Genomic DNA, 109,274 nt, shown 5'->3' on the forward strand with positions numbered 1-109,274 from the left:
CTGGTCTAAATGATCGGACAAGAAAACGCTGTTTGTCAATCATGTAATCGTTATTCTTACGGTAGTACATAAAATACGACAAACGCAGTATAGTTTGTCCATACACGTTTAGAAAACATCAAACTAAAATGTGGCAGTGCTTGTTAATTTCAATAAAATTTAGAAAAACCATTGTCACATTTTCAGTATTACAGGACTGGCAATATTAGTATTTTTTTAATTTTATATATTAATTTAATTCGCCGTAATCATTACCAATGTCTATTTTAATACATGTTCTGTCCAGTTTGTGTGTCCATCAGAGTGTTTGTCACGTGTATTATGCTTTAATGTTGATGTTTTGTGTTATCACGTGACTGTGTCTTCGGACATACCATGTACCCGTGAATTGTATCAGTCATTTCTGTACACGACACCAGACTGTCTTAACGCACCAACATTATATAGCTATGTACAATAAATATATATATCCTATGTACAAACTTTCCGAAAGCGGCAGTTTATTCCAAAGTAAGTGGACTGTAACAATAGTTATATTTTTTATGAAATTTTATATATTATCTATAACCTTTATGGGATTATACCTTTTCCATTTGAAGTTAAATTGTCGTTTTTTAACCAATTTATTTTGGGCGTGGTTCGTCATTGGTTTTTTTTTTATAACAAGAACCAGGGTATGTACGCTGTGTAATTTGATAAGTTTTATATGTAAAATAGAAGTAATGTACAGAATGCCCTACTTATGTTTGCTGTCTTAATCAATTCTGTGGTTTATCATAGACAGAATAATATATATTTATTTACGCTAAGTTGTAACGTTTATTGTAACAGTTACGTAGACTTTGTATCTAATGTATAAGTGATAAAAGATATCTCGTGAAGTGTACATGTATAGGATCGTCTAGTTTTATTGTATTTGTTCTTATACGTTGTGTTTTTTATTGTAGGTTTTTTTCTGCTACGCTGAATAAATGTTTGAAAGGAAAACACCAGTCTTTAGTAATTAATTTTAATCTGACCCGGCTACAATATATGGAAATTCCAATATTTTACTTCATAGTGTATTATACATGTATATACAAACCGGAAGTAGAATACCACATCAATATATAGCAAGCGTCAACAAACCGACAAGGAAGGAAATCTGGATAGTTTTATCTAAATATGAAGTCTGTAATTGTATTCAGTATGAATAACTTTTTATCACAGATGATATGCAAAGGCGGAATGTGAATTACCTTAATATGACCATGGCCGAATGCTTGGAGGAAATACCGGTAAGTCATCGATTCACGTTATAATAACAAAAAGAGTACGATCTTAAACGTGAGTGTTGTCTAAGTTTTAAAAAAATGTGAAGACACTGGTCTAATTTCCAACAGGAAAATGTTATACGTCAAACATAACAATTGTTATAGAAGCACTATATGGAATTACGACCAGCACATATCATATATTGTATTTGTTCCTATACGTTGTATTTGTTATTGTAGGGTTTTTTTTCTGCTGCGCTGAATACATGTTTAAAGGAAAACAACAGTCTTTAGTTATCAATGTAGATCTGACCTGGCTAAAAAAATATGGAAATTACAATATTTAACTTCATAGTGTATTATATATACAAACCGAAAGTAGAATACCACATCAATATGTAGCAGGCGTAAACAAACCGACAAGGAAGGAAATCTAGATCGTTTTATCTAAATATGAAGTCTGTAATTGTATTCAGTATGAATAACTTTTTATCATAGTAAGCTGATATTCAAAGGCGAAATGTGAATTATCTTGATATAGCCATGGCCGAATGTGTAGTGGAAACAAATACAAGTAAGTCAACAATTCACGTTACAATATCATATAGAATAGCATCACAAACCTGAGTGTAATCTAAAGTTAAAGAAAAATGTTAATGCACCGGTCTAAATTACCCACAGGAAAATATGTGTCAAATTTAACCATTGGTCTTGAAACCATATTGAATTACGACCAGCACAATATGTTTTTTCTTATGCGTGTTTAGAAACATTCAGCTACGGTATGGAAATTTCTATCTGTAACGTCATAGTGAATCATATCATACAAACCGGAAGTGATAAAACCCATCTTTATGAATATTACTGTCATACTGAAAATCTGTATTGAGGTTATATCGACGGACACCAAGAAACAAATCACAGGTACTTTGTTCGTGGGTTGTAAACATTTGATATGAGTATTATAAGATATAATAGACTACAAAGTAGAGTTTCAGTGATATATTTTAGCCGTTTTAAAAATTATCGTGTCTGAGACTACTAAACTGTGTTTATCATCTGCCTTTGTAACGTGTAATGGGGATGCGTTACGAGTTTAATGCTCTACATCACTGAATCTGACCACAGAGTATATTGTTCTATATCAGTGAATATATATAGACAGGTAACAGGAGAACTGTAGAGCTCTCCTATAACCAACTGAGCTACAGGGACCCTACAAATATATATAATACGCTACTCACAAATAGCGGTAACAGAGCGCATATCATCGGTAGGTGTGTTAATGTTAGCATTGAGCTCGTGTACGATACACATTTGTGCAGGTGACACAGTTGTGTAAGTGGGCAGTGTTTAGGGATATGTACTGATGTATCGTATACGAACGTGAATATAGGTCAATGAACCATAACAGAATATTCACAGGTGTTACCTCAGGTAGACTACATGCCCAAGACACGGGTATACGGATATCGGTAGAGCGCCTTCGAGTATTTTCGGCCGTCTGTTTTTTTCGACTCACAGACATATTAATAACTTTTTGACCCAAAAACCGTTCGTTATAAACATTTACCGACAGATCTCGTTCAATTATTTTCTTTATAACCATATCATGTACCGAGCTTCATCAATAATCAGTGTATAGTACTGATTTTAATTCATATATTTCATTAAACTGTACTGTAATCATATTGTTTCTAGCTTTAATTTTGACATAGCCCATGAGAGTTGAATTTAATGGATAGCATAATGTTGTTACAATTCATTTGTTAAAATTTTCTCATATTTTTGTAATTAGTGGGTGAGCACAGAACAACATAAACAAATAAACTATAGAAAAGTGATATGTCCTTGCAAAAATATTTTAAGAATATTTAATATGTTTTTATTTTTGTTGTTAAAATACTAAATTAAATCACAAGTTGCAAATTTATTATCATTATCAAAGATATGAATTGATCATTACGAATAAGACTAAACAAATAATAAATGGCAGTATATAGGCTATATCTAGGGCTATATGTAACTCACATGGACATTGCAGCAAACACTTACCTATTTTAGGATCTGCCACTACAGGGTTTCCAAAAGTAGTTATGCCTGGAGCCTGATAATATGTGGGCACTTAAGATACAACAGAGCATAAATGATATTCATCATTGGAACAATAATTAGTGTTTGATCGTGTATATATATGTTAACTTAACACAAAAAATAACTATAAAATAATTTGTTTTGCTTATGGTGCATGCGCAATCAGTACTTCATTCCATATAGGATTTAGTGCCACGGAATGTTTTCGGGATGCAATTTATTATTTTTTATATTTTTAACTTGAAGTAAAATTAGAAGCTCAAACTTTTCAATAGTGGTAATGGTGTAAAGTAAGTAATTTTTGTAACTGAAGAAAAATACTTAATCGTCTGCTCCTGTTTTTCGACAATGAAAAAATACTGTTTGTCAGCGGTGGATCATCTGTAAGATATATCTTCAGGAGAAATATAAAGTTGTTCGATGATGCGTTCTATGATTTCTAAATTTAGGCGTATTACGGTTGGTTACCATGGTAACTACGACTGTAATGATACGTAACCATAATACTAATTATAACAGGGATACACTAGAACAACAATTAAATCACTATCACTAAATAACAGATGTGACTTTTTTACGGATTTGGGGGCCACAAAGGTTCTAAATCATACACCTTCATGGAAATGACTTTCTTACTACGATGAAATTTTAAAAACTATTTTGACATCAATGTTTTATTTTCAAAAGTAAAATTCTGCATTTCTGACAGATAACCAACTAGTACTTATCTATATATTTTTATATTTTCGCTCGGTTTCATTTTCTATAAATGCTGGATCTATATTTAATGGGTACTAAATAGTCTGAACACAGAAAAATATAATTTAAACAAATAAAAAAACAAAAACAAAAATAATGAAAAATCGTGCAAGCTTTCAATATCGTCAATTTGAACATATTTTAAGTGAGTTTATTTTATTCCACGCCCTATAGACAGCAATGTCCTTTAAAGAAAATCGGAGTACCCGAAGAAAAATCATCGACCTCACGTCGGTATTTAGTGGCTTCCCTAAATGGGTTTCAAACACGGACAATCAGAGGGAATATTAATCACTCTTCCATGACATTCCAAATCATAATTAAGGAATGACATTAAATGTATATAAAAAATACACGTGCGATCATAATTATCGCTACATGGTTCGCAGTGGTTGTCTGTGACAATAGTTCAAATGTTCTTATCTTTCCGGCCATGCCATTTGTACTATTCAATACGTACAGAGACAAAGACGAATGTTACGTACCTGATAACCTTAGACTGTGTGATGTATGACGGATAGTATTGAAATCTGAACACCATTATTAGAAGTTAGGTTGGGTTCTGTCATTCGTTTACAAGTTTGGCAGCTACACGTGTTTTACCCTAGCTTGTCCTATAGGTATATCAATTATTCCAAAACATAAATCTTCACGTTGGTATTTTGTTGTATACCTTTTGGTATTAATTACTATCGACTGTGACTTGTATGCTACTAGCATTAAACAGTAAATGAGGTGAACCGCGCCTCAATATTTAAAGTATTGTAAATATCAGCTATATGATACTAATGACAAATTACTTCATATTAATATATAATTAAAAAAATCAATAAATCAAAAACAATATCATTAAATGTATACAAGGGGTATCCTGTTAAAATTAAAATAAGAAAAATAACTTAAGATATAAACTCAAGGGTCATTTTAGAATTGGAAATATCACGTTTCACAATACACAGTTTAAGCTTTCATTACTGCATTGCTTCCCTGACTTAATTCAATTTAGGAAGAGTCAAACTCATAATAGATGAGGTCTCTCTTTGGGGATTTTATTCTCAAATACGGAAATAAAATGTTTTTTTTTATTGTAAAAGTATAAAGTACATGTATATACTAAACAGACATAATAACGATCATGTTTAATTCAAACATTGCAATATCTGGTTACCATGACCTTAACTATGATGTCCTATCTCCGGATATCTGTAAACAAAAATAATGTTTTCGGTCATTGTCGCCACAGGGCCCAAATTGACACTTAATTGTATGACTAAAATAAAAATGTATTTCATGTATTGATATTTTACAGAAATGATGTAGACCTGTAAGGCACCAAACGGAGTCACTATCACATCCACATGGATGGATAACTGTGTGACATGTGGATCCTCTGATGTGGAACTGGAATACTGAATATTGTAATGATGGTAACTTAGGTAAGACATCACTCATTATACACCGTAACCTGAACGCATGACATCATCCTCGGTCCCAGATGTTCGTTGCACTATCGCTTACTAACCCCTGGGACCTTCGGCCGCATTTGCCGTGGTTCTGATAAATATTCGTAAAACTGCCCACCAATGAACAAGCGTGTTCAAGTTATCGGCACACATGTGCAGGTCGAGTCGATCACTATATAAGGAAATGAACAAAAATAACGCCACTATCTACTTACCTGGTATCAATAATGCATTGCGTAACTTGTCCAATCGACTAAATGAAATGAGGTCACATGATCATCATTAACATGTATTCACTATGCGAAAAGCACGTGTTATGTGTTCACTTGTTCCTTTTGATTCCGGGCAAGTCATTAAATAGTTAAATTAATTGCTACTTCGAATAATAAATATAACTTTATATAATTATTATAAATTCTCATTTTGAAATTTATGTATTTAAACCAAACCGGCCATGCACTGTCACTGTTGATACACAGGGTTTTGTCTCTATAGACTAATACGATATCGGTCTGGATATGCATTAAAGCATGACACAGGCACAGTATGTGATCGGAGCCAATCAAATGACCAGAATTTGGATAATGATTTATTCATATCACGGTATATGCGGCCCATATTCCCAGTGGTTAGTAGTGTGAATAACCACGGGGACCGAGTATGGACATATATAGGGCAATCCGTACTTACGAGATTTTCCGTTCGATCCGCATCTATGTTATACTCACAATATCTGGCACCTTTTTAGTACGCAATAATCTGCGTGCCGATACGCGGTCTGTTATTTTGGCAATACTATCTTTTAATAAGTAGATTATAACTATCTGATATATGCTCAAATTATTAAAATCGATTAAATTTTATGTAAACTTTATTAAGTTTAGTTACATCGTTTGGGAAACGAATTATACAACTTAAACAATTCACTTTCGATTGCCCGGATGTAACCGTATGTGTGGGGGGAGACCTAACGTGATCAGGCCGATACCCCGAAATGTTTACGCCCGTGTCGTTAATCACACCCCAGCTTAATCACTACAACACCTTTTGTCCAGTCGATGATCACATTTTCATTAACAAAACCTGTTGAAGACATTGAGTTAAAGTAAATATCTATAAACTGTACAAAAATTATTATGAATATGTGTATAATTTTTTTTTATTTAGCATAATGTCCTAAATAACAACTACTATCAGTTATAATAATGACATGTCAGGTTAAGTTTGGTGTGAAAATAAACCGAGTAACCGGAGAAACAATTACCTATCTACGGTCAGTTACTAGTAATTGTTCCCTCCTCCTGTGAGGTTTATACTTGTAATCCAGACACAGATGCCTTGTGATAAAATGTCTGGTCAACATTATCGCTCTAACAATGTCTTGTATACTCCTCCATCGAACATTGGAATCTGATTGAATACATATCGGTGCTGCAGTTAAGGGTACACAATCAGGCACATATCTGGGAAGTTTTCATTAGGTTTGTTGACGATTTGTATATTTAAACGTTTCCAACCATAAATCTGAATGTGTACAGCTACAGACATACTTCACCCATAGACATGAATAGAGATCGAGAGATCAAGGGAGCTTTCATTGTGAATTAACTTACCTTACCATAAAGCTTGTTCTTCTACAATCATATTTCATGTTATGTACAAAATATTGCAAATTCTTTCAAAATACTTCACAAAGCTACTTTTTGTACAAAAACTTGGCAGTTGTTTATAAATACATGCTGTTCAAAATGAGCGAAATATCCGGAAAACCACTTACATAATAATTTTTCAACAGAACATCCCGAATTTTATACCTTTCGTTATGTCTTCATGTATGACCCAAAGTCTTATTTGCTTATGTTATAGGGGATATAGACTAACGACGAAAAGCATGTCAGACCAAGGGGAACTGTACGGAGATTCGTGGATTCTGCACTACATCCTTGACATGATGATGGGAAATCAGGAGATGGTGGCTATCAGGAGGAAACTGACACTTGTATTGGAACAGATAGACAACGCAGGGAATGAAAATTCTAAAACGATTTTAACAGGCAGTCATACAGAAGGAGCATGCATGAAGGGTTCGGACTATGATTACATGTTTATTGACAATAATGTTGTGGTTATATGTCGGGATCAGGACACTAGTACTACCCCAGGTAAAACTGTATTTATTATGAGAGATGCCCACAGCCGACCTGGATATGTAAATTTGGAGCTGCTTAAAGTGGGATATAGGGTTTCTAAACATTTGAGCGAATCAATCGTTCCTGTAGGGGACTTAAATGTCATATCCAGCGAGATGTATAGGCGGTCATTAGCAGATCAGTATAGTGATCTACTACAGATTACGACGGATGAATCTGGACCAGCTAATACCGTGGTAAATGAAAAAAGTAGGATAGGTTGTGATACGGACTATGTCAGAGCATTTATATGTAATAGTTGGCCTAGAGAGGCTGATGAATGGGTTAATAGACCACGATTACATGAATGGCCTGGTAAAGGTTTGATAGATCAAATAGAACATGACGGTTGTTGCCTTGTCCCTGTAGGGGACAAAACATCACCCGACCCATTCCTTCAGTGGAGAATTTCTTTCGTAACTGCGGAACGCAAACTCATTCATTCTATCGGCCATGTCCAGTTCCAGGTGTATTGTCTTATCAAGTATCTTAAAAAACAGATATCTACAAGGTTAAAACAGATATATGGGGATGCAGATATTTTATCATCGTATGTAATCAAAACAGTTCTATTCTATGCTTTAGAATTTACACCGTTATCTTTTTGGCAAGAGAAAAACCTATTTTTATGTTTCATGCTGTGTTTGAATATTCTAATATCTTGGGTAAAAGCAGCATACTGCCCTAATTACTTTATCAATACAAACAACATGTTCCTTGGAAAGGTCCGTGACGAAAATCAACAAAAACTTCTTCATTTCATCGAAGATCTACATAATATGACTTGGAGGTGTCTGTCAATAGGAACATTCTTCAAACCATCAATAGGAGAGTATATCCGCCTTGTAAAACATGGAGCCTGGGAATTAGTACTAGCTACACCGGCTCGGTTAGAAAGAGAATCTGATTTGACAATCATCCTGGGAACCATGGCAAACACTGTAACAGCGACACATCCTAAACTATTTAAACATCTTAGTAATCTCTTCTGTAAATCAGAATCGGACATGGATGAGTATGTCGCTTTTTACCATATGACTACGGCATTATCCTATAAAGGAATGGAAACATTTGAAAATCAATCACCGTCCAGAGGAAATAAAGATAACTACAACTGCCTGAGGAAATCTAAGAAAACTATGACACCATTTGCCTCAGTGTGTTCAAGTCCTGGTCTACTGATTTTAGCTTCGTATCACTATCAGACCGGGAATTACACCAAAACACTGGAAATGTGTGGACACGTGATCTTGTCATGGAGAGTTTTTATTGATCATTTTTATGAAGAGGATGAAGACAGGTATGAAAATCTCTACTGTGGGCGTGGCTATAACCTTATATACAAATGTCAGCAAGCATGTGTATCATCCGTAATGTTTTCACGTACATGCCGTCTTATGTGTCCATCCCAGTTGCATCCTGAGCTTGATACCGATGACTATATTATAATTCCCCCACGGCCTTACGCCATATTCCTATCCTTCATATGCTACCATAACCTTGGTGATACCAGAAGACGTGACGCAGCACTGACTCAACTCCAGACCGTGAAGCATGACAGGTCCCAGGGAGTAAGTAAATGGTGGATTGTTCACAATATTCTGGGGATCTGTTACGAAATGATCGAGGACAAAGAAAGAGCTCTCCGCGAGTACACGGAATCAATGGGTGCTAAAGTAGGTTTACAGTGGAAAAACCCTGCCAAGGCAAGGATACAACAGCTGAAACAAACATATTAAATTTGAAAAAGTAATTATCTTCACACCAACAAATCTTTTATGGTTCCTTAACGCAACATATTTGTAATTTTTTACACATTAATATATAGACTCAAAAGCTACCGGCATGTAAACATACGTGGATTACGTGTACATGGTGATAATAATCAAGGTTATCAGAACTATGTGGATACATTTATATAGATAAAGAGATGTATACTTAAAAACATAAACCTGGATATACAAATTGTATATATGAATGTGCAAAGACAACATGGCGGTGTAACGTTGAAGATGGACCCCCATTGAAAACTGACCTCGGGGCATTTTTCAACGTTGAAAAATGACCGCGAAAACCGTTGAAAACTGAACTTAAAGCGCACTTTTTACACCGACCCGTTGAAAATTGACCCTGTTGAAAAGTGACCCCATAAGAACTCATTTTTCATTACATAATACAACTCCCGATGACTAGCCTCAGTAAACTCGATATATCTATCTTACTTCGGAAAAAAAATGAATGCCAAATTTCAAGGTCATTATAAGGCCAAGATTAATTTTTTGTACATTTTTATCAATGTTTTACTTTTTACGATATTATGAAGCGAAAAAGTGCAGAAATTAGCAAACAGTTGTCAGACAAATGCATTAGTTAGTTTGGTTTGTTTTTTATTTTTGTTTTATGCCGTATAAGATTAGGGTCATTTCAGGACGTCCCAGGTTTAGGAGGTAGTGGAAAACCAGAGTACCTAGAGAAAAACCACCGACCTAGGTCCAATACCTGGCAACTGCACACATGAGACCAAGGCCAATATAAGGGAGTCAAGCTAAATATTACATATTTATTTAAGCATCGATTGACTGACATTAACATTGGCAAGATATTTCAACTTCACAAAGTACACATCCACGAAAAAGTAAAAGACAAAATGTATTGTTTAACGTTTTTAAATTCAACTGTTGTTTGAATTGTGCATGTTCAATTACAACGAAAATAGTGCATGTCTGTATAAATTTTGATCATGGGGTTGAAAATTATTTAATTTATAACGTGATATTTACGTGTTATATCGCTTTAAGATGTTATTGTTATTTTTTAGCGATAAATACCCTTCGTAAGCTGTGGTGAATCTTACAAAGTATTAATATGCCAAAAAATCGGCGTTCACTATAATCGCAAAAAATTAGTATTATCACTTGTGAGCGCATTAAATTAGTCTATTGAAGCTAGATAGACATTAATATATTTTTATGTTTTTTGAGCCTCAGTCACAGGTTTGATTATGTGCGATATAGTTCGAATGTCTATACAACTATCTATCTAACATTTCACGAGCAGCAGCCTTATGACTTTCGCTTATGGTAATTGTATATCTACGACACAAGATATGATATATTTGGTATCGGTGAAAAGTTCCCTATGAATTGAAAAAAAAAAATGGTGTTTTTTGTAGTCAGAATCGAACTTTTCAAATATTTTGTCAACTATAATATCGAAGTCAATGGAAGTACAAGCTAAACATATAACGAAGTTTCCCATCTTTTTTACTTAGTATACCAAATAAGTTGTGTCCTGGATCGATTGATCAACCAATGAATAGATGAATCAATAAATCGTAAATTATAATTGATGATATAAGATATGATCATTGTGGAAACTCTGATGCGCATGTACATATCAGGCCAGATATGAACATGCGCATCTGTCACGAAAACACGTATTAAAATCTTAACACTGGAGTGGTCTATAGGGTCTTGTTATATTTATATATATTAAACATCTCCTGAAGAGCAGCGAAAGCGCTAGAGATTGCAGATTTGTTTTGATGTTTGTGTTTGTTTTAATGAACAAATTGTGTTCCTGTTCGCAACCATCATAAGGCGTTCAGTTGCTTGTCAGATATAATTTGTGACGTAAATTAAATCGTCGTCGAAAATATAATCATAAAAAATCATTAAGAAACAAATTGATAATATATCATAATTAGAGTTTTGTAACACAATCCACTGGTAATCGGAAGTGAACATCACATAGTACAAACTTTGCATGCAGTTGATAACAACAATTCCTTTTTATTTACTACGTTACCTCAGTGTTATATAGCAATTCCTTAGTTTGAGAACACTTAAATGCATTTATCCAATTATAAATGCTGGTTAAAACAAACAATTCTCTGGGACAGCTGATCGCCGATTAGCTGTCCCAGATTAGCAAAGGTGCGTCCTTGATATCCACAGAACAAGTCCCTTTAAGATTTAGTTAAGCATCTCACTGACTCTGATTGTTACAGCGTTTACAGTTATCTTAAGCGTCTCTTTGACTTGGATGCTTGTTGAGCCCATCTGTATAGTCTATGGCAGTTCAAATTTTTCGATGTTATCTGTCTCCATCGGAGAGCAAAACACCTCTGTCGTTGATATTTCATCATGCCAAGAATATCACAGCAAAAAATAGCATCAACAGGACTGCCAAGCGACGACACATGCCACTTTTTACGGCGAGAATTGGATGCCAGAGTGAAAGCACTAAACCCCCTCGGCCATGAGGTCTTCAGTTTCTCAATGATCGTCGGTAGTCGATACAATAGGTAATGTTAATTGATAATGTGACCAAAATATAGGCTTACGGACTTAAACAATATCTATCGTTTAATATCGTGCTTTTGATTGATCACGCTGTCGCTGGTCCGGGCGAAGTATCTTCCATAAACAATAGAACATGATATTTTGTAAATAATGCTTTTTTTTAGGAATGTAATTGAATTACTATCATGGAATATGTCAACAACTTTTAAATCGATGCAAATAACGGGTAAAAATATTTAACAAGTAACAACATTGAAAAGAAGGGAGGTAACTCTAGGATGCTATTTTACCATTGAGCCTACATCATATGTTCGGGAATACGTTGCTATATCTATGCTTCTATTGAAGTGATTTCAGAGGAACACGCTCTTTTTGGGCAGCTGCTATAGATACATAAAACATATAACAGTACACCCGTTTGTCACATCATACAGCTGTTATTATACTAGGTCAGCCATACTCTAATTAAATATAACAAACAATGTTCCTGCGTAAAAATTCTGTTAATGCAGTATGTATATATGGCATAGAAACTTAAGATAGCCATGTCCGATAACTAGGTAGTTCTTTCTTAATAATATATATATATATATATTACATGTATGAAAATTGTTAGCATTGGGAGTGCTCTATATGCTGACTATTAGGTGATAATAATCACTTAGTGTAGCACCGAGACTACTTTTACATTCATACATACACTGTATTATATATATTCCAGTAATTAGATGTTCCAGAACAGGAAGGAATTAAAGATGTTTAAGTACATATTTGATGACAGTGACAGGCAGCATGGGGACAATTTGTATTAATTATACCTTTACTTTATATTACAATTATTATGCATCTATCTTTTTATGCCTAAATTTGCCAATATTTTATGCATTCAAGTACACTTAAGTCTCATAAATGACTTTACCAAAACATGCATATATGCATATAAGTAAGTATCACCTACTTGTAATCTGAAACCACTTTATACAACATTCTCCAATTTTCAGCAGATATTAATTTTGACCAATTTGATTCACTTGTTCTACCAGATTCAAACTATAATTGAAATGGACGTACCGGTACATGTATTCCTAGCTGGTTGTCAGTTTCCCTAACACTTAAATAATAGTGGATTGTAATTGTTATTGTAAACATTTATTTTAAAATGTAGTACTTTATTAATATATTGTTAAAATGAAGGAAGAAATTTGTGTTAATTGTATGATATTTTATATATATAGGTATGATATATAATTATAATTATAAATATTAAATATGTAGTCATTGAATTCATAGTTTGATATCTGCTGTTTCAAGGAACATAATTCTACAGGTAAAGAATTAATAGTTTTAAAATTAAATCACAGTGTTTTTGCCTCACATTTTATAAGAATGGCACTTTTCATGTTCCTATTACAACTATCATTCAAATTAATGCATGACACCATAAACAGACATTTCAACTCCAATTGAAGTAGGTATATATAACAAACCCTCGTTAATAATTAAATAACTCTATGTTCTTGGAGATCTCATTAATGAATTCTCAATATTAGGACAGTTGTGTTAAACACTTACAGGGACAAAGTTACTCTCAGGTGATATCAATCATATATTAAGGTGATAATCATATTTAGATACCAAGTTAAGCATTTCCATTATAAATAATAATTAAAAAAATGAATTCAAAATGAATAAATGCGATGCATGTGCATTGATCTCAATATGTGACGTCATACTTTGACTAGAGCATTTGTGTGCCAAGTCTTGTGTTTTATATAATACAAGCACAATGAGTAGAGGTATAACAGACGTGTACATATAGGAACCAATTTAAATCAACAGCAGATTTACCAACAAGCACGAGATAGTAAATCATATAATCACCTCAATCATTTTGTGTTCTACTTATTTGGACCAATTCGAATTTTCAACTATAACAGTTACATCATGGGACCTTTATATATTAACCTTGATTCACAGTTCAGGAAATGACACAGCTACAAGTCTATTATGTAATAGCTATAGTTACATGTATAGCTAGAAATTTTTTTGTATGCAAACTGACAAAGGCACATAGTTCCTCTTTCCTACGATGAATAAATGAAATAAATAAACATAAGGGATTTAAGGTACATAACCGCATTGTGATTTCTCTGTTGGAAAACTAATTATTAAAGGTCAATAAAAATAATACGGTAAACTAATATTCTGTGTGATTCAATTTGCTGTCATTTTACTTTCATTTTATGAGTCACATATTCATGCATGTAGGTGCAACAAAGAGTTAGCGCTGATCATGATTTCATTTATGATGCTGGTTTCGATACGCATTACTTTCATCAGTGACAGTGTTAGAGTAAATGCATGTAAAATTAGCATGTTATTTCAACTTAAATAGTCACTGGTATGTCATGATGTTCATTTTGTAAGTTAATTGGGAATGGCTTAATGTAATTTAATTGTTGGTATTGAGTTGTCAAAAATGTAGAAAAGTTCAGAATTTATGGTATATACATGTATATCCATAATTAAAAAATGTGTCGATCCATGCTCATTTAGATAGCAGAACTTGAAACATAAACATTGCATTTTATTTTGCTAATGTTTTCAGCTCCTTCAGGCAGCTGTGCTAATATTTTAATTTTTGGATACCAGAGTTAAGATGGCATACATATTTTGTCCCTATAATATTGTAGCTAATAACTAGCATCACTAACAATATTAAGATCTGACTGGTTTAAATTTGCCCTTAGCAAGTGACATAGGCCCCTGAATTTTTTTAAGAAATCACTGCCCAATTAAAAATAAACGACGCTCTCAGAATAACAGATGTGCTGAGTTAATAACTTCATACAATACAAACTAAAGGGTTTGGGGGTTGGGGTGAGGCTAACATAGTAAGTTGCATTGGGATTCCTTGAAAAGGGAGGGTGGTCCGTGAAATAGGAGCCCTTGATTGCATTGGGAGAGTCGGTATAGACCTCTCTCTTGTGGCAGGATCCTAGGGATTCGGACTCGCATGCAATCAAATCTGACTCCAATCTAGTTCTAGGTTAGGTCTCATCCATGATTTACCATGGGGGGGGGCAGGAATTTTAGTCCACTCCCGATGAAAACCGGTTGGGACATGGTAGGCTCTGTTAGGCCTCATCCATGTTTACCATGGGGAGACAAGAATTTTAGTTTAAAACTAAAATTAGTTCACTCCTGAGGCACCAGGTGGGACGACCTAGTAACTTCACTGGTTCTTGATCACCATGGCAAAATAATATGTTATATGATTTGCCCAGGGGACAGCAACAGATTTATAGCCGGAATATGTATATAATGTGATACATATATATAGATACAAGGCTGATATGCACAGTGCTGATATACACAAAATGGCAGTGCATCAACTGGATTGTCGTACGATTGCTCTCACTCAAAATTACTTTGGGGAGATATGAGACCAACCCGTGCTTTACCTAGGGAGTGCTGATGTGCCATTAAGTGTATGTTATACACAGGCGGTCAGTTCCGTGTTCTTAGGATCCTTCCTGACATTGCTATGGCCTATATAAGAACAAATATGGTAAGGGGGAAGATTAGATGTACCTTAAATTAAATTATGGTTTTTCATAGGAGAAGGTGTGTTTTGCAGGCACTACTTCGTAGTTGTAGGATACCGATAATGAATAAAGCTTGGTATCAATAAATTAATGGTGTTCATTGTTTTTGGTTTTAATAACAGTATCTACACGGACGGACGGACAAAATGACTATATATAAATTCTCAATAATCAACACACAGGCATCTAAAAATATTAAAAAGGGACGATTTAGTGTAGCTAATTCTGTTATATAACCACAAAGCAAAATATGACGTAAATGTATTGTTCAATATTCCTTATGAAACATATAACAAGAAATATTGACAAATTTCACGACATTGTTAAGTATTTTAGATGTTACCGTTAAATTCCAAATCGCTGATCGATAGAATTAAGCAGGTACAAAATATACGCTATACCCATACCCCCCTAGGCATGCACGTTAAATAAATGCAATACACGACCACTGAGGAGTTGGTGAAAATATTTTAGACAAGAACATGCATCTAATACGGTAAATACACTACTGTAAGAGCGATTTGAATAGTTATAGACAAACATTTCTTTACTGCACTGGCAAGGACCAGGGTTCGGCATACAAGGCATCTTACCACTATGTGTCATGGCGGACAGTAAGCGAGTTTGAACACTTCACGTACGTAAAACCAACTAATCTAATTTCGATTAGAACTGGTTTGATTCCGAAATATGTGGAAATTTGAATGTACTCTCAGACTATATTATCCCTTTAAGGTGGTAGTCTCACATTGTCAAAAATTTTCCCAACGTTCAATTTTCATTTTAATCAGTTTATGAATTTATAGTGTTGGTGTGCACATTCTGTCAAAATTTAAAAGAATTTGAACCACGTGTTTTTTCTGTGTTGACACCTGAACTTGTCAATTTTGAATATATTTTGTATACGAGAAATTATCCTTTCCTTGGGAAATTTTCATCCAATATATACATAAAATCAACCAAAATATGTGGTATAAGTGTTATAATTAAAATATCATGCACATATCTATTGTTTCCATATGAAAAAAATTATTGTTCAAATGCAATATAGTTTTTAAGAGCATTTTTTTGGTTAACATTGGGTCAGTTTTATGTCTCGTTCGCCTTAATTTTCTCCCATATAAGCACATCGTTATAGAAATTGTAACGTTCAATTTTGATATAAAACTAATGTAATAAAGAGTAGTCTTCTAGCTTTCATTTGTCATTATTTCAGGAAAATTTAACCACAAGTTTTGGAGATATAGCGAATTTTGATACCGAACTAACGATCCAAATTCCGGATATTTTGCTGATCCGGCTCCCATTTTACAATTTGATACGGACTTCCGGAATTCATTCCGAGCGAGCGAGCGGTTCACACACATGTATAAATACGTAGTTCATATATGTGCTTGATTGTGTTAAGTGTGTCATTGTATGGGAAAATGGATATCATGGTTATTCATCTCATTTTCAACACGATTGTTGCAGTTGAACTAGGTACTGTATTATATTACTCCCATAACATGAGAGTCGACTGGTCAGCCGTTTTTTTTTTATCTGACGTTATTTTGCTGACTGTCAACGTTAGACACGACGTAATGTTCCAAAAGCACTTCAGTCATGATAAGTTTACGATTTTTGACACAAATTACAGCATGGATGCGTTCATGAACACAAATTCTCACAATGATGCATCTGGACTGAAATAATCGGATACACTATGCACTCAAAATGTGTTGAAAAATGCCCACCGCTCTTGTAAATAGGGGCCTATACTTATATTTACCGATTTTAATCAGGTGAAGAACCACTAGTCCAATTGGACTAGTTCATTTCAATTGGCACTTGTACGGCTGTAAAATTACTAGTCGTGGGCATTGGACTAGGCCTAATGCTTAAACTGGCCTATCCCGACATATATTTCCAGGAAAGAAGTAATTTCATGGGAAGATACACAGTACATGGATAATTGACATGTAAATTCTACATGTTTAACAACCACACAATATACTTGATATTTCAATTGGTTTATTTAATCATACAATTGATCTGTCATGCTCATCAGAGTGCACACACATGTATGATAAATTTCAACATTGTCAATGTACATTCAACTAGCATTATAAGCCTACAAATAGAATAATATTTGTTAATTTTACAAATTTAAACGTTACAAATTTAAACATGTCTACATAATTAATATGTAAGCGTGAAGTCAATAGTGATTTCTATTCATGATGGAAAACCATTTCAACTTAACAATTTTGTTAATTTAGACATTAGAAAATGTTGCTGCTTAATTTAATGTTTTAAAAAAAATCCACCTTATCTAAGCTCACTTATGACAATATTTCACTTGAGTAAGTTTATATTTGTAAGTATACGCATACAATACTTTTTAGTCCTATGCGCCAGCGTGTTGAACATAACGGAACATTTTCATAATATTATTGTACTTATCCTTGAAACAATTGACTAATTTCTATGAATGTATGATGGAAATTACATAGACATAGTAATTGATTTCGAGTATCTAGGAGTTTATTTTACAAGAAAATGATCCATTATAATGCACAATGGATATAAAATGAATTTGATTAGGGAAATATTTTTGATTCTCTTAATTCAAAAGTGTTAATTGGTTCAAAACTATGTACAGTCTTCGAAAGACTAAAAACTAAATTCATACACAATTGGATATGGCAGAGGGCAAAATTTACCAAGAATGGAAAGAAGATGTAATTTATGTACTGAAAATGAGTTAGGAGATGAATTCCATTACTTGTTTCAATGTGAAAATGAAGTCATTCGTACAAATATAAGAAAACTACTGTCTAGATATGACTTCGAGAGACCAAAAACAATTAAATTATACACATCCATCTGATTTTGTATCTTATCTGTAAACATGCATACCTGATAGTGTAAACTGTATATAGACATTGACACAGTTGTACCATTTGCACAATTTTCAATATAGGGGGTATCTAGTTAACTTCAATATATGCTTAATATCCATTTATATGACTGCTATATGTTAGTTACCACCTATTGAATTAATTTGATTTCTCAAAGATAAATTTGCACCAGTTGAAGTCAATTGGTGATGCAGACACTAAACACCACTCCTTACATTTTCTGTTATGTGCATTTGACCAGGTGAGCTGAAAACAAAGATCACTTGCTCAATTGTTGTCTTAAATTCATTAAATCAAAGTACAGAGATCTATCCCAAAATAGTACAATAAAATGTGAGGAAGTTCTTATATGGATAATACTGGTAGGTACAAAATAATACTCGATGTTAGCCAAAAGTATATTTACATAAATACAGGGACATGTACATATTCCTTCAGTCATTTTTCTACATTATGCAAATAACACTAAACATTATAGGGTATGTAATGGTAATATTTTTCATTTTCTCTTTTATTGCTAAATTCTTAGCTTTCATGTTCAAAAGCTGTTGTGAATGCAGAAACCCATTTTGATGACAGTCTGTTCTCTTGCAATATCAATTGCACACCTTTGGGATCTCTGCTTTTTGCCAACCTAAAATGTGATAATGATATGCCACCTCTAGAAAGTTTGTTAACAACATCTTGCGAAACAGATTTAGATTTTGTTAACTTGTCATAGCTAGCTTTACAAATACAATATTTAGTACTTATAAGATCTTGATTTTGAATCTTACCAGACATTACATGAAACAGTTCTTGTAATGCTCTAACATCTTCGATAGCACTGTGAGCTTGGTATTCTTTATTAATTACAGCCTTCACCAGTGTACACTGTTTGTAATTTCCAACTTCTTTCTTAGGATAGATACGCCGTGCTACCTTTAAGGTATCAATGAAGGAGGATACACATGTACAAAATCTAGAGAATAAATTGAACTCTCGTAACTTATTTGTGAGAATATTGATATCAAAGCTAGCAGCATTGTGTCCTACCAAGATTGGTGTTGTGAAAGACTCTAAAAAGTCTAAAAAGTCCAACAGGGCTGTTTGTAGAGTGACAGACTTCACTTCTTTGCCATTTTTATATAATTTATTTTCAGCGAGAGAACATGTTAAACCAGTTACTTTTGAAGCTTCGGTGCTTATTGGAGACCTTGGCATTACGTATGATTGGTATTCCTTATCGCCACACACTGCTGCCAGTTGAGTGATGTCACTTGTCCTGGCCAGTCCAGTGGTCTCAATATCGAATATGATAAATGATTCCTCACTACATGTACTTAATTTCGCAGGTACCGGAATCTCCTGGTGCTCCTCAGTATTAGACATCATCTCTAGGTCTGTCTGATACGATATGCTTTCGTGCAATGACAATTTCCTGTCTGTACTTTTTCTTTTCTTTTTCAACTGGATTCGTTTTCTTTTGAAATATATGGAGCGTTGTTTTTTCTTTCTCTCTTCCCTTATCCTGTCCAATCTGGTGGTCAGTTTGTTGGTATAAAATCCCGGAGACAAAGTAGCAGCTTTATTTATCTGAAAACAAATTAAAACATTGACCATATCCTGATTCATTGTACATTATTATACAATTTTATCTTTTAAGACAATGGTAATGTTTTAAAAAGTACATTTAGGTTTTTTTCGGAGATGTGAATAGTTTAATTCTAATGAACCTGCATAAAAGCTGTACATAAAATGTAGAATGTTTTCTGATTTGGGTCTACTAACGATATACATGTAATTGCAACAGAGAATATTGATAGGTTTAATAGCAGATACTTGAACGTTCCAAACACCATGAGTGAGAATATATATATACAGAATAAATTACCTTTTTTAAATAGCTGTGGCCTTCATTTTTTTGAAGTACTGATGCAGCCACTCTGTTCATCAAGGACGTTGATCCTCCATAGTGCCTAAAATAGTTTCAATATTTCTTAAGCAACATGGTTTGTATGCACTTTTGGAAATGTTTGTTCAAACAGAATGTTTTCAACGTAAAATGCAAATTACATTATTATAACAATTGCCACGGCTACATTGTGCTGAAGTTTTTTTCTGAGTACAGATTTTGTACCTAGTGGTTTGACACATAATATTGAATGTACAGCTTGAAGAAGAAAATGTGCAGAGAAAAGAAGTTCAAAACTGGTGTAAAAAGTCTGATATCACAGATGCCAATTAATTAATTACTTCTAATTTGTGTTAAGAAGGATTTTGATTTCTGGTAAAGCCAAATTATATAAGATTTACATATGCAAGTTGAATTAGTTAGATCCTTATTCTCTCATGACATAAGCATACCGATATATAAGGGAATATTTTGACAAAAATTTGTAATTCCTTTATTTTTCCTAAATTACTTGTTCTCTGCATCTCATCACTTTAACTACCTAAATCCAACAGCTGATCTAATTGGGTCTCATCGTTTGTTAGTTAGGTAGGCCAAGGTGTTCTGATTTCAGTGAGCTGTGATATATATTATATTTCCACTAATATGATATACCTTCAATATTATGTTTAAAAGTATGGTTATAGAGATGATGTCAGTACATATATAAAATGATACCTTGATTTTGGTGCTTTAGTTGCTACAATCTGATTAAAGTTTTCATTTTGTTGTGTTGAGCCAAGTTCAGTGAGGTGTTCTGATCTGTCTGCATACTTCTGTAGGAGTTCCTCCAGTGCAGACCTCAGTTCTTGGCTTTTTAGCTTCTCGCCTCTAGGAAGGCTTTTGTACCTGAAAGTTGAGAAAGAAATTATTTTAGTTATCATTTGCTAGTTCCACTGCTTTAACAAGTGAGTTTGTGCAATGGTGCAGCATTTAAAACCCTATAGGCTCCTAAAAGACCAGGTATTAGTCCCACAAGTGAAAATATCATGCTGTTAGCAAACAGGTCTTGTTCAGATTATAATGACATTGATGTTCTGTGAAGGTCAAATTAATTTAAGTGACATTTTGATAACATTGCTTTAATGCTAATATAAATTAAAGACTACAAGTTTGTTCAAATGAATTACCTTAATTTGTTTTACAGTGTCTGAATAGTGGAAAAATCCCATGTAGAATTAGAATTTGGACTAGCTGATACAATAAAGCTACTTCACATGTGTTTGATTATTTGAAAGATGATAGGGTTAGACATAGTGTGTATACATATATATATATAAATAAAAAGTCAATTGAATTGTTGACTTGTGGGATATATGAAACTGACATTTCACCAATATGACTTAAAATGATTAATTGGCAAATTTACTTAAAAGTTGAAGGATTGTCCTTGTATTTACACCACTCTGCATCCTCTTGGCATAAATGATGATCTCCAAATATGTGTGGCACAATCTTAAGCAAAGCTTTCCTCATCAGTTCTGTATTCGCTTTATTTGTGACGATTGCATACATAATGCATTTGGTGATGTAAGTCGTAACCTCTGAAGTCAGTTCTTTATGCCTGAAATAGAATTTCGCATATGCACTAAAACCATTTACCTAGGAATCTAACTAGGTATAGATTTTATCTTGTAAATAAAATATTTTAAACTCAAATTTTCTTTTATCACATAACTGGCCCGTCAGCTATGTCATGAATGCCGTAAGACATGTGTAATAACACTACTATAATATGACATCACATATAATTTTGACGTCATAATCTATGTATGACACACATGATTGTCTCAGACGGAAACGTCACATCCTAACCAGATTCCTACTTTTTTTATATGGAGATAAAATTAAAAGTTTCACTTATTTCTAAAAGTTATGTGATAAATAGAATCTTACACTCGTGACGATGCAATATGAAATTCATCGAACTTGTTAAATAATTTGATATGCCACTCGTCTAAAGGCTTATGGCATATCAAATTATTAAATCCGTTTGATAAATTTCATATCACATAGCTTCTCGTGTAGGATCCTCTATTTATCAAGCCCCATGTTTTTGTTTACAATATATGTAGACATCCACATATGATTCACAAATCTCACAAGTTCACAAGTTTTTTTAATGGTTCAAGTTCTAAATCAAATTGTCAGCTATATTAATATTCTTGTGTAACACTTTATAAACAGCATTTTTGTAAAGGATATTTTTTTAAGTGTGCTTACCAATTTGAATTAATAGTAAGTAACAATCAAAATTAAAGAAAAATAACTACATGTATACCTCTTGGACATTTCCAATAGAGTTTTACAGGTTCATTCATTTCATTATAGATTTCATGACACAATTCATTGTTTATTTTTGTGGATCATTTGACCGATTTAAAATTACATGTAATATATATTGTAACCCATCATTTGCAGTTTTTTTTATTATTATTATTATTCCCATATTTTGAGCATAACTCTATATTCAATTATTTTGTGACCATAAACTTGTAAAGTTTTGTTATTACACACAAACAGAAATCTTGAAACATTGAAAATAGGTTAAAATAAAGTATTCTATATGAACATACTGTATTAAAAATATTTTAAGTGTTAATATTACCTTGTCCTGTGTGAGTTCTTTTTCTAGGTGTTGAGCAGCCTCACAGGATTTATCAGCCTCTTGTTTGAAGGGCACACTTACTTTTCTCTCATGTCTGTGTAGTGTTGATTTGCTCATTGTGGGTATGTTGCATTCTGCCAGTAAGTTTGAAACCTGGGCATAGCCAAGCCCTGCATGTATCATCCCTACAAAAAAACCAATTTGAAACTTTAAAACATTACTACCATTCGACCGTCGCTTCATTGTCAGCGTTGTTCCAGCTGTCAAATCAGCTGGTTGCCAATGTTTACAATCATGGTCTTTGAAAAGCTTGAAACTCCGCATTTTAAAAACGCTCGTAAGATCAAGATATTCATATACGAGTTGTCTCCCTTACCACGGGACTACGTTCTTAAAGGAAGTATTTGTTACGATGATAACAATACAAAATTTCAATTCAAATCGCGGTGATTACGTAATTGAAATACAAGCACAGAAGGGTCGCTGATATTAGGACTGGCGATAAATGAATTCGAGAATGTTTGTGCAACAGCTATATATATGTATGTACTAGGGTCATTTTTCAACAGACCATCCGTTGAGAGTTTGCCAAGGTCATTTTTCAACGGTCATTTTTCAACAGTCCTGCCGTTGAGAATTGACCCTAAACGCTGTCATTTTTCAACGGCATGTTCAATTTTTAACGTCTGACCCGATGTTGATTATCAACGGAGGTCTATTTTCAACGTTTCAGTGGCATGTTTGAAGCATACATCACCAATTACGTAACATTTAGTACTAAGGAGGTATTCCTATCTGCACATATGCGCACTACTAAATTTGAAAACGAACGTAGATGAACATCAAATTTAAGTATAATATATGAAATATGTCTAATATTTAATATATATTTATATGATGTATAAAAGACAAAACAGAATAACGACATATTTTAATATCATTTTTATATTTCGACATTTGGAAATATTTTATAACTGATAGTAACCCCATCGTCGGTTACCCACGTTAATCAGCCTACGGTCTGATACTGTTGGTCGCATTATACCAGTCGCGTCTTTTTCCCGAAATAAAGGCTTTTCGGAAATTTGGACCAATCAGAATGAAGCTTTCTTAGCATATAAACACCAACATGGCGACCTCAACTGATTATGAAGGGTGTTTTAGAAATACATTTCTGTACCTTTGATTTGAAGCTGAATGAGTTCCAGACTAAAACAATCGATGTCCTTTTTGACAAGAATTAAAAGATTGTCATAGTGTATATCGCCTGTATGTCAGTGTTGTGTACTCAGTACATGTTACGTTACTGTTCACAGGCAATGTGTCCTGTTTACCTGTGTGTCTATTAGACATTTCTAACGTCGATCAGACACGGACTCCGACCAACTTCGACTGTTTTACAGGGATCATCTCAAAATTTTTAATGTTAACTTTTTGCTCGGACGTCGCCGAGGACCTCCCACTAAATATTATTATCAAGAGTATTTATTATTTCCTTGATTAAGCATTTGTTAAATCTTGAAAAAGGAGAGAATAACAATAAACAGTTACAAATTCGCTAATTGCGCCGCAACAGCGAAATATAACTATAATGTAGGAGAAAAGTACAAAGATGTGTTAATAACACATTGTTATGCATTATATAATATAAACTTTATTTATTTTCGATTGAGAAACAAGGTATACAACTTTTGTAAATCGCTCTCGATGACCGGATGTAATTGCGCGAGGGATCTTAGTGTGGGAGGAAACCGGAGTGCCCGGAGAAAACCCACGTGATCGGGTAGGAGACACCTAACATTTTCACGTCCGTGCCGGGGATCGAACCCCGGCAGGCTAGGTGAAAGGTTCGGCTTAACAACTACACAACCCGACCACCCCACAGTTATTTATGTCCGCGGAAAAGAATCAACATAATAATCTTATTATAGAAGATTTTAGTTGTCAAATGTTGAAATAATCCTATTGCCGATATCAAACAAACGTGACGAGAGACAGACTAATTAGGAAATAGAACTTGTTTGAAATATTACATTACAATAAGGAATTATGATAGCCCAATAACATTTTTAATCATATTGGTAAAATATCATGTTTCCAATGCTGATCGCCTATATCTTAATTTCTTATTTTCATTTTTCATTTATAAGGCAAACAAAGAGTCTGTAAACATCCGCGACAAAGAACTTTGAAAGGTTTTTCTCCCTTTTTCATTTTTCTAAGTGTATACATATTAGACGATTGACCATAACGAAACAATAAACATTTTATATATATTAAATATGATATTTTAGCATGTCGTATGTTAGAGTCGTCTCCCTGCAATTGCTTATTTCTTTCATTTTTATTGCAATGTGATCCATATAAATATCTTAACTTCCATCTATCTTCTGAGATTAATCAACATATTAATTCTCTTCAATTAGACTTTTAATAATACTTCATTTGTATTAAATACTTAATAATGTTATTTTCATTGATGTACGTGCGTCAGGTTGAGATAAGTTCGTGTTTACTCAGATTAACAACAAAAACAAATCATCAATTATTTTACCAACATTTCACTAGTTTGTTATTAAGTCTCTTCACATCACGGGACTTGAACGCAAAGCATTTGAATTTAACATACAATTCATAAACGGTCTTTTGATGAACTAAAACTGTATTGATCAACCAAGGTTATTTAAGTTTAAACTTTAAACCCATGAAAATGTGCATTGAAAGTAAAATGCTGAGGATAAAATAAATGTTAACATAACGTATACATATAACATATAAATATAAAACATATATAATGTTATGTACGCCTTATGGTTCCCTCTTTATACACTTTCAGAGAGAAATTGTTTGTTATCTACGAACATTTCCATGATTTTAAAACAATCTATATAACTATATTTCCTATTTTGGTTGACTTCAATTTTATCGAGTAGGTGTACGAATGAATTGACATATCTTTATTGATAACAGAAGTCTAGCTAGAAATATCATTTCCTACATAACCCCCCCCCCCCCCCCCCCCAAAAAAAAAAAAAAAAAAAAACCAACATATAAGCCGTGGTTTATTATCGAGATTTTAGATTTGCAATTGCCTCAGTATACATATTAATGCTCCAATTTTATAAGTTGTGTTTCATATTAATTCATTTTAAGGTGTTGCCTTATTCGTCCGGTGAAATTGCCTTTTCCTACTGTGATACTTATTTAATATATATATTAAATAAAAAAAATGTTTTGTGATCATACCTTGATATTTACCTGCCCTTTGATATGTTATTATACATTTAGTGTTATCATCATGTCTGTCATGGCCATGTCCTGCTTAGATACATTAGCTGCTCTGATTACGTAGCGGGTCCTACAGTACTGTGACTACCCATCTGTTTTTTTAAGCATGTTTATGGAACATGTTTTAATGTCTTGTCAATAGAAGATAGGCTACATATAGATATTTGTAAATATGTATGGAAATTAACATTATCTTTAAGTAGCATACTTCACATAGTTCACATTATTCAACTGTATGTTAATGTTTTAATGTTGAAATCTAATGATATGAACACAATATTGTGTTGGTTTTATATATTCATTGAAGATAGTTCAAGTGTATGTGTAGACTCTAGACCAATAGAAAAGGGTGCTGATCACAAAACTTGTAATTTTGTTTTTAGATTTTTACGATAGCATCATAATTATTTTTGGTAAATTCACACATTTTGAAGTGAAAACAACAATTCAGTTCAATAGCAACATTTTGACTCAACACAGTTTAATTAGAACTGGGGCAAGGATTTTTGCCGTGTCATGTGATTGAACCAATTAATAATACTGTTACTTAACCAACAAGTGAACCAACTTATATTTGAATTTACTAATATTTTGCAAAATACAGAGACTAGTAGGAAACGCAAATATTGAACTTTTCAGGCAGAGATAAAGTTAACAGTATTGCTGTTTGACTCTAAATAACAAAATTGAAATGTCTTGATTCAAAGAAAGTCGTTATGCATGAAAGCATGAAATTAATCATTTGTGTACATAAGTTGGTTTCTTGTACGGTAAATATATAAGACGTTTATTTGCATATACAGAAAAAACAGTTCATTATCATTACACAGTAATTTGGTAGCATTCATTTGTGAAAGTAGTTTAGAGACGTGGTGATTCATACTACACAATGATAATCGTATGGCTGTTTATCATTCCAGAAATATTTCTATGATATACTGATATCATATTTAATATTGAGAATGATATACAATTAAACTTGATCTAAAAGCAAATTAGTGCTTTAAAATGGGTTGCACTAATGACACTGCTTTCATTAAACAATATTTGAATAAATATTCCATATCAAAAGAAATTCATATTTGTCGTCATTAACAAAAGCATATTATTGACATCAACTAATGATGTTACTTTTATCTGAAACGTAATTACTAAAACATATTGTTTAGGTAAGTGAGAATTGATGCATATTACCATATTTACTAAGTGAACTTGCTCATCTTCGATGTTATACATTTCGTTTTTTCTAGCTGAGCTAGAATTCATAATTTGTAACTCGAAATCTAGAATGTACGGTGATCACTGGTCTAAATAATCGTACAGAAAAACGCTGTTTGTCAATCATGTAATCGTTATTCTAACGGTACTACATGAAATACCACAAACGCAGTATAGTTTTTTATACACGTTTAAAAAAATCCAATTGAAATATAGAAATTCCAATATTTATCTTCATAGTGTATTATATATAGAAATCGAAAGGAGAATACCACATCAAAATATAGAAACAAGCGTCAAGGAAGGAGGAAGGAAGTCTGGATCGTTTTATCAAAATATGAAGTCTTTACGTAATTGTATTCAGTATGTATACCTTTTCATCACAGTTAGCTGACATTCTAAGGCGAAATGCGAATTACCTTGATATAACCATGGCCGAATGCTTAGTGGAAACAAATACCGGTAAGTCACCGATTCACGATACAATAACATATAGAGTACGATCACAAACGTGAGTGTTATTTAAGTTTAAAAAAATGTGAAGACACTGGTCTAAATTATTCACAGGAAAATGTTATACGTCAAACATAACAATTGTTATACAAGCACTATATGGAATTACGACCAGTACAACATGTTTTTCTTATGCGTATTTAGAAGCATTCCACTTCGTTATGGGAATTTCTATCTGCAACGTCATTGTGTATCCCATTAGTGAAAACCCATCTATATAAATATTACTGTCATACTGAAAACATGATTTGAGGTTATATCAACGGATACCAAAAAATAAACCACAAGGACTTTGTTCGTGGGTTGTAACCATTTCAAATGAGTATTATAAAATATAATATTAAGAGTACCAAAGAGAGTTTCAGTAATATACTTTAGCCGTTTTAAAAACGTACCGTGTCTGAGACTAATAATTATTAATTATCTCGCTTTGTAACGTGAAATGGGTGTACGTTACGAGTTAATGCTCTACATCACTAAATCTGACCACAGAGTATATTGTTCTATATCAGTGCATTTATAGACAGATAACAGGAGAACTGTAGAGCTCTCCTGTTACCAACTGAGCTACAGGGACCCTACAATATATATAATACGCTACTCACAAACACCGTGTAACGGAGCGCATATCATCGGTAGGTGTACATTTGTTAATCTTAGCATTAAGCTCCTGTACGATACACAGTTGTGCAGGTGGGCAGTGTTTAGGGATATTTACTATAAGTATCGTACACGAGCTCAATCAAAACGTCTATCTTTGGATAAACAAAACTTGTCTACGCTGTCGGTCCCCTTTTAAATCGACAGGAAATCAACCGGAAGAAAATGCCCTCTATATAATCTCGGTCTCCTATTTGCTTTCAATAAATTAGATAACAATATTATTCAAGACTCTTTTGGACTTCGAGCGTAAATAGAACACGGAAGAAACATACAATCGTAGATAGCCTCTGCATTACATGAATGGCAGGAGTATTTCCGACGAAAAAGCTCTGTTTCGGGTAAGCGGTAACTCCTGTGTGGAGGTAGAAAAAGGGAAAAAGGCGACCATGGAAACGAAACTATGGGCATGTAAACTTCCGGTATGCCCTGCCATTCCATGCGTCAAGTGTCATTTTCATCATTCCGATTGTAAATATTATCCTTGTGGGTTTGAAGGATCCTAGGTCCCAGCAGCATTGATATATTAATCGCAGGAAAGATATATAGCATATGTAGTTTGTACCAAAATAACAATCGGATAGGATTATGAAGTGTCCGTTTGCTTAATCTGTAAATGACGTCAATGACTTTATGGTAACGTTAGAGAGAATTTGACCTTACATATGACTTCTCTGAATCTATATAATACTATTGTGATATCTTAATCTATTTTACGAACTTTATTGCTGACATGAATATAGGTCGATGAACCATAACAGAATATTTACAAATGTTATCTTAGGTAGACTGCATGCTACATGTCAAGAAACGGGTAACGGGTATCGGTAGAGCGCCTTCGGGTATTTTCGGCCGTCTGCTTTTTTTCAATTCACAGACATATTAATAACTTTTTGACCCAAATAAAAACAAACATTTACCGACAGATCTCGTTTAATTATTTTCTTTATAACCATATTATGTACCGAGCTTCATCAATAATCAGTGTATAGTACTGATGTCAATCCATATATTTCATATACGTCCGAGAAGGAGACGGTAGAGGAATGTGTCGAAAAAATTGTGGACTTTGTGACAGATAAACTCAGTGTTTCGCTCAAGAAGGAGGAAATTAACATAGCCCATAGACTTGGAGGTTTTAATCGCCCTAAACCGAGGAACGTCATCGTGAAATTTACCACAAGGAGGAAGAAGCACGAGATCATACGCGCGCGCAGAAAACTTAGAGACAAAGGATATGTCATTGTGGAGGACCTTACGCGCGATAATCAACGTGTTTTGAAGGACGCTTTTAAGTTGGAGTGTGTTAAAAACACTTACAGTGTGGACGGAAAACTTTTCGCGATTCTGACGAATGGAAAGAAACGAAGACTCTTTATTGACACGCCGTTAGAGTCTAGGTATCTTATGCATGACGAAAATTTTCGAAGATGGTAGTTCATTACCTCATTTATACATGTACATTGATATGTACATTGTATGTACTGATACTAGAACGGTTGGTAAGGACATAAGGCACATCGACTTGCCACCAACCTGTGTATAAACTCTTGTGTATATATAGTTGTTTCCTTTTGTGTTCAATATTGTGTTTCTAAGACACGATATACTTTTCATAATGATAAATCGTACTAAATCAAAATTGCGAACCTAAAATAGACATCGCTTTCAGAATCCGGATCACTAAGCTACCGTAGTCCCGATCGACATTTATGATTGCATTATGGTCTTCCGGTCAAGCTTTCACTCCATTTACGTTTTTCGTTTGCGTTTTTCGTTTTGCGTGTAGCGCTTGACGAAACGCGTTTTTCGTTTTACGCTATTCGTTTTTCGTTTGCGTTTTTCGTTTTTCGTTTGCGTTTTCGTTCGTTTTCGTTTAACATTTCGTTTGCGTTTTGCGTTTCGCGCTCGTTTCGAGGGAATGTTAGACGCATTTAGTACTGTATAAGTGGTGTGTGTGATTGTGTTTGATTCGTATGGATTATATAAACAAACGATAGTTTCCATAACTATGCGGTAAGTGAATATACAATTTACATGTATCTTATCTATATATTTATCTCAACCTACATGCACATGTACGTATTATGGTATTGTGATTTTTTAACTTGCGAGTTATCTTTCTCATTCATATCAGAAACTTTTTAACTTATCTAATAAATACAAATGTATATGTATGTTTCTGATCATATATCATAGATATGCGCTATTCAGGGCAATTCCTTTTCTGTTATAACTACATTGTACATTGTAATACAAAGTGGTTATTCTCTGAGTCATTGAAGATGAAGTGCTAACATTTTAACCGGAATAAAATTCATTCGTATGTGTTTTTATATACATATAATTGTTAAGAATAACATAAGGATTTCGGTGGTTGCCTTTTTTTCTTCTTTTTTTTTACAGTACTGTAACAATTGGATTCTTTAGAAATCCGTAATATAAAAGATATCTGTCATATTTTATATACTGTCAGTATCTTCATTTTTCCGTAATACTATAAGAGATTACTCTCCTCTAATTAAACTATTTGTGTATAATTTTCGAGAATCGTATTAGTCTTATTTGAGTTGTTTACTGTGCTTAATTGGTGAATGTGACCATCATATCTGGAAATATGTTAAAACCGGATTAGAGAATTATTAAGGCTAGTCTTTGTCGGCTAATTTATTAAGATCACATAAAATCAAAGGTAGTATTATAAGATCAAGAGTAATGAAATAATACCAAAACTGCAGACTCAAAGTAACAAGGTATTAACAAAACAAGAAGATATTTTGGAGGAAGTATGTTCAATTTATAAAACTCTCTATGGTGTTCCGGAAAATACTGATCTAGAAGATAATATACAAAATGTTAATTTATTAATAAATCTTAATTATAATGAAATGCCTAAGTTATCTCAAGAAGAATATGATCATTTGGAAGGGGAAATCTCATATCAAGAGGCCTTTAAAATTAATGAAAAATAATAAAAGTCCAGGATCAGACGGATTGACTACAGAATTTTTTAAATGTTTCTGGGGAAAATTGAGGGATTTTATTGTAAGATCAATAAATTTATGCTACCGTTCAGGGCAACTTTCTATCACACAGAGACAAGGAATTATAACTTGCATACCAAAGGCAGATAAACCTAGGCATTTCATTAAAAATTGGAGACCTATATCACTCTTAGACATTGTTTATATGATTGCATCTGGTACTATTGCTAATAGAATAAAAACCGTTCTTAATAAATTATTTAGTGATGATCAAACTCGTTTTATTTCTGTGCGTTATATTGGAGTAAATACTAGATTAATATATGATATTATACATTATACTGAGGAAAATGACATACCAGGCATGCTTTTGATGATTGATTTTGAGAAGGCCTTTGAATCGGTGTCGTGGCTATTTATAGAAAAAGTTCTTCTTTTATTTGGTTTCGGAAATAGTATTATAAACTCTACATTGTAATGTACAATCTGCTATTAATCAGGGTGGAAATATCTCTTCTTTCTTTGGTTTTGGGAGGGGCTTCCGTCAAGGGGATCCTATCGCACCATATTTGTGTATTCTTTGTGCTGAAATTCTGGCTATAAAACTGCGGAATAATAAAAATATAAAAGGAGTAAATGTTGAAAATTGTCCTATTTTGTTATCCCAGTATGCAGATGATACTTCACTTATACTCGACGGTTCGGAGAAATCTCTAAAAGAATCAATTATGGAACCTAAGAGATTTGCAAAAATTTCTGGACTTAAAATGAATGTTGATAAACGCATGTGATTTGGATCGGTAGCAAGAAATATAGTGAAGACTCTTTTTTACCGCAACTTAAATTACAGTTTGGGAAGGAAAAATTTGAATTGCTAGGTATTGTTTTTAGTGGAAATCTCCACGAAATGCCAAAACTTAACTTTGACAAAAAACTAGTCAGACTAAAATCTTTATTAATAGTATAGGAAAAATTACCATTATCAAATCCCTACTTATCTCACAATTCAACCATCTTTTTATATCTCTTCCCAATCCAGATAATAAATTTATAAGCAAACAAAATTCATTATTATTTGACTATTTGTGGAATGGGAAACCTGACAAAATTAAAAGGGAGACAACCACACAAAATTATGCAAATGGAGGATTGAAAATGATAAATACCATAGCTTTTATAAATTCTGTTAAACTTACATGGGTAAGAAGACTTCATCAGACTAAAGAGAAATGGCAGATAATTCTAAAAACTTTTATCAATATTGATCTTCTTTCAAATTGTGGTTCGGAATAAATAAAGATGTGTGAAAATAAATGTAAAAATAAATTCTTGAGTGATGTTATTAAATCGTGGTATATGTTAAGCTCAAAATATAACGAGAAAATCTGTCAGGAAAACATTTTGATGGCTCCCATTAAGCATAACAGTGATATTAAGGTGGATAGGAAGATAATCTTCTATAAAAACTATTATCAGAAAGGTGTGTGTATCATAAATGACATTGTTAAGAGTGTAAAGGAAGTTTATTTTACACATATCAAGAATTTATTTTATTTTCGCTCGACTTCATTTTCTATAAATGCTGTATTTAATGGGTACTAAATAGTCTAAACATAGAAAAATATGATTTAAACATATAAAAAAAACAAAAACAAAAAACATTAAAAATCGTGCATGCTTTCAATATCGTTAATTTGAACATATTTTAAGTGAGTTTATCTTATTCCACGCCTTACAGATAGCAATGTCCTTTAAAGAAAATCGAAGTACCCGAAGAAAAACCATCGACCTCCAGTCGGTATTTAATGGCTTCACTAAATGGCTTTCAAACGGACAATCAGAGGAAATATTAATCACTCTTCCATGTCATTCCAAATCATAATTAAGGAATATCATTAAATGTATATAAAAATACATGTGCGATCATCAAAATTTACTACCTAATTCGCAGCGATTGTTTGTGACAATAGTTCAAATCTTCTTATCTTTCCGGTCATGCAATTTATACTATTCAATACGTACAGAGACAAAGGCGAATGTTACGTACCTGGGAGTGATTACCTTTGACTGTGTGATGCATGACGGATAGTATTGAAATCTGAACACCGAAATGTGTTACGTTGAGTTCTGTCATTAATTTACATGTCTGGCAGCTACACGTGTTTTACCCTAGCTTGTCCTATTGATATATCAATTATTCCAAAACATAAATCTTCATGTTTTTTGTATACCTTTTGGTATTAATTACCATCGACTGTGACTTGTATGGCCACTAGCATTAAACAGTAGATGAGGTGAACCGCGCCTCAATATTCAAAATATTGTAAATATCAGTTATATGATACTAATGACAAACTACTTCATATTAATATATTACTTAAAAAAATATAATTATTCAAAAACAATATCATTAAATGTAAGCAAGGCGTATCCTGTTAAAATAGAAATAGGAAAAATAACTAAAAATTAAAACGCAGGATTAAAATGGGTACTTTTAGAAAAGGAAATATCACGTTTCACAATAGAGAGCTTCAAGCTTTCATTACTGAATTGCTTCCTTGACTTAATACAAATTAGGAGGAGTCAAACTCTTTATCGATGATATCTCTCATTGGAGATTTTGTTCTCAAATATGAAAATAAATATTTCTTTTTGTCTTATTGTAAAAGTATAAAGTATATAGTAACAAGCAGACATAATAACGATCATGTTTAATTCAAACATTGCAATATCTGGTTACCATGACCTTACTCATGATGTCCTAACCCCGGATATCTGTAAACAAAAAATAATGTTTATCGGTCATGATCGCCACAGGGCCAAAATTGACAATTTATTGTATGACTGGAATAAGAATGTTTTCCATGCATTGATATTTTACAGAAATGATGTAGACCTGTAAGGCACCAACTGGAGTCACTATCACATCCACATTGATGGATAACTGTGTAACGTGTGGATCCTCTGATGTGGAACTGGAATACTGAATGATGTAATGATGATAACTTAGGTAAGACATCAGTCATGAATATTATACACCGTAACCTGAACTCATGACATCATCCTCGGTCTCAGGTGTTCGTCGCACTATCGCTTCCTAACCCCTTGGACCATCGGCCGCATTTGTCGTGGTTCTAATAAATATTCGTAAAACTGCCCACCAACGAACAAGCGTTTTCAAGGTATTGCCACACATGTGTAGGTCGAGTCGATCACTATATATATAAGGAAATGGACAAACATGATTTCAGTGTCTACTTACCTTGTATCCATAATGCATTACATAACTCGTCCAATCGACTAAATGAAATGAGGTCACATGGTCATCTTTACTATGTATTTACTATGCGAAAAGCACGTGTCATGTGTTCACTTATTTCTTTTGATTCCGGGCAATTCATTGAATAATTCGATTAATTGATACGTCGAATTATAAATATAACTTGATATAATTATTATAAGTCATCTTTGGAAATTTATAAAGATTTCGGACTGAAGAAGGCCCTATAGTGGCTGAATATATATTCCATAGAAATGATTTTGATTTTACTTTGAATTTATTTATTTTGGCCCTTTATTTCGGATTATTAATATACTAGCTTTATACCGTTTTTCCTCATTAGGAAATTTATATATTTAAATCAAACTGGTCATGCACTGTCACTGTTGATAGGCTTTTGACCCTATAGATATACGGTTCACATATAAAGGTCTTCTGTATTTTTAACATAAATAATTTCATATCTATAGTGTTGAAAAACAACAAAGACACATAAATAGTTTCATCGACTATAATCAGCTAAGACAACAGTATATGTCACAGCAAGACACAGGTACAACATGTCAGCCATCACGTGCATAGAGACAGGACAGTGCTGTAGCAGACGACTATTTTGGGTTGAGAAGTATATCATATCAAAAATGTATAATAAATAAACTTAAGTAATGAACATAATTAACAAAATTGAAAGTTATGTAGAAGTTGTGAGTAGTATTAAATTTATAACAAAATATAAAGAACGTACATGTATTGTATATATCATCTACGTCATTGAAATATATAAACAAAGTGTACCATATTATACCCGAAGTCCGTTTTGAGACATGAAATGTGATTGCATATGCCTGATTTGAGCGGAGCCAATCAAATGACCAGAATTTGGATAATGAATGATTCATATCACGGCATATGCGGGCCATGTTCCCAGGGTTAGTAATTTAAAGCGATAGCGCGAATAACACCTGGAACCGAGTATGGACATAAATGGGGCAATCCGTACTTACGAGATTTTCCGTTGGGTCCGCATCCATGGTATATTTACAATATCTGGCACCTTTTTGTACGCAATAATCTGCGTGCCGATAAGCGGTCTGTTCTTTGGCAATATACAGTTACCAAATCTACCGTCGCTAATTATCTTTAAATAAGCAGATCATAATTATCTGATATATACTGAAATAATTAGTATCGATTTAATTTTATATTAAACTTTATTATGTTTATTTACATCGATTGGGAAACGAGTTATACAACTTAAACAAATCACTTACGATGGCCCGGATATAAGCGTATGTGTGGGAGGAGACCTACGTGATCAAGCCGATACCCCGACATGTTTACGCCCGTGTCGTGAATCCTACCCCAGCTTAATCACTACACCCCCCTATTGTCCAATCGATGATCACATTTTCATTAACAAAACCTGTTGAAGACATTGGGTAATGTAGATATCTATAATGTGTACAATAATTATTATGTAATTTATTGTTTATTTTAGTATAATGTCCCAATAACAACTTCTATCAGTTATAATAATGACATGTCAGGTCAAGTTTGGTGTTAGAATAGTCCGAGTAACCGGATAAACAATCACCTACCTACGGTCAGTTACTAGTAAGTGTTCCCTACTCCTGTGAGGTTTATACTCGTAATCCAGGGACAGATGCCTTGAGATAAAATGTCTGTTCAATATAATCGCTCTATAAATGTCTTGTATACTCCTCCATCTAAAATTGGAATCTGAATGAATACATCTCGGAGCTGCAGTTGAGGGTACAAAATTAAGCACATATCTGGGAAGTTTTCAGGAGGATTCTTGACGATTTGTATATTTGAACGTATCCAACCATAAATCTGAACGTGTACAGCTGCATTGACATTCCTCACTCATAGACATGAGGAAATATTGAGCGATAAGGGACCTTTGGTTGTGAATTAACTTACCTAATCATAATGCTTGTTCTTCTACAATCATATTTCATGTTATGTACACAATATTGCAAATTCGTTCAAAATACTTCACAAACCTTCTATTTAGTACAAAAACTTTTGCATTTGTTTGTAAATATGTGCTGTTCAAAATAAGCGAAATATCCAGAAAACCACTTATACAAGGATTTATTAACCAAAACATCCCAGATTTTATACCTTTCGTTATGTCTTCATGTATGACCCTAAGTCTTATTTGCTTATGTTATAGGGGATATAGTTTAACGACGAAAAGCATGTCAGACCAAGGGGAACTTTACGGAGATTCGTGGATTCTGCACTACCTCCTTGACAGGATGATGGGAAACCAGGAGATGGTGGCTACCAGGAGAAAACTGACACTTGTAAGGGAACAGATAGATAATGCAGGGGATGACATTATCATATGATTCTATCAGGCAGTCGAGCAGAAGGAGTATCCATGAGTGGCTCGGACGTTGATCGCATGTTAGTTAACAATGAAGTTGTAGTTATATGTCCGGAACAGGACATAAGTACTACACCAGATATTGCTGATAAAACTGTATTTATTATGAGAGATGCCCACAGCCGACCTGGATACGTAAATTTAGAATTGATTAAAGTGGGACATAGGGTTTGTAAACATTTGAGTGAATCAATCGTTCCCGTAAGGGATTTAATTTTCATATCCAGTGAGATGTATAGGCGGTCATTAACAGATATGTATAGTGCTGAGTTCCAGATTACGGCGGATGCATCTGGACCAGCTACTACCCTTGTTAATGAACAAACTAGAGTAGGTCGTGATACGGACTATGTCAGCGCATTCATATGTAGTAGTTGGCCTAGAGAGGCTGATGAATGGGTTAATAGACCACGATTACATGAATGGCCAGGTAAATGTTTGATAGATCAAATAGTACATGACGGTTGTTATCTTGTACCTGTAGGAGACAAAACATCACCCGACCCATTCCTTCAGTGGAGAATTTCTTTCGTAACTGCGGAACGCAAACTCATTCATTCTATCGGCCATGTCCAGTTCCAGGTGTATTGTCTTATCAAGTATCTTAAAAAACAGATATCTACAAGGTTAAAACAGATATATGGGGATGCAGATATTTTATCATCGTATGTAATCAAAACAGTTTTATTCTATGCTTTAGAATTTACACCGTTATCTTTTTGGCAAGAAAAAACCCTATTTTTATGTCTCATGCTGTGTTTGAATATTTTAATCACTTGGGTGAATGCAGCATACTGCCCTTATTACTTTATCAATACAAACAACATGTTCCTAGGAAAGGTCCGTGGCGAAAATCAACAAGAACTTCTTTATTTCCTCGAAGATCTACACAATATGACTTGGGGGTGTCTGTCAATAGGGACATTCTTCAAACAATCAATAGGAGATTATATTCGCCGTGTAAAACATGGAGCCTGGGAATTAGTACTAGCTACACCGGCTCGGTTAGAAAGAGAATCTGATTTGACAATCATCCTGGGAACCATGGTCAACACTGTAACAGCGACACATCCTGAACTATTCAAACATCTTAGTAATCTCCTCTGTAAATCAGAATCGGACATGAATGAGTATGTCGCTTATTACCATATGACCAGGGTATTATCATGTAAAGGAAAGGAAACATTTGAAAAGCGATCGCCGTCCAGAGGAAATAAAGATACATACAACTGCCTTAGGAAATCTAAGAGAGCTATGACACCATTTGCGTCAGTGTGTTCTAGTCCTGGTCTACTGACGTTAGCTACGTATCACTATCAGACCGGGAATTACACTAAAACACTGGAAATGTGTGGACACGTGATCTCGTCATGGAGAGTTTTTATTTGGGATCATCTTAATGAAGAGGATGAAGACAGGTATGAACATCTCTACTGTGGGCGTGGCTATAACCTTCTATACAAATGTCAACAGGCATGTGTATCATTCGTAGAGTTTTCAGGGACAAATCGTCTTATGTGTCCATTCCAGTTGCATCCTGAGCTAGCATTAACTGATGACTTTCTAATTCCCCCACGGCCTTACGCAATATTCCTATCCTTCCTATGCTACCATGACCTTGGTGATACCAGAAGACGTGACGCAGCACTGACTCAACTCCAGACCGTGAAGATACAGGTCCCAGGGAGTGAGTAAATGGTGGATTGTTCACAATATCCTTGGGATCTGTTACGAAATGATCGGGGACAAAGTTAGAGCTCTCCGTGAGTACACGGAGTCTATAGGTGCTAAAAGAATTTATCATTGGCATAACCCTGCCAAGTCAAGGATACAACAGCTGAAACAGTCACATTATATGGAAAACTAATTCCCATCTCACCAACAAATCTTTCATTTCGGAACAAGAAGACATGGTTCCTTAACGTAACGGATTTGTAATCATTTTTACACATTGATATACAGACATCATAAACAATTGCCATGTAGATATACGAGTGTTACGTGTACATGGAGATAATAATCAAGGTTATCAGATCAGAATTATGTGAATACATCCATATAGAAAAAGAGATATTTAGTTTAAAACATAAACCTGGATATACAAATTGTATAGATGAATGTGCAAAGACAACATGGCGGAATATATGAAGCATAAATCACCAATTACGTTACATTAAGTACTAAGGAGGTACACTCCTTAAACATGTCTATCTGCACACAATATGCGCACTACTAGTTCAAAAAACGAACTTAAATGAACATCAAATTTAAGTGTGATTTGGATGTGGCGCAGTGGTAGAAGGCGCAGCTATGTTTGGCTAGGCGATTGGGTGCCGTAGATCGTGAGTTCGAGGCCCGGATAGGGCACGAATCAATAAATTGTCATGCTTTATTAAATTGTGTCTTTGATATTTAATGTATGATATATATATATAAGACAAAAAGACTTTTTAATATCAATTTCTTATTTCTACATTTGAACATATTTCATCAATAGTGATGTATATATATAAAAGAAGTTAATAATTAATCTTATGGTACATGGCAGTGTGTTGAGAAAAAATTCATAGCTTTTTTAGACTGTGTTACAGATGCTGTAATGACCTGTAACATCAATAATTAGTATTAATTAATATAGCATTGTCATGTACGAGGTCTGGAGTGGAATTCTGTATTGAAATATTAATATGGCCAAAGTAATGTGGATTTATATCAGGTGTATTGAAAAATTATATGATACTGTAAAGTACTACTGAAGGTTTTACAGATAATCACCTTGTGTGAACAATGTTACTATTCCTGTATAATCGTTGTCAATGCATTAATTTTCATATATGTTGAGGGTAGAATTTTGTCTTGTCGAGATTTCGACTCTTTACAATATTGCAGAATTCACAATTCATAGAGTAATAATGAGCTGGTTAGCCACCTTATGTATATACTCACAGGATTTTTATCTGAATTACTCTTGTTTTTAAATCTATGATTGAGTTAGAATTCGCGTAATTTCAAAAATCAATGGTTTGAACAGTTCACAAACACTGGGATAAATAAGTAGTCGCAGTAAGAGAGAGAGAGAGAGAGAGAGAGAGAGAGAGAGAGAGAGAGAGATATTAATGAGGAAATAGGACTTGTTAATAATACATTACAATAAGGAATTATGATAGTACATTTACTTTATTTATGTAGGTAATCTGTTTATGGCTTGTTCTTTACATCCGTTGGGTAGTAGTTTATAAACGAATCAATGCAGCTGGTTTCAATCATATTGGTAATATATCATGTTTCTAATGCTGATCGCCTAATGCTTAATTCCTTATTTTCCATTTTCCATTTGTAAGACAAACAAGAGGCTGTAAATGTCCACGACAAAGAACTTTGTAGAGGGTATTCAGGGCTTCAGACGACAATGTATATCTTATAAATAGCTTATATCTAATAAATATGAGATTTTTCCATGTCATATGTTAGAGTCGTCTCCCTTCAATTATTGATTTCTTCCATTTTTATTCCAATGTGATCCATATAAATAACTTAACTTCCATCCATCTTCTGAGATTAATCGACATACTTATTATCTTTAATTAGACTTTTAGTAACATTACATTTGTATTAACTACTTGTTGTTTTAATTAATATACAAGCGTCATGTTGAGATAAGTTTACTCTGATTAACAACAAAAACAAATCCTCAATTATTTTACCAACCTTTCACTAGTTTGTTATTAAGTCTCTTCATATAAATGCTGAGGATAAAATAAATGTTCACATAACGTATATAAATAACATATAAATATAAAACATATATGATGTTATGTACTTATTATTGATGTTATTTATGGTTCCCTCTTTATACACTTTCAGTCAGATATTGAAGAAATTGTTTGTTATGTATGTATATTTGTATGAAGGAATTGACATGTCTTAAATGATAACAGGAGTCTAGCTAGAAATAAGATTTCATACGAAATGGTAAAAAACCAAACACACAGAAAACAAAACAAACAAACAAACAAAAAGCCGTGATTTATTATCGAGATTTTAGATTTGCAATTGCCTCAGTATACATATTAATGCTCCAATTTTGGTTACAATTTTATGGGGTGTGTTTCATATTAAGGTTCAATTTATATGCCAGGATTTGGCTTATTCATTCGTTGAAATTGCATTTTTTCTACTGTGATACTGAGTATATATTAAGTAAATAAGTTTTTTTTTATCGTATCTTGATATTTACCTGCCCTTTGATATGCTATTATACATTTAATTGCAAGGGATTTTTTGCCGTTTCATGTGATTGAACCAATTAATAGTACTGTTACTATTACTAACAGGAATGGGTTTAATTACATAACAATGTAATTAATTAAATTACAAATTACATTTAAAATGGCATTACCATTACCATTACATGTATTTTGCAATACATATCCATGTACATCTGTATACTAATTTAAGATATGCTTTCATTAATAAGGTGTTTTAAATTTCCAAATATTACAATGATAAGAACAGTCGTATTAGTATGACATATTGTATTTATAATTCACATTTCATCAGGCAATACAATCATGTTTAAGTTTACATTTATTTTTTGAGGTTACATTGATAATTATAAGACTTTCAAAATTGATGTGACCAGAAATTTACATATTACGGATACTAAGACAGTCTACATTGGTCGAAGTAACAGAAATAAATAAATATTAAGGTAATAATTGTGTTTACATGATATATTATAACTTTGCCACTTTTGAAATTCTATAGATGTGTTTAAGTCATTATAATGCATTTTACTCCATATTTTTGTGTATATATATATATACATGTATATTCTTTTACTAAATTGTGCTGGAAACTAAATCTTTTATTAAGCCATATACCTAGTGTCACTTTGAATTTCACATTAGGTGTGATTCTAACATTATACCTAGCTAGCTGCTCAGAAATAGTGAAGGTAATGATCAATTGTTCTCACGTATGCTGATTGCCCCCAAGGTATGATTATCTATAATTACCAGATAGCTGGTCTAGACCCCTTGTTCTTCAAATCAAACTTTATTTTGTACCTAATTTAATGCAATTAAGGGCATAGGTGGGAAAGACATTGTTTTCACTATTGATCAAGAATGCTAAATAAAGAACTGTTTTTAAGCTATTTGGTAGACATGCATAGTAACTAATCATAAGGATATTAAAGCTAAAATGAAAAGACAAAAACTTTAGTAAGAACAGAAATATGGAACATGTAATCTGACAAATCTATCTATATTTATGTACTTTAAAAACATCACATTTAATTGAAATGTAATTGAAAAGTAATTGAGCATTACATGCATTCTCTTGTAATGTAATTAATTAAATTACCATTACATGTAATTGAAATGTGTTTCAATTACACATTACATTCAATTACTTGAAAAATTTTAATGCCTTACAATTAATTACCATTACATTTTTAATAAACCCATGTCTGGTTACTAAACCTAAAAGTGAACCAACTTTACAAATAATTTGCAAATTGTACAGGGTAGTAGGAAACACAAATATTGAACTTTCCATCCAGAGATAAAGTTAACAGTATTGCTATTTGACTCTAAATAAAAAAATTGAAATGTCTTGATTCAAAGAAAGTCGTTAGGTGTGAAAGCATGAAATTAATCATTTGTGAAAATAAGCTGGGTTCTTGTACGGTAAATATATAAAACGTTTACTTGCATATACAGAAAAAAAAGAATGGATATTTGTTGATTGTGTAACTGAAGAAAATTACCAATTCGTCATCTACTGTTTTTGATAGAGAAAAAAATAAGACTCGATCTATAAGTTCAATACCATGTTAATCATGTAACTAATTTATATTCAACTAAAGTTTACATCAATAAACGTATACTTATAGTTCATTATCATTACACAGTATTTTGGTAGCATTTGCGGATGTGAAAGTATTTTAGAGAATTGTTGATTCATAATACACAATAATAACGTTATGGTTGTTTATCATTCCAGAAATATTTCTATGATATACTGCTATCATATTTAATATTGTGAATGCTATACAACTAAGCTTGATCTAAAAGCAAATTAGTGCTTTCAAATGGGTTGAAATAATAATACTGCTTTTATTAAACAATATCTGAATAAATAAACCATATCAAAAGAAACTCTTTTTTGTTGTCATTAACAACGTATTATTGATATCAACTGATGATGTTACTTTTATCTATAACGTAATTACTAAAACATCCTGTTTAGGTAATTGAGGATTGATGCATATTACCATAGTTACTAAGTGAACTTGCTAATCTTCGATGTTATACATTTCGTTTTTTTCTAGCTGAGCTAGTTTTCATAATTTGTAACTGGAAATCTAGAATGTACGGTGATCACTGGTCTAAATTATCGTACAAGAAAACGCTGTTTGTCAATCATGTAATCGTTATTCTTATGGTACTATATAAATTACAACAAATGCAGTATAGTTTATTTATACGCGTTAAAAAAATCCAACTAAAATGTGGCAGTGCTTGTTCATTTTATTAAAAACCTTTGAAACATTTTCAATATTACCGGACTGGCAATATTAGTATTTTGAACTTTCATATTAATTTAAATCGCCGAAATCATTACCAATGTCTATTTTAATACATGTACTTATCAAGCCCGTCTGTCCAGTTTGCGTGTCCATCAGAGTGTTTGTCACGTGCATTATGATTTAATGTTTCTGTTTTGTGTTATCACGTGACTGTGTCTTCGTACATACATGTACCATGTACCTGGGAATTGTATTTGTCATTCCTGCACACGACACGAGACCGTCTTGACGTACCAACATTATATAACTATCCACAGAAAAAAAAAACATTTATTCTATATATAGACTTTCCGAGATCAGCAGTGTATTCCAAAGTAAGTGGACTGTAACAATAGTTATATTTTATTTAAGGATTGAATCTTGCTTTGGTCGATTTCATGGGGTGATGAATTGAGTTGCTCTTGAAACAAATTGAATTGGGTTGCTCTTGAAACGAATTGAATGAACTGGGAAGCAGTTCATGTTGAATTTGTTTCAAGAGCAACTCAATTCATCACCCCATGAAATCGACCAAAGCAAGATTCAATCCTTATATTTCAATTTAATCGTATTAGATTTTTGTTGAGTTTTGTTAAAAACAATTGGGCTTGTGCAAGTCGAGTTTTGTTAAAAACAACTGGGCTTGTGCAAGTCTACAACGTGAGCCGTAAGAAAAGAGTGCGTCATTAGATTATAACTAATTAAAAATAAATAGCACAAATATTACAATTTGTCATAAATTTATTTAGAAACAACTTTATTATCAATGTAATCCAGACGAGACATAAAACATTTACAATAGATTTAGAAATGATTGAAAAAATGGTCCGCCGAAGATGCGGAAGTATAATGTCTAGACTGTGTGATAAGGTTGTCTCCCGTTTCGATTCAAAATGGAGATTCATCGTAACGTGATGGGAACGGAAACGTTCTAGTGGTTTATGTAGCCTTTAGACTTAATACAAGTTAAACAACTGATTAAAGGTAAATCAACACTCATTAACTTTTATATAGTATTTCTTATCGCCGTTTAGGCTTCATCATTTTTTGTAACTGATCAGACGTTCTAAGGTAGTTTCGACACAAGTCACACAGGGACATGGCACATTTTATTTTTCTACGGTGGGCAATGTTGCTGACTCGAACGATACACAAGAGTCAGTAAAACGAGATTTCATAAAAATGCTTGTAAAATTATAGAAATCTGTCCGTAATATTTGCATTTTTTTAAACCACCGCTGTTTAGATCTATGCCTATGCCTAGTAGGAAGCTAGCATGTATGCCATCTTAGGCAAAAATAGGTCTAACGATGAAATGTTTTCTTGCGCGAAGACCGATGTTAGATACCCAAGTTCATACCCAAGTTCATGAGCAAATGAAACCGGATTCTTTCTTCATTGAGTCCAACTTCAGTTAAAATTGAAATATCTGAAATTTTATATATTATCTATAACCTTTATGGGATTATACCTTTTTCCATTTGAAGTTAAATTGTATTTATTTTATCAGTTTACTTTGGGCGTGGTTCGTCATTGTTTTTTTTTATAACAAAAACCAGGGTATGTACGCTGTGTAATTTGTTAAGTTTTATTTTTAAAATAGAAGTAATGTACAGATTGCATTACTTATGTTTGCTATCTTAATCAATGCGGTAATTTATCATAGACGGAATAATATGTATTTATTTACGCTAAGTTGTAACGTTAATTGTAACCGTTACGTAGACTTTGTATCTAATGTATAAGTGATAAAAGATATCTCGTGAAGTGTACATGTATAGGATCGTCTAGTTTTATTGTATTTGTTCTTATACGTTGTATTTGTTATTGTGGGTTTTTTCTGCTACGTTGAATAAATGTTTAAAAGGAAAACACCAGACTTTAGTAACTAATTTAGATCTGACTCGGCTACAAAAATATGGAAATTCCAATATTATATCTTCATAGTGTATTATATGTACAAACCGAAAGTAGAATACCACATCAATATATAGCAAGCGTCAACAAACCGACAATGGAGGAAATCTGGATCGTTGTATCAAAATAAGAAGTCTTAACGTAGTTGTATTCACTATGAATACCTTTTCATTACAGTTAGCTGACATTCAAAGGCGAAACGTGAATTACCTTGATATAACCATGGCCGAATGCTTAGTGGAAACAAATACCAGTAAGTCAACAATTCACGTTACAATAACATATAGAATAGCATCACAAACCTGAGTGTAATCTAAATTTAAAACAAATGTTAAAGCACCGGTCTAAATTACCCACAGGAAAATGTTATGTGTCAAATATAACCATAAGTCATATATAGAATTACGACCCAGCAGAAAATGTTTTTCTTATGTGTATTTAGAAGCAATCAACTACAGTATGGACATTTCTATCTGCAACGTCATTGTGTTTCATATCGTTCAAACCGAAAGTGGAAAAACCCATCTATATAAATGATACTGTCATACTGAAAACCTGTATTGAGGTTATATCAACGGGGACTTTGTTCGTGGGTTGTAAACATTTGATAGATATAATAGACTACAAAGTAGAGTTTCAGTAATTTATTCTAGCCGTTATAAAAACGTACCGTGTCTGACACTAATAAACTGTGTTAAATTATCTGGCTTTGTAACGTGTAATGGGGTACTCTACATCACTGAAATCTGACCACAGAGTGTATTGTTTTATATCAGTGTATATATATAGACAGTTAATAGGGGGACTGTACTAGATATCCCTTTTATAAAATGGTGAAAAATCAACCCGAAGGAAGTGTCCTCTATATAATCCCGGTCTCCTATTCGCTTTCAATAGGTTATATTAGATGACAATATTATTCAAGACTTTGTTGAACTTCGAGCGTAAACAGAAGACGGAAGTAACATACAGATAGCCTCTGTGTTATATGAATGGCAGGAGCATTTCCGACGAAATAGCTCTGTTTCGGGGTAAGTGGAGTAGAAAAAGGTGCCCATGGAAACAAAGATCTAGGCATGTAAACTTTCCGGTTTTGCACCGGCATTCCACGCGGAAGGCGGAATTTTCAACATGTAAATCTCATCCTTGTGGGATTGAAGGATCGTAGGTACCAGTATCGAGATAGTAATCGCAGGAAAGATAAATTACATATGCAGTTTGTACCAAAATAACAATTGGATAGCACTATGTCCGTTTGCGAAGCGCACATGGACTGGCTTAATCTGTAAATGACGTCATCAATGACTTTATGGTAACGTTAGAGAGAATTTGACCTTACATATGACTTTTCCGAATGTATATATAATATTATTGTGATATCTTGATCTATTTTACGAACGTTTGTTGCTGACATGAATATAGGTCAATGAACCATAACAAAATATTCACAGGTGTTAACTCAGGTAGACTACATGCCCAGGAAACGGTAATACGGATGTCGGTAGAGCGCCTTCGAGTATTTTCGGCCGTCTGCTTTTTTCGACTCACAGACATATCAATAACTATTGACCCAAAACACCGTTCGTTAATAAAATAAATTAAAATAAACATTTTCCGACATATCTCGTTTAAATATTTTCTTTCTAACCATATCATGTACCGAGCTTCATCAATAATCAGTGTATAGTACTGATTTTAATCCATATATTTCATATAAACTGTATTGTAATCATATTGGTTTCTAGCTTTAATTTTGACATAGCCCATGGAGTTGAATTTAAATGGATAGCATAGTGTTATCATAATTCATTTTTTATCATTTTCTCATATTTTTGTAATTAGTGGGTGAGCACAGAACAACATAAACAAGTCATACATATCTAATGTACTGCAGTTCTTTGCAAACATAACTGTACTGACAAAAATTGACAAAAATCAAGGATTTATAAGTGATAGGTAGTTGTAAAAATATTATTTCAACTGATGCATGTTTTATTTTGTTGGTAAATACTGAAATAAATTAAAAGTTGTTGTAAAGTTGCAATTTGATTTTTATCATTAAAGAAATAAATTGATCAATACGAGTAAGACCAAACACACAATAAATGACATTATATAGGGCTATATGTAGCTCACATGGACATTGCAGCAGCAAACACTTCCCTATTTTAGGATCTGCCACAACAGGGATTCCAAAAGTAGTTATGCCTGAAGCCTGATAATATGTAGGCACTTAAGATACATATTCAGGAGAAATATAAAGTTGTTCGATGATGCGCTCTATGATTTCTAAAATGATGCATATTACGGTTGGTTACCATGGTGACTACAAATGTAATGATACGTAACTATCAATCTAATTGTAACAGGGATGTACTAGGAATTCAACAATTTAATCACTAAATAACATATTTGATATTTTAACGGATTTGGGGGTTACAAAGGTCACAAACATTACACCTTCATTGGGGTATGAAAGAAATGCAAAGGAAATGTCTTTCATACTACGATGGAATTATAAAAACTAATGTGACATCAATTTTTTATATAAAAAAGGTAAAATTCTGCATTTCTGACAGATTACCACCAAGTATTTATTTATATATACTTATAATTTCACTCGACTTCATTTTCTATAAGTCCTGGATCTATATTTAATGGATGCTAAATAGTCTGACCACCGAAAAAAAAAATTGTGCATGCTTTCAATATCGTTAATTTGCACATATTATAAGCGAGTTTGTTATTCCACGCCTCATAGACAGCAATGTCATTTAAAGAAAATCGGAGTATTCGAAGAAATCCCATCGGCCTCCAATCGGTATTTAGTGGCTTCCCTAAATGGCTTTCAAATGGACAATCGGAGGGAATATCAATCACTCTTCCATGACATTCCAAATCATAATTAAGGCACGACATTAAACGTATAAAAAAATACATTTACACGACTGGCAGCTACACGCGTTCTGTCTCAGCTTGTCCTATTGGTATGTCAATTAATTAAAAAAAATCTTCACTTTGGTATTTTGTTCCCAAATGAAAATAAATATTTCTTTTTGTCTTATTGTAAAAGTCTAAAATATATAGTAACGGACATGATAACGATCATGTTTAATTCAAACATTGGAATATCTGGTTACCGTGACCTTAGTCATGATGACCTAACCCCGGGTATCTGTAAACAAAAAATAATGTTTATCGGTCATGGTCGCGATAGGGCCCAAATTGACACTTTATTGTATGACTGAAATAAAAATGTTTTCCATGTATTGATATTTTACAGAAATGATGTAGACCTGTAAGGCACCAACCGGAGTCACTATCACATCCACATTGATGGATAACTGTGTAACATGTGGGTCCTCTGATGTGGAACTGGAATACTGAATAATGTAATGATGATAACTTAGGTAAGACATCACTCATGTATATTATACACCGTAACCTGAACGCATGATATCATTCTAGGTCTCAGGTGTTCGCCGCACTATCGATTCCTAACCCCTTGGACCATCGGCCGCATTTGCCGTGGTTCTAATAAATAATCGTAAAACAGCCCACCAATAAACAAGTGTGTTCAAGTTATCGGCACACGCGTGCAGGTCGAGTCGATCACTATATAAGGAAATGAACAAAAATGACGTCAGTATCTACTTACCTGTTACCCATAATGCATTGCGTAACTCATGCAATCGACATCACATGGTCATCTTTACTGTGTATTTACCATACGAAAAGCACGTGTTATGTGTTCACTTATATTTTTTTTGATTCCGGGATATTCATTAAATAATTAAATTAATTGATACTTCGAATAATAAATATAACTTTATGTAATTATTATAAAGTCACCTTTGGATATTTATATATCTAAATCAAACCGGCCATGACTGTCACTGTTGATACACAGGCTTTTGACTATATATGTCATACTGGGTACACATATATAGGTCTTCTGTATATATCAATATTCAAAGGCCTGTGAATCAAATGAAAAACTAGTACGATATTGGTCTGGACATGCACTAAAGCATGACACATGTACAGTTGGTAGTAGACTAAAGGTTACACATTGTGCACACGGTGTGAACTACGAGTGGACACGGAGTGCACGAGGTTTAGACTATAGGTAGACACGGAGTGCACGAGGTTTAGACTACAGGTAGACACGGAGTGCACAAGATTTAGACTACAGGTAGACACGGAGTGCACTACGTGTGAACACGGTGTCCACTACAGGTGGACATCGTGCCCAGGTAAAATGTCCACTACATCAAGACCACAGACAGACTAGATGATATGCCACAGAGATATGAGTAAATATTCTGCAATCTATATGGACTTTGACAGATAGAAATATTTATTGCGATCAGAAACATAATATTTATTGCAACATAAAATTGCCTTTAATTACTGGAAATCATTCTTACTGTAATGTTAAATTGAATAGATACATATAAAGTAAAATGCATCAATATATATTATCATACAATTTAATTTATAAATAAGGACGTTTATTAGAAGTTATAAAAGCAAATTAACTGCGTTGCAAATCAACTGCGTACGGTAAACCACGCTCTTGTTATGTCTCATCAATGGATAGTTCAAGTCTGCATTTTTCCAGTAAAAACTTTTTTTCTTAGCTAGTGATATGTTGTTTAAAGATGAAATTCTTTTTCGAACGCATAAAGTGATGAACCTTGCAGGGAGTAAGATTTTCAGTGTTAGCAAATCGTCGCCCAAGAGATATTTTGATCGGCAAAAAATTTTGATTAAAAAGGATATATTGATGGGCATAATAAAAGCAAGGACATCATGATAAACATAAACAAATTAAATTCTTAATAAAATGTTTAACTATGTATGTATGGAATATAGTTTTCTAAACGGCAAGGTGCGCGAAATAGTTTTAATCCTGTCAAATGTATAATACGTATACATTTGCTACATAGAACCTGGCGCGTTGCAAAGCATTGGAAATATGTGAAATCGTCTAAAGACGTTAAAAATCGGCATGAGAAATTACATTTTATTGTGTCAACCGATTGAGGAACCTGTAAGCACTGGCTTGAGAAAGCAAAAATTTAGTATCGGGCATGTGGCTGCTCGTGTGCATCAACACTGTTCAAAGGACCGATCGCTAAAATGTCACATGCCTGATAACAAATCAAACAGACAGAATCAAAATAAATCCAACTTCTACCCATTTAAACTGTAGATTCATAGTTGTTGATTAGATTCTGAATTTGTCACAATTATTTTAATTCTGGAAACTCTGATAATTTGACAATATCCTAATCTGACCTTCTTTACAATGTGTGAGATCCATACATGTATACATAGTATATCGTACACTCGAAAGGTACACCCCTAGGCTAGGACTGCAGTTGCCATGGTCACTTGGACTTCATATACCTTATCCCAACCTCAGGAGGTTCATTTATAGCATGCTGTACTTAGGTGGCAGCCTCTCTACATATACATTGTACTCATCACACAAATACGAACAGTTATACAACAATGGTAGTCAATAGGAATATGTATTTTAACCGGTAGTGCATTTTAATTTATTTGATAATGAAGCTTTATATACTAAAATAAAAAAAAATAATCAAAATACCAAGTGTATAATAAACTAAAACATTTATTTCAAGATTATTGGAAAATCATATTTCATCCAATATCTTTTCATTATTTTTTCTTTACACTGGCTTTTTACATATATCAGAAACCTGATTATCATGACTATGTATATAAAATACCATATTACAATGATGAATAAGTACCTAATCTAAATTAATTTTGATTAAAATATATACATGTATTATTGGTAAATTCAAGGTTGTGACAGACATGCTTCATTTACGCATTGTACAGCTCCCGTCAGCTCCACTTCACGGCTGCCTGTCATGACAATAATTGAGGTGTATTCAGCATCACTTACTTTATGTTTTGCCAGCTAGTTTTTACCTCATCCCAATCTACCCCCCCCCCTCCCCCTCCCCGGGAAACGGTGTACATGTTTACCCAGGCTCTACAACAAACACGTACATGTATCTAATAAGAATGGTACTTTTGTGTTTCAAACGGTAAAGTATATTTGTTTGTCTTAACAAACTTCCATTGAAACAATTAAACAACTGCCTCCATTCTCATAAAGCCGTGCAAACACAGAAGGCAACGATTCTGCCCTCTGGCCATCTATCGATGGTCACCTTGCATTGAGGTACCTGTTTAGCTGGATACTGTGGCTTACCTGTATGTTTGACAAGTTATAATTATTGAACCATGACGCAATATACGGTCAAGATAACTTGCGGGGTTGGGATCATAAACATATTGTGTTTACCGGTAATTTAGAATCAAAACAAGCTAAATTGGGTACTTGTAAGTAGACTATAGCTACGTCATAAAGTTTGAAGTGGATTTATTCTGCATGATCTTTTAAAGACGTTCAGTTTTTAATAAAGAATATGTAATTAAGCTATTTTTACGTACAATACTTTTAGGACTTAAAATAGCAAAGAAAAATATTATAAAAGTGTATATTTTATGAAAGACGATCTACAAGGGTGTCGCTAGAAAACCGATTGATAGGCACCAAATCTTTTTATTTAAAAGCTATATATTACCCGGTATATGATTGTATTACTAATACACTGTAGCTTATATTATAAAAGAAAAAGTGTTTCAAAAGCACAATAGGACTGGTTTTTGCCGTAGCTGCAATATTGTAGCTCAAAAGACTTTTAGGCAGAAAATGGTGTCGTCTTAGTAGGCCGGGTACGTATATTCGTTCTAGTTTTTGCCGCAATTCAAAGTTGTTTTTGACTTGTGAAAATGCTTGTATTTACTATTTCATCTAAATGATATATATATATATATTTAATGCAATTTACCCATAAAACATTGACTTTTGAAAACGTTATATAGACAATTTAAGATATGAAATGGAAACTACTGATATAAAATTAAAATTAAATAGACATATACTTAATGAATATAAATTAATCTTTATTACTTTTGCAGTGAAAAGGTTTTATTCATGTATACTAAAAAATATCGTATTATATAGTTATATATACTGTACATTAAATTGTAGATGTTGTAATTTAAAAAAAATAAACACAAAAAATTATAATTATGTATTATTTCAAATTGAAGAACGTTTTCTTCCCCGATCCCTAACTGTAACACATCACCTTGTCTGTCTAGGTCTGAATGTACCTGGACCCCATGTCCACCTGTAGTGGACACCGTGTTCACACGTAGTGCACTCCGTGTCTACCTGTAGTCTAAATCTTGTGCACTCCGTGTCTACCTGTAGTCCAAACGTAGTACACTCCGTGTCTACCTTTAGTCTAAACCTCGTGCACTCCGTGTGCACAAGGGTGTACCCTTTAGTCTACTACCAACTGTACAGTGTGTCAGCCTTCACGTGCATAGAGACAGGACAGTGCTGTAGCACACGACTATTTTGAGCTGAGAAGTATATCATATCAAACACGTATAATAAACAAGCTTAAACAATGAACATTATTAACAAAATTGAAAGTTATTTAGAAGTTGCGAGTAGTATTAAATTCATTACAAAATATAAAGAACGTACATGTATTTATATATCATCTACGTCCTTGAAATATATAAATAAAGTATACCATATTATACCCGAAGTCCGTTTTGAGACATGAAATTTGATTGCGTACGCCTGATTTGAACAGAGCCAATCAAATGACCAGAATTTGGGTAATGAATTATTCATATCACGGCATATGCGGGCCATGATCCCAGGGGTTTGTATTTCAAAGCGATAGTGCCAGTAACACCTTGGACCGAGTATGGACATATATAGGGCAATCCGTACTTACGAGATTTTCCGTTGGATCCGTATCCCTGGTATATTTACGCCAACACAGCTTGATGAGATACTCACAATATCTGACACCTTTTTTGTATGCAATAATCTGCGTGCCGACACGCAGTCTGTTATTTTGGCAATATACAAATACCCAATCTACCGGCGCTTATTATCTTTATATAAGTATATCATAATTATACTAATAAAAATAATTAGTAGTATCGATTCAATTTTATATCAGCTTTATTGTCGTGACTCCTACCCCAGCTTAATCACTACAGCCCCCTATTGTCCAATCGATGATCACATTGTCATTAGAAAAAGTCCTATTAAAGACATTGCGTAATATAGATATATATAAACTGTACAATAACTATTATGAATATGTGTGTAATTTATTGTTTATTTAGTATAATGTCCCAATAACAGCTACTATCAGTAATAATAATGACATGTCAGGTTACGTTTGGTGTGAGAATAGACCGAGTAACCGGAGAAACAATCACCTACCTACGGTCAGTTACTAGTAATTGTTCCCTCCTCTTGTGAGGTTTATACTCGTAATTCAGAGACAGATGCCTTGTGATAAAATGTCTGGTCAACATAATCGCTCTATCACAGTCTTGTATACTCCTCCATAACATTGGAATCTGAATGTATACATCTCGGTGCTGCAGTGAAGGGTACAAAATCCAGCACATATCTGGGAAGTTTTCATGAGGTTCCTTGACGATTTGCATATTTAAACGAATTCAACCATAAATCTGAATGTGTTTAGCTACATTGACATTCCTCAATGATAGACATGAGTAGAGATCGAGAGATAAAGGGAGCTTTGATGGTGAATTAACCTACCTAATAATAATGCTTGTTCTTTATATGATATTGCACATTCGTTCAAAATACTTCACAAAGCTTCTACTGTATTTTGGACACAAACTTGACAGTTGTTTATAAAACATGTTGTTCGAAATAATCGAAATATCCAGAAAACCACTTATACAAGAATTTATTACCAGAACATCCCGGATTGTATAACTTTCGTTATGTCTTCATGTATGACCCTAAGTCCTATTTACTTATGTTATAGGGGATATAGAGTAACTACGATAAGCATGTCAGACCAAGGGGAACTGTACGGAGATTCGTGGATTCTGCACTACATCCTTGACAGATGGATGGGAAACCAGGAGATAGTGGCTATCAGGAGAAAACTGACACTTGTAACGGAACAGATATACAATGCAGGGGAAGACGATTCTAATATGATTTTTACAGGCAGTCGGACAGAAGGATTATTCATGAAGGGCTCGGACGATGATTACATGTTTATTGACAATAACGTTTTGGTTATATGTCGAGATCAGGACACTACTACTACTCCAGATATTGCTAATAAAACTGTATTTATTATGAGAGATGCCCACAGCCGACCTGGATATGTAAATTTAAAATTGATTAAAGTGGGACATAGGATTTGTAAGCATGTGAGTGAATCAATCGTTCCAGTAGGGGATTTAAATTTCATATCCAGTGAGATGTATAGGCGGTCATTTACAGATGAGTATAGTAATCTGTTCCAGACAACGACGGATACATCTGGACCAGCTACTACCTTGGTTAATGAACAAACTAGGACAGGTCGTAATGCGGACTGTGTCAGAGCATTCAAATGTAATAGTTGGCCTACAGAGGCTGATGAATGGGTTAATAGATCACGATTACATGAATGGCCAGGTAAATGTTTGATAGATGAAATAGTACAAGGCGGATGCTATCTTGTCCCTGTAGGAGACAAAACATCATTCGACACGTTCCTTCAGTGGAGAATTTCTTTCGTAACTGCGGAACGCAAACTCATTCATTCTATCGGACATGTCCAGTTCCAGGTTTATTGTCTTATCAAGTATCTTAAAAAACAGATATCTACCAGTTTAAAACAGATATATGGGGATGCAGATATTGTATCATCGTATGTAATCAAAACAGTTTTATTATATGCTTTAGAATTTACACCGTTATCTTTTTGGCAAGAAAAAAACCTATTTTTATGTCTCATGCTGTGTTTGAATATTTTAATCACTTGGGTGAATGCAGCATACTGCCCTAATTACTTTATCAATACAAACAACATGTTCCTAGGAAAGGTCCATGGCGAAAATCAACAAAAACTTCTTCTTTTCCTCGAAGATCTACACAATATGACTTGGGGGTGTCTGTCAATAGGAACATTCTTCAAACCATCAATAGGAGAGTATATCCGCCGTGTAAAACATGGAGCCTGGGAAATAGTACTAGCAACACCGGCTCGGTTAGAAAGAGAATCTGATTTGACAATCATCCAGGGAACCGTGGTCAACACTGTACAAGCGACACATCCTAAACTATTCAAACATCTTGGTAATCTCCTCTGTAAATCGGAATCGGACATGTATGAGTATGTTGCTTATTATCATATGACCAGTGCACTAACCTGTAAAGGAATGGAAACATTTGAAAAGCAATTGCCTTCCAGAGGAAATAAAGATAAATACAACTGCCTTAGGAAATCTAAGAAAACTATGACACCATTTGCCTCAGTGTGTTCTAGTCCTGGTCTACTGACGTTAGCTACGTATCACTATCAGACTGGGAATTACAACAAAACACTGGAAATGTGTGGACACGTGATCAAGTCATGGAGACTTTTTCTTTGGAATCGTCCTTATGAAGAGGATGAAGACAGGTATGAACATCTCTACTGTGGGTGTGGCTATAACCTTCTATACAAATGTCAACAGGCATTTGTATCATCCGTAAAGTTTTCACGGACATGTCGTCTTATGTGTCCATCCCAGTTGCATCCTGAGCTACCATTAACTGGTGACGTTACAATTCCCCCACGACCTTACGCCATATTCCTATCCTTCCTATGCTACCATGACCTTGGTGATACCAGAAGACGTGACGCAGCACTGACTCAACTCCAGACCGTGGAGAATGACAGGTACCAGGGAGTGAGTAAATGGTGGATTGTGCACAATATCCTGGGGATCTGTTACGAAATGATCGGGGACAAAGTAAGAGCTTTCCGTGAGTACACGGAGTCTATGGGTGCTAAAACAGCTTTTCAGTTTCATAACCCTGCCAAGGCAAGGATACAACAGCTGAAACAGGCACATTAAATGGGAAAAATAATTCCCATCTCACCAACAAAGCTTTCATTTCGGAACAAGAAGTCATGGGTCCTTAATGCAACATATGTGTATTCCTTTTTTACACATTATACAGATATCATTAACAATTGGCATGTAGACATACGAGGATTACGTGTACATCAAGGTTATCAGAATTATGTGAATACATCCATATAGATAAAGAGATGTTTAGTTTAAAACACAAATCTCGATATACAAATTATATAGATGAATGTGCAAAGACAACATGGCGGTATATTTGAAGCATAAATCACCAATTATGTTACACTAAGTACTAAGGAGGTATACTAATTTAACATTGATATCTGCACACAATATGCGCACTACTAATTTAAGAACGAACGTAGATGAACATGAAATTAAAGTGTAATATATACAAAATATCAAATGTATTTCCAGTCATCGCTCATATTTTAGCGTTCTGCCGAACAGCATGGATGCATTTGTGTAGATCCGGCCTTTGGCTGCCACTTGCCGAAGGGTTAATTGCGCTCCATTGTGCTATATATAGTTTAATATCTGTCAGCTTTGTCCCGCATTACTGTTCGTATCCTATTATGTAATCGTTTTCGTTTTGTATGTCTTGATAAAGGGGCAGATCGCCTCGAAAATTTGACAATTTTGTTTTGTCCACACGGTTGGAATTACTTCCTTGTCCCATAATGTATGATATATATATATATATATATATGATATGTGTATATATATATATATATGTGTGTGTGATTTAAAACGACATTTTTATATCATTTTATATTTCTACATTTGGACATATTATATTACAAGTGATGTATAAGTATAGAAGTTTATCATTAATCTTATGGTACATGGCAGTGTGTTGAGACAAAATTCAGAGTTATTTTAGACTGTGTTACGGATGCTGTCATGACCTGTAATATTAATAATTAGTGTTAATTAATATAGCATTGTCATGTACGAGATCTGGAGTGAAATTCTGTATTGAAATTTTGATATGGCCAAATAATGTAGATTCCTATCAGGTGCAATGAAAAATGATAATATTATACTGAAAAATACAACTGAAGGTTTTACAGATGCCGTGTAAACAATGTTAATATTCCTGCATATTCGTAATACATTGCGTTCATGATCATATAAGCAAATGTTGACACTAGAGTTTTGTCATGTCGAGATTTCAACCCTCTAAAATATTGCAGAATTCATAGTTCATAGAGAAATGGTATTAATGTATACTCACTGGATTATTATCTGAATTTCTCTTGTTTTAAATCTACGATTGAGATGAAATTCGCGGTATTTCATACTTGGAAGAACAATGCTTTGAAGAGAAGGAGAGAGAGCGAGACAGAGAGAGAGAGAAATGGAAAGATGGAGAGAGAAAGAGAGAAAGAGAGTAATTAGGAAATAGAACTTGTTGGACAAAATTCATTACAATAAGAAATTATGATAGTACATTAACTTCATTTGTGTAGGTAATCTGTTGATGGCTTGTTCTTTACATCCGTTGGGAAGTAGTTGATAAACGAATCAATGCAGATGGTTTTAGTCATATTGGTAAAATATCATGTTTCTAATGCCGATCGCTTAAAGCTTAATTCCTTATTTTCCATTTTTTATTTGTAAGACAAACAAGAGACTGTAAACTTCCACGACAAAGAACTTTGTAGAGGATTTTCTCCCTTTGTCATTTTTGTGTTTAAACATCGGACGATTGACTATCACGAAACAATAAATGTTATGACCTATTTTTAGACACTTATATTTTCAAAATGTTTTATTTTTGACATGTAAGTGCATTATAATTCATAAATTCAAAAATATAATTTGGTTCCAACAAAACAGAAACTTGCCCCTCCTGTTTAACCCCCCATAACTCACTCAATGGGACTCCGACATGACCTTAATCATATGTCATAACATGATGTCCAAATCCCGGGTATCTGTAAACAAAACATGATGCTTATCGGTCATGGCCATCAGAGGGCCCAAGCTGACACTCATCTTTTGTAGAGGTTTTGCTCACTTTTTACATGTAGGTTCCCCTAGGGCCCTAGTTGTGCATATTGCATTTTGGGGACCAATCGGTCAACAAGATGGCCGACTGGCGGCCATCTTGGATTTTTGATAGTTAAAGTTTGTTACCGCTATTTCTCAGAAAGTACTTAAGGGATCTTTCTCAAATTTCATATGTAGGTTTCCCTAGGGGCCTAGTTGTGCATATTGCATTTTGGGACCAATCGGTCAACAAGATGGGCCGACTGGCGGCCATCTTGGATTTTGATAGTTAAAGTTTGTTACCGCTATTTCCCAGAAAGTACTGAAGGGATCTTTCTCAAATTTCATATGTAGGTTTCCTAGGGGCCTAGTTGTGCATATTGCATTTTGGGACCAATCGGTCAACAAGATGGCCGACTGGCGGCCATCTTGGATTTTGATAGTTAAAGTTTGTTACCGCTATTTCTCAGAAAGTACTTAAGGGATCTTTCTCAAATTTCATATGTAGGTTTCCCCTAGGGCCCTAGTTGTGCATATTGCATTTTGGGACCAATCGGTCAACAATGATGGCCGACTGGCGGCCATCTTGGATTTTTGATAGTTAAAGTTTGTTACCGCTATTTCTCAGAAAGTAGAGAAGGGATCTTTCTCAAATTTCACATGCAGGTTCCCCTAGGGCCCTAGTTGTGCATATTGCATTTTGGGATCAATCGGTCCAACAATTTTGATAGGATGCTATTTCTCCGACTGGCGGCACCTGTATGTGCATATCTTGGACCTATTTTGATAGTTAAAAGTTTGTTACCGCTATTTCTCAGAAAGTACTTAAGGGATCTTTCTCAAAGTATATGTAGGTTTCCCTAGGGCCCTGTTGTGCATATTGCATTTTGGGACCAATCGGTCAACAAGATGGCCGACTGGCGGGCCATCTTGGATTTTGATAGTTAAAGTTTGTTACCGCTATTCTCACAGAAAGTACTTAAGGGATTCTTTCTCTCAAATTTCATATGTAGGTTTCCCTAGGGCCCTAGTTGTGCATATTGCATTTTGGGGACCAATCGGTTCAACAATGATGGCCGACTGGCGGCCATCTTGGATTTTGATAGTTAAAGTTTGTTACCGCTATTTCTTCAGAAAGTACTGAAGGGATCTTTCTCAAATTTTCATATATAGGTTTTCCCTAGGGCCCTAGTTGTGCATATTGCATTTTGGGACCACATCAGTCAACTTAGGATGGCCGACTGAGCTGGACGGCCATCTTGGATTTTGATAGATTAAAGTTTGTTACCGTATTTCCCATGAAAGTACTGAAGGGTATCTTTTCTCAAATTTTCAATGTAGGTGCCCTAGGGCCAAAAGTTGTGCATATTGCATTTTGGGGACCAATCAGTCTAAACAAGATGGGCCGACTGGACGGCATCTTGGATTTTGATAGTTTAAGTTTGTTACCGATTCTCAGAAAGTACTTAAGGGATCTTTCTAGTTCCCCATAGGGCCCCTAGTTGTGCATTATTGCATTTTGGGACCAATCGGTCAAACAAGATGGCCGACTGGCGGCCATCTTGGATTTTGATAGTTAAAGTTTGTTACCCGCTATTTCTCAGAAAAAGTACATATTAACTGGGGGAACTATTTCTCAAAATTTTCTCAATTTCATATATAGGTTCCCTAGGGGCACCTAGTTGTGCATATTGCATTTTGGGAACCAATCAGTCAACAAGATGGGCCCGACTGACTGACGGCCCGAAGTTTGGCTATTTCTCGGTACTAACATTATCCCCTAGGGATTTGAACAATGATCAACAGATGTTAAAGTTTGTGTTACCGCTATTTCTCATTTTGGGACCGACGATGGCGACTGACCAACGCCATATTGGATTCTGGGCACCAATTCAGTCAACAAGATCTTGGATTTGATAGGTTAAAAGTGTGTTACCGTATTCTCAGAATGTACTGAAGGATCTTCTAAATTTCTATTATGTTCCCCTTGAACCCTAGTTGTGCATATTGCATTTTCGGGAGTGATCGCGTTATCTTGGATTTTGGTCTAAAGTTTGTTATACACTATTTAAGTACTGAAGGGGAATCTTTCTCTTACCTACGACCCTAGTTGTGCATATTTGCAATTTTTATGTTTGATCGACAGGGTTGACCATCTTGAATTTTGATTAATTGGTTGGTTGTTACTCGCTACACTATCTCAGGAAAGTATGAATAACATATATAGTATGTAGTAAAAAGCCAGATCCCTTTTTCTGGTCAGATTCATTCTTTAAGATTCTCAGGGTCATAAGTTTAAGACCTTAACACTTTGTATTTTTATGTTGGTGGTGCATTTAAGGACAGGTTTGTTGGTGGAGGAAAGCCGGAGTACCAGGAGAAAAACCACCGACCAGCGGTCAGTACCTGGCAACTGCCCCACATGGGATTCGAACTCGCGACCCAGAGGTGGAGGGCATGTGGTAATATGTCGGTACATTTTAACCACTCGGCCACCGCGGCCCCAAAAACTTCAGACGACAATTGATATCTTCTAATATCTTATATATATTAAATATGAGATGTTTGCATGTCGTGTGTTAGAGTCGTCTCCCTTCAATTATTGATTTCCATTTTTATTGCAATGTGATCCATATAAATATCTTTACTTCCATTCATCTTCTGAGATTAATCGACACATTAATATTCTATAATTAGACTTTTAGTAATTACTACATTTGTATTAACTACTTACGGTTGTTTTAATTGATACACGTGCGTCATGTTGAAATGAGTTCGCGTTTACTCTGATTAACAACAAAAATAAATCCTCAATTATTTTACCAACATTTCACTAGTTTGTTATTAAGTCCTATCACATCACGGGACATGAATGGATAACGAAACGCAAAGCATTTGAATTTAAAATAAAATCCATAAAAGATCTTCTGATGAACCAGAACTGTATTGATCAACCCAAAGTTATTTAAGTATATACTTTGAACCCATAGAAATGTGCATTGATAGTAAAATGCTGAGGATGAAATGGATGTTTACATAACGTATACATATAACATATAAATATAAAACATATAAAATGCTATTTCCTCTTTATTATTGATGCTTTTTATGGTTCCCTCTTTATACACTTTCAGTCAGATATTGAAGAAATTATTTGTTATGCATGTATATTTCTATGTTTTTAAACGATCTATATTACTATATCTTGGTGGACTTCAATTTTATCGAGTATGAGTGCGAAGGAATTATCTTTAATGATAACAGAAGTCTAGCTATATTTCCTACAAAAGGAAAATAAAACAAAAAAAAACCCCAAAAAACAAAGAAAAAACAAAAAAACAACATATCAGCCGTGGTTTATTATCGAGATTTAAGGGTATTTGCAATTGCCTCAGGGTACATATTAATGCTCCAAGTTACAAATTAACAATTGTGAGGTGTGTTTCATATTAAGGTTCAATTTATATGTCGAGTTTTACCTTATTCATTTGTTGAAATTGCCTATTTCTACTGTGATACTTCGTATATATTAAGTAAATAATTGGTTTTGTGATCTTATCTTGCCCTTTGATATGTTATTATACATTTAGTGTTTCCCATCTTGTCTGTCATGGCCATGTACTGCTTTGATACATTTTCTGCTTTGGTTACGTAGCGGGTCCTACAGTGCTGTGACTACCCATCTGTTTTTTAGCATGTTTATGGAACATGTTTTAATGTCCTGTCAATATAAGATAGGCTACATATAGGTATCTGTAAATATGTATGGACATTAACATTATCATTAAGTAACACACTTCACATAGTTCACATTATTCAATTGTATGTTAATGTTTAAATGTTGAAATATGATGACATGGACACAATATTCAGTTGGTTTTATATATTTATTTAAGATTGATCAAGTGCATGTGTAGACTCTAGACCAATGGAAAAAGGTACTGATCACACAGCTTGTAATTTTCTTTTTAGATTTTTACGATAGCATCATAATTATCTTTGGTAAATTCATTCAATTTGAAGAGAAAAGAACAATTCATTTCAATAACAACATTTTTGACTCAACATATTTTAATTAGAACTGAAGCAAGGATTTTTGTCGTGTCATGTGATTGAACCAATTAATAATACTGTTACTTAACCAACTAGTGAACCAACTTATATTCGAATTTACTAACAGTTCGCAAATTTCACAGGGTAGTAGGGAACGTAAATATTGAATTTTTCAGGCAGAGATAAAGTTAACAGTATTGCTATTTGACTCTAGATAATGAAATTGAAATGTCTTGATTCAAAGAAAGTCGTTAGGTATGAAAGCATGAAATTAATCATTTGTGAAAATAAGTTGGTACATTGAATATGTATGACGTTTACTTGCATATACAGACAAAATAGAAAGTTGATTTGTTTATTTTGTCACTAAAGGTAATTACCAATTGTCATCTCCTGTTTTTGATAGAGAAAACATACCACTCGTCAGCGGTGGAGCATCTTTAAAATTCATTACCATGTTAATCATGTACGTAATTTATATTAAATCTTAAGTTTACGTCAATAAACGTATACTTATAGTTCATTATCATTACACTGTATTTTGGTAGCATTTGCGAATGTGAAAGTATTTTAGAGAATTGTTGATTCATACTACACAATGATAACTTTATGGTAGTTTATCATTCCAGAAATATTTCTATGATATACTGATATCATATTTAATATTGAGAATGATATACAACTAAGCTTGATCTAAAAACAAATGAGTGCTTTCAAATGAGTTGCACTAATGACACTGCTTTCATTAAACAATATTTGAATAAAGAAACCATATCAAAAGAAACTCTTTTTGTTGTCATTAACAAAAGCATATTATTAACATCAACTGATGATATTACTTTATCTGAAACGTAATTACTAAAACATATTGTTTAGGTAAGTGAGAATTGATGCATATTACCATATTTACTAAGTGAACTTGCTCATCTTCGATGTTATACATTTCGTTTTTTCTAGCTGAGCTAGAATTCATAATTTGTAACTCGAAATCTAGAATGTAAGGTGATCACTGGTCTAAATAATCGTACAGGGAAAACGCTGTTTGTCAATCATGTAATCGTTATTCTAACGGTACTACATGAAATACCACAAACGCAGTATAGTTTTTTTTATACACGTTTAAAAAATCCATCTGAAATATAGAAATTCCAATATTTATCTTCATAGTGTATTATATATAGAAATCGAAAGGAGAATACCACATTAAAATATAGAAACAAGCGTCAAGGAAGGAGGAAGGATGTCTGGATCGTTTTATCAAAATATGAAGTCTTTACGTAATTGTATTCAGTATGTATACCTTTTCATCACAGTTAGCTGACATTCTAAGGCGAAATGCGAATTACCTTGATATAACCATGGCCGAATGCTTAGTGGAAACAAATACCGGTAAGTCACCGATTCACGTTACAATAACATATAGAGTACGATCACAAACGTGAGTGTTATTAAGTTTAAAAAAAAATGTGAAGACACTGGTCTAAATTATCCACAGAAAAATCATCTGTTTTTCTTATGGTATTTAGAAGCATTCCACTTCGTTCTGGGAATTTTCTATCTGCAACGTCACTTGTGTATCCCATATCGTGACAAACGAAGTAGAACGCATCTATATAAAATGATTACTGTCATACTTGAAAACCTGATATTGAGGTTATATCAACGTGATACCAAAAAATAAAACCACAAGGACTTTGTTCGTGGGTTGCCAACCATTTCAAATGAGTATTATAAAATATAATATTAAGAGTACCAAATAGAGTTTCAGTAATATACTTTAGCCGTTTTAAAAACGCACCGTGACTGAGACTAATAATTATTAATTATCTCGCTTTGTAACGTGAAATGGGTGTACGTTACGAGTTAATGCTCTACATCACTAAATCTGACCACAGAGTATATTGTTCTATATCAGTGCATTTATAGACAGGTAACAGGAGAACTGTAGAGCTTTCCTGTTACCAACTGAGCTACAGGGACCCTACAATATATATAATACGCTACTCACAAACACCGTGTAACGGAGCGCACATCATCGGTAGGTGTACTTGTGTTAATGTTAGCATTGAGCTCCTGTACGATACACAGTTGTGCAGGTGGGCAGTGTTTAGGGATATGTACTATAAGTATCGTACACGAGCTCAATCAAAACGTCTATCTTTGGATAACAAAACTTGTCTACGCTGTCGGTCCCCTTTTAAATCGACGGGAAATCAACCGGAAGAAAATGCCCTCTATATAATCTCGGTCTCCTATTTGCTTTCAATAAATTAGATAACAATATTATTCAAGACTCTTTTGGACTTCGAGCGTAAATAGAACACGGAAGAAACATACAATCGTAGATAGCCTCTGCATTACATGAATGGCAGGAGTATTTCCGACGAAAAAGCTCTGTTTCGGGTAAGCGGTAACTCCTGTGTGGAGGTAGAAAAAGGGAAAAAGGCGACCATGGAAACGAAACTATGGGCATGTAAACTTCCGGTATGCCCTGCCATTCCATGCGTCAAGTGTCATTTTCATCATTCCGATTGTAAATATTATCCTTGTGGGTTTGAAGGATCCTAGGTCCCAGCAGCATTGATATATTAATCGCAGGAAAGATATATAGCATATGTAGTTTGTACCAAAATAACAATCGGATAGGATTATGAAGTGTCCGTTTGCTTAATCTGTAAATGACGTCAATGACTTTATGGTAACGTTAGAGAGAATTTGACCTTACATATGACTTCTCTGAATCTATATAATACTATTGTGATATCTTAATCTATTTTACGAACTTTATTGCTGACATGAATATAGGTCGATGAACCATAACAGAATATTTACAAATGTTATCTTAGGTAGACTGCATGACTACATGCTCAAGAAACGGGTACACGGGTATCGGTAGAGCGCCTTCGGGTATTTTCGGCCGTCTGCTTTTTTCAATTCACAGACATATTAATAACTTTTTGACCCAAATTAAAACAAACATTAACCGACAGATCTCGTTTTATTATTTTCTTTATAACCATATTATGTACCGAACTTCATCATTAATCAGTGTATAGTACTGATGTCAATCCATATATTTCATATACGTCCGAGAAGGAGACGGTAGAGGAATGTGTCGAAAAAATTGTGGACTTTGTGACAGATAAACTCAGTGTTTCGCTCAAGAAGGAGGAAATTAACATAGCCCATAGACTTGGAGGTTTTAATCGCCCTAAACCGAGGAACGTCATCGTGAAATTTACCACAAGGAGGAAGAAGCACGAGATCATACGCGCGCGCAGAAAACTTAGAGACAAAGGATATGTCATTGTGGAGGACCTTACGCGCGATAATCAACGTGTTTTGAAGGACCGCTTTTAAGTTGGAGTGTGTTAAAAACACTTACAGTGTGGACGGAAAAACTTTTTCGCGATTCTGACGAATGGAAAGAAACGAAGACTCTTTATTGACACGCCGTTAGAGTCTAGGTATCTTATGCATGACGAAAATTTTCGAAGATGGTAGTTCATTACCTCATTTATACATGTACATTGATATGTACATTGTATGTACTGATACTAGAACGGTTGGTAAGGACATAAGGCACATCGACTTGCCACCAACCTGTGTATAAACTCTTGTGTATATATAGTTGTTTCCTTTTGTGTTCAATATTGTGTTTCTAAGACACGATATACTTTTCATAATGATAAATCGTACTAAATCAAAATTGCGAACCTAAAATAGACATCGCTTTCAGAATCCGGATCACTAAGCTACCGTAGTCCCGATCGACATTTATGATTGCATTATGGTCTTCCGGTCAAGCTTTCACTCCATTTACGTTTTTCGTTTGCGTTTTTCGTTTTGCGTTTAGCGCTTGACGAAACGCGTTTTTCGTTTTACGCTATTCGTTTTTCGTTTGCGTTTTTCGTTTTTCGTTTGCGTTTTCGTTCGTTTTCGTTTAACATTTCGTTTGCGTTTTGCGTTTTCGCGCTCGTTTTCGAGGGGAATGTTAGACGCATTTAGTACTGTAATAAGTGGTGTGTGTGTGATGTGTGTTTGATTCGTATGGATTATATAAACAAACGATAGTTTCCATAACTATGCGGTAAGTGAATATACAATTTACATGTATCTTTATCTATATATTTTATCTCAAACCTACATGCACATGTACGTATTATGGTATTGTGATTTTTTAACTTGCGAGTTATCTTTCTCATTCATATCAGAAACTTTTTAACTTATCTTAATAAATACAAATGTATATGTATGTTTCTGATCATATATCATAGATATGCGCTATTCAGGGCAATTCCTTTTCTGTTATAACTACATTGTACATTGTAATACAAAGTGGTTATTCTCTGAGTCATTGAAGATGAAGTGCTAACATTTTAACCGGAATAAAATTCATTCGTATGTGTTTTTATATACATATAATTGTTAAGAATAACATAAAGGATTTCGGTGGTTGCCTTTTTTTTCTTCTTTTTTTTTACAGTACTGTAACAATTGGATTCTTTAGAAATCCGTAATATAAAAGAATATCTGTCATATTTTATATACTGTCAGTATCTTCATTTTTCCGTAATACTATAAGAGATTACTCTCCTCTAATTAAACTATTTGTGTATAATTTTCGAGAATCGTATTAGTCTTATTTGAGTTGTTTACTGTGCTTAATTGGTGAATGTGACCATCCATATCTGGAAATATGTTAAAAACCGGATTAGAGAATTATTAAGGCTAGTCTTTGTCGGCTAATTTAGATGAATTAAATGATAAGAAAAAAGGATTTAGAGAGGATAAGATCACATAAAATCAAAGGTAGTATTATAAGATCAAGAGTAATGAAATAATACCAAAACTGCAGACTCAAAGTAACAAGGTTTATTAACAAAACAAGAAGATATTTTGGAGGAAGTATGTTCAATTTATAAAACTCTCTATGGTGTTCCGGAAAAATACTGATCTAGAAGATAATATACAAAATGTTAATTTATTAATAAATCTTAATTATAATGAAATGCCTAAGTTATCTCAAGAAGAATATGATCATTTGGAAGGGGAAATCTCATATCAAGAGGCCTTTAAAATTAATGAAAAATAATAAAAGTCCAGGATCAGACGGATTGACTACAGAATTTTTTAAATGTTTCTGGGGGGAAAATTGAGGGGGATTTTATTGTAAGATCAATAAATTTATGCTACCGTTCAGGGCAACTTTCTATCACACAGAGACAAGGAATTATAACTTGCATACCAAAGGCAGATAAACCTAGGCATTTCATTAAAAATTGGAGAACTATATCACTCTTAGACATTGTTTATATGATTGCATCTGGTACTATTGCTAATAGAATAAAAACCGTTCTTAATAAATTATTTAGTGATGATCAAACTCGTTTTATTTCTGTGCGTTATATTGGAGTTAATACTAGATTAATATATGATATTATACATTATACTGAGGAAAATGACATACCAGGCATGCTTTTGATGATTGATTTTGAGAAGGCCTTTGATATCGGTGTCGTGGCTATTTATAGAAAAAGTTCTTCTTTTATTTGGTTTCGGAAATAGTATTTATAAACTCTACATTGTAATGTACAATCTGCTATTAATCAGGGTGGAAATATCTCTTCTTTCTTTGGTTTTGGGAGGGGCTTCCGTCAAGGGGGATCCTATCGCACCATATTTGTGTATTCTTTGTGCTGAAATTTCTGGCTGTAATAAAACTGCGGAATAATAAAAATATATAAAAGGAGTAGAATGTTTGAAAATTTGTACTCTATTTGTCTTTATCCTGTATGCAGATGATACTTTATCATTATACTCGCGACGGTGTTCGGAGGAAATCTTCTAAAAAGTAGATCGCACGTCTTTTATGGGAACTCCTAACGGGGGAATGATTTGCAAAAAAATTTCTGGACTTAAAATTTGAATGTTGATAAACGCATGTGATTTGGATTCGGGTAAGCAAGAAAATATAGTGAAGAATTCTCTTTTTACCGCGAACTTAAAATTACAGTTTGGCGAAGGCAAAAATTTGAATTGCTAGGTATTGGTTTTTTAAGTGGAAATACTCCACGAAATGCCCAAAAATCTTATACTTTGACCAAAAAAACTAGATTCAGGACTATAAATGCGGTTTTATTAATAGTACTAGGAAAATAATATACCTATTATCAAATCCCTTTTACTTATCTCACAATCTCAACCATCTTTTTATATCTCTATTCAGATATAAATTTATAAGCAAACAAAATTCATTATTATTTGACTATTTGTGGAATGGGAAACCTGGACAAAATTAAAAGGGAGACAACTCACACAAAATTATGCAAAATGGAGGATTGAAAATGATATAATACCATAGCTTTTATAAATTATGTTAAACTTACATGGGTAAGAATGGACTTCATCAGACTAAAGAGAAATGGCTCAGATAATTCTAAAAAACATTTTATCCATATATTGATCTTCTTTCAAATTGTGGTTCGGAATAAATAAAGATGTGTGAAAATAAATGTAAAAATAAATTCTTGAGTGATGTTATAGAAGAATCGTGTCTATGTATATAAAAAAATATTAAGCTCAAAATATAACGATGGAAAATCTGTAGAAGGAAACATTTTTGATGGCCTGTTCCATTACAGGCATAATACAGGTGAGATTTAGGTTGGATAGGAAGTTATATTCTTCTATAATAAATAACTTATTTTTCGAGACAAGGTGTCGTGTTTCTTAAATTGACATTGTTAAGAGTTGTTAAGGAAGTTTATTTCTACATAATTCAAGAATTTAATATTATTTTCGCTCGAGTCTTCATTTTCTATAAATTGTGTATTTAATGTTGTTACTAAAATAGTCTAAACGACAGAAGAATTATGTGATTTAATACTCATAGATATAAAAAAAGACAAAAACGCAGATATAATTCATTTAAAAATCGTTTTGCATGCTGTTTCAGATATCGTTAATTTGGAAATACATTATTTTAAGTGAGTTTTATTATTATTCCACGCCCTTACAGATGAGCAATGTCCTTTAAAGAGAAAAATCGAAGTACCCGATGGAAAAAACCATCGACCTCCAGTCGGGTATTTAATGGCTTCACTAAATGGCTTTCAAAACGGACAATCAGAGGAAATATTAATCACTCTTCCATGTCATTCCAAATCATAATTTAAGGGAATATCATTTAAAATGTTATATCAATAAAAATACATGTGCGATCATCAAAAGTTTACTACCTAATTCGCAGCGTAGCCTCAATATTCAAAATATTGTAATTATCAGTTATATGATTACTAATGACAAACTACTTCATATTAATTATTACTTAAAAAAATATAAATTATTCAAAATAACAATATCATTAAATGTAAGCAAGGCGTATCCTGTTAAAATAGAAATAGGAAAAATACTAAAAATTTAAAACGCAGGATTTAAATATGGGGTCCTTTTAGAAAAGGAAATATCAAGTTTCACAATAGCTAGAGCTTCTTGTCTTTCATTACTGAATTGCTTCCTTGACTTAATACAAATGTAGGAGGAGTCAAACTCTTTTATCGATGACTATCTCTCATTGGAGATTTGTGTTCTCAAATATAGAAAATAAATATTTCTTTTTTGACTTATTGTAAAAGTATAAAGTATATTAGTAACAAGCAAGACCTAATAACGATCATGTTTATTTCAAAACATTGTAATATCTGGTTACCATGACCTTACTCATGATGTCCTAAAACCCGGGATATCTGTAAACAAAAAAAATAATGTTTATCGGTCATGATCGCCCAGCAGTGGCCCGAAAAGATTGACAATTTATTGTATGACTGGAATAAGAATGTTTTCCATGCATTGATATTTTACAGAAATGATGTAGACCTGTAATAGGCATCCAACTCGGAGGTTCACTATCACATCCACATTGATGGATAACTTGTGTAACGTGGTGGGATCCTCTGATGTGGAACTGGAATACTGAATAATGTAATGATGAATAACTGAGGTGAGACATCGCACTCATGTATAGTATACACCGTAACCTGAACTCATGACTATCATCCTCGGTCTCAGGTGTTCGTATCGCTCAACTATCGCCTTCCTAACCCCTTGGACCATCGGGGCCGCATTTGTCGTGGTTCTTATAAATATTCGTAAAAACTGCCACATCCATCATGAACAAGCATGTTAAAGTTATCGGCACACATGTGCAGGTCGAGTCGATCACTCTATAGGATAATGAAAACAAAAATGACGCCACTATCTACTTACCTGGTATCCATAATGCATTGCTGTAACTCGTCCAATCGACTACTAAATGAAATGAGGTCACATAGTCATCCATTAATATGTATTCACACTATGCGAAAAAAGCACGTGTTCATGTGATTTCACTTGATTCACTTGTTTCTTTTTGATTCCGGGCAAGTAATTAACCTTGTTGAATTAATTGAAACGTTATTTAGGACTTCGAATAATTAGATATAACATTTTATATAATTATTATTCAAATCACTCATTATGGAAATTATATATTTAAATCAAAACCTGGCCATGCACTGTCACTTGATTGATATCTACAGGCCTTTTGTCTCTTATAGACTATAATATTATGGATATAGGTCTTCTGTATTTTTAACATAAATAATTTCATATCTATAGTGTGTTGGACACATAAATCAGGATAAATCTATTACACAGGTACACGTATGTCAGGCTTCACGTTGCATAGGATCAGGACAGTGGTGTCGCAGACGACTATTATGCAGTGAGAAGTATATCATATCAAACACGTATAATAAACAAGCTTAAACAATGAACATTATTAACAAAATTGAAAGTTATTTAGAAGTTGCGAGTAGTATTAAATTCATTACAAAATATAAAGAACGTACATGTATTTATATATCATCTACGTCCTTGAAATATATAAATAAAGTATACCATATTATACCCGAAGTCCGTTTTGAGACATGAAATTTGATTGCGTACGCCTGATTTGAACAGAGCCAATCAAATGACCAGAATTTGGGTAATGAATTATTCATATCACGGCATATGCGGGCCATGATCCCAGGGGTTTGTATTTCAAAGCGATAGTGCCAGTAACACCTTGGACCGAGTATGGACATATATAGGGCAATCCGTACTTACGAGATTTTCCGTTGGATCCGTATCCCTGGTATATTTACGCCAACACAGCTTGATGAGATACTCACAATATCTGACACCTTTTTTGTATGCAATAATCTGCGTGCCGACACGCAGTCTGTTATTTTGGCAATATGTTAAACCCAAATCTAGCAATATTATCTTTTAATAAGTAGATTATAATTATCTGATATATGCTCAAATTATTAAAATCGATTTAATTTTTTATGTAAACTTTATTAAGTTTAGTTACATCGTTTGGGAAACGAATTATACAACTTAAACAAATCACTTTCGATAGCCCGGATGTAAGCGTATGTGTGGAAGGAAACCTACGTGATCAGGCCGATACCCCGACATGTTTATGTCGTGACTCCTACCCCAGCTTAATCACTACAGCCCCCTATTGTCCAATCGATGATCACATTGTCATTAGAAAAAGTCCTATTAAAGACATTGCGTAATATAGATATATATAAAACTGTACAATAACTATTATGAATATGTGTGTAATTTATTGTTTATTTAGTATAATGTCCCAATAACAACTACTATCAGTTATAATAATGACATGTCAGGTTCAAGTTTGGTGTGAGAATAGACCGAGTAACCGGAGAAACAATCACCTACCTACGGTCAGTTACTAGTAAGTGTTCCCTCCTCCTGTGAGGTTTATACTCGTAATCCAGAGACAGATGCATTGTGACAAAATGTCTGGTCAACATAATCGCTCTATCACAGTCTTGTATACTCCTCCATAACATTGGAATCTGAATGTATACATCTCGGTGCTGCAGTGAAGGGTACAAAATCCAGCACATATCTGGGAAGTTTTCATGAGGTTCCTTGACGATTTTATATTTAAACGTATCCAACCATAAATCTGAATGTGTACAGCTACATTGACATTCCTCACTCATAGACATGAGTAGAGATCGAGCGATAAAGGGAGCTTTGATTGTGAATTAACTTACCTTATCATAAAGCTTGTTCTTCTACAATCATATTTCATGTTATGTACAAAAATATTGCAAATTCCTTCAAAATACTTCACAAAGCTACTTTTTGTACAAAAACTTGACATTTGTTTATAAAATACATGCTGTTCGAAATGAGCGAAATATCCGGAAAAAACCACTTATATATGATTTTTTAGCAGAACATCCCGAATTTTATACCTTTCGTTATGTCTTCATGTATGACCCAAAGTCTTATTTGCTTATGTTATAGGGGATATAGACTAACGACGAAAAGCATGTCAGACCAAGGGGAACTGTACGGAGATTCGTGGATTCTGCACTACCTCCTTGACAGGATGATGGGAAACCAGGAGATGGTGGCTATCAGGAGGAAACTGACACTTGTATTGGAACAGATAGACAATGCAGGTAATGGGGGGAAGACAATTTCTAATATGATTTTACAGGCAGTGAGGCAGAAGGAGTAGGCATGAAAGGTTCGGACAATGATCAAATGTTAATTGACAATGATGTTGTGGTTATATGTCGGGATCAGGACACTAGTACTACACCAGATATTGCTGATAAAACTGTATTTATTATGAGAGATGCCCACAGCCGACCTGGATACGTAAATTTAGAGTTGATCAAAGTGGGACATAGGGTTTGTAAACATTTGAGTGAATCAATCGTTCCTGTAAGGGATTTAAATTTCATATCCAGTGAGATGTATAGGCGGTCATTTACAGATGAGTATAGTAATCTGTACCAGATTACGTTGGGTGCATCTGGACCAGCTACTACCTTGGCCAATGAACAAACTAGGACAGGTTGTGATACGGACATTGTCCGTGCATTCATATGTAATAGTTGGCCTAGAGAGGCTGATGAATGGGTTAGTAGACCACGATTACATGAATGGCCAGGTAAATGTTTGATAGATGAAATAGTACAAGGCGGATGCTATCTGGTCCCTGTAGGAGACAAAACATCACCCGACTCATTCCTTCAGTGGAGAATTTCTTTCGTAACTGCGGAACGCAAACTCATTCATTCTATCGGCCATGTCCAGTTCCAGGTGTATTGTCTTATCAAGTATCTTAAAAAACAGATATCTACCAGTTTAAAACAGATATATGGGGATGCAGATATCGTATCATCGTATGTAATCAAAACAGTTTTATTCTATGCTTTAGAATTTACACCGTTATCTTTTTGGCAAGAAAAAAACATATTTTTATGTCTCATGCTGTGTTTGAATATTCTAATCACTTGGGTGAATGCAGCATACTGCCCTAATTACTTTATCAATACAAACAACATGTTCCTAGGAAAGGTCCGTGGCCAAAATCAACAAGATCTTCTTCATTTCCTCGAAGATCTACACAATATGACTTGGGGGTGTCTGTCAATAGGAACATTCTTCAAACCATCAATAGGAGATTATATTCGCCGTGTAAAACATGGAGCCTGGGAATTAGTACTAGCTACACCAGCTCGGTTAGAAAGAGAATCTGATTTGACAATCATCCAGAAAACCATGACCATCACTGTAACATCGACACATCCTAAACTATTCAAATATCTTAGTAATCTCCTCTGTAAATCAGAATCGGACATGGATGAGTATGTCGCTTATTACCATATGACCAACGCATTATCCTGTAAAGGAATGGAAACATTTGAAAAGCAATCGCCTTCCAGAGGAAATAAAGATAAATACAACTGCCTTAGGAAATCTAAGAAAACTATGACACCATTTGCCTCAGTGTGTTCTAGTCCTGGTCTACTGACGTTAGCTAAGTATCACTATCAGACTGGGAATTACAACAAAACACTGGAAATGTGTGGACATGTGATCTCGTCATGGAGAGGTTTTTTTTCGGATCATCTTTATGAAGAGGATAAAGACAGGTATGAACATCTCTACTGTGGGCGTGGCTATAACCTTCTATACAAATGTCAACAGGCATTTGTATCATCCGTAAAGTTTTCACGGACATGTCGTCTTATGTGTCCATCCCAGTTGCATCCTGAGCTAGCATTGGTAAGAGGTGATTCTGTGATGATTCCCCCACGACCTTACGCCATATTCCTATCCTTCCTATGCTACCATGACCTTGGTGATACCAGAAGACGTGACGCAGCGCTGACCCAACTCCAGACCGTGAAGCATGACAAGTCTCAGGGAGTGAGTAAATGGTGGATTGTGCACAATATCCTGGGGATCTGTTACGAAATGATCGGGGACAAAGTAAGAGCTCTCCGGGAGTACACGGAATCTCTGGGTGCTAAAGTACCTTCACAGTATATTAACCCTGCCAAGGCCAGGATACAACAGCTGAAACAGACACAATAATTGGAAAAACATTCTCATTTCACCACTTAATCTTTCATGGTTCCTTAACGCAACATATTTGTATTCATTTTTTACACATTAATATACAGACATCATAAACAATTGGCATGTAGACATACGAGTGTTACGTGTACATGGAGATAACAATCAAGGTTATAAGAATTATGTCAATACATCCACATAGATAAAGACATGTATACGTTAAAGCATAAACATGGATATACAAATTATATAGATGAATGTGCAAAGACAACATGGCGGTTTATTTGAAGCATAAATCACCAATTACGTAACATTAAGTACCAAGGAGGTATACTAATTTAACATTCCTATCTGCACACAATATGCGCACTTCTAATTTAAAAACGAACGTAGATGAACATCAAATTTAAGTATGATATATGCAATATATCTAATGTATAACATTATTTTTATTATTAGTCTACTGTATTATATATATATAAATGATGTATGTAAGACAAAACAAAATAACGACATTTTTATATCCTTTTTATATTTCTACATTTGGACATATTTTATTACAAGTGATGTATAAGTATAGAAGTTTATCATTAATCTTATGGTACATGACAGTGTGTTGAGACAAAATTCACAGCTATTTTTAGACTGTGTTAGAGATGCTGTAATGACCCGTAACATTAATAATTAGTATTACATATTATAGAATCGTCATGTACGAGATCTGGAGTGAAATTCTTTATTGAAATTTTAATATGGTCCAAATGATGTGGATTTCTATCAGGTGTAATGATAAATGATGATATTGAACTGTAAAGTACTACTGAAGGTTTTACAGATAATCATCTTGTGTGAACAATGTTATTTTCCTGTATAATCGTAGTCAATGCGTTAATTTTCATATTTAAGCAAATGTCGAGATTTCAACCCTTTAGAATATTACAGAATTCACAATTGAAAGAGAAATGATGAGCTGGTTAGCCACCAATGGTATTGAATGTATATACTTACAGGATTTTTATCTGAATTACTCTTTTTAAATCTACGATTGAGTTAGAATTCGAATTATTTCAAAGATCAATGGTTTGAACAGTTTAGAAAAACTCGAATAACTACGTAGTCGCGGAAAATTTTCCCTGATATGTTCAAGAAGTTGTTACTTACGTGGTTGTATCCTCTGAAGGGTAGTGCATGTTGCAAGATAAATATTTTACTTTAAAGTGTAAATGTTGATCTCGATTTCCACACAGCTATTTATGTGGACAAGAATCGAGATAATAATCTTATTTTGGAAGATTTTATTTGTCAAATGTTGTAATATAATCCTAGCATATTGCTGATATCAAACATAGGTGAAGAGAAAGAGAGACAGACAGACAGAGAGAGAGAGAGAGAGACAGACAGACAGACAGACAGACAGACACACAGACAGACACACAGACAGACAGACACACAGGCAGAGAAACAGACAGACAGACAAACAGACAAACAGAGAAACAGACAGACAGACAGACAGACAGACAGACAGACAGACAGACAGACAGACAGACAGACGGACAGACAAACAGACAGACAGACTAATGAGGAAATAGGATTTGTCAATAATACATTACAATAAGGAATTAGGATAGTACATTAACTTCATTTGTGTAGGCAATCTATTTATGGCTTGTTCTTTACATCCGTTGGGTAGTAGTTTATAAACGAATCAATGCAGATTGGTAAAATATCATGTTTCTAATGCTGATCGCCTAATGCTTAATTCCTTATTTTCTTTTTTTATTTGTAAGACAACAAGAGACTATAAAGTTCCACGACAAAGAACTTTATAGAGGGTTTTCTCCCTTTGTTATTTTTCTCAGTGTTTAAATATCCGACGATTCACCATCACGAAACAATAAGTGTTCTACAGATTGCTCAGCGCTTCAGACGACAATTGATATCTTATAAATATCTTATATCTATTAAATATGAGGTTTTGCATGGCATGTATTAGAGTCGTCTCCCTTCAATTATTGATTTCTTCCATTTTTATAGCAATGTGATCCATATAAATATGTTAACTTCCATTCATCCTCTGAGACTAATCGACATAATGATTATCTTTAATTAGACTTTTAGTAATTACTACATTTGTATTAACTACTTACTGTTGTTTTAATTGCTACACGTGGGTCATGTTCGGATAAGTTCGCGTTTACTCTGATTAGCAACAAAAACAAAAACAAATCCTCAATTATTTTACCATAATTTCGCTAATTTGTTATAAAAAGCCCACTACCTTTCCGAAACGGCTTTTAATTTTTAAAATGGAAATGTGAAAGAGATCGATAGTTTTGTAGCGTCTCAAAAGTTATTAACTTGCCGTTAATACTACACATAACATCTGAACATTTATTAAAAACAGCAAAATGACTCTCCGCTGTTACCATGTTTGGTGTTGTAACCTCATCTTAGGCCATAGTTATATATTCTGATGTTTCTTATCCTTTTTAAGAAATCTTTATGTCTTACTCAGGAAAGGTAGTGGGCCCTTAAGTCTCCTCACATCACGGGACATGAATGGATAACGAAACGCAAAGCATTTGAATTTAAAATAAAATTCATTAACGGTCTGTTGATGACCCGGAACTGTATTGATCAACCCAAAGTTATTTAAGTGTAAAATTTAAACCCATAGAAATGTGCATTGAATGTAAAATGCTGATGATAAAAAAATGTTTACATAAGGTATATAAATAACATATAAATATAAAACATATATAATGTTATGTACGCCTTATTATTGATGTTATTTATGGTTCTCTCTTTATACATTTTCCGTCAGATATGGAAGGAATTGTTTGTTATGTATGTACATTCCTATGTTTTTAATCTCTATTTCCTATTTTGGTGGAGTGGGTGTACGAAGGAATTGACATATCTTTAATGATAACAGAAGTCTAGCTAGATTTCCTACCAAAAAAAAAAGGAAAAAAAAAAACAGAAAATAAAAACTAACAAAAAAAACCCAAAGAAACAACAAAAACCAAACATATCAGCCGTGGTTTATTATATAGATTTTAGATTTGCAATTGCCTCAGTATACATATTAATGCTCCAATTATGGTTACAATTTTATGAGGTGTGTTTCATATTAAGGTTCAATTCATATGTCGGTTTGTGCCTTATTCATTGGTTGAAATTGCCTTTTTCTTCTGTGATACTTAGTATATATTTAGTACATAAATTAGTTTTGTGATCATACCTTGATATTTACCTGCCCTTTGATATGCTATTATACATTACATGTTACTAATTATGTCTGTCATGGCCATGTCCTGCTTGAATTCATTATCTGTTCTAATTACGTAGCGGGTCCTACAGTGCTGTGACTACCCATCTGTTATTTAGCATGTTTATGGAACATGTTTTAATGTCTTGTCAATATAAGATAGGCTACATATAGATATCTGTAAATATGTATTGACATTAACATTATCTTTAAGTAACACACTTCACATAGTTCACATTATTCAACTGTATGTTAATGTTTGAATGTTGAAATCTAATGACATGGACACAATATTCAGTTGGTTTTATATATTCATTGAAGATTGTTCAAGTGTATGTGTAGACTCTAGACCAATAGAAAAAGGTGCTGATCACACAACTTGTAATTTTGTTTTCAGATTTTTACGATAGCATCATAATTATCTTTGGTAAATTTACAAATTTGAAATGAAAAGAACAATTTATTTCAATAGCAACATTTTTGACTAAATATTTTGATTGAACTGGGGCATGGAATTTTTTGTCGTGTCATGTGATTGAACCAATTAATAATACTGTTACTTAACCAATTAGTGAACCAACTTATATTCGAGTTTAATAAGTTCGCAAATTTCACAGGCTAGTAGGAAACGGATATATTGAACTTTCCAGGCAAAGATAAAGTTAACAGTATTGCTATTTGACTCTAAAAATGAAATTGAAATGTCTTTATTCAAAGAACGTCGTCAGTTATGAAAGCATGAAATTAATTATTTTCTTGTACGGTGAATATGTAAAAAGTTTACTTGCTAAACAGATAAAACAGAAAGGATATTTGTTGATTTTGTAACTGAGGAAAATTACCAATTCGTCATCTCGTGTTTTTGATAAAGAAAACATAACACTTGTCAGCGGTGGAGCATCTTTAAAGTTCAATACCATGTTAATCATGTAAGTGATTTATATCAATTCTTAAGTTTACGTCAATAAACGTATACTTATAGTTCATTATCATTACACAATATTTTGGTAGCATTTGCGAATGTGAAAGTATTTTAGAGAATTGTTGATTCATAATACATAATCATAACTTTATGGTAGTTTATTATTCCAGAAATATTTCTATGATATACTGATATCATATTTAATATTGAGAATGATATACAACTAAGCTTGATCTAAAAGCAAATGAGTGCTTTGCAATGGGTTGAAATAATGATACTGCTTTTATTAAACAATATATGAATAAATCAACCATATCAAAAGAAACTCTTTTTAGTTGTCATTAACAAAAGCATATTATTGACATCAACTGATGATATTACTTTTATCTGAAACGTAATTACTAAAACATCTTGTTTAGCTGCTAATTGCAAATTGATGCATGTTACCGTATTTACAATGTCAACTTGCTCATCTTCGATGCTATACATTTCTGGCTGAGCTATTTTTCATAATTTGTAACTGGAAATCTAGAATGTACAGCGATCACTGGTCTAAATGATCGTACAAGAAAACGCTGTTTGCCAATCATGTAATCGTTATTCTAACGGTACTATATAAAATACCACAAATGCAATATAGTTTGTTTATACACGTTTAGAAACATCAAACTTACATATGGAAATTCCAATATTTAACTTCATAGTGTATTATATATACAAACCGATATAAGAATACAAGATCTATACATAGCAACAAGCGTTATCAAACTGACAAAAGGAGAGTGTGTATGAAATTCAAATAACTTTATTTGAAATGTCATATCCAAAACTAATGGACTGTCTAAACCTTCGTTCTTTCGATGGATGACAAATTCGATGACTGATGAATTTCTGAAGGAAATCTTGATCTTTTTATCACCTAATTGTCCCGTTCAGCTTTGTCATAATTATCGTACGACACACATGTAATTACACTGGTGTGTACATACACAAACGACGGGTGACTGGACTCGTCACTGCTATATGGTATATATACAAAATTGATAAATAATGTCAATGAAATAATTAAGGAAAATGAATTCAGATGTATTTTCTAAAGTGATTATTAGTAAGATGAATTATTAATAGTAATTCAAACTTTGATGTTTTATACCAATAAACAATGACAAACCAAACAAAGCAAAGAAATACAAAATACCAGTCTGATAGTTTTATCATGAAACCTTTTTTAGGGTTAATACAGGGTTATCGTATGTTTTGTGCTAATTGTTGCGTAAATCTCACTTCACTTTTTCTGTGAAAAAACAATCACACCGTAAAGTTTAAACAGCTTATTTTTAATGTGTGATTAAATGATGTGTGTTGCGCAGTCAAGTAAATTTTAAAAATGAAAATAGATAAAACTAAAAGACTACTTAGGGGAGACTTTAAGTTGTACATTGCTAAAATATAATCAGTAAAGTTTGGTACCAGTATTAATTAAAATCACTGACTTAGTAATCACAATAATAATTAATATTAAACAGTCCAGGTATATGCAGTTTTTACATATTAGAGTGAAATAAAATTGTTACTCAAACTGACACAGGCACTGATCATGAATGCAAGCATTCCAATTTCAGGTTGATAGTATAAAACTGTCATAAAAAGGAAATAAAAAATAAAATACTGTAATAGCTATTAGTCTTAGTCTAAGACTTATGTATACTTAGATATTGAAATGTCGATTCCAAATTAATTACAATTACCATAGTAACTTCATGGATTTATTCAGAGTATTCATATAACATACATTGGTATAGAAAACAAACTTTGACTTTTAATTTTGATTTTGATCTATCCAGTCAAGTTGCCTCCCTTTACTGAGAGAGTGACACGAAGGGAGATAGACATCAGATGATTTTATTTGTGTCCAATGCGTAATAAAACATAATTAACCAAATACATACATACCAGTATGATTTTATTTGTGTCCAATGCGTAATAAAACATAATTAACCAAATACATACATACCAGTATATCACCGTATACAAATATGTCCAGCCATTGTCTGTAAATGAATAAAACTAAAAAACAAGTTTTAGGTTGGAGATTTTAAGTTGTACGTTGCTAAAATAGATCAGCAATCAGCAATCTTCTGGGGAGAGCATTCTTCATTTGAGCATTTGATTTCTAAGAGTCCATGTCCCAATGAATGACATATTCTACAAATGCAGTACACAAGACCATCTGGGCTTGCTCCCAAAAAGGGATATGTTGGCTTTACCGATAATCCAAATTCCTCGACTTGGATGTCAGGGTGGTTTTTTCCCATGTACCTTACATATGTTTTCGTTGCAGGTTGTTCATGTGTTCTCCCATACCTTGTGTATTCATTGTCTTGGAAGGTGTAATCAAAGAGTTTGTTCATCAAACCTTCTGGATTATTGAAACTTTTTCTCTTCATTACATACCCAAAGATTGAGGTAGAAATGCGGTCTTATCTTGTTTTTTTCCATAAGGAACTTTCAGACTATTTTCTTGTAGGTTGTTCAATAAAACACATTCATCCTCGGTGACACAACGATTATCAAAATAGCTCTAAAATGTTCCCTGGTTATATTGACATCTGATCAACTCTGAACAGGTAAGAAATTAAATAAACCATAAGTAAATCAACTAAATTATCACAATCAAGTTTTGCAAGTCATACAGTTTTACTGGGACACCGGTATCTTCTGAAAACTTTTCAAATTAATGTATTCTTATTTGGACTTGTTCAGCTTTTTGGGGGCTAACTTTCTTTTCCTGGGGTTGTTTCATTTACAGTTCTGGGAAGTAGGAGCAAGCTTACCCTCAGATGATTTCTTTGAGATATCTGCCACAGCGTATATCAATGCAGAAGTATCCTTATTAGCCTCTTCCTCCCTGAAAATAAAAAGAAATATGGTAATCATATAGCATATAAATCAAAACAAATGTGCTAGTGCGCAGAACATTTTTAAAAATTGAACATCCTGCCTAACTTGAGGAATAAGGGAAGGAAAGTCAAATAATCAAGGCAGGTGATGTATGCAGATGTATCAAGGAAATATGTAAGAATCTAAGAATTTAAACCTTAGGGTGTTGTTCAAACTACATAGACAATTCATACCTAGCCTTATTCATTTGTTAGTTAGTCTGGATCGTTCAATCTCGTTTTATTAAACAAAATACCTATTCATTCTCTTTGAAACATTTCAGGTACGTTAGGATGCAAAACGTGTTCTCACCCAAAATACACTGGTTTACAAATATTTTTACGTCAAATAGCACAATAGAGTCGTGTATTCTGTAGAACATGCACATTGATAAAACTAGAAAATGTTCATTTTTAACTCGTGATATAATATGTGCAAATTAATACCCACCCATTTCTGGCAGTTCAGAAGTGCTTTATAGCTAAATTAAAAGTATGGATGGTGGGGGAGATGTCATTAGAAATAAAATTAGTCGTAACCATGCTCAAATGGTATGTCACATTTAAATGAGCAGTCTACATATGCTAATGAATACTAATCTTCATATTCATTTATCGGTCATAAATGATAGTAAATAGTTTCACCGATATCGAGTACATAAGCCATTGTAGAACTTCCCGTTCATAAATTGTCCTCAATACATATAACCCTGAGATAGAGCTCAAAATGTAGAAATTCATATGGATACTCACTGAAGAATTAAGGACTAAAAGTCTAAGTTGGACATGCTGTTATATTTAGACAATGTTTGATGAGTACAGGTGATATTAAGAAAAAAGGTATCATGCATACTATATTATTGATAAATGCAGCAGGTTCAAAAATGGCTATATATCATTCTAACTTCCCTTAATCAAAGAGGAAGCTAATCAATTATCTTCCTTTATTAGCCCACCATCATCAGATGGTGGGCTATTCAAGTCGCCTTTCGTCCGTGGTCCGTGGTCCGTCCGTCCGTCCGTCGTCCGTCCGTCCGTCCGTTAACAATTCTTGTTACCGCTATTTCTCAGAAAGTACTAAAGGGATCTTTTTCATATTTCATATGTAGGTTTCCCTAGGGCCCTAGTTGTGCATATTACATTTTGGGACCGATTGGTCAACAAGATGGCCGCCAGGCAGCCATTTTGGATTTTTATAGTTAAAGTTTGTTACCGCTATTTCTCAGAAAGTACTGAAGGGATCTTTCTCAAATTTCATATGTAGGTTTCCCTAGGACCCTAGTTGTGCATATTGCATTTTGGGATCGATGGGTCAACAAGTTGGCCGCCAGGCAGCCATCTTGGATTTTAATAGTTGAAGTTTGTTACCGCTATTTCTCAGAAAGAACTGGAGGGATCTTTCTCAAATTTGATATGTTGGTTCCTCTAGGACCTTCGTTGTGCATAATGCATTTTGGGACCAATCGGTTAATAAGATGGCCGACCGGCGGCCATCTTGGATTTTGATAGTTGAAGTTTGTTACTGCTATTTCTCAGAAAGTAAGGAAAGGATCTTTTTCAAATTTCATATGCAGTATGTAGTCAAAGTTTGAAAAGCAGAGAAAAGATCCATCTTTCCATTGTCAGACATAGATCATTCTTTGGTGGGCGCCAAGATCCCTCTGGGATCTCTTGTGATAATTGAGTTTGTTACCGCTATTTCTCAGAAAGTACTGAAGGGATCTGTCTCAAATTTCATTAGTAGGTTCCCCTAGGACCTTCGTTTTGTGCATAATGCATTTTAGGACCAATCGGTTAACGAGATGGCCTAAACTTAGCCATCTTTGAATTTGATAGTTGAAGTTTGTTACTGCGATATATCTCAGAAAGTAAGGAAGGGATCTTTCTCAAATTTCATATGTAGTATGTAGTAAAAGTTTGAAAAGCAGAGAAAAGATCCATCTTTCCATTGTCAGACATAGATCATTCTTTGGTGGGCGCCAAGATCCCTCTGGGATCTCTTGTGATAATTGAGTTTGTTACCGTTATTTCTCAGCAAGTTCTGAAGGGTATGCGCCAATATCCCTCTGGGATCTCTAGTATATATATTACATCAGGTTTAACAGGACTCTATAGTCTTAAAATAAAACCAAAAACTAAAATCCATTTTTGTTCATATCGCAAATTAATTATCTTCCTTTATATTTATATTATTATTACAAAGTATCAGGTTTAACGGCACTCAAAGTTTCTACTCCACACAATGAAATATTACTGTTATTCATCAATAAACAAGGAATCTATAAACCATATGTATGTAACACAAGTCGAAATTAACAACATACAGGATACAGGAAATATTTCTTCACGTGAACTTCACGTGAACCGGGACAAAAAAAAATCACGTGAAAATGTTCACATGAATTTCACGTTTAATTCACGTGAATTTCAAGGGAATTTTATGTGAGAGTTACATGATTTTTGTTCACGTGAATTTTCCGTGAATGAAATATTCACATGAAATTCACGTGAAAGAGTATTAACATTGATAAATTTTATTTTTATTTCTAGTATTTGATAATATAAGCGTTAATAAATATTACATCTAGATAAAAAAAAAATAATGTATGAAGTACTTATGTAGTACATTTATCGGTATATGTACTTGTTGTAGATACGCATAGTTCTGATGTACCTGTGTGTTCATAGTACGATAACAGTCATATCTCTCTCAAATATTTCTAAATGTATTGTCATTATAACATATCAACAATGTGGAGATCGTCTCCTCTAAGACATTCTCAAAATGACATTTTCTTGATATATAAGTAAATAAAATATACATAAAATATCCTACAGATAGGACAAATGTTTTGATGAGTAAATCACGTGCTATATACTATTGATAAGATACAGTAAGTAAGCTAGTAATACTCCGGGTAGATGTACCCGTGTTACTGATAAAACTCAGTACAGTGTCCGTAGGATGACGAGTACCCACGCTGGGATGGCAATGAAATATGTCTTCATTGCTCTGTCATTTTCTCTATTGTTGGGTAAGTCAAACTTATTTACATATTTACACCGTTTTAGATAAGTAACTCACTCGGACATACATCACCATGGAGACCCAGAACGGGGTATTGTTACCCCGAGTTAACACCCCTTGCTTTGCCGGCTTCCGATGACGCTCGAAACAAAGGGATTCCAAAATAAACGATGTTGCCTACGACTTCAGGAAAAATGACATGACGTCAGGATTACGAGGACGGCGGGACAAAATGGCGGCTTCTGCCTGCTGGATTTTCGGAATACATTTTGATGTGAAATTCTTTGTTATTAGGTATTTGTAGATATGAGATAAAAAATCTCTTAAATTTGTGCTTATTTCATATGAGATTTTATGAAACTCATCTTGAAGTTTTAATTTTTGCTCCCCAAGGCTCGCAAAAAAAATCATTATCGGTCAGTACAAGCCTTGTCAGCCCCGAAGCGGAAGTAATATAGTGTACAGGATGGGTGTTGTAGCAACGGTTCCGCCCAAATATGGCGTTCTGTCTGACCCCAGACCGATCGGTGGTCATCTTGGGATGCGGGGATGTTGGGTTGGTATAAAAGGGGCCATTCACAAGGGAACCTTTGTTTTAACTTAGGGAATAGGTAAGGAGCAGATCCACGTCGTGCACTGTAGACAGTGCAACACACGTAACCACGTGGGTCTTTACTTGGAGAATATAGCTAACGCAGGGTTTGTGTATAATTAATTATTTGTCTGGGGCTTAAAGCTTAGACATCCATAGGTATCCTAGTTCACACCATTGGTTTTATATATTTCTATAGTTAGGAACACTTGTAGATGGTAAGTTGGCCCCGTTGACGGTGCATCCCCCTTAAGGGTTTGCGCATTCCAACAGGTGCGGTTCACTCAACCATGACGACTATACGGTTATATAACGTGGCATTGTAAATACAATACTAGTAAACAATACTTCCTTGATAAATATTGCTATTATACAATTGTTTGCTACATTATATCAGTTAAATATTTTAAATCTTGCCATGAACTAATATATACTTATAGAAATGATACTAGCATGTACACGTGCGTGTATGTAAACAACACGCTGCATTGTAATACACTATACAGGTGAGTTAAATAGGAGGTACCTGGCTAAACTACGCACTTGTTACATTCACAGATAACAATATACAGATATGTACATGGTTACATGACAGTATTAACAAATTGGTAAAACCTCACCACAATCTGTAGTTTGTACTCATGTGTACAATGTCCTGCACGTGGAGTTATTCACGCATGGCTTTCTACTGTACCTGTCGCTTATTAACAGTTGTTGCTGATATTAGACCCGTGAGCGGATGACTAAATTCCGTATTTACAATGCATGAAATAATAAAAACTGTAAAATGGTTAAAAAATATACATGTGACTGTTACAGGAGTGCAGCAGAGTAAAGTACCTCAATGACGTTTTCTTTTCTGAACTCGCAACGAAAATGCCTAAATTATAAAAATCATCATGGTATATCAATCCAATAATTGCTAAAATGCTGTGATGGTACAGTTTTCAACGTTTTATGCAAATTTTATGATTTGATTAACATATAAAACGTCATTGAAAAGCTATTGTCGCTAACTGTATTTGGCATGCTCTTCCATTGGTATTTGGATTTTCATTAGCGGATTTCAGCTATATTATATTACGCCACGATATGATTCATATATGATAAAAATTGGTATAATAGAACTGTAACACAGGTTTGATGTGTCTTATATATATACATGTATGCTGATATATCATGTAATGATTTAATGCAATAAAAGATTGTTTTAAAAGGGTTTGTTTCTCCTACATTCCTATATTTAAACCCTACCTTGAACCTCAACGACAAATATATAGAAATCACTGTCATCATTATCTATATTCCCAACAAGCACGAAACCAACATTAGGTTGATGTCACTGTTTTTCTTGCTTTTGAAATCTAACGATAATGATCATAATTAACGATAAAAATTGGAAATCAAAAAGAATAAATGTTTTCGGCGTTCAAGCATCCCTTGCTGTAGTAATATAGAATAGAAAAAAGAAACCATAGTATCGATGAAGCAGACTCACAAAAACTTTTGAAATAAATATTTTTGGAATTTGAAAGCTTTATCGAACTGATAATTTGTTTATAAAACAAAAGGAATGTAGATGGGTTGTTGTGTGCAAGACGGATCTCGTATAAGTTAATCACGTTTCGCATGTAACAAAGTGGCATAGTAATTTATAACAAGAGGCCCAGAGGGCATGTATCGCTCACCTGGTTTGTAATGTTCTAAATACAGGTTCATTGTTTCTTTTCTGAAAGAATTCGAATATTTACCTCTAATTCCCCAATTGGGCCCCATGGGCAGGTTTTCCCTTCCACCATGGATGTTTGTTGCCTTTGGTCACAATCCTTGCAGTCTCTAGGACAAGTAGCGATTTATAGGATTTACCTCTATTTCCCCTATTAGGCCCCATCCCTCCTGCCCCCGTTTGGTCAGAGCCAAACTTTATACAAGTTCTGTTCCCCTTCCCCCAGGGTTGTTTGCAGCCAAATTTGGTCACAATCCATGCAGAACTCTAGGACAAGTAGCCATTTATAGGATTTACCTTTTCCCCCCTATTGGGCCTCGCCCCTCCCGCCCCCGAGGGGTTAGAGTAAAAATTTATACAAGTTTTGTTCCCCTTACGCAAAGCATGTTTGTCGCCCAATTTTGTTTACAATCCATGCAGAACTCTAGGACAAGTAGCGATTTATAGGATTTACTTCTATTTCCCCTATTGGGCCCCGCCCCTCCTGCCACCGGGGTCAGAGTTAAACTTTATACAAGTTCTCTTCCCCTTCCCCATGGATGTTTGTGGCCAAATTTGATTATAATCCATGCAGAACTCTAGGACAAATAGCGATTTAAAGGATTTACTTCTATTTCCCCTATTGGGGCCCGCCCCTCCTGCCCTCGGAGGGTCAGAGTTAAACTTTATACAAGTTCTGTTGCCCTTCCCCCATGGATGTTTGTGACTAAATTTGATTACAATCCATGCAGAACTCTAGGACAAGTAGCGCTTTAAAGGAAATGTTGACGGTCGGACGGACGGACGACGGACGACGGACGACGGACGCCGCGCCATGACAAAAGCTCACCGGCCCTTCGGGCCAAGTGAGATAATAAAACTGTACTGCAAAAAAAAACATAAATTATACACACACAAAAACAGGACAACGTCGAAAAGTTTCTGTGTTGGCACACATAATCTAAATTTGATTTCTTTTGTTTTCAATGTGTTATTTATTATGTTCTGATTTCCTCTCAACTAAAAACTTCATTCCCGCTCCAGATTAATCAATGTATAGAACAAACGTGACAATGCTTACTTTTATTTGCAAACGATATGATACATATCAAAATGCCATAAATCAATTCATTTATTTAGATAAGCTTAGGAAGATCTTTGCTTCTTTAAGTATATACAGAAACATTTCTAATATTTCCTGGTAATAGAATAAAAGCATGATTTTACCGTAGACCTCGGTAAGCATGGAGAATTGCTACATATGGCTTTCTTAAACTTTTCTCCTACAGTTATATGATTAGCACAATAATCTTCAAATGTCTTAGATATCAAATTAAACATTGTAAGCGATAGCAGCAGTCATCTAGACCCATGCTGATTCGTATGGATATTAAAATAAATACCTACTGAAAATAAAGGGAATAAAAGAAAATCTAATAAAATTCTATTGGTTCTAGTACATTTTGTACTTCAACACATTGTCACACAACATGCAGAATAGTTTCATTCTCGGAATTGCAAGGGTGCATAGAGGATATAGAAGACAGTGGTAGGGATATGACAGATATTTCTGTATTGTAGCCACTGTAGTTTGATATTTTTGACAGGGAAAGGAATTCTGTATAATATAGCCTATTCTGCGTCAAATAAAAAAGTGAATACCACTTCTTTTTACCTGTCGGCGGTATTACTTTTGATAAAAGTAAGATAATTGGTTTTTACCAAATTTCCATTTCTCAAGAATGAGTCAATGTTTAATGATTCGTATGGATACGTTACATGTAGGGATTTCATTAGAAGATATAATGCTTTTGGTATTTAAGGATTTAGATTTTACTTTCACACTAAAGCCATGTCTTAAATATGGTAAAACACACGTGTAATAACACTATTGTGACATGACGGGTAGTAATGACGTTATAAATATGACGTCGGACAATTGTCTTGGTAGAAGGAAACGACGCATCCGTGTCTGTTTTGTGATCTCTGACAGGGAAAAGGAAGTTTTTTTTCAATATCTATTAATATTAGTGATGTGATAAATATAATCTTTCACTCGTGGCTACGTTATACACATGTATAAGATTTATTAAACTTGTTAAATAAACGTGATATCATTAATCCAATCATGTAAGGTCCTTTATTTATATACACACCGGTAAAAAATTTAAAAATTTCCAATATTGTGGTCTGATAACAAGTCAATTATTCTTTATTACAGGAACAGCTGCCGGGCTGAAATGTCCAGTAGGGGACTGGGTTCAAATCCAAGGAAATTGTTTCCGGTTTACTTCTGATCGCCTCACATGGGACCAAGCGACGACAGATTGTCGACAATTTGGTGCCACTCTTCTTGAGTTTAATGGAAAAGACGACAGGGTTTGTAACTCACTTGATGGTATGCCTGTTATGTATATTGGTGGATATCCGAATGTTAAAAACAAACTTCTCGGCATGAAGATGATCATTAAGTAATGAAACGAAATAGATTTCCCTGTTTTTGCTTGAACGTTTTGTGAATTATATTCATAAGTATCTAATTGTGATGTTCATTAGCTTAATCACACATCCTATTTAAAAAAACTTTTTTTAAATAATTAAGTATGTGTACAATAAAATTATTATTTTTCCTCGCACCACAGAGATTATTTACGAGGTACATTGTTAACCTGACATCAGAGAGATGGTGGACTGGACTGAATGACTATAACCACCCTGGAGGCTGGTCGTGGGGGAAAGGGGACTGGGGGGTACTGGCAGATCCTGGTGCCGTGTGAGTCTATTGTCAGGCCTTTATTCTAGACAGTGTTAGTTATAAAATGTATACCACAGTAGTATAAGGTAAGGATTACGTAACTAGTTACTGCTCTCATGGGCATAAGCTGGTTCTTCATTAGACGTCTCTTCTACCAAAGTGTTATGTATTTTATGTGTATTGTATATTTCTGATGGTGTTACTGGCTTTTTAAGAGCAAATTTTAAGTTTGAAGTTACTTTCTCACCTTCACCTTCTTTGTCTTGTGTCTTTCCGGTAGTTGAAACAAAGAGATTAGGAGAATTCGCACCTAATAGAGACAATGTCAGTATAACAGAAATTCACATCATTTTGAAACATTTTTTTTTGCTATAAAATGAATAATAATAATAAACCGTCTATAATACTGTCTATATTCGCGGGGTTTTAACTTCACTTTCGTTGATTAACGCAAAATTTGCGAAATTTAGTAAAATTTGCGAAAATAAGCATCCACGAATAAGTTCCGAACAATAAATCACGAAATGTTACACCAGCGAATAAGAGTTATACATTATATATAAATAATTAAACGTATCTTTGTAGGGTTTGGAACGTTGAACCAGACGACCGTCACCATATTGAAAATTGTGGCGCCATCAACATCCAAGGAACACTTAGTGACCAGTCATGCTCTGAAAGGCACGGCTTTATCTGTGAATATCATCCAAAAGGCATAGGTAAGTCATATGACAATGGAAAATGCAAAGCTAATATGTTTATCTCTCGATTGTAGTTTGTTCCTTCAAAATGTAGAAGTTCGACCCTAAAGGGCCTAAACTGCCTATGTACCATAAAACTTTCAAAAAACCAACAAAAAGCACAAATGCTGAACAACCCCTGATTTCCTATCTTCACTCGACTTTAACCAGGGAAATATGGCAAAATTACGTATGATCAATAATTCAAAAGCTAAAAGTCCCATAGTCATTTTGGTAATATTTTTAATGGTGCCAATTAACATATTTTTCAATATGATTGAGTTGATAACCTGTTGATGATATTAGCTAGTTAATTACAAATAGAGTAGGTAATCAGGTTTGGGATAAACAAGGGGATTACCAGGGATTCCGTTGTCGATGCCACAGTGAACACGTGGGTAAAACCACACATAGGACGGCTTTATATAACCTTCGACATCAAATGTGTTTGTCAGCTGATAGATGTTGGTAGGGAACGCCAAAGCATAGTCATCTTATTTTAGTTGTTTTTAAGTGAATTTATTTAATTTGAATCTTTTCTTTTATACGTTGCCTAAGTAAGAGAGCCAAATGATTTGTGATTACTTACTCAAGGTACTGGCTGTCCGCTGGGATGGATTGTAACTACATCAAATTGTTACTACGTCAGCGATCTCACAGACGAGTACTTGGTGGTTTCCTGGAATGACGCGGTCAACAAGTGTAAAACTCTACATCCGGGCACTGACGCCAAGCTGCTGAGGCTGGAAACTGCAAACGAACAGGTAAAGAAACAGTTGTCAGGTGGTAAATTATAAATCTCCACACGTTAAATTTTCATAACCAACTATGCTTGCGATCTACATATAAGACATATTATAGAGAACCCAGATCTACTATTATTGGCGTTATATCCCCCCTGGACTATCTCATAGTAAATCTGGAATCAACAGAACAGGTTATTTAGTCCTTTGGGCAAGAATCATATAACGGCACACTGTAGTTGATTGTGTGGCTTTGAAGTTGGGCGTCTCTCTCTCTCTCTGTAATCTTTAAAGAAAGTCATTCTATTGAACTGCCTTCAGTTTTACTATGAGATAGTCCAGGGGTGAATATAACGACAGTAATAGTAACCCCTGTGGTATCGAGGATGAACATAATAACGTGTGTAGCTTATCAACCATTGTAGCAAATCATCTAAGGTTACATCTTATATTTACATATGCCACTATATAGTCAACGGGAGGGGAGTTGCGTTCAAATTAGCGTAAACGCAACGACGTATGAATACAAACCCAGAGTAGGATCGGACTACTTCTAGTTCACGCTTCGGTAATTACTTAATTGACATTTTACCTTTTCAGTAGGCCTACTGTATGAAGTGTAAACAAAGTTTACAAAAATAATCTACATGTAGCGCATGTAGCGCTAACGCGCTACATTGAATATGTCTGTATCCCATTGCGCTCAGACATATTCAATGTAGCGCGTTAGCGCTACATGCGCTAGATGTAGATTATTTTATCCTATGTATATTATTATTGTACATTATTTTTACCTTTTATTTTTACATTTTTACCTTTTATTTTTACATGTATATTATTTTTACCTTTTAATCATTTTTAAAATATGTTTTTTAACGCAATCAAAACACTGTTCAATCTCTATTTGGTGTATGTTTTTAAACAGTCTCCATTTTCTCTCCTACTAAGGCCTACATCAGAGCCCAGCTGGCTGACCTTAAGATGACCGACCAGTTGTACTGGATAGGGATGACTGACCAGGCGAAGGAAGGATACTGGACATGGGACGATGGATCACTGGCCAATCAGACCAATATGTAAATTTGGATACTTTTTTAAACTTTAAGTTGATTTATTTGCGCATTCCCCTCATTATATACAAAAATCAAAATTAACATATTTTTCTCAATATTTAAACTTATGGATCCGCTCACTAGGTGTTTGGGGCTCCGTAGATAGTTCTTTGAATAAGCCACCGATAACACTCTATTACATATACTGCGTAACGGTTTACGGTAAAAGTACACTCGGATGTTTGTGTTAGACCAGATAGCTCCATAGAAGAATATGAAATCAATTTCAGTCAATCGTTACAAAACTATGCAATCCCGTGAAATTGAAAGACATATGCTTCTTTTTCTATTACATCTGGCTATTTTCTGTTATATCATACACAATAGTGTCATAGTATCATAATATATTGAAAAAATAAAAATTAAGATAAAAACAGTAAATTCCTGGAATGAATGAGGTAGGTCGAATGGATCCCATCCTATGAGAGGGCACAATTGTGTATGTCCTGTTTTGGTTTTTGGAATAATACAATAATCAAATTTGTGAATCACCGTAGAAATGTTGTTTTGTGAGGTGTACGGAAAATGATGACGTCAGCAACCGGAAGTTATGTTTGATTTATCGTGTCTATGGTCAGTTAGGTATAGATATAGGACAAGGAGAGATTAAAAACGCCTTCATTTGATCATCAACATTAGATAAATACATATGGATTATGATTTGTTTGACTTTCTTTTATTTCTGTAGTTTTCAAAGCCCAACTTTTTATGTACCTCTAAGATACTCTAAAATCCGCGAAGCTGTTTACAATGAGAGTATACTCAGATTGTTGCTTTATACCTCCATAATATACACAAAACTTGAGGGACTATTTTTTTCTACGAGATTCTTGTGCTATTGTTTTCAGCCAATCTGAGATGACGTTACAAATGGCGACGTAATTTGTTTACGTTATGAGTTGATGATATCAATTTTTAAGCCAATGAAAATGCTTGTTACTAGCAAAATTGAATTATATGATCCAATAAACCCAAACGTGTTTTTCAGTGAATGGACAGTTGAACCTAACAACCTCGGAGGGACTGAACAGTGCGGACTTATTTATGACAATGGGAGATTCGCAGATGCCGATTGTTCAAGGCTTGAAAAATATATTTGTCAGACGCCAGTGATAGGTATGTCGGTATCTAATTTCATATGTCGTTTTTGAGAATTGATATTTAAAACAACTATATACTGTTAAAATATACACACAATATTTCAAATTATAGAAACACGTTGTCGTTAACCTTTACGTTCTCTTCAGAAGTACATGAAACACATTTGGCCTAGATTTCCAAGGCAGCTTTGAAGGATCAAAGAAATCTGGTCCTTTAGAAACGCATTGATAAATATAACCTACATTAGGAACAAAAGAGTGATAAATTTGGCAAACCTATTAATAAAAAGTTTCAAACAAAATCTCAAAGCGTCGCTTAAAAAACAAAGATAGTGTCGAAAAAGAAACGAGTGCTCATCTTTTTGGGCAGTTAAAATTTGTTAAAAACTGTAAACATAGCACTATTGCCCGTTGTTAGGAAACTTGTCGATTGTCTCCTATTGTTCAAATGCTAACTGCCGTGTGAAAGTGCGAAATGCCATTTATATCTGGGCCAATCAGAATGCAGTACTCACACTTGCGTTATAAGGAATTGTAATAACATTTTTTATCTATAATAAAATTCTTCAAACAAAAGAAAGTCGAACACAATGATGGCACGTTCAAACACATATGTTAACATGATATATGGTGGATTCTCATTGTTCTTACTTCAGATGTCATCCGATTAAAATAGCTATGTATGGGTTTCGAGGGTTATGGTAAGACTCATAGGGTGTGTAATGTTATTCGTTTTTTCTTTGTTTTGATGATTTTGTGTGGTTGTAGTAGTTGACCTATCATGTCTACATTGTTTTATTTGGTTTTCTTTTTTTTTCTTTTAATGAATGTTTATTTTCATATTTCGAACAGACGACTCCATGTACAAAAACAAGTTAGGTTGTACGAATGGCTGGGTTAGAGCGGGTCATAAGTGCTACTTTTTCCACATCCAGCGACCACAGAATCATAAGACGGCTGCATCGACATGTGCAGAAATGGGAAGTCGTCTTATTCAGATCGAGACAAAGGATGAGGAGGTAACTATATCATAGTCGACCCGTTATTACGAACTTTTATAATTGTCTTATACAAATTCAAATAAAGAATTGGGAAAAATCACTTTAATATAATGTACATTATTTCTAGTATATGGAGAAAGACATAGATCACCATCATCTAAATTTTTGGACTAATGACTGAAGATTGTACGGATATGATATAACGATAACTTGGACTTTGCTAACTTTAAAGTTTTGTTTCTTCAAAAAGGATTATATCAGCGTAATAGAAACACGTTGGGAGGTTCCTTATTATGTCTTCCAGATTTTAAAAGATTGAGATTAAAACGAATGGAATAAATGACTACTTTTAGATTGAGTTATAAAGATTGTTGAAAAAGGAATGTTTTTTTTATGTCTAGTACTGCCTTATGAGTCTGCTGCCATCGACAAATCTAGTTTGGCGTCGTCTCAAGGACCTATTTCTATTTTTATTTTGCTTGGGCTCAGTTTCATCAACATTCCATAAATTTAAGGAAATCCTTAACTTAAAGTTTTCCATAGGAAAGAATTACAGAAGTTAACGAAAAATATTAAATTAAGGAGCTTTCCTTAACTGGTGTAATATTTTTCTATGGAGAATTTTAAGTTAAGGAATTCCTTAAAGAAACTGCTCTGGACATTGCTCTGTACATTTACTAAATGTATATGAGCACACTATGTTTTTGTTTGATTCATTTTGAGATAAGGAGTAGTGGAGTCGTGTTATAAGACAAGTTATGTAACTATTCTATATATTCAGGAATGGCTTAGAGTGCAGACCATACGATATGGTTCCTACGCTTTCTGGACCGGACTTACGTACCAACCAACATCGGGCAACTGGGTCTGGAACAAACATACAAAGGCAAATATGAGTCTTATGTATAGGGTAGCTCAATGAGCTATGAATAGGGTCAGAGCTCAATATGAGTCTTATGTAAGTAGGGTACAGGCTCAATATGAGTCTTATGTAAGTAGGGTACAGGCTCAATATGAGTCTTATGTAAGTAGGGTACAGAGCTCAATATGAGTCTTATGTAAGTAGGGTACAGGGCTCAATATGAGTCTTATGTAAGTAGGGTACAGAGCTCAATATGAGTCTTATGTAAGTAGGGTACAGGGCTCAATATGAGTCTTATGTAAGTAGGGTACGAGCCAATATATCTTATGTAAGTAGGTACAGGCTCAATATGAGTCTTATGTAAGTAGGGTACAGGGCTCAATATGAGTCTATGTATGTAAGTAGGGTACAGGCTCAATATAGTCTTTATGTAAGTAGGGTACAGGCTCATTGATTATGTAAGTAGGGTACAGAGCTCAATATGAGTCTTATGTAAGTAGGGTACAGGCTCAATATGAGTCTTATGTAAGTAGGGTACAGGGCTCAATATGAGTCTTATGTAAGTAGGGTACAGGGCTCAATATGAGTCTTATGTAAGTAGGGTACAGAGCTCAATATGAGTCTTATGTAAGTAGGGTACAGAGCTCAATATGAGTCTTATGTAAGTAGGGTACAGGGCTCAATATGAGTCTTATGTAAGTAGGGTACAGGGCTCAATATGAGTCTTATGTAAGTAGGGTACAGGGCTCAATATGAGTCTTATGTAAGTAGGGTACAGGCTCAATATGAGAGTCTTAGTAAGTAGGGTACAGAGCTCAATATGAGTCTTATGTAAGTAGGGTACAGAGCTCAATATGAGTCTTATGTAAGTAGGGTACAGGGCTCAATATGAGTCTTATGTAAGTAGGGTACAGGGCTCAATATGAGTCTTATGTAAGTAGGGTACAGAGCTCAATATGAGTCTTATGTAAGTAGGGTACAGGGCTCAATATGAGTCTTATGTAAGTAGGGTACAGAGTGAGTCTTATGTAAGTAGGGTACAGAGCTCAATATGAGTCTTATGTAAGTAGGGTACAGGGCTCAATATGAGTCTTATGTAAGTAGGGTACAGGGCTCAATATGAGTCTTATGTAAGTAGGGTACAGGGCTCAATATGAGTCTTATGTAAGTAGGGTACAGAGCTCAATATGAGTCTTATGTAAGTAGGGTACAGAGCTCAATATGAGTCTTATGTAAGTAGGGTACAGGGCTCAATATGAGTCTTATGTAAGTAGGGTACAGGGCTCAATATGAGTCTTATGTAAGTAGGGTACAGGGCTCAATATGAGTCTTATGTAAGTAGGGTACAGAGCTCAATATGAGTCTTATGTAAGTAGGGTACAGGGCTCAATATGAGTCTTATGTAAGTAGGGTACAGGGCTCAATATGAGTCTTATGTAAGTAGGGTACAGAGCTCAATATGAGTCTTATGTAAGTAGGGTACAGGCTCAATATGAGTCTTATGTAAGTAGGGTACAGGGCTCAATATGAGTCTTATGTAAGTAGGGTACAGAGCTCAATATGAGTCTTATGTAAGTAGGGTACAGAGCTCAATATGAGTCTTATGTAAGTAGGGTACAGGGCTCAATATGAGTCTTATGTAAGTAGGGTACAGGGCTCAATATGAGTCTTATGTAAGTAGGGTACAGGGCTCAATATGAGTCTTATGTAAGTAGGGTACAGAGCTCAATATGAGTCTTATGTAAGTAGGTATGTAAGTAGGGTACAGAGCTCAATATGAGTCTTATGTAAGTAGGTACAGGCTCAAATGAGTCTTATGTAAGTAGGACAGAGCTCAATATGAATTTTGTGTTACTTGTTTTGGGGTAACATATGGGTGATACATTATGGTATTTAGTGACTATTTCGTACTTATGAGTAATACATTATGGTATTGGGTGACTATTTCGTACATTTGGATAATACATTATGGTATTGGGTGACTATTTCGTACGTATTAGTAATACGTTGTGGTATTGGGTGACTATTTCGGACGTATCAGTAATACATTGTTGTATTGGCTGACTATTTTTGTGTTTAAGTTTGTGGAACCAGGAGCCAAACAACATGGGCAATGAGGACTGTGGGATGGTAACACAAGACGGAATCTTTAATGACTTTAGTTGCTATGCTAACCAAGCTTATATCTGTGAAGCCCAGACTGAAGGTAGGCTATTGCTTCCTACACAAAATGAATTATTCGCTGTGTGGACAAGTTCTTTCCGTTCGCTTTCATAAAATTTCGTGTAGAGGCAAATTTTGACTTCTGTGAAATCATTATTTTTGTTGGGGGTTTAATATTTTCGTGGATTTCGTTTTTGACTAAAATTAACGAATTTACGTCCCCACGACGCTGGCACGATAATTGTTTCATGGACACACCTGAAAAATCACGTATTGTACGTATCATTGTTTCAGCTCAGCCGTGCCCCAGTGGATGGCTATCACGAGCCGCCAATGGAATGATGACGTGCTACTTGATAAGCAATCGAACTGATGCGGATATGACGTCATGGCAAGGGGCACGTGACAGATGTGGACAAATCAGTGAACCACTTGATGGCTATCTATTGGCTATTAATACGAAAGAAGAAGCGGTTTGTGCATGATTTAACTTGACCATAGGGATTAATCAGAATATAAAATTTAGGTGTAGATGGTTGATTTTTTGCGAGCATTGGCGATCGGGGTAGTTTTTAACCCACAACTACAAAAAACTTAATTTAAAGACTTTAAATGTTAAAATGTGCTGCTCAAATCCAGCGGAAGCGGCCATTTTGTCTCACCGTACTCGAATCCTAACGGCACGACTTCTTGACGTCACTTTGTTTTTGTCATGACGTCACTAGTTCCTGAGCAAAACTGTAAAGATTAGTGATTAGCCTTATTTCGATAGTGTTAATGTTATTTTTGTAATACGTAATCATTCAAATTTTCTTTTCTCAGCCCCCGGAAAAGAACACTATGAAAATATCGTGATTAATAAATGGTTTGTTAGATACAAAGATACACGCTCTTCGTTTTTCAGACATTTATTGCAAATGCATTGAAGAACGTCACGTCAAACACTCTCACTGGTTGGTGGACTGGTCTGAACGACAGAAAGGTGGAAGGATACTGGGAATACGATACGGCCTTCAACAACCCATTACAGCCAAACGTCATGTACGTACCGCCTAAATCACCAGCGGTTTGTGCGAAAGATAATAACATATACCATGGTTGAGCGTTTACCGCTGTCCAGGTTGAAAATAGTATTCAATGTTCATTGGCGCTGATTTTAAAGAAGTTCATCTCGCATACTCTTTTGAAAATCTTTCATCTTCTTCCTCTTTTCACATAGATGTTTACCATCTTGAGTTTGATTTTTCGCAAGATAAAAAAATACATACATAACTTTCTATAAACTTTTGAAGCTTTTCACTGAAATATCCAGTCAGTAGGCCTCGACACACTCATTCCCTAATACAACCCATTTGTAATAGGATAGCGAGACGTAGTCATAGTGAGAAATACTAAGTAAAGTGTTAATAACATTAGATAGCGAGACAAACTTGTAAGTGATCGTAAAAATTACTAAACAAAGCGTTAACGGCACTATATATGATTTTCTTCTCATTAAATTTGCGTGCATTTGTAAAAGTTAAAATTACTGTCAAGCTTCTTTTCTAAGTAATAGTTGTTCAAATTAAAAATCATCAATTCTATTTTAAGTTTTGTGTGCATTAGTTAATGCAATGAAAGCCACAATCGTTTCAATGCTGACATCCGAGTACCGCAATTATTCCTGATGGCCTCATGGCATGTTAGTTAGTCCACTAGATTTAGGATCTTATCTTTTCTCTTTTTCCTAGTTTTATTTTACTTCACGTCTCATTTGACACCACTTCAGTTTAACCAAGAGTTAGTTCTCGCCTCTATGAGGAATGTTCTTGGTCCTTCCCCCTTGCTGAGACACGCCATATGCAATCTATAAAATTGGTTGCATAAAGTGAATGGGACGACTGGTTTGTCTGTTGTCTGTATAATATGACCTGGTGAGGTGTGTTGTTCAGTGTCTTTGCCTGCATGTTTCAGTCAGATAGCACTATAACGGGGCAAAAGATCTACTGTTGGAAGATGCCAAAACACGAATATACCGTATCATCCCAAAACATTTTACAAGGGGTCCTTGAATGACCTAGATGTTCATGTGACTTTAAGCCTAACCATCCAACTAACAGCCAATGTTTCAATTCGAAAACACCAATATAGCTATTTTTATCAAACAATGTATTGTCCTTATTGGTTTTGATATAAATTGTTTTATATTGTCACGACATGTTTTCTCCACAAGAATGTTCCAAATATTGTTATTCATTACAGCCCGTGGGGTGGCGAACCTGATAACTCCGGGGGTACAGATTACTGCGCTATATTATATAATGGTCGATACAATGACGTGAGCTGTGACAATATAGGATTCTATCTATGTGAGACAATGGCGGAAGGCTTCCATTATAACTCAGCAGGTAAAACAAATCTTACATCATAATGATAATACACATATACGAAGATAATAGTAAGAATAATTCGTCATCTACTTTTTTAACGAATCATCAATTTGTTTTATCATCATTTAGAATACAAAATATATCTAAATTCACAATGGTAAAATATTAACAATGGTTAACCATTCACAGTACTAGTGGTAAACGATAAACTATCTACAATGGTAAACTATTCACAAGAATACATGTATGGCACTTATTGACATAAAAGTAGGCATGTGTACATATATTAGATATGCTCTGATTTTCCATCATTTTCATTTACATAGTCATGTGACGTGTAATATATAGCATATTGATTCGGTGTTTCCATTTTTAGAAACACCGAGTCAATATTCCGTTGCGAACTTCATTGCCCAAACGCGTCATTCTTCAAGGAGGCGTTCTTTGACCAATGTTTTTCTTGTAATTGATATACACATCAAATATTGTTTTTGACATTTTTTAAAGAAAAGACATGTCTAATCTAAAAAATTAAGGAGCTTTGTGTCTGCCCATAATGTGTAATATCGCCCTTGTAGAATTCACTATAATGACCTCGAGCTACGCCCACGGTCATTATTTATTCTACGCGGGCGATATAAAACCATATGGACCTCAGCAACGGTCCATAATTGGTATGCATGTATATATATCTGAATTACCGGTATTATCAGAAACATACATGTATATTGGAGAGTTTGGCAACTCCGCCATTTTTACGATCGGCAGATGTACATGTATCTCTGTATGTGCTAGGAAGTTTTTAAATATACTAATAATGATAGAAAAAATAAAAAATAAAACAAATCTGCCATCGATCTCTAACGTTTTCCCAGCTGCCGCTGTTCTTCAGGAGATGTTTATTAATAAAGATATATAGTTAAATTCAGGAGATGTTTATTAATAAAGATATATAGTTAAATTCAGGAGATGTTTATTAATAAAGATATATAGTTAAACACAGGAGAATAATTTTGATATGTTACTAAAGTTCAGTAATTTTCAGATGGTTTGAGTACTACTGTGGAAAGAAAAAATCATATTAAATCATATTAGTCGGGGCAATTGGTCATATGACACCAAGGCATAACTTTGTGTTAATACAAAAATATCATGTTAAAAAGAATACACTTAAAAGTAGTCATCCAATGGGAAAAGCCTATAAACGGGAGGTCCCGCTCTCTGTCAACAAAGACAAAGAAGGAGTTTCCAATCTCGATGTATTCCGTCTTTGCATATTACAGAGTTAGCTCCCGTGTGTGTCAGTATCCAATGTGACGTCATTATTTTGTGGGCGCAATTCACGTTGTTTTCTCCGAAAAGTATGACGCTACGCTCGCAAACACATGACATCACAATCAATACCTTCCCACAAGAGCAGCTAACTCTGTAATATGCAGAATATATGTTTCTGTTATTATCAATGACATTCACTATACAGATGTGTTAATTCATGTCGTTATTATTGCAGGTTCATCTTTAACCACCGCAGTATCAATGCTTCTACTCACTGTTTGTGCAAGTCTGCATAATATACGAATTACATAAAATGTGGAATTATGGAGATTTGGAGACGCTATGTATATGCTTTGTATATAATATAAAATCTATTGAATATGTTTTGTGCATGAAATAGAAGCTTGGTGTGTTCTACATAAAATTGAAGCTTCATAATACATTTTCCGTGTCACTTTCGCGGGATTCTTCTTCATTTTGAAGGGCGTTGAAACCCTTTTAATCTTGATCCCGCTCCCGTTCGCTAGGGGCAAGCGCCACCGTGACCTTCAGCCATATTTCAGCAAAAAATAATCAGCCTTTAGCGTGGATGTTGAAGCACATGTGAATTGAAGACAAGGCGCGGTAAAACATTTCTTAAGTACAACCATTTTTAGAAGCACTAAAATTACAGAATGCGTGGAAAAAACGAAACGACAATACTTAAATTGTATTTCCATGTAAATAACACAATACATCTAGTATGTAGAAGCATTTTCTTACACATGATTGTACATCATATACATGTATAATGTTCACAATAGTATGTTGTCTTGTTGTGTCCTTGTTTCACTACGTTATTCCAGATTTGATCTGATATTAAATAAAGATGTAAAAAGCCCAATTCTTTTTGTCAGACGTCATTCATTACTATACTTCTGCCGTATCCGCCGTTGAGCAATACAAAACCAGAAAATTAAAGTGAAGGAGAACAAACTGACCAACCATATGCCTACAGAAACTCTTTTGGAGATAACGGAGGAGCGATGGCCAACTCCAAAGCCAATTATAAAATCACATTGCACTTTTAAAAGCATTGATTGTCATTTTTTTATATATATATATTTGGTGTGTAACATACATTGGGTGTTCTAACATATCCAGTGGTGCACGTTAGCTATATATTCCGTCTTTGCATATTACAGAGTTAGCTCCCTTACGGATGGGTATTGATTGTGACGTCATTATTTTATATTTACATCTGCACTGCAGTCCCATTATGTAACCTTACCAAACGCAGTTGGCAGTCATATAGACTATGAACTTCAAACGTTTATTTTGACGTCATTACCATTGTGACGTCACAATTGTCGTGCCAGTGATCACGGAAAAGACTGTTCAAATGGCTGTTCCATCCTTGACAATAACGAATGATTAATTAAGGAATGATTTTTTATTTTTTTGTTGTTTACTGATGTGTAAACTGCATTTTTTGTACAGATATTTTAAATGACGCGCGACAGCGCGTCATGTTGAAATATCTGTACAAAAAATGCAGTTTACACACCAGTAAACAACAAAAAATTAAAAACATTCCTTATATTTACATTTCGACCGACCCTTTCATTTAAATTTAGTGTTCCGGTGAAATAAACCTTCGTTTTTTCAACGGGTTATACGATTGATGGAACAGCTGAGTAATTGATGGACTCGCGAAACAGCTGGCTCCAATTTAGCGGGAAAATGTGTCAAGTTCCGGGAGTAAATATAAATATAGTTCCACCAATAACTTTATCATTTTTTAATCCATTTATTTCAAATTGTTTTCATTCTTTTTATTTTTTAATATTACGAAACACAATGCTTTCCATTGCATTCAAAACTGATGTTTGATATCCAGCCTTTGTCATGGACATATATTTTGGCCTAACCGGATGTGCATTCACATAAGGGCGGAAGTCAATGTTTCGGTTTGTGTTCTTGCGCAGCAGCCCCTCCTCGTTTACGCAAGTGTAAACGATTGTCCCGTTAGTAAGGTTATACAGGAAAGTGAAAACGGAAATGTAAATATTTCATTATAAATGCACACTCCCTTGGTATGTCAACATAAAGTTGTAACCAAATGTAAATATATTCATAGAACGTCTTTCAGTTGGCAGAGCCAAATCCAACATGCGCGCTTTTGGAATTTGCCTCTGTACAGTTGGCATTCATATTGGCTATGGATGCCAACTGAAAGACGTTCAATGCTGAAGTGAAAGGTATGACGTTACGCTCGCAAACACACGACGTCACAATCAATACCTACACGCAATGGCAGATAATTCTGTAATAATGCAAATACAGAGTAGTGCACCATGATAGATAAGATATGCTAGAACATCTAATGTATGTTACACACCAATGCATGTCAAAAATATGACAACCAATGCTTGAGGCCGAAGTTCTACTAATTTAATTACAAAAATAACAAAAATTCTTCCCAATATCTTTGGTATCTTTGACAACAACAAAAGTTATGTCAGTGTGATTATTAATTCCCAAAAAGGGGTACAGACAAGAACTTATATAGACACCGTCAGCAGTGACGTCACGAAACCTGACAGCACAGATTTCCGCGCATTTTTTGAAAACATGGCCTGTTGACTTCCCAAAAATTAAAGAGAAATAATTCAGTATTCAATAATTCAGAATTCATCATTTTGTAGTATAATCCGTATTGGTGATAGTAACACCCCTCGGCCCCGAAAATTCTACTAGATTAAATAATAATGAAATTAAAGATGTCTTAAACACTTTGAAGCTTGGCAAGGCCTTGGTTCATGAAATTAGTCAACTTATGTTAAAGAATGTTTGGAACACTATTTTAAACCACTTGAAATATTATTTGATATGTCACTATAACTACGTATAAAGGTGTATACCCCAGGTCATGGAAACTAGCAAAAGTTATGCCATTATTTAAAAAGGATGATAAGCATCCTCCATGGAACTATCGTCCAATATCTCTATCATCCACTGTTGGTGAAGTTTTTGAACGTGTTATTTTTAAACATATCTATAACTATTTCCTCGATAACTCCTTGTTGTCTTATAAATATCAGTCCGTTTTTACTAGGTCATTCCATTGTAATATCATAATATATATTATTATTAATTGCTTTAGGATAAACCATACTTGTATTGTGTTTTCTGTGAATATTTTTAAAGCCTTTGATCGTATCGAGTCTGGCATAAAGGTCTATTAGTAAATTTAACATCAAATGGAATAGGAGGTGAACTGATCCTTTGGTTAAAGATTGCTAACATCAAAAGCAGCAAATGGTATGCATTAATGAATCTGTTTCAAATTAGGCTCTAATCAAAAAAATTGCGTGACGGAGTTCCGCAAGGTTCTGTCTTAGGGCCTCTTTTATTTCTGATATACATAAACTATATAGCAGATATTTTCCATTCCGCATCTCGTATTTTCGCAGATGATAGCTCTCTCCAATGTTCTCCTTCTTTTCTGTGTTCAAATTCAAACTTCCCTAAATAGTGATCTAAAGCTCTAAAATAATTGGGCCAAAAAGGTTACATCTGGTTGATCACTTTTAACGCTGATAAAACCGGCGTACTTTTTATCTCTAATAGAAATGAAATAAATGAAATGTTAGAACTTGAGATTGACGAAAATATTTTAGACTTTACGAATAGTCATAAACATTTGGATGTAACTTTGAACTCTGGTGTAAAATAGGGGACCATGTGAAGCCATATACTCTTCAGTTATGAAGAAAATAAAAGATAAGAGAAAATTGAAATTTATCTTAAACTTATTAACCATATCTCTCCTCCTCCTTTCTTTGGCTTCGGCGTTCGCGATATTAATAGTATTCGTACTAAGCTCAGGCAACAATGTAATTCTTTGAATTATGATTTATTTCGATTGAACCTTGCAGAAACCCGAGCTGTTTGTGTGGTTGACATTTTATGCGAGAATGCTTATCATTTTTTCTTTGAATGTGTCCGTTATGATATTGAAAGAAACATTCTTTGTTCAGAAATTACGTGAATTTTAATTAGATACTCTTTCGATTGAGTCTTACTGTTATTTGGTAGTCATTTAGAAGTGTCTTCAAATACTAATTCGGAACATTTCATATGTGTTTAGCATTTTATAAAGGACAGCAACAAGTTTTAAGAAAAGCAAGATTTTTACCCATTGTTGTCTTGAAATAGAATATTGCCTTATTACTGGTTTGTTACACTGTATGATTTTTTGATTATTTACCATTGTTTCTTGTTTATATAATAATATATATTTATTTTTGCCCATCCATAATATATAATGTAACGCTCTCGCTCTCTGTCTCTCTCTCTCTTTCTCTCTCTCTCTCTCGCTCTTTCTTTCTGACTGACACGCCACACACTTATTTTATTTCGTTTTAACGAAATATTATAAATTTCGTTAAAACGAAATATTGATTCGTTTTATCGAAATGTTATTTCTTTAAATCGAAATATTTATTCGTTTTATCGAACTGTTCTCTACGGAAGCCGTCTGGTGCCACATCAAAATATATATTTATTGTGTTCCCTCACAATGTTATTGTGAGGCCACACAATAATTATTGTGAGGGAACACAATGTTATTGTGAGGGCCACACAATGATTATTGTGAGGGAACACAATAGTTATTGTGAGGGAACACAATATTATTGTGAGGGAACACAATCATTATTGTGTGGCCACACAATAGTTTATTGTGAGGGAACACACAATATAATTGTGAGGTTCCCTAACAATAATATTTTGTTCCCTCACAATAATATTGTGTTCCCTCACAATAAACATTGTGTGGCCTCACAATCATATTGTGTTCCCTCACAATAAGATTGTGTTCCCTCACAATAATATTGTGTGGCCTCACAATAATTATTGTGTTCCCTCACAATAATATTGTGTTCCCCTCACAATAAGATTGTGTGGCCTCACAATAAGATTGTGTTCCCTCACAATACTTATTGTGTTCCCTCACAATAGTATTTGTGTGGCCTCACAATAATTATTGTGTTCCCTCACAATAATATTGTGTTCCCTCACAATAGTATTGTGTGGCCTCACAATAAGATTGTGTGTTCCCTCACAATAATTATTGTGTGGCCTCACAATAAGATTGTGTTTCCCTCACAATAGTATTGTGTGGGCCTCACAATATTATTGTGAGGGAACACAATAAATGTATTTTTTGGTGTGTGGCGCCAGACGGCTTCCGTAAATTCTTTCGTTTTATCAAAATGTGATTTACTTTAAATGAATTAATAACAAGGTTGTATTACATTTTAGTTATGATCAGGTATAAATCAGTGTGTCGAACAGCTGACGGCTTATATCTTAAAACTCGAGGAATGATCAGAGAGCCTGTATACCACAAATTAAACAAATAAATGTAATTTGTGAATGTAATAAATCCTAAACCCCTACCAGTTCATCACCATACTCAACCAGGATGATATCACGCGCCCCTGAATGATACAACACCCATTAGAAAGTGATATTGTACCCAAACTCATTGACTATATTTTCGTTTTGTTTGTAATAGATTAACAAATTGATTTTAATGTAAACAGACTATGTTTTTATTGCTAGCATAACGGGTTTAGGAGTGGATTAAAGCCGGAAAACACGGAGAAAATCCACCGACTAGCGGTCAGTACCTAGCAGCCAATTAACAAGGGATTCGAACTCGCGACCCATTCTTGCTCTGGAATTTTATAGAAAGATTTTTTCTCCATTTTTACTTTAGTTTCGTGTTTCATATTGTACTAACTTAGAACGGTTTATGTAGATCATGCAACTCTATGAATATCAACCTATGATTTAACTTGTATCTTATTTATCTTTTCTCTGTATACAATAAAAATAATACAGTTAATTAATAATTTGTCTACTGCAGAAGGGACAAAAACACGATATCGACCTAACGTTAATGGCATGCCCATTTTGACATCACACTCCTAACCATTCTGTACGTTTGAGCATGACAACTTTCATGAATACGGGCCTAAAGCTCCTTCAGTCCTCAGGGTATTATCTGAACAGTTGGGCTTTTAAGAAAAGACTCATCAAAATAATGTGGTAATCTCAAATATTATTTCGTTAAAACGAAATACTATTTCGAAAAAACGATAGAATTATTTCGATAAAACGAAATAAATATTTCAATAAAACGAAATATTTATTTTGATAAAACGACACCATAATTCGATAAAATGAAATACCATTTCGATAAAACGAAATAACATTTCCATTAAACGAAATAATATTTCGATAAAACGAAAGAGTATGCCTATTTCGATAAAGCAAAATGTTGTTTCAATAAAACAAAATAAAATACGTGTGTGACATATGCCAGAAAGGGGCTCCGTAGCATCCTTACTGGAGCTTATATAAAATTTTGGATTTCCGCACAAAAGTATGCGAAGACGACCTCTCAACCCCGCATGGTAATAGCTTTTTGGACATCAAATCGCAGTAGTTTGGGAAATTGACTGAGTTTGAAGATGTTTTCTCTGATTAAGTGATACAGGAAAATAAAGGAAAATTTCTCCTGTATACAGTCGTTTGTAGTTGAAAAATGCTATTTGGAATAAACGTGGTTTTGAGGGGATTGAAGCAGGATGGGTGTGTATTTCCACTAGTGTTAGGCTTTTTTTACTTATATTTTTTTTTTTGCCAATATATAAGGCAAAAAACACACACAAATGAATAATAAAAAATCCTAATAAATATAGGCAGGTTTTAGCGGACTATATTTCCACGTGGCGGAGTTGCCATCTAACAATGTAGACTAATGCCCTACTGAAAACTTTAAGGTTATTTCTAGATTTTAATTATTACACTCAATTTTTTGTGGGTTATATTATTTATCAATTTCTTTTAAAAAATATATGACTTGTAACTAATTAAATAAGTTCTCTTTTCCCTTATTTCAGTGCACCACAATGTATACATATCGTGTACTTAAAATTTCCGGATTTCTTGATCCTTCAACCGTTTGACTCTGGATTTTACAGTACTACATCCGGGTGACTTCAAAGATGGCAGGGAAGTTGGATATCTCTGTGCCAAGGGCACCCAGCCCATTAATACGGGTTTGTTCAGTTTTTTGGGGGGCAAAACTTAATGCTTTATTCCGGCATGGATAGTAACATGGTGCAAGACACTTTCCATATTGTTT

At 34.1% G+C, this 109,274-nt stretch overlaps 5 protein-coding genes and 1 pseudogene across 5 annotated transcripts; 5 read left to right on the forward strand and 1 right to left on the reverse strand.

The window, feature by feature from the left end:
• The first annotated feature begins 1,126 nt into the window (after positions 1–1,126).
• LOC138335578 (cyclic GMP-AMP synthase-like receptor 2) lies at positions 1,127–11,517 on the forward strand. Its single transcript, XM_069284737.1, has 3 exons — positions 1,127–1,277; positions 5,416–5,542; positions 7,436–11,517. The coding sequence occupies exon 3, from the start codon at positions 7,461–7,463 to the stop codon at positions 9,495–9,497; it is 2,037 nt and encodes a 678-aa protein (XP_069140838.1). The 5' UTR covers positions 1,127–1,277; positions 5,416–5,542; positions 7,436–7,460; the 3' UTR covers positions 9,498–11,517.
• A 6,174-nt stretch (positions 11,518–17,691) lies between these two features.
• Positions 17,692–22,829, reverse strand: LOC138335573 (uncharacterized). The gene is made up of 5 exons (XM_069284734.1): positions 22,788–22,829; positions 21,876–22,070; positions 21,185–21,355; positions 20,447–20,531; positions 17,692–20,148 (listed from the first exon to the last, which is right to left on the reverse strand). The coding sequence occupies exons 1-5, from the start codon at positions 22,796–22,798 to the stop codon at positions 19,099–19,101; spliced, it is 1,512 nt and encodes a 503-aa protein (XP_069140835.1). The 5' UTR covers positions 22,799–22,829; the 3' UTR covers positions 17,692–19,098.
• A 6,137-nt stretch (positions 22,830–28,966) lies between these two features.
• Positions 28,967–43,637, forward strand: LOC138335575 (uncharacterized; annotated as a pseudogene).
• Positions 43,638–46,019: 2,382 nt separating this feature from the next.
• Positions 46,020–57,705, forward strand: LOC138335576 (uncharacterized). The gene is made up of 3 exons (XM_069284736.1): positions 46,020–46,217; positions 49,248–49,374; positions 54,913–57,705. The coding sequence occupies exon 3, from the start codon at positions 54,938–54,940 to the stop codon at positions 56,984–56,986; it is 2,049 nt and encodes a 682-aa protein (XP_069140837.1). The 5' UTR covers positions 46,020–46,217; positions 49,248–49,374; positions 54,913–54,937; the 3' UTR covers positions 56,987–57,705.
• A 6,561-nt stretch (positions 57,706–64,266) lies between these two features.
• On the forward strand, positions 64,267–78,528 carry LOC138335574 (uncharacterized). The gene is given in 3 exon segments (XM_069284735.1): positions 64,267–64,438; positions 73,427–73,614; positions 73,617–78,528. Coding segments are annotated over 3 exon segments (2,109 nt in total). The 5' UTR covers positions 64,267–64,415; the 3' UTR covers positions 75,515–78,528.
• A 6,787-nt stretch (positions 78,529–85,315) lies between these two features.
• On the forward strand, positions 85,316–102,950 carry LOC138335579 (C-type mannose receptor 2-like). Its single transcript, XM_069284738.1, has 14 exons — positions 85,316–85,663; positions 90,175–90,332; positions 90,596–90,726; positions 91,294–91,427; positions 92,043–92,212; positions 93,140–93,267; positions 94,292–94,419; positions 95,256–95,422; positions 96,186–96,307; positions 98,348–98,472; positions 98,724–98,902; positions 99,334–99,470; positions 100,671–100,816; positions 102,309–102,950. Exons 1-14 carry the CDS (start codon positions 85,594–85,596, stop codon positions 102,383–102,385), a joined length of 1,872 nt encoding a protein of 623 aa, XP_069140839.1. The 5' UTR covers positions 85,316–85,593; the 3' UTR covers positions 102,386–102,950.
• The last annotated feature ends 6,324 nt before the right edge of the window (positions 102,951–109,274 follow it).

Source organism: Argopecten irradians, chromosome 11, assembly GCF_041381155.1.
Source record: "Argopecten irradians isolate NY chromosome 11, Ai_NY, whole genome shotgun sequence".
NCBI lineage: Eukaryota > Metazoa > Mollusca > Bivalvia > Pectinida > Pectinidae > Argopecten > Argopecten irradians.

What these genes read in the sequence shown, in the direction of transcription:
- LOC138335578 (XM_069284737.1), top strand. Translation starts at nt 7,461, where the DNA reads ATGTCAGACCAAGGGGAACTGTACGGAGATTCGTGGATTCTGCACTAC.
- LOC138335573 (XM_069284734.1), bottom strand. An exon ending in GACAATCCTTCAACTTTTAA is followed by an intron (nt 21,356 to 21,875) that starts GTAAATTTGCCA and finishes CTCAACTTTCAG; the next exon opens with GTACAAAAGCCTTCCTAGAG. An exon ending in ACTAAAGCACCAAAATCAAG is followed by an intron (nt 20,532 to 21,184) that starts GTATCATTTTAT and finishes AAACTATTTTAG; the next exon opens with GCACTATGGAGGATCAACGT.
- LOC138335576 (XM_069284736.1), top strand. Translation starts at nt 54,938, where the DNA reads ATGTCAGACCAAGGGGAACTGTACGGAGATTCGTGGATTCTGCACTAC.
- LOC138335579 (XM_069284738.1), top strand. Translation starts at nt 85,594, where the DNA reads ATGACGAGTACCCACGCTGGGATGGCAATGAAATATGTCTTCATTGCT. An exon ending in GTCATTTTCTCTATTGTTGG is followed by an intron (nt 85,664 to 90,174) that starts GTAAGTCAAACT and finishes TCTTTATTACAG; the next exon opens with GAACAGCTGCCGGGCTGAAA. An exon ending in ATATCATCCAAAAGGCATAG is followed by an intron (nt 91,428 to 92,042) that starts GTAAGTCATATG and finishes TACTTACTCAAG; the next exon opens with GTACTGGCTGTCCGCTGGGA.